The sequence below is a fragment of the Oenanthe melanoleuca genome, chromosome 1A, assembly GCF_029582105.1.
Source record: "Oenanthe melanoleuca isolate GR-GAL-2019-014 chromosome 1A, OMel1.0, whole genome shotgun sequence".
NCBI lineage: Eukaryota > Metazoa > Chordata > Aves > Passeriformes > Muscicapidae > Oenanthe > Oenanthe melanoleuca.
In genome coordinates, this window is record NC_079334.1 from 11,254,755 (window position 1) to 11,379,254 (window position 124,500).

The following is a 124,500-nucleotide window of genomic DNA, read 5'->3' on the forward strand; positions in this document are numbered from 1 at the left end:
AAAAACAGCCAGGGGCAACAGGGTACAGAGGGAGGAGAAGGAAAAAACAGGAATATGAAGCCGAACATAGAGATAGTCCATTGCTATCACATTATTTTGCTAACAGAGGGAGAGTAAAGACCTGATACCACATCATCTGCACAGGCAGCACAGCACCAGATAGGGAATGAGGAATTAAAACAGGGGCAGGGAGCCTGAGGTAGGCAGGAGAAAGATGGGCCTCAGGGAAGAAAAGGAGGAATTAAAGATTGTGATCGAGCACCAGAGTAAGAGATGAAGAAAGAAGTAATTGATAAATAGGGAGAGGGAGCTGGAAAAAGGAGACAGAGAAATAACACATCCCAGTAGGGCACAGGACAGAGAGCAAAGATTTCAAAATGAGGGGCAGGGAGCAGAGCAAAGAGAGATGGAGAAAGAAACTTACTCCATGCCATAGAGCCAAGGAGGAACACCTTGAACAGGGATGAGCCACCTCACAGAGAGACACAGAGATGGGACAGAGAGGGAGGAGCTCCAAAATACTGCCTGGGAGCCAGAGACAGAGAGACAGTGAAAGAAGAAGAAACCAGGGACTATAGGGCAAATATGGGGATAGGATTCGCTCAGAGCAAGACGGAGAAAGGAGATGCAAGGGACCCAAAATAAAAAAACAATTGTAGTGCCGTGGGAAAGAGGTGGGGGGTGGGCAGTGGAGGGGCAGGGAGCATCCTGGGACACATGAAAGGGGAGACAGAGCCCAGAGGACTCACCACAGCTCTCCTTCTTGGCACCGCTGGGAGAATTTGCCATTCCAGGTGCATCTTTCTCCTCCACTTCTCCCTTCCTCTCCTGTAATTCCAGCTCCTGGGCTGTCCTCCACCTAAGAGAACAGGTGAGTGTCTCAGATCTCTCATGAGATGAGGCTTCCCAGGCACATGGCCCCACTCCCACACTGCAGCCATCCTATACTGTGGTCCCACAGAGGGACCATAAGGCACAGCTGTACTCCAGTTGCCAAGACAGACTGTCACACAGAGCTGGCCAGACATTCCAGGTCCCATAGCTGACCTCCCCATGATTTTTCCCCTAGGGACAAACAGATCCCTCACTCACATCCTGAGCTGGTCCCTGGAAATGCACTTGCCCCCAGCTCCCAGGCCTTCAGCTTTACTTCAGCTAGTCCAGCACATACCCACACATCTGCACTCACTCCAGTTGCTGATTATCCCCTTATTTTCCTACACTTGTTCCTCCCCTAAATTTCTTGTAATAATTTCATCCTTTCTTGTATGATCCAAATTGGCTTTTCCCCATTTTGGCTCGTGCTCCTTTTCCTCCTCTCTGGACAGCATGGTACCTGGGAAGCATGTCCCTGCCCAGACAGCCCCACAGCCCAATCCACTCCAGCAAGTGATGTGAGCAGAGTCACAGTTACAATTTACAGCAAAGACTGTGTCCTCTTCCAGTGCCTGTGTTGGAGATGAAATAGTCTGAACTGATTGCAGTTATTGGGTGTGTTCAGGGCAGGCATGTCAGGTGAGAAGAGAGCCCCCACCTCCCACCAGCTGAACTTGTTTCCCATATTTTAACAGTTTCCACAGAACAAAGCCTCCAAAATATCTGGAAAGCCTCAGGCAAGTAAACGCAGACATTAGCTAAGTAAGCAAACAGTACAGAACTGGTGGAGGGCTGTATAAGAAATGGAGTGGTGGGGGGAACAAGAAAACAGTGGTGCCAGGACGTTCTGCAAAATGCTACTTGAAACAGTCTGGGGAATCCATAGCAAGGAAAAGAGCTGGACATGGGGCAGAGAATAACTTGTAAGGTGACCAAAAGCTGAGACATAAAAGAGGCGTCTCAAGAAGTAGAATGGGAGTGATGATAAGAGGAACTGAACAGGTCACATGCCAGAAAAAAAAACAAAAGAGGAGAAGCCGGTTTGACAGCATCTTTCCCAGGGTGTTTCGGCACACTTTAGCCATGCCCGCAGGGAAGAACTGCTGATGCGGTCAGAGCCACCAGGGAAGCTGGGCTGTACCATTTAGAGCAGGAATGACCTCTACTTTACATAGAGCTGCTTCGCAGAATCCAGTGTAACCACATCCTGCGCTTCGACTGCAGATACACCAGACAAGGCAGATTTTTTTTCAAAATCCATCTGCACTCAGTCAAGCTGCAGAAGTTGCATTTAGGTATGCATTCATTTCACTCAGCATGCCAGCTTTCACTCACATTCATTCCATTTATTCAACTCTGTTCAGACTGTCAAAACTCCGTACTTGTAGCCCCCTAGAGGTGATGGTTTCACCAGGATCCATGTTGCTTGTAACAAAAGGGGAGATGGGCACCAGCCATTACACCCTTGTAGTATCTCTTGTGTTATTTTCCACTGGAAGGGGAAAACAGCCTTGGAAAGCTTGTGGGACCCAGCACTGACTGTGGTGGCATCCTTGTGCTTCACACTCTGGCTACTGCTGCCTCCATGTGCATCATGAAACTTCTTTGCTCATTTTCTGTGTTTCCTCACTCTGTGGTCTGGTCCCAGTTGAACCAACAGGAAATAAACGTTATTTGTGATGTGCTGTATCTTCCTGCCACATCCAGCATGTCAGATGGTAGGATATTCTGCTGACAAGTTGTCTGTGCTACAGAATGCAGAATTTCCGGTTTGAGAAAAACAATCCATTTCTTGATTTTAGTGCTGTTAGCTGTGGTTTTGGTGCTTTAACACAGGCCATTCTTTTAACCTTTGTTCTCCTGTTTCTTCTGGTGCTTACATACAGCCACTTCCATTCATACTTTGCTCATACCAATAAATATTTCAGTTTCAAGTCTGAAAACTGATTTTACTTACTACAGAATCAGCTGAATACTGAAGTCAGGGCAAACAAGGAAATACTACAGCTGCATATCAAGAGGTTATACAATCCAGCCACACTGGTTTCTAACTTTAAGCAAAGGGCTTGATACTTAAGGCTGTAATCACTTTGAAAGTAACACCATTTTGGGACTCCATAGAGTGATGCCTTTTGGCTCATCCAGTTGTGTTGTTTCACATAAACTGGTTCTGTTTAAAGTTGCTAAGGAAGTCAGGTATTTACGCATTTGTATTTGCAAAACATAGTAACAAACAGGATAAATCCAGCAATGCTTCTTTGTTTGCTTTTACTCAGGCCTGATCCAAAACCCTTCCTGAATGTATTTAAGTGGAGAGTAGAACATGTTTGCCAAGAGTGCCTTTGTAGCTTCTTTCTGCTTGAAGTGCTTCACTTTACTTTATTGCTCCATACTGCTAATACTGTTCCAACAAAGTATGCAGCAAAGCTCCTCAGGCCAGCAGTTCAGATTTCTGAGTGGATTAATGCAGAAATGTATGTTTTCACTGGAACTGGCTGGAAAAACAAAAGACAAATAAATATAAACAAATTACTGTACAATTTGCCTGATTCATTATTATTATCTAGTGTTTAAAGCTGGCAATATACTGCTGACTCAATGTTTGAATAATTTTCTACCTTATCAGTCGGTCCTGAAACTACCTTGAGTATGGATTTGAGTTTTATTATCCATGATGATCTGTTGACAACCTGAGAATGCCAATATCCACACCTAAAACATAAACCAATCCAGAACTATCAATTTGTTTTTCTAAAGTTCTGACATGGCAAACTCCTCCTTCTACTTCTCCTTTGCTATTGCTTTTTAGAAATAATTTCATTGGTTCGATTAGCATATGAAGGTGACAGATAAGGGGAAATATGCACAAAGAAAAGGTTCTTACGTAGCCTTCAACAACAAAGAAAGAGCACACCAGAGGTAGCACCACTTTGGCCTTATTTCTGGAGGTGGTTCACTCTTTATTACCTGAACCATGACTGTGACTTAGTAGCTTCACATGCCTTTCAAATCAGGCATCAGCAACAGGCAACACAAGCCACTTTATTTTCAAGGTTAACTTCCTCATCCAGAGGAAGCAGTTGATACTGTCCCTGAAACTTGTGTTTCCAAAGGGTATAAAAGTTCATCTCAAATGGATACTCTTCTGAGTATTTGCTGTGGTTCTTCCCCATCCCACAGACCCTCCCCAGCCCTATTTCAACACTGAGAGGAACCTTGCACTTCTGCTTCGGCGGTGGTTTAATCAAAGCCAACAGCCTTGTCCAGGCAGCCACTCACTAACTCCCCACGAGTGGAACTAGGGAAAGAATCAGAAGGATAAAAGCTGCAAAACTCCTGGGTTGAGATAAAGACAGTGTAATAGTGAAAGCAAAGGCTGCACACACAAGTGAAGCAAATCAAGGAATTAATTGTCTTCTTCCTGAGGGCAGGCAAGTGTTATGAATGGATTTTTGGATATATTTGTTTTGTCCAATAAATGAAAACAACAAGGTTAAATTTAGCAGCAATTTATTAATAACAGCAATTGTATATAAATGAATACAATCAAAATATATTAGTTACATATATTTAAGTAAATACAAAATTTGGCAGTGAGTAATTTAGTATAATTGAGGTTCAAGGTTTGAATAAAGCAGAAGCAAAACCCACCGGGGGATACCCTGAGCGGGGGTACGGGCAGGGCCATTCCTCTCACACCATACCAAATCAGTCAAGTCAAAATCTCACTTATATACTGTTTACTAATACATATTAGTACAGAATCTGCTAGAAAGCTCCTCCTAGTTTCTATTCTTAAAACCTACGTCAGTATGCTGTATTGCACATGCTTCATCAGTGGTTGGGGGGATCTCTCCTCCTTTTGGGGGTCTTGTTTCTGATGAAGGCTCTGGGTCTTCCTCAGTGTTCGCTGTTTGTCCTTGCAGGAAGCGGAGGTGCATTCTGCTTAGGATTACATAATTAAATATATGTTCCCACAACAGGCCTTAGTCCACTGTCCAATGTCTGGAATTATCCAAATTTGGCCCAATTCAAGGTCGAAAGTTTTATTTTTAGATGCTGTTCTTAGACCTATACCCTTACTATCCTCACTCCCACCAAACATCTGGAGGATGATTCTATCTGCTTTGTTTAACCATTTCCTTTATCCCATTTTGCTTTGTAACAATTAAGTACAATTAAGTACAATTTTTCTATTAATTATAAAGCAACAATTTTGCTAATATTGTTACAATTTAATTGTGCACGAAATACATATATAACACAAGTGTTCTGCCATCTCCGGGAGGGCATGGCTCCATCACGCGTCACCGTGTCCTAGGAAGACAAACGTGCTAATTCCAAATGTCCCGGGCTTCCTCCTCCCACGCACTCCAGCCCCCTCTCCAGCCTGGCAGTACAAGGAGTAGAAAAGAGCTTGGCCCTGTGCAAGTACTGCTCGGCAATAATGGAAACATCTCTATTATCATTCCTGTGTTCTGGACAAATCCAGAACACAGCACCACAGCAGTCACTCGAAGAAAATGAACCCTATCCCAGCCAAAACCAGCACAGCTTCACAGGACATTCTGCTGCAACCAGCACCGACCAGTAGCTCACTTTAAGTCGGCAAGAAAGAAAAGTAATGGCATTGCTATATAAATACTAGAGTTATATGTGTATGTTATGTGTTTAATTCTGCATTTTATGCTAAATGGTCTGCACTAGATTCGTGTTAATGTAGAGAGAGAGCAAAAGTTAGCAAAGTGGGGAAGTGTGACTGTCTTATCTTGGAAGTTTTCACGCATGGAGCAACCTGGTCTAGTGGAAGGGGACTGCCCAACCCAGGGGGCGGAACGAGATGATCTTTAAGACGTTTACAACCCAAATCCCGTAATTCCTTGATAATAACAAGGAAACCTCACAATCCTTACACTCACTTCTTGCACTATTTCCCGTGTAATGTGCAGCCGAGAAGGTCTCCGGGCTGGGCAGATCCCTGCCCCCAGCGCGGCCTGAGCCGCCGGCCCCGCCCGTGCCTTCGGTTTCGATTCCCGTGCGCGGCCGAGAGGCGGTGACGAGTGCCCCCGCCCCGCTCCCGCTCTCTTCCCGCTCCCGCCCCGCTCCCCACAGTCCCGCTGGCGGCCCCGTCCCGGGCGGAGGGGCAGCATGTGCGATCCGGCCGTGTGCAGTTTCCTCACCCAGACCCTGTGCGCCCATGGCGGGCGGCTGGGGCTGCGGGAGCTGCAGGAGAACATCGGGCTGTCGGCGCTGCAGCTGGAGGACACGCTGTCGGCGGCGGGCCCCCGACGGTTCCTGAAGGTGGGGAGCGGCCCGGTGGTCCTGGCCGTGACGGACGTGCGGGTCTGTGTCCGCAAGGTCTGCGACGGCTGCGAGCGGCTTCACCTTTGCAAGCTGCACCTCATGGGCAGGTGCCACCAGGGGCCCAGGTGAGCGCGGGGGCGCGGGCAGCCCGTGGGGACGCGGGGGCGCTCCCCAATCCCCTCACCCAAACCCCCTCACTCCTCCAAATCCCCTCACCCTGCCACACACATCCCTCACAACCTCCCCAAACCTCTCACACTCCAAACGTCTTCACACCCCCCCCAAACTCCCTTACACCGTCCAACCTCCCCACACTCCCTAAACCCCCTCACGCACCTCCCAATTCCCTCACAAACCCCCCCAACCACCTCAAAGCCCCCATCTCCGCCCCTCACACCCCCAAACTCCCTCACAACCCCGCTCACACCCTTCAACCCCCCCAGCCCCCTCGAATCCCAAGCCCCGCCGGAGGTGCCGCTCCCGCCCCGGTGCCCCGGGAGGAGCGGGCAGTGATCCCCTGGGATCGGCCGCGGGCGATCCTTGCTCCGGAAGGATTCGTGTCCTGCCCCCCGCTCTGTCCGTTGAAGCCAACGATTTGGGTTGTTTGTTTGTTGGGTTTTTTTCTTTCCGTTTTTGTTTGTTTAAATCTACGTCTCCACACCCAGCGCTCGGTCTCCCTGGCATCTGGGTGAAACAGTTTGTACCTGTTTCTCAGAAGGAGATAGCAAAGTGCTGACATGCCCTCTGGTTTCGCTCTAGAGAGTTGGAAAAGTTGAGTTTCGTTGTAGGTCACTGCTTGGCTTATGGCCCTTTTTTGAGAGGCGCTGTTTGATCACCCGGGTGCATCAGTCTCAGTTTCCAGAATATGGAGGACTCGTGGGATGGGCAGGCCTGGCAGCCTCTCTAGCCACAGGTGGCCAAAGGTGGTGCCTAGTTTAAAAAGCATAAAGGAAACCAAAGGCAAATGCAGAAGAACAGCCCAGCTTTGCCACTACAATTACTGATGGAAGAACTTTGTGTCGTTTAAGCCCCCAAGCCCCAGGTCTGGTGCTGATGCAGCGTTAGGAACATGTATGATCCCACTGGATCCTTCCTCTTCTGCCCCAACAAAACAGATCACTGTGCACTAAGCTCTGGATAGCATGCAGGGGAAAAGCTATGTCTCTCTCTCTCATCATTAGGATAAGATTTTCTTATTTTTTTTACATTACAGATAATACAATAAGCTCCCTACCAAGGAGCTCACTGTTGGAAATGCCTTGACGTGTGTGCATCCATCATGATGGATGACTCTTGTGTGAATTAAAGTTTTCTATGAGGCAGTTCCCTTCATAATGATAAACCATTCTGTCGTCTCAATGACACTTAAGTATTTAAAATCACTTTGGTATGCGTTAAAAATTAATAAAGCAAAGAGTATACCTTTCATGGGAGGGAGCTTGATTAAAATGAGAGGGCAGAAATTCTGCTAGGTGGACTACATAGATCAAGACAGAGACTGTTTTTTAACTGATAAGGTAAAATCTAGCCTTGCTTCCAGGTCTTGCATCCTTTTTTTCTTTGTTTTAGAATCCCTGGAAAGAAGAATGCCTGTGCAAGTTACTTGGGTCTTCCTGTTTAGTGGAATACTTATTTTAGTCCAGTTAATCCTGTTTTTAACTAATGTCTGGCAAGTGGCTTTTCACTGTTACTTTCCTTTTTCCTAAATGTCTTAGACTCAACTGTGTAGTTACCATTGTAATTGTAGAGTGTTCCAACCTTTGACTTGGAAATACAGACTCAGGTGATCTAGATCACTCTGCATTTGTCAGTGGACTCTCAAGTTTACTGTGGAGGAACACTGGTGATGGCTCCCACCTCAGATGCTCTGTAGTTTACCTACCTTTGTAGCCATTGAGTACCTACAGCATCTAATACCCTTGGAATGTTCTTTCTCACCAAAGGTAGCAACTTGTGCCCTTCCTGTTTGCTTGCTCACAAAGAATGTGTCAAACAGGTAGCAGGGGTGAGGGGAGAAATACCTGCACAAGGGTTGGTACCAAAGGATTGGATCAGACACACCTTGAGGTAAAACTGTCACGAGGAGAGCTTCAGGAGTTAACTAGAGGCTGAAAGAGTAAAGGGATAGACTTGAATCTGGTAAATTAACTGGTGCTTTTACTGGTTAAGAATGTCTAATCTTAAGGCTGTTATCAGATCTTGTGTTGAAGAGCAGGACATGAGGAAGCTGTATTTTACTGCATTGAATTAATGCATAGGCTCCTCTCTTACTGATTTACAGTACTATTTCAAATAGATATAAAAAATCTGCAATCTCCCTCTCTAATCCATACTCATCAGACTTTTGGCTTTGTAAGTGGCAGTACTGACTTCATTATTGTAGCCTACTTGCTTCCTTAATCAAAACTACTAAGTTAAGTTAAACTTTCTTACCTGTTTTTTGATTTAGTTTTTTTTATTTTTTTAATAAAACTTCACAGCCATTGAAGATAACAAAATGTGTTGTTTTCAGCTTCACTGTCACTTTTGTTTTGTGCAGACTCTTGCAAGTTCCTTTACTTGCCATCCCTAGGACAGCAACCTTCTATGTTCACAAAATGAAGGCTGTTGCAATTTCTGGCATTGTTGGTGTACTACTTTAAAATTAACTTTCCCTCCAGCTGTTTAGGTCATGTGACTTCACTCGGACCTTCCTGGAGGCAAAGAATGCGTGGGGTCTGGCTGCATTGAAGTTTAAAATGAGGAAGATAGGGTCACTGCACTTCACAGAGGAGTTCTGCTGTTTGGGCTGTTCTCTGGCTAATTACAGACACCATCTAAATGTCCAGAGAGACTCACCAAGCCACCTTTTTCTCGTGGCTTTTCCCAAGTTGCACATTATCTGAGCTTCTTCTTTAGATCAACTTGATTAGAGGAGTAAACATTGATATTTCTGTGTCTTTTCTTGCAGCTCTTGTAAGTACTCGCATGACATCATGAATGCGGAGAACAAAAAAGTTCTAAAAAAACATGATCTGTCTGGCCTCAGTGAGAATGAACTGCAAGTCCTGCTTCTCCAAAATGATCCATTCTTCCTCCCTGATGTAAGTTGTACTGATGTCTTAAGAGAAAGTTTTTGTTCATTACGAATGGGAGAGGGCAAGAGAGAATGTGGAATTCTGGTCTTAATGTCCAGCTATTAAGATATGAAAGAGGATTAGTCAGAATGAAGGAGAAATGGGAATGGCAATGTGAAACAACATAAAGCCAGATCTGTGATATGGCTGTGTACTGAAAATAATAAATAAACACTCCACTACAGCAGTAAAACTGTTTAATAAATACCCAGAGACATGCATCAGGAGAAGGCCCTGTCATCTGTCATGTGTCAGAGCAGACCTGCCCTCTGATAGCAGGAGGTGGGCAGCAAGGCTACAGCCTGTCTTGTGTGCTATTTCTGTTATCCCAACAGGATGGCCATAAAGCTGCTCAAAACAAGCAAACAAAAATGTCAGCAACTTCACCAGAGTTTTACGAAGGCTGAGATAAGCAAGAGAGAGTTGAAAGATCACAATAATTGAACATGCTTACAGGGTGAAAGGTACAACCAAAACCCAGTTGTTGCTTCTTCTCTATGAGATGAAGACTAGAAAGTGAGTTCTCCTTTCCTTTCCAGTCCATGTTGGCCTGCACAGGCCTGCACACATTTTGGTGCTTGAGGGTATAAGAGATGAGAAAAATCTGTGAGAAAATGACCAAATGACTGAAGTCAGTTTTGTGTCACATCTGTCTGTTCCAAAGTGTATGGAGTTTTTGTACTCTGACTTTCTACAAATAAACCTTTATACAAATAAACTTGGCCTAGTTTGTATGCCACTCATTGATTTTATTAAATTTGGTTGAACATTCCATTCTGGTTCAGCATGCAGGGCAATAAGCATAAGGGCAATACTGCCTTTAAGATATGGCTGTTTCAAAGTCGGTCATGCCCAGCTCTGGCTGCAGCTGCTCCTGGTTAAGAAATTACCAGAGTACTGCCTTTGTCTTTTGCAGGTTATAATCTGCACAGATTTGATGACACAACAATTCTATTGTTTCTTTGTTCTCTGCTGTGAAAGTGCTAGACTTTGACAAAAGAGAGTTTTTATTGTGTAGTGTTGTTGTTTTAAAGTATATTTTACTGGCAGACTGAAGGAGTGTGGTGATAAGCAAGTAGAATTATTAATTGTTCCCAATAATGGGAAATAGTAGCAAATATTTTTGGTTGGCATTATCCTTTAGGGTTTACTAGAAATCTGTTCAGCCCTCACCCCTGGCAGGCATCATTAATTACCTGTCATTGACCCCTTTAGCTCCTATCATGCAGTAAAATAGCAAAACCAAGAGAAAATGGTGATCAATGCAGGCCATTAATAATCCTGAGAACTTGGAGGTCAGATGTAAAAGCCAATTTAGATGTTTCCTGATTAGAAATATTGACTGGTTGTGTGTGTGAAGACATGGCATGTAGGAAGCTCTCAAGCAGGAGGATACTTTGGTATTCTGTGACTTGAACTGAGGTTCAGAGTAAGAAAAACATAACAGCACCGCAACATCAGGGCTTTTCAGGCTTTCCCTCCCTCTCTCTCTGGCTCTCCTGCTTTGTTTTGTTTGGGTTTTTTGGTTGTTTTTTGTTTTTGTTTCTTGGCAGATGCAAGGAGACAATGTGCTTTCTTGATGTAGCTAAATAGTGGATTCCCTATTGTCGTGGTTCAAGCCTAGATAAGTACCATGCAGCCACTTGCTCTCTCCCACCCTCGTGGGATGGGGAGGAGAATTCGAAAAGAGGTAAACTTGTGGGTTGAGATAAGGATACTAAAAGAATTGAAATAGAATAAAATATACTAATATATTAATAATAACCGTAATGAGGAGGAGAGATAGTAATAAAACCCAAGAGAAACAAGTAATTCCAAGTACAATTGCTCCCCACCCACTGACTGATTCCCAACCCATCATCCCTGAGCAGTGATTGGTGGCTTCTTGGAAGAGGGATTTGGAGGGGACCTGTGAGAGTCCCAGTGTGATACTGAGGCTCTCTGCCAGACAGCTGTGTGTCCTCCTCAGACAAGCTTTCTTGTTACAGGCTGATCAGGGAGCAAAACTGTTACTGTGGTGCTTTGTAGTCATTATGAAGGAATTTTTGGTCTGTGATTTGTTCCCTGGTCTGATTCTGTGTGTACGTCTTTTTTAGTGAATAGAGGAATAAAGAAGTGGATTGCTTTTTCCATATGTACTCTAATCTCAAATCACTCTTCTTACCATTTTATAAGCTCAAATCTTCAATGCAGGATAAACTTTACAAATAGCAAGTGCAAATTCAGTTTCAGCTCCATGAAATGATAACTCATTTGACATAGTGTACATGTTTTTTTGAGATACTTGTTCTCTGTTCATTATGCTGTAGGGGTTTTTTAAATAGAATAACTGTAAACCAGTCTGGTTTTATGCACCTGTCTTGCATCCATTTTTGGCACGCCTAAGATTGTTTGGTTTGCTTTCTTTGGAAACAAAACATGTACACCTTCAAAACTGAAAATGCATGAGTCAGCTTAAAATACCTGCTCCTCTGTGCAAGAAATCTGTCTAGATTAAAGAAGTTGCAGTAAACACATGCCTTTTAATCACCACTTTTCTGCTGTTAAAGCTGCATGCCTGTAGGACAAAGAGGAATTTTAATGTGCTTTTCCATTTCCTATTGTGTCTTCCCCACTTTTAGACCTGCCAGTTTTACAACACAAAAGGTGGTCGCTGTATGCAGCAAAGCAACTGCAACAAGCTTCATGTTTGTCGACACTTTCTCAAGGGGAAATGTAAATTTCCTCAATGCATAATGAACCATAACCTCTTGGATGACCATGCAATGAGAGTGTTGGAAACTGGAGGCATTGATGGGAAGACAGCTTCAAACTTCCAGGCTATATATGATTTCAAGCATGTCGAATTCAACAGGGAACAGAAGAAGGGGTATGGTAAGTTGCAAGAAATCATGGTCTTAAATATGATACTGAGTTTGATAGAGGTAGAAACTGTTCTTGCCTGCCTCCCAGCTAAACCCCACCATCTTATCGGTGCTTTCAGTACACAACTACAGACGAAGAAATGATTATTGGAAAATACCAGCAAATCAAAGGAATAAAGAAGTGGAGACAACTACAGTGCAGTGTATGCTGGATGAGCCGCCTTCAAAAGGTGAATACCTAGCTAATAGTACCAACCGTTCCCTTGTGGAATCAGCTTTTGTATTTCTCCTCTTGGAATATATACACATTTTTTCCCTCTCTGCTATTATGTGCTTGGAAGAAAGGAGTAAATCAGAGCACAATCATGTGGGAGGGAGAAGTGCATTTCTATTGCCTAAAGTATTACCTTCAAATCAGCAATTGAGTGGCTGGCAATAGCTGACTAGCTAGGGTTTGTAACTGTAATTGCACCTTTGTTGTACCAGCAGTAGAGCGCCAGTGGAAAATTACACATGTGATGGACATAATTCTCCACAGAGATGGGGATAATGCCAGCTAGCTGTGCTTCTGGCCCAGCAGTGCTGTTCATTTGGTCTTCTCATGCAGGTCCCAGTAGCACCGTGCCTGCTCAGAGCCAAGACCGGTTGCCAACAGGAGCAGGAGATACAGGTAAAGGTATGGATTGTTTCTTACCCTTCAGTCGTGAGACAGTGTAATGTTTCATATCAAATTGCACATGTGATGGACATAATTCTCCACAGAGATGGGGATAATGCCAGCTAGCTGTGCTTCTGGCCCAGTAGTGCTTTTCATTTGGTCTTCTCATGCAGGTCCCAGTAGCACCGTACCTGCTCAGAGCCAAGACCAGTTGCCAACAGGAGCAGGAGATACAGGTAAAGGTATGGATTGTTTCTTACCCTCCAGTCGTGACACTGGTGGTTTTCACTGGACTTAATTTCACACATCGTGACAGCTTCCAGTGGTAGTTGAGTGCAGCTTATGTGCTTGTCTTACTGTGTGCTGAAATCCATGGTAGCACATGGCCAGCAGAGCAGTGTTGGAGTTTCTTCCCAAGCATTGTGCAGCTCTCTGTACTGTTCTGGCCACATTTTTTCCTTCCTAGGAAGGTGACAGAATTATTTCTGTGCACACAGTATTTTTCACACAGTATTACTGTAGGCAATTAATATAGCTTTGTCAATAGAGGTGTTGTTTCAATATACATTCCAGTGAGTGAATAGCAACTTGTAAATCTCTTGTTCTGGGCAGAAGGACCTTGGCTTTGAAGCTTGTCACAGTCCAGTACTCTCTGAACAGGTTCTTTTAGATACTCCACACATGGACAGTGTAATGTTTCATATCAAATTACACATGTGATAGACGTAATTCTCCACAGAGATGGGGATAATGCCAGCTAGCTGTACTTCTGGCCCAGCAGTACTGTTCATTTGGTCTTCTTGTGCAGGTGCCAGTAGCACTGTACCTGCTCAGAGCCAAGACCAGTTGCCAACAGGAGCAGGAGATACAGGTAAAGGTATGGATTGTTTCTTACCCTCTAGTCGTGAGACAGTGTAATGTTTCATATCAAATTACACATGTGATGGACATAATTCTCCACAGAGATGGGGATAATGCCAGCTAGCTGTGCTTCTGGCCCAGCAGTGCTGTTCATTTGGTCTTCTCATGCAGGTCCCAGCAGCACCGTACCTGCTCAGAGCCAAGACCAGTTGCCAACAGGAGCAGGAGATACAGGTAAAGGTATGGATTGTTTCTTACCCTCTAGTCGTGAGACAGTGTAATGTTTCATATCAAATTACACATGTGATGGACATAATTCTCCACAAAGATGGGGATAATGCCATCTAGCTGAGCTTCTGGCCCAGCAGTACTGTTCATTTGGTCTTCTCATGCAGGTCCCAGTAGCACTGTACCTGCTCAGAGCCAAGACCAGTTGCCAACAGGAGCAGGAGATAAAGGTATGGATTGTTTCTTACCCTCCGGTCTTGAGATGAGCTTATCTAAAGAGAGTTGATGTCACACAAGTGTTGTGATGTCTCGGTTTGAAAGACAGCTGTCTACTAGGGAAGGCAGGACCCTCCCTTGGATTGGAGAATTATTACGATTTTGAAATCAAGGGGCTCTCAGGCAAAGATATGAGGATAGGAATAACAGTTCTTTACTAGTATGTATAGCAAGGCAGACAAGAACAACTGTGGAATTAATAACAAACAGAACCAGTGACAGCTTCCTCGGTCAAAACAAGAAAGGTTGAAGGAGAGGCTCTGGTTCACAGACTCCTGGGACAGCTGAACACTGTGCCCCTGCAGGACTCTCGGAAACACCAGGCTGCAACGGCAGGAATGAGCTAAAGATCCTGGCTGGTGGATGTGATGTATCAGAGAACTCCTCAGCTGGATGTCCTGGCAGGGCAGGGCCTGCGGGGCTACAGCGCAGAGAAACCCAGAGCAGTGCGGAGGGAGCGGCAGGGGTGGGGCAGCGATGGCCGGCTGGAGGCAGGGCAGGGAGAGGCGAGCTCGGGATTCCCAGGAACATGAGCAGATGGTGATAGGTCCCACCTTTAGTGAGGTAGTTGTTAATAAGATCCCAGATCAGTGGGTGCTCTCATGAGCTCACCCCACAGAAGAAGCAGCTCCAGGCTGGGTTATGGCGAATTGTTTTTCCCAAGCAACAGCAACTTTGAGCATCTTCCGAAGCCACAGAGCGATCGAGCTAGCAACTATCCCCTGCCCTCCTTTTACCTGGGCCCTGCCAACCCTTTGTTTTCTCTAGTACCCATAAGTACCAGCAGTCAGCCTTTCCCAGCAATTTTCTTGGGAAAATTTTTATAGGTAAGAAGGAACAAAAGAAAAGAAACCTTACATGTGAGCATCACATAGCCACTTGCTCACTTCCCCCTGATGCCCAGAGGGAAGAGAAAAGAAAGAATAAAGGCAAAAAAACTTGACGGTCCAGGTGAGGGAAGGAAAAATCCCCCAAATAATAAGTGAAAGAGGAAAACCAAACAAAAGAAATGATACAAAGGCAGTTACTGACCGCATCTCTCATGCAGGCTGATGCCTAGCCAGTTTCCTAGCAAAAGGTAGCTAACCCTCCTAAAATTTCCTCTTCTCCCTTTTATTACTGAGCTGTATGTTATATGGTATGGAATGTTCGGTGAGTTTGGGTCCTTTGCCCACTTGTGTCCCCTCCCAACCTATTGTGCACCCCTGATTATCTCCACTCTGGGGGCAGGGTTAAAACTGAAGCCTTGATGTGTATCAGTGTTGAGCAGAAGCTGGGGCATGAGCATGTTACCAGCATTGTTTTGGTCCAAAATCTAAACCAGCATCATGTGGGTTGCTATGAAGAAAATTACATCTTATTCTAGCCATGTCCAGTACAGTGACATTTGTGATGTAGCAACGTGATGCAAAGTCCACTGGAAACAAAATACAAATATTGACTTACAAAACATAGCAATTACTGTGCACAGTTCAATGACAATAGTAATGGGATTCCCATTACAGATCTGTATAATAGACTTACTGTCTCAGTATATACTCAGTGGGTGTCCCCAGTCCCTGGGGAAATTGAAGCCAGCTCAAGCCTGTTGCTGTTTTCAGAATTCTTTGGTTGGTTGTTTAGGTTTAATAGCTCTGCGTGGGGCTGAGCCCTGTGTTCACTCCCCTCATGCTTGTCTGGCTGACTCAGAGAGAAACACTTCTACCCCCAATCAGTTTGCTCAGCTGACATTGCCATTTACGCACCCTCTGGTCCGCTTGGCGTGGAGACAAGTCAACTTCTTTGCAAGAGCCACAGACAGTCACACCCTGTGTTGTTCTGAGCTTCCTGACGCTGCCCTTGCCCTTCTGCGCTGACACTTCTTCCAGTGTCAGGGTTTATTGTTCAGTTGCAAAGCCCTGACCTCTGTGTTAGGCTGTATGGGAGATAGATTCTGAAACTGCTTGACTTTGCTACTGCAGTCAAATCCTTGTTATTTCTGGGATGAAGTACCAAATGCAGAATCTTTCTCTTAGAGCAAATATGGACTGCTGTGTTCTTTGCTGTAGGTAAAAAGGACAGTTCCTCTGATGAAGCTTCAAAGGACAACAAAAAAGATAACTGTGATGAGATCTGTTTGTTTTATGTCTGGAAGTACTGCAAAAACAAGGGTAAGCTTTGTGAAAAGTAGTATTGTTGTTGAAGAGAGAGTTGTTGAGAGTCTGCAGTCTGAGTCCTGCTCAGTGGCTTGGGCTGTGGTGACAGCTGTGCTTCCTCAGTAGTTTATTTTCTTTCCAAGTAATTAATAAACACTGTCAGAATTACAAACATAATCAGAGAAAAGCCAAATGGTGTACTTTAACCTTTTCTCCTCTGGATAATCCAGCCTATTTCTCATCTTTTGATAGGGCAGGCTTTGGGTATGTTCCTGTGCTAAAGCCCTTTACGTGTAGCCCTTTCTGTAGCTAGATCAAGTTACGAGTTCACTTTGTGCTGTCATCGTTGCCACTCTTTATTCCTTCTGTATCCATCCTGTGTGCATCAGATAATAGCCATATTCTCCCTTATTAAGTCCTTTAAAAAGTGATCTGAGGTGTTAAAACATCTTTAAAAAACCACGGTAGTTGTACCAGCTAAGCTAAAGATAAATCTAGTCCATTGTCTTTTTGGTAGTGTCCAGAACAGAGATCTGAGGAGAGAATGTAAGTAATTGTATTTGGGAGCTGTCCATGAAGAATCATGTAACTGCCAGGTTTGGCTCTTCTTTTATTATGAGGAGGTGCCATGACATTCTTTTCCTGATCTTGTCCAGTCAGTTTCTAAAGGACTGCTACTCCTCTGACCACCTGGTCTTGACAAAACACCCTGTATAATGTGAATGGTGTATCTGGGTGAAACTGTGAAGGTCAGGCTCAAAGCAGCCATTCTGTGACCACCAGATAACTAAACTCAAGTAACTGTTGGAGTGTTAGTGTGCTTTATTTGCCTCATTGGGCTAGAAAGTTGTAAGACGTTTGGTCTGTACTTGGATGTGGAGTGTCAGAAGGAAACCTTCAGACCTTGGCAACCACCCCATGAGTTCTAAGAGACTAAGGAAAAGAGAATCAAATATATCAGAGTGTTTATGTGATTTGTAGGCTAGATTTTTTATAGCTAAGACACATGGTTGTGTGACACATAACGTGCACTTCCTATCTGTGCCACTGCTCTCCCAGCTGCCAATGTTGTGTCTCAGCAAAGAGAAGGTTCTTTCAAATATATTTGGCAGAGTGTGTAGATATAGATAGATAGATAGATAGATAGATAGATAGATAGATAGATAGATAGATATGTGTATATATATATATATATATATATATATATATATATATATATATATATATATATATATATATATATATATATGTTACTTTTCTTGGAAAGGCTGCAGAAACATACTCCCTTTCTGTCTTCATTGCTTATATCAAAGACCAGGAAAGAAAGCCTCAAGGTGTAAAAGATACTGGTTCTACTTTAATTTTAACTTGTCTTGCTCTCTTTGTTAATGATTGCAGAGTTCTTGACTATGTCTGATTTCGTTACAGATAAATGCAAATCTGTTCATTACCATTTGCCATATAAATGGGAGATTTACGATGGGTTGTTTTGGCATGAGCTTTCCATGATGGAGGAAATTGAAAAGGCCTATTGTGACCCAAAGAACAGCAGGTGTAGTACTTGCTTGGAGTATTGTGATTGAGCCTGTGTAGGAAAAATGTTATCTTCGTAAAGATGTCTGACTTCTGAGCTTCTGGTTACAGAGCCTCTCAGAAGCTGAGAGGATGTAAAAATAAGAATTTTTCCTTTTAAAAAAACAAAGTAAGAGTGATTGCATGAAAATCTCACTCCAGTTTTGTCTTCTAAAAATAACAAAAGTATATCTTGCATTTAAAACTCTCTGCAAGGTATAAAGCCAGTGGAATACAGTGTTTAAAATACTAGTATTTCAGATTATTAATCAGTTTATTTTGAGTAATGAAGCTGGGCCTTTAGACAACATTCCAGAGCTGGTCCTTCTCTATGGCTGGTTCTACTACTGCTAGTATCTGTAATAACAATAATAGTAATCTATTATGTGCCTTGAGACATTTTATAAAATGTCCTTTGCGTAGGCAGCCCATCTATTTTTTCTTCTTTTTTATTTCTGTTTTAAGAGTGTGTTTTCCTTTTAACTCCTTTCCGAAAAATCTCACTCAAAGCCACTTGGATTCATAAGGCATCTCAAGTTTGGCTTCACAAAATGGTGTTCTAGTTTTGGCCCATGCTTCTTAAGGCACCAGATGATTTTTATTTGCAGTTTTCTAGAGATGACAAGCAATATTCCCATGAGGAGGCTGCCTTCAGTCTTCCTGAAAAGTTAACTTTTCAAGTAAGAGCTCAGGTGGCTCCAGTGTTGAATCCAGTTTGCAGAAATCACAGCTGTGGATGCTGATGGCATCCTTTGCAACCACAGAAAAAGAATGAATTTGATAAGCTAGAGGTGTTTGCTGTCAGATTCAGTCACACACTTTGCACATTCTGCTTTTGTATTGAGAAAGACTGTAACCACGCTTAGTTACCACAAAAGTTCCATTTGCCACACTGTACTTGGAGCCTGACATTGTCTGTAAAGCTGGCAGTGTCACATGTGACGGAGGTGCCATTTGGTGTCTCACAGGCCAGAGTTCACTTCTGTATAGAAATGGTTTTCAGAGCTGCCATGTGCTTTGGGAAATAAATACTTCTATTTCAGATCTAATGAAGTTTGGTTACATTATATTAAAGAAAATGGCACCAGCTTAACTGGGGATTAGAGGGTAAAATATGCATTGCTAATTATAATAAACCTAAATTTGTCCTTACAGCTTGCAAAGCAAGAACATTAATTTCCAGACAATGACCTGCTCTTCTTCTTTGGTTCGACGCCTCTCTACACCATCATCAGTCACAAAACCCACATTCCTACTGACTACACAGTGGATTTGGTACTGGAAGAATAACGAAGACAAGTGGATCGAATATGGAGAACAGGTGTGCTTTGAGTCACTTCTGCAGGCATATCTGGAGCCTCTCATCATCATTTCCCCTTTTCTCAACAGGAGTAATTAAGTGAATCCTTGTTCTTGAATTTTACCGTGTTGAGTAAGGCAGTGAAGCTACATCTGTTCATAACAGACATGATGAAATGTGACAGGCTGGAGGGAAGAGAGCTCCCTTTTGGAGCTGTCTGTGGCTGCTACAGAGATTTAACACATAGACACTGTCTTTAAGATACATGGGAAGTAGTTGCCTGTTTTCTAAGTATTGCCTTGCTTCCTTGGACATGCAAGAGTTGCTCTGCTCTCTCAGATCAAATGCAGTCTTTTTCCATGTATGTCCAAGTCCTTTGATGAGAAAGTAATCTATCTGAAAAATACAGGAGAAGAACTACGTATAGAATCTCACCCTCCCCCAAGGCAGATGAGTTTACCGCATATGGTTTACAGTATAGGAGCACAAATTGTAGAACACAAAGATGATCCAGAGACTTGAAAAAGTACACAGGGAAGGGTGTTGGATAGATCACAGTTTAAAAGACTCAGAGTAAGCTCAAGGAGTACTCAACCTCTGGGAGTCACCCTGAGAAGTGTCCCAGGTCCAGGAAAGATCACAGCTGTCCAGCTGCTTCTTGGCAGGGGGAGCTTGCAAGGAGCTCAGGCTTTCCTATCTGTGGAATGAAGTGGTTGGCTCATAGTTAAATCACAAGCAAAGTCAAAGGTAAGAGTGAGACTCATTACACCTATAACTTTATTTTTCCTTGACAAATTTGTCTTGGAAGAACCACCTGCTGTTCATGCATTAATCACATCATCAGTGTTTGGTTCCAAGCTCATATGCATCAATTCTTACCATGTCACCCTGTTCCTTTGTGGGTTTTCAGATAGCAGGTTGGAAATAGAAAAGTTCTTGGCCTAGGCATTTGCTTCCTTGGGAGCCTGAACCAAATAACTCTGTTTTGGTAAGAAGTCGAGTGTAGGCATCACAGCTGGTGGCAACTCAGCCCCGCCCCCTCCCCTGCCGTGGGACTGGGCAGAGAGTGAGAACTCATGGGATGAGATAAAGACTAAAAGATAAATTAAAGGAGTGTGCACAAGCAAAGCAAAACAAGGGATTCATTCCCCACTTGGGCAAGGAGGTGCTCAGCCATCCCAAGAAAGCCAGGCTCCATCACAGGTCACAGTGACTTGGGAAAAAAAACACCATCACTCCAAATGTCTCTGCCTTCCTCCTCCTCTCAGCTTTGTATAATGGAGTGACACTTTATGGTCCAGCGTGTCTCTGTGGCCAGCTGGGCTCAGCTGTCCTGGATGTGTACCCTCCCAACACATTATGCCCCCCTGGCCCTCACTGGTGGGGTGGGAGAGAAGCAGAAAAGTCCCTGGCTCTGTGCATGCCCTGCTCAGCAGTAACTAAAACATCCCTGTGTTATCAGCACTGTTCCAGCACAAATGCAAAACACTGCCACTACCAGCTGCTGGGAGGAAATTTAACTCTACCCCAGCCAGAACCAGCACAATTTGTTACAGGAATTTAAATGGAATATATGTGTATCCATCATTACTAATTATGTCTTTGTGTTTATGTTACAAATATTCAGTACTCAGCTTCAGGCCACCATAGTTCTGGGTAGATTGCTTGTCACCCTGCTCTTGGCCTCTTCTATCCCTCTACCCCAGCTAGTTATCCAGAGTTTAGTCCTGACTGTGATACTTCTCATTCTCTTTCTTTTTTTCTCTTCTCCCCACAAAGGAAGAAGGGAGCAGCATGACCGCACCATCTTCTGCTATTATTGAGAATTTATATCAAGCAGATCCATGTGCCATTGTAGCTTTCCAGGCTGGCCAACATCAATATGAACTCAATTTTAAAGGTAGTAATTTTAAAAGTTCTCATCTACAACTGTGCAGTGCTTTATAGAATCTTGCAAAGACTCCCGGATTTTAGAAGCTATGACTTCCTCTCCTGACACCAGCAGTTTCACTTACTGGAAGTGAGATAGTGATGGCCCAGAGGAAATTCCTTACAAAAGTAACCTTCCCCCATTATTCCTTGTCACTCTCCAGACTCACATCTGACCAGAACTATAAAGGTTCATGGTCTTCACATAAAATCATAGTAAACCTTAAGTAAAATGAGTTAACTCTGTGGATGGCGGAAAATACAAGTTAGGCATCTTTGTGCTGCTGTAGGAATGTGTAAAGAGCATGAGTGGCTTGAGAGAGCAAGCAAGGTAGGCACAGGTTCAATCACAGAGTTATGGGAAAGACAGGAAGCTTATACAGCCTTTGTGCAACCAGTCCTCAGCAGGTAGAATTGACAGTGAATATGCAGTTTTCATTAAAGAATGGTTGATGATGACAAGATGACCTCATCTTGTAGAATTATTCATGATTTTTTTTTGCTCTTTTTTCTCCTCAAGAAATGACTCAGACAAACATTACTTTTAAGACTAAAAGACAGGTCTGCAGGCGACCAAAATTTGTGTCTTCTGAAGATGTCCAGAAGATAAAAACAGGGTAAGTGCTCTTTGGGTTGTTTTTTCATGTTTTAGAAGTAATTATAAGGCAAAATGGCTCCCAGTGCTGGCAGTAGTTGTACAAAGAACACAGGTGGTGCTGGAGAGAGCCTATCCATGGGACTGAGCAACAGAGGCTCTATCACAAGCTGCAGTCTTGGTGCATCACCTGCTGCCTGGGGCACATGTAACTCCAGGTACTCCAGCCACAGCTGTTACTTAAAAAAGCAACTGCAAGAGGCCTGTGATAGTTGAGTAACAGCATGCAGTACCCAACTTACAGACTGAGGCTCTTTCCCAATTTCATTGTGCTTTATTTTGTTAATTTTTAGATACAGAATTGGCCAAAGAGGATGGTCCAAATCTGAGTGTTTGGGGCAGTACTAGAATTACTAACACTTCCTTTCCCATCTGTTTGCTAGCAGCCAGAGAGATTCTTCTATTCCTAGTCACTGGGATGCATCTGCGCTGCCTGACTTGGGATACAAGGTATCTTTTTTTTCCTCCCCTTCTTGTAGTTCTCATGGGAAAGGCACAGTTCAAGCTTAACTGAATCAACTCTAACTGTGTAGATGCTAAAAAGGGACAGGAGGCATTTCTTGGGTGGGTGTGCCAAAGATCTAGGTGATCTCCCAGGGGCTCATGAAACAGGTGCCAAATTGCCTTGAACTTTTGCTACATTTTAGATGTTTTTCTAGATACCAAAACCTCATCAAACCAAAAAACCTCAAAACTCCAAACAACACCAAACCCCAAACTCACCAAATTCAAGACTGGAAGAGTAAGTTTGGATTGGAGATCCAGGAAAGGAAATCTCTATATCCTTCAGTACTTTCACATACATCACAGATCTGAGCACTGACCTTGGCCTCAAGAAATGGCAGAAATAAAGATCTACAACCATAAAATTAAAAAAATAAACACTGCAGTGATGTCTGCCAAAACAAACCCACCCCCTGTTAGCCCAAAGTCTATGTTCTTATTTAATCTACCAAGACCAAAATGTGGGTAATTTTTAGATTACTAGGTCCTGCAGTCCATTTGGAAGAGCAACACAGTTTGTGGAAATACTGCAGGAATCTAGAAAAAAAGGCTTTTTCATGTTACACCTGCCTTTTGTGTAGTGATTTTAACTCTGGTTGAGGAACAGAAGCATAAGAGGGTTTCCTTGCTGGCTATGTCACAGAATCTTGTGCTGACCAGGTTGTGTTGGCACAGATACCCTGGGGGCTGAGGAACACCAGTGTGTGGCTGTGTGTCAGTGTCATGGGTGGAGTAAAGCACTTCACTTGCAAGAGAGAAGCAGTGCTATGTTGATATAAAATTGCCATTTCACTAAATTTGATAGTGAAGATGCCAGTGGTTTAACAAGATTTGATGGCAGAGTACACTTGATTATTTACTGCACAGAGAACAGGGTCAGACAAAACCATTAGAGACATCCTCCTGTTGAGTCATGACTTCCATAAAGAAAAGATGAAATAATAATAAGAGTGTGTGGGAATCTGGCAGGCAGCCCATTTAAAGATTTGCCTGTGATATTTGGAGCTCAGTGGAAGTAACAAAGGAATAGTCTTCCCTTGGCTTATCAGCATCTGAACTAACAAGTGTAAATTTTTCCAAAGAATGCCAGAAAGACAGGTAGCTCTGTTCTTTTTAGGTGGCTTGAGCATACTTAATTGCTTCCCATATTTGCTCTGAAAATTTGTCTGAATTTTAGTTGTGTACATTTGTTGGGATGTTTCTGGAGTCACTGGGGTGAATGTGGGAGGCTTTGGAAGGCACTGCACAGATCCGTAGTATCTTTTGGTTGTACATGTAAGGATGTGTGAGTAGAAGGATCACCTTGTTCCCCAGAGTTCAGTTTTCTTGGTGAGTTGGCACCTAAGAAAATATCTCTTAACTTGAGAGTGCCTTTCACAGGAAAGGAAAAATGACAATGCCCAGTCTGTTGGCACTAAAAGTGAAAGCCTGGGCTAGATTAAATCTTTCTGTGGGATCCTAAGTTTGTTTTTTTGCAGTAGGTAATATTGGGAGTGGCTGGGATTCTGCATGCTTGTGGTGACCATTGTAAGAGCTGACAGCAACAACTTGATGAACTGCCTTCTCGTCAGACATTGAGAAATAATCCTGGCAAAATCTGCTGCGCTGGAAGTGATCCATTTTAAAAAGGAACCTGTGAGATAGGCAGGAAATCAACTTGGCTTAAAATAAGAGGCTGTGTTTTGGTAACATTGCTTATTTTTTGACTACTGCCATGTCTTAATCTAAGTCATTGAGAATAGCTTTGTAGAAAGAAGCGTATAAAATGCACAACGGAAATTGGTAACACTGATTGGAAAAAGTTGGTGTGAATTTATCCTGTCTTTGTTTTAACAAAGTGGAATTAATAATTGTTAAATGTTCTAAAGGGAAAAAAAATAGAATTTATTATATCCTGAAACTTCATGCTGGGTTTAAAATTGTCTCTTTAATGCATAACTGAGAAAAGTTTGCAGTGAATGTGTGGTTTCCTGTCAGTCTTTGTGTGGCTGGTGTGCTGCTGAATCCTGGCCAGATGCAGGCCAAGGGTTGCTGCACTGTACCAGGCACAGGATGCATTGTGAAGAGTGTGCATTTTTTAGATGTCAGTTCTGGTGGGGTCACTGCCTCCAGCATCAACCCTGCTTCTTCCAAAATCCCAGTGAAGCCGAGCTCAGGGTATGAGTCACAGAGTACTGCTCTTGTGCAGTCATACACTGGTGGGAATTGCTGCCAGAGCAGTGATTCTTTCTCTGCCTTGGGAACTCTTCTCCTTGATAAAAGGGTAGCAAATGCACACACTTGGCGGGATTTTCCTTTTCAGGCCCGAAAATGAAAAATGCTGAAGAAGTTGTGTAGTTACGCCATATCAGCCTTCAACAGCAATGTGGTGCTGTGACCCTTTATTAGCACTAGAAGCATCCTTGGGGAAATAAGGACAAACCCACAAAGTTTTCATGGAAAGAACAGCTTTGTTGTCAGGAGGCTGTCATGTGATAAAATAATGGAAGTACCTTTCTTACAGGATTAGGCCTTGTGTAATGTGGCTGACCCTCTGTTTTACTTAGAAAGGTTACAGTTCCTCAGGAAAAGATCATAGAATCATAGAATAGGCTGAGTTAGAAGAGACCCATCGGGATCCCTGTGCCCTGCACAGGACATCCTGTTAATCACACCATGAGCCTGAAAGATGCAGCAGAGCAAAAGCACATTTGTACTTCAAGCAGGAATTGTTCCTGTGTAAATAAATTTGCAGGTGACGTGAAGCTGAACACTTCAGACAGGGCCATTCAAAGGGATATGGAGAAACTCAAGAAGTGGTCCATGAGAATCCTGTGAGGTTCAACAAGTACCTGTGCTACACCTGGGCCAACAGGACAACCCCTGGGGTCAGTCCTGGCTGGGGATAAGCAGATGGAGCAGCCCTGGGAGAGGGACTTGGGGGGGTACTGGTGGTGAGGACAGGTGTCCTGTCCCTGAACCCGCCTTGTGCTGAGCTGATTATTGACAAGGGCCTGGAGTGACAGTACAAGGGGGAGTGGCTTCAAACTATCAGAGGGCAGGTTTAGATTGGGTATTAGGAAGAAATTCTCCCTCTGAGGTTGGTGAGGCCCTGGCGCAGGTTGCCCAGAGAAGCTGTGGCTGCCCCATCCCTGGAAGTGTTCAAGGCCATTGGTTGAATGCGGCTTGGAGCAACCTGGGATAGTGAAAGGTGTCCATGCCTATGGCAGGGCGTGGTACTGGATGGGCTTTAAGGTTCCTTCCAACCAAAACCATTCTGTGATTCTAAATAAAAGATGTAGTACTGAAATATAGCGACATGATTTTCAACCTGTAGGTGACGATGTACAGCTTTGGGCTGTGGTGCCCCAGACTGCAGACAATCAGTACTTTCACATCCTGATCGTTTTATGTGTTGTGCTGTAAAACTTCGGAAAATGTTCCTGTATTGAGACATGGGAAATTCCACTCAACTTTCTAAAGGCTTTTAAATAAATTCAAAGAAAGAGTTCCTTCTTGTGCAGCTGACTTTATTCTTAATCTTTAGAATACTCCCTGTGAGTGATCTCCTCATTAGTAAGTACTTAAATGTAGCTGTGAAACACAGGTTTTATCCTATTCTATTTCCTGTCCAAGCTCAGCCTTCTAAAACGGGGAGTTTTTGCCTGGTAAGGTAAGATGTGAGTTTCCTTGTTACCTTCTAGGATGGCCACAGCTTTCCTGCTTAACACACTTTGGAACATGGGGTGAAGTGATCTCACTTTGTCATTTTGAGTCCTCACTTGGCTTAAGTTGTGGTAAAGTGCAAAGTATTACCAGGTGACATCAGCCTGCCAGCATCACACTTTAGCAGTTTATGGAGATAAATGTTGATTCTAGAAGATTAAAGACACAAGTTACTTTAGAGAAAAAATGGTAAATTTATGCATGACATAAGGTAGCAGAAGAGCTGAAATAATGTTTTAATTATGTTTTGCATTAAATTAACTTTGGGAAAAATGAGCATTTCTTAATGGATTTTTAAACACCAAATGTATGGATAAATAAGTAAAAGGATAATGGCTAAATAGACTGTTTCCTTTGGGAAAGGAGATCTATTTATTTATGCAGGTGTTCAGTGTTATGTTTGTTTAGAAATGTACGGGTTTTTTCTGAAGTCCTTATTTAAGTGAAGCTTTCTAAGTTCTGACTTTGAAAAGGTAAGGCACTGCAATGCCAGGAGGGTGTTTGTGTTTCGCTTGTTTCATCTTTAATAGCTGAAGCTCCCATAAATGTCTAGTTACAAATTATGCTGTTATTCAACATCTTTTGTTTTTAATCAGCATTAGATATAAAACTGGCATTATCTGGAAAAATCTGTCAAATTTTCTTTTTGGAATTTCTGTTCCATTGAGATTTAAAGTTGCAAGTGTTGCAAGTATCAACTCTTGGAGATGATGAAGCTTTCAGGATCCTTCCTGAAGAGAGGTGAGGTGTTCGTGCAAAGCAGGAGTGACATACTGATTAACTTGGTTTTTGGTTCACATAGTCATGATCTAAAGCATTTAATTACCCTTCATAAGCATAGTTTGAGGACCCTTCTGAATGTGTATCTGCTGGAATTAGGCTTCTGCATGTTCCAAGCTCACTGCAGCCTCATGCTTTCTTTTGCTTTGGTTTGTATTTTATAGGCGGTGGTGATCAGCAATGCGACCCCTGAATACAATGAAATAAAGCAGCTGTTTCATCAGACTATGAAAAATTACAGCATCCTTAAAATACAGAGGATTCAGAATCCATCCCTCTGGAAGGTGTTTCAGTGGTTAGTACTTTTTTCCCTATCCTTATGAGGAGGTAGTCTCCAAGAACAGGTTGTCCTGTATGTGCCTAATAGGAAAGAAGAGAGGTTGCCACCTGTGCTTTAACATGACTGGTATTTTGTTATTAGAAGTTTCAGAAGTGAGATTGGTGTCTGAGGCCTTCCACAGAATGCCATGCTCTGTGGGGAGGTTCCCTTTGCGTGGCCCCTCGGAAGAGGGGGAGAGGAGCATGGAGAGAAAGAGATGCATGATGCAAAACTGGGATGAGGATACACACAGGGATGTGGAACAGTGACTGTCTCGGGGATGGAGCAATAACTGCCTGCTGCACAGTGCTCTGCTTGTTACAAGTCTTTATCCACTAGAGTATATGAAATGCTAAAATGAGTAAAGCCTGCTTGGGCCTTTTTGTTCCAGTCAGATTTATTAAAGGTGTCTTTGCTGAACAAAGTCAGTATTCACTAAGAAAGAATCCTTAATTTGATGATCTCTGAGTTCCAGAGCTCCTTTCTGGTTTTGAACATCTGCATCAGTGATACTGAACTCCAGGTACTTAGGCCAAGCTGGATACCAATAGGTTAGAGGTTGGGCTCAACTGTGTTCAAGTTGGTTTGATGTAAGATTAAGCTGCTGCTTAGAACAGTTGTCTAGTTTAAGACAGGAGTAAGTATTCACAGACTGTATGGAATGGTAATGGAGTAGAAAAATACTGCTCAAGTAAGTGCTTTCACCTGCAAAATGATGGAACTGAGAAAGTTATCAGCTACTGATTTTATAAAACCTTTTCATCCAGCAAAACATAAGAGACTTCAAAAGATGTAATAGTGCATACTTTATATCCTCCTCCAATGAGGTGATTAAGCTAAGCAGGAACAGTTTAACATTGCCAAGTCCAGAGGATGATGGAGTAATTTGGGTTGGAAGAGACCTTAAAGCTCATGCAATCTGTAATGGACAGGGACATTTTCCACTATCCCAGGTTGCTCCAAATGCTGTCCAACCTGGCCTGGAACACTTTCAGGGATGGGGCAGCCACAGCTTCTTTGGGCAGCCTGTGCCAGGGTCTCACCACCCTTGCAGTAAGTTCTCAATGAACAAGTTTCAGTCCGTTGCTTTTAACTTTTCATTTACTAATTTGCAAGTTGGAAGAAATCTCCCCTCCCCCTGGCTCTGCTTGATTTGTAGCTGATGAATTTCTGAAGAATAATACTGTCCTGTCTACTTCAGCAGCTTCTGAAAACTTGAGAGGTGTCTGGATGCTGTGGAATAATGATGGGAAATACAAGTTGAGCCTTGTGTTGTGATTTCTCCTTTGACCCTGTTCATAGCCCAGACTGACTCTGGCCTCACCCAGCAAGATGAGCAGAGGGCAAAGCAGGCTGGGTTTGTGTCCTGGCCCCATCTCCTCAGCAGCACTGACCTCTCTCAGGGGCAGGAGCTGGGGCTGTGGCACAGAGCACAAGCTGCCTCCAGCTTTGAGCCACTGTGGAAACACAGAGCCTCTGAGGGTAATGCTGCCTCCACTCCATTGACAGCTTGGGTGGGAAGGGACCTGAAAGCACAACCAGTCAGCCCCTACAAAGGAGGAAAAGGTTGGTACAGTGGCAACTGGAAGAGTGTCAAATGCCTGAATTCCCTGAGTAAAGCCAGACTTACCTAGAATTGCTGAGCAGTGGTGTCAGTAGAGTGTTTATGTCGTAGTCATTCATCATACTGCTAGTGTGTCTTGTCTTCTGAGAGGAGAGAGCAGGCTGGAAACCTTGTCCAGCTGATATTTACATGGATGTTACACAGCTGTTGGAATTGTTTAAAAAACCTCTTTTTCCCTTTTCTTCCATGGCTTACAGTCTTCTTCATTTTTGTCAGGCAAAAAGAGAAGATGAAAAGGGAAAATGGAGGAAAGGAAGTCCAGGAAAAACTTCTGTTCCACGGAACTGACATCACCTCCATGAAAACAATCTGCACTCAGAACTTTGACTGGAGAATTTGTGGAAGCAATGGAACTACCTATGGGAAGGGTATGTAGAAAGTGAGATGTCTGCTGAGACTTCCATGATAATGGAGCAATTAAAGTTCTGAAGTGTAGCTGTAGAAGGTAAAAAAATAGTACAAGAATTGGTATTAGGATCCTTCTGAGGAGGGCCAGGATTTGCTTTGGGATGGGGGTAAGTCTTCTCACAAGGTATCAAGAGCATTAGTGCAGGGTTTTGCTGTAGGTGGCATTTTCTGATGTCTGAAGTAATTTGCACTTATAAGAGAAATTAGTTTATATGGCAGGAGAAGAGGGATGTGCATGCCCTTGAGTGTGTGGAAGGTCCTCATGTGTTCTTGTCCATCCCTCTCATCATAACATAGATCTGCAGTGTGTTTATTGGTATAGCTTTAAAAAAATTACTCCTAAAATAGCAAATACTGAATGGAAATTACATAGTGCAATCCCCTCTCTTGGAAAAATTTTTCTGTAAACTGAGTAAGTCCTGAAAGTGGAGTCCTATACCTCCTGAAAATCCAGGGGATGCTGAGATTTTGCTGTCACTGTATAGATTCTCCTCACAACCACATTTTCATCTCGTTTTCTAGGAAGTTACTTTGCTAGAGATGCTTGCTATTCCCACGCCTACTGTCAGGCTACGCCGCAGGGATACTTGATGTTTGTGGCTCGTGTTCTGGTTGGAGACTACATTAAAGGCAACGCCGACTACGTCCGTCCCCCAAAGAAGTGTGCTGACAAGCTGTGGTTTTATGACAGCTGTGTGGATAATGAGTTAAATCCTTCTGTTTTTGTTGTCTTCGAAAAACATCAGATTTACCCAGAGTACATAGTAGAGTATAAAGAGGAGAGAATAAGAGAGCAGAAAGAGCCAGCAAAAATAGTGTATAAAGCAGCGGGAATAAGACAGCAGAAAGAGACAGAAATAAGAGTGTGTAAAGAGGACGGAATAAGAGAGCGTAAAGAGGAGAGAAGTAAATGTGTTATATCTTAGAGGAACATGGCAGTTTGCATCCCTCATCTTGTTTTTCATATTGCAGGTGTTCTCCTACTTGGTGACTTCTTTCTTTTAAATACAGTTCTTCGGAATGTTAATCCAAACAATTTTTGCATTGACTAGGGCTGGCTAAGCAGATGTTACATTTGTTGTGACTGCCTTATCTTCTTCTCTTCCTCTCTTAAATTAAGCAAAAACATTTCGATAACCATAGCAGGAAAATCAGAATTGTGGGATGGGAAATTGAATGTTATGACTGCTGTGGGCAAATAGTTGTTAAATGCATTATCTAAAAAAAAAAAAAAAAAAATAGAGAGGATTTCTCTTTGCAAACAGCTAAAAGAAAAATTAACAGTACAGTAGTTTTTAAGGAAGCTTTCAAATTTTTAGTAGCCAGAGATTCTTTTCAGTGCAGAATTCATCTGTTCTTGATCCTCTCATCTATTGTTACTATAAACAATTCAGCGTAGGTAATAATGACTTGAGTTTGTTTATGCTGATATATGTTTCGAGTTAAAATGGTAAACAAAAAAAGAAAAAGCATATTTTAAATCCATAGTTCTCGAGAATTTTCATCTGTACGATGGCAGATGGATCAGAAAGCTAATTCTGTGTGGAAATTTGCAGCAACTTGCTGTAACCTATACAAAGAGCTCAGCTGAAGCTATGAAAGCCACTACATGAGAGTACGCAGATACCAAAATTTGGTGGTTTGGCTGCAACTAATGGCTGTAAGGACACTAAGACTGTGTCCCAACAAGCCAGGCTTTCCAGTGGATGTGGGCACGTAGCACAATAGGACAGGGGAAACCTCTTAAGGAGCATAGAGATGTTCTCTCCTGTTGGTGCAGTAATTTTCGTTTTTCCAGATGTAGAGTGGGACAAAAAGAGACCAGTTAGGTTCTCTTGAGGCCAGTGGTAGAACTGCTGTCCTAAGGCACCGTCCGCATGTTCTGCTGCCCACTTGTGTGGGCAGGGTGCTGACAAGTGAGGATCCTCTTTGTGTTTTGGGGGTGATCCTGGGTCAGAAACTTGAGCAGTTTCTACTAGATGTTAGCAGAGAGCCTGTAAATGAATCAAACTGAAGACACTCTGTACAAAATGCCATATTCAGGCAGTTTAGCTGTTCAGAGGGAAACTGGGAGTGAGGACAGAGAAGCAGTAATTTTTACCTTCAGATAAGCTTTACAGAAACACCAGTAGCCTCTGAGGTTTTTGCATCTGTGATACAAATCTGTCAACGCTCAAATATAGCAAGTTCTTCCCAAGAGGAACACAAAAGATAAATCCAGAAAATCTTACTAAAATTACTTACAACTAAATTAAAACATTCAGGGAAGATTTTAACAGTTTTTAAGATCTCTCCTTCTCTTGTTTGCCTGTAGAATTCCTGAACTACTAAGCTTGCTGTATTTGGAAATAAAACCTGTTTTCAGGCACTTTCAAGGTGCAGTTTGTCTGTACAAAAACATGGGAAGACTAAATATCCTGAGTGAACCAGCCCCTGCCTGTGTTCCCCGTCTTGCTTCGGTGTTTCTAAACCAGAGAACTGCACACGAGGACTGCCATTGTAGGGTAGGTGCTTAGCTAATTAATAAGGAGAGAATAGCATGATTCAGGGAGAGTATTTCTGTAAATTAACTTCCTAACTGGGAGATGTTTAATATTAAAGTGGTGGGGTAGTTTGGTTAGATTTAATGTAATTAAACAGCTGCTCTGAGCAGTTGATGAAGTCCCTAGAAAAGGTGAAAGAATTAAGTGAGGCAGAACTGCTAGTTTTAAATCTTGAAGTAGTGAGCTATTGAGACCTTCTAAGGATTTATTTCTTTAATATGCAGATGAGTAATTTTTAAAGAATCTGAATTCAGGCACCTGTAGAAACCCCAACTCCTGCGAGGGAAAAGGTAGGCCTGTATGGGGAGGGTGCCAGTTCTCCCACCTTGTGGCACCTCAGTCTCTTCCTAACTGGCATCAAGGAAAACCCCTGTGCCACGCTTGAGCTGTGACCCTGTGCGAGCACAGATGCTGCTGCTCTCACACTGCTGGATGCTTCTGGCCACTGTGATGGAAACAAAGTGAGTGCTCACTGTTACAGGTCTACGAAATTTGACTGAATAACACATTTAAAAGCTTCACACATGCAAAGAAGTCATACACTTGTTTGCTCAACAAAGATCATCTTTGAATTTATTAAGGCAATGCAGACAAAATAATCAATCATGTTCTATTGAAAGTAGAGCTGTCATTGATTACATTGATTACACCCTGCATAGCTAGCCAGAGCTTTCTCAAGCTTTTGTTCCCTTATACAAGGTGTTACATTCCTCGAGTAAAAAATTACCTGTCCGAAGTCATTGCTTGAAGTGCACTTACTAAAAATAATAGTAAAAATCCAGTGTAACCTGTCCCAAGTGAGTCATCCCCACCATGGCTGAACAGACAAGCAGTGATGAAGCTGAAGAGCAGCACGCTTATAAATCAGAAGACCTGAAGGCAAGGAACACCATCCCTTTTGTGGTTTCATTATTATTGTTTTAAAAATAAGCTGTTTCTACCTCAGGGGTAAAGAAAGATGTCAGCAAAACACTTCTACCTCTTGTTCCACAATGCAGGAACTCTGGGGCAGTGCAGGGCCAGCTTAGAAGTGCTTTCTTAGGTCAAAAGGAAACTGTAGGACAAGGCTGCTGTGAGACATGGGGAAGAGCTTGAGCTGGACAGGAAGGAGGGGCAGGCCTGTGAGGCCAGGAGAGCTTACAGATGTGGAAGCAATGCCAGAGCTTTGGCAGTTGTAGAATTTGGTATTTCTATTCCAGAAGAGGAGGCATGAGTTCAGTTTCAGTGTGAAATATTCTCCTTCATTAGTGATTTCTGGAATGCTATTGCAAGACAATGTATTAGCTCTGGGATGCTGCAGGAATCCAGAGGCACCAGAGCTCCCTCGAGGTCCGTGGCTCACGTTGTGCCTGACTTGCAGAACCGAAGTTTGTCCCATCACATGCACTGGGACAGAACTGTGTCTGTCCCCCTGAGCCCTCTTTCCATGGAACTCCTTCCTGGTCTTCACCTCTCTGAAGTATGTGCTTTAACCCTGGTTTAAACCCCAACTTGCAAGGACTCTCTGGAGTGAGATGGTAGTAAGGCCTTACTATCCAAAAGCTCAGGGAAGCACAAAGACCCAGTCCAGCATGCCCTTCAGAGATGGTACTGTTCAGCTGAAATCCAGATTTTCTGAAAGATTTAAAAGTGCTGAGGGAGCACTCATGTCAAAATAGACATTATTCTTGTCTGGTTTCATTCACCCAATAATGCCAGAAAGCTCTGCTGTGCTAAATTAAAAGGAAAAATTTTATGAGATGGAGTTTAAAAATGTATACCTGTAAAGAGATCCTGTAAAGAATACAGACAGATCTGTGACTCCTGCCTGAACAGGCTGGAACCTCGACATGGAATTCAGTTCATGCCTGTATTGGCTCTGGCCCCAAACCTTCCTATTAGCTTTATTTAAAAGCTCCTGTGCAATTTACTTTACATGTAGGCCAAGTAACAAACTGAGCCAAAGAAAGACTGAAATCCAGGCACTGTTACTGCACTGTGTATAATCAGGGTCAAAGGGAACGTTCAGGAAAACATAGTAGAGCAGTAGTGCCTTTGGGATGCTCCAGAAAGCTGTGCATTATCAGTAAGTTTTCTTCTTGTGGAATCATCTAAGACACAACCCCCAAAAATGCAACAGTTCTGTCTTTTTTTTTAAGGAAATTATTCTCAGATCTTTTTACCTTGAGTACCTCCCCAAATTCCTTCACAGTGCCCCTGTACTCCCTGCACCCAGACTTTGTGGAAAGCTCCTGGCTCTTCCAGCTGAAGCTGGAGGAAAGCCCTATGCCATGGAATGCACGGCTGCTGCCTTCCTGATCAGCCGCTCAGTCATTGGTGACTTTGGTCTCATCACATCACGTTCATGCAGGAGACACCTGTGAAAGGAGAAGCAGGAGGGTGAGGAGTGGGTGATAAACATGCACTGTTCTGCCAAACAGGCTGTGCTGGGACAAGCCCACGTGGCAGAGCACACCTCTGACTTCCCAGCAAAGCAGGTGTCAGCAGTGGCACTGACTGGAGTTGCAGCAGTTCACAGAAGTTTAGCAGTCCATAACACACATGGTCAACAGGATATATTTGAACACAGAATCATCTGAAAATCAACTACCCTTGGACATACATAGATCATCCATTCAGGCTGCAAGAGCAGACTTCTGGAATTGGAAGCTATTGTGCTTTTTATCCTGGTTAAATGTTGATACATTTAACACAAATGCATATAATTTTAGCCTTAAATTTATTGGTTTGAATATATTCATTACTTCTTACTTTTAGCAACAGTGCTACTTCCACAATTATTTTTCAGGGGAAATACTCACTTTGCAAGGTTTCGTTTGGCCTTTGATTTAGAATTTAAAGCAGCATGAATCAATAACAGGCTGAAAACATCTCTCTGAAAAAAAAGTCAGCAAAATACAAACTAATAAGTAATTTATAATGTATTGCTGGTTACAATGCCTCGGTTACCGAACTGTTAAATTCACAAGAAGGAAACATATCAACATTAAAAATAAACAGCTAACCCTGCTAGTAAGTGTTTGCAAACAGAATTCAGTCACACATTCAGCTTTTCACTGTCTAACACAGAAGTGCTGTTGATGAGGTAAGTGCTTAATGCGGCTATTGAAAGGAGATAAAGTCACATCAGAAAGTCTTTTCTGGATCTCCTTTACCTGAGCATCACTGCCTCCCACTTGGACGAGTTCATAACGGATTGGGTACAGCAGGTCTACAGCTTTGTCACAATTCCCATTTTCAAACTCTACAAAGGCCTGGCACAGTGGCAGCCCCAAACTAGGAGCCAGGGAAAGCTGGTGGTCTTCATGAGGTGCTCTGTAGAATGAAAAAGTGGTTAACTTTCATATGCCAAATCATAAATAGCCACTGCCACTGCCTGCAGACAGGTTTTTTTTTAACTATATGAAGCCTGGTGTTTCAGGTACTTGACTTTGGTCACTTCTTTTGGTGTGGTTATGCTACTGTCACCTTTTTGTTACTCATCCAGCAATCAGTTTTTATTTTCCTGAATAGACCCACAAAAGGCACAGACCCAACCCTCCCTACCTCTGCAATAAACAGTTTGGGCTAGGACAGTAAGAAAAGTGCCATTTCTTTTCTGCTGACCCCACCAGAACATCCTAGTGCTCGTCCTCTGTCTGGCCACATGTGGCCACCAGTCCTTGCACACAGCTCCCAGTCATGACCTTGCGAACCAGCTCCTTCTCAAGTCAGCATTACAAAACTTCCTCTTTCTTTCTCTGGGCCAGCCTTCATTTTCCAGTAGGCAACACTGCCCTGTGTGCTTATCATTCCTTAAATAAACTGTGGAATCCTATAAAGATAAAAGTGCATAACAGATGTTCATCTGAAGCAACTTGAGACAGCCAGTGATGAAAATGATGGAACAATTCCTCATTTACACGTTATGTCCAGCATATCCATGGAAAGGAGCTGTGACACCAACCACCAGGGAGCGCCATGGGACACCCATGCTGGGACAAATTCCCAGCAAATTTCCATGGCTAAGGCCAGGGAAAAATACCGGTGCAATGCCAGATGGGATGATGTTTGTGTCCAGGTTGTATCACTGCTTTCTTAACATACTCAAAACACCTCTGGGGTATCATTTATATATTACATATTTGTGACAGATGTAAATTAATCCAATCATTAATATAGCTCCTTCAGCTCACAGCCTGCTTTCTCAAATAATGAAATTAAGCTTTATAATATTTCAAACTACAGCTAAAAATGTACACATATATTATTAAGGCTGGAAGAAGATGAAAGGAAGCACTGGGTGAAAGAATAAGTAGCATATTTGAACACATGTTCATTAAAACCCGTGGTGGGCAGTTTTCCGTACTTTCTATATACTGACATACTTATATAAATAATAGGATAGATAACAAAATAGATTTTCCGTTTTCTACTTTAGTTAAATGAGACGTACTTAAGCTTGCTTTGAAAATTATTTCTTTTGATAAGTATTCTTAAAAATTACAGTATTCCTTGAAACTACATGTCATCAGGGAAAAAAAGTGACAATTTCAGGTTCTCCTTCCTTTTTTTAAAGGCAAAGGAAGCAACAGTTGTTTAAATAGCGGGCAAAAAGGGTGTAGTGGGGGAAGAAATTTAATTTATATATATATATACATCTATATATCCATATCTATATCTATATCTGTATCAACCTCTTCAAAAAAACCCAAGGCAACTCACAGTCATTTAATACCTAAGGGAACACAAAACCCTATTTTTTTAAATGTAGTACTTATATATTCAACTTTTTCAAATAATTTAATTTGAAAGTGAAATATTCTAGATTATTACTTTAGTAGTACTTCAAACCTAATTTCCTGCAGATGGACCTAACAACACATTAAAGAGTAGCCATTATAATATCACTACCAATTAACGTTCTGTTATTAAGCTTTTAAACCAGAGCAGAAAATATCCACCACAGACAGCTGACATATCTTGTAGAATGCTCTTATTAACATACTTTACTCCTTGTCTGTAACACAGCTTAGTGTGACCCACTAAAAGGAAACAGACAACAACTGCTCAGGTGGTGTCCATGACCTCAAACACAAAAGATTTTTGCTCAACAAGATGAGAAACCTCTCCAGACATTAACTCAATAAATAAATAACAATATGGATCTCCTAACTGGATGTTGCCCTGCTTAAACTAGATGTGTCCCAATGACATGCTAAGGCAGAGAGTAGCATGTTGGAGCTTCAGCAAGCCAGAGACATCATTGCTCTCAAGTTGAGAGGGCTATTCACTGAACCCAGTGCAGGAATTCCTTGCTTACCTGGCAAGTTCCTGCAGAGTTGTTAAAAGCTCCTCAGTAGTTTTGTGGTCTTTGGCTCCAAGAAAAGACATCAAGAAGTGCACATCATTGAACAGAAGAATGTGATCCTTGGTGTGCTTCTTCGTAACCCCAAGCAGATCATTCCACCTGTCCCCAAGCTTTACGCCTAAGAGTAAAAATACTTCTCTCAATAACATTGCCATATGCAGAAGTATGACTTTGCAATGTACTTTCAGCCACTCAGCATAAAAAGCATTCCTACTGAACTCAAAAGAGTGTTTCCTGATGTGGCAAAATTAATGCAGCAATAATGCTCAGCCAGCCTGCCTTATCTGGGCCAAGAGATTCTTGACTGTCAGGAATTTAAAGGTATTATTTTAGTCTGTATTGTGTGAGCTTCTGGCTTTGTTATGAGATTGCTCATAATGTCTTGGAGGTGCTGCTCACCACGAGCCATCTGTAGCAATCACAAGACAGAGTGAGAAGATGGATTTAATAAAAACCCCAATACATCATTAGTGTTTTAGCAGAACAGTGTGACATACTGCCTGCAAATCATGTCCCCTGCCATGAACCCCAGTGTATAAACACTGACATAAAAAGGGGAAATGCCACTGAGTTAGGAAAGTACAAAAAGCCAGAAGGGGTTATGTCCATACTGACTATTTCAATCAGGATCAAAACAGAAAAAAAGGCTCTAACTAGAAATTTGCATCCAGAAAATGCTATGGGTTTTTAGAGGCTTATGCACTTAATTGCTCAGCCTCAGACCTCTAGGGACAATAGAAGTGCATTTTTCAAAGAAGTAGTGACCTATGCTAGCTGGAGCTGATTGCTATGCCACACTGGCATGGAAAATGGAAGCTCTTGGCAAGAATAAAGCTTATGGACATTACTAGGAATTTTACACTAATGCTTTCCTCAAGTTTCTTTTGAAACACTTGAGCCTGCTGTGTAATTACGTTAAAGTACTTCCCCAACATGAATGGCAGGGGAAGGGAAAGTTATAAAAAAGAATGGCTAGAGGATATCCTACCTTCCAGATGAAGTCTGTAGAGAATTGAACTGTTATCAACAATATCCAGGATGCTTCCACTTGTTAGGGTCTGAGGAGCAATCTGTAATCACAAATATTCATAGGCTGGCCAAGTCATGTGCTAGTGGAAACTTCCTCATATTATCAAACTTATTTTCACAGTACTAAATTAATTTTATACTTCTATTAATTCAAAATTACTTGTTTTGTAGTAGTCCTAATTGCATCTTTCTTGAGTACAGGAATTTGCAATGAAAGAAACTTTTTTGGCTTTTCATGTGTTGTTTTTCTCAGTAAATATGGAGAATCACCATGGTATTTTATTTTTTCCAAAATTGTGCCATAAATATTACTTCATTTGATCTATGTTAGTAGATAGAAATCTGCCCAGCAGCTTTCTTAATACTTGCAGTATTTTTAAAATCCTTACAAAGATGTGCAATGTTATCTAATTTGATACTGCTTATTTACCAAGGTTGGTTTGAAATCCAGCATGCAAAACTAGTTCTTTGTAAAGGTGACTTGACTTTATAAGAAAATTAATTTACATCCTTTGAAAGGTATGAATAAGAAACATGAACAAAATGGAAATCAGTACCACTGTAGCTCTTTGAAGCACTCAGATTATGTAACACTCAAGTCCTGGGGGCATTTTCCCCAGAACTGCTGAGAAGTTGTTTCCCCAAAAGACTGTAATAACAGATGTAAACAATATTTATACACACATCACATACTGTGATAGGTTTCAATCTCACACAGAAGGAAGAAAGCACATGTGATTTGGCATGATCTCAGTAAAGAAAAAAAGGCCCCTACTCACATGCTTGTCATAAATTGTCAAAGCAGCTTCATATTCACCCTGTAAAAACAAAGGAGGACTGTGGTTAACGTGCAGACATAGCAACCAGCAGAGACTGGCAGCAACCAGAGACAAACACATTAACAGACATAATAACAGCTCTTCAGGATTGCCTGATCAAAACAAACCAATTCAAAGAAACTTTGAGGTATTCAAAGTAGAAAAGCCTGGATTTAACAGGCAAAATGATCTAAAAATAAGTACCAGTACTGGCACAAGTTAAGCAAGAAGGAGAAACATGAGGTATTGTCTCTCATTCTAATGTTCCTTTCAGAGATTTTTCAAAAACCAGTGAATCTCATGGTGCATGCAAAGAGATGGAAAAAAAAACCAGTTTTAAGTAGCCTTCAAAAAAGTTATGTAGATAGGAAGTGGCAAAATAAATAAACTATCGGACTCCTGTTGAGAATTATGTTCCTTTTATGTTACTTTGCTTTCTGGGCAAAGGATGCTGCCTTCTCAAGAATGCCACATTTATGTACCTATTAAGCTGAACCCCACAAGTGATATGCATTAAATCCAAGGAAATTCTGACAGGCTGAGTAAAATTACAACCACTTTTAAAGGTTTTCAAAAGTAAGAATTAGTAACAATAATTAATAGCACTGGTAACCCAATTTAGAGTTTATGGCCTCTTTTTCTATAGTCAGCAAATTTTTGGGCCTGAAAATGAGTACTGAATTTTTAAACAATTTTGTTAATTTTTGTCTCAAATTTAGAGATCTAAGTTCATCCTGCTATTGTGCTAAATGTAATTAGTGAGACTATTGGATCTGCAAACATGCAATAACCTCACAGCAATATTTCGATATTCTTAGAAAGATACCGAAACTTTTGACCAATACAATTAAAATTCTCAAAATAGCAGTATTAAAGTACTATGCCACTTCGTAAATGAAGCATTGTGCTATTTTATAAAAACATCCCTTTAAATAGCTGACAAAACCCCCCAGTAAATGTTAATTCTGCCTTTTAAAGAGCTTTAGATAACTTATCTGGATCATAAATGAAATATATGAAATGTATGAAAATACCTCATACCTTTTCAATGTAGTATAAAGCCCAGTGCCAGTAATTATGGCAAGCAAGCATATCACTGCTCTGGAAAGAAAATTAAAAAAAATATATATTTATATATTTACAAAATAACTTCTCTTTTCAAGTTATCTAGTCAGGTTTCTGTTTCCTCCTTCAGCAAAACTGAGTACTTCAGGAGACACAAAAGAGACAAGAAAATTAAATCAGCTGCCAGGACACCTCATTTGGTACACTTGTCCTTGCAGCTATTCGGGGCAACACCTCAAACCCAAGGTTTCCCCCACACAATTTTCCAGATAAGAATTTCACTTGGATGCCTCAAAATTCACCTTTCTTCAGCATACTTTAAAAAAATTAATCCACATCAATAAGAGTAAGATTTGTCTCAACTAAAATTTAGGCATCTCATCTGAAGTAGTGGAGAGAGGAGGATATGGATGCCTTATGAAGGCCATTTGTCCCAGCCATCTAGAACCTACCTCAGACAAAGAAGAATAACTTTTTAAACAAGTTTTACTACAGGCTACAGAAGCTGCAAGAGATGCTAAACACACTGGCAGCTCATCAGGTGAGATGAATTTTTGCTGGACTGCACCAATTTCACACTGTCCTTTCCAGTTGCCACCTGAACTTCAAATACTCTTCCCTAGACTGCAGTTCAAGGCAATTGGAGTTCATTTTTGTGAATGCATTAAAATTAGACAAATGTAGTTCCATAATCCTTTGGTAAAAATTAAAATACCAGAAAGGTTCACCCCTCTCCTCCCACTTTGTCCCAGTTCTGTAGTAACACTTACTGTTCTCATAAGTGGAAAAAATAATCTTTATTGTTATACTGACAACTGTAATGACCACTTTCAGGAAGTACAAAGGTAAAGGTTCAACTAAATGTCAGGGCCTTACAGTGCTAAGTTAAACATACTGGTAATCTCTGCTTGTTTAATATTAGATCACAAAACAAACTCAAGCAAGAGAAGCAGTTACGTGCTTGATACAAATACTTGAATATCATACTGCCATTCCAAATGTCATAGAAATAAGATCATGGAATTACCTGACTAAATAAAGCAAAATACTTTCCCTGCTGCTAAATTTGAGCTCTGAAAAAGATTAAATTGCTAGAGAGATGGGGGGCTTGCACTTGATTTTATTCGGATAAAGAGTATGAATTACACAGATGTGCAACTATTTTAAGCAGCAAGAGTTAAAAAAAAATCGATCCAAAAGTCACTGACTGGGGTTTTTAAGGTATCATCCAAACCCCCTACATCACATCACTGTTTCATTAAAACTAACTTATTAAAAGACAAAATGCTTTCTGGGAAGTGACAGGTGTGAACTTCATGCAAGAGTTTTCTGTCTGCACTTCCAAGTCCAGTATCTGAATGCTTAACTTAAAACATAAAACAAGCACAAAAACAGCCTGTCTAGTTTGACTATCTGGTCCTGTTCTTTGGGTGAGGTGGAATAGTCAGCTCAGATGACTCTAAAATAGACTCTTGTGTGTTCCAGCAAAGGCAAACCTCACAGCCCTCAACTCTGAATATAACAGACTTAATCACTGGGTAAAAGCTGTCAAACACAAAATGAAACTTAATTTACAGCAAAGGACTGCATGACAGACTAATTAACCTGTTCAATAGTCTGAAACATGGTATCAAACATATTGGATATATAAGGTAACTGATACACTAGAAAGTAATTAGTACACTAAAAAAAGATAAGAGAATAATTTCTCTTTTCTTTACAGTTGCTCTTAAAATCCTCTCCCCATCCAGAAGCAAATATTTTAGTGTTTTGAAACAGTTGATTTGACTGTGTCATTTCCCACCTCATCTTCGGTACCATGAGGAGATTTATCCAGGTCCTTCAAGGGACTGTCAGTGCTTACCTCAGCCTAAGTAAAAAGCTTGTGAAAGAATCAGTGGTCACTTCACTTTTATAACCACAAAACAGATTACAAATAAGGACAGCCATGTGCCTCATAACATGTCACTTCTTCCTGCCTCTTGCTTAAAAGCTGCATAGAGAGTAGCAGCACCTCAAAGGAGGATTTCCTCTAACATGCAAACTCTGCATTGATTGTAACAGGTCTGCAGATAGGAAGGAATTGCAGGCAGAGGACTCAAGAACTTGGCTGCAGGAATTAAAGAAAACCTAAAAGGAGCTTTTTCAGGGATGCCCCAAAAATGTTTACCTTCCAGTTCTTTTCCGTTTCCTTCATGAATTTTAATCCTTTCTCCACCTCTGCTTTCATTTCATTTACATGAGCTATAGTATGGACAGACCATGCATCTGTCTGATTTATGGCCAAAGCCTACAAGTGAAAAACAGGAAAACACAATGAGCCTTACAAACTTGGAAATACAGACATTTATCATTGCTTATCTAGAGACAAGAGACTACTTTTTACTTGCTGCATTTTAAATACATCCTTGTACCACTCCAACTAACCACAGCCCAGAAGTCTGATTTGGACAGAAAAGGAAGAGAATGTTTCTTGGCTGACTTCACTTCCCAGCTTCTGCTGCAGGGAAATAACACCTGCAAAACACTTTTAAAATGCAGGCTTTGATGATGACTGTGAAATGACATCTATTTCACAGACATTCATCAATGAAAGAACTGCAGGCACAGGCACAGTATATTCCATGATAGAGTGCATTGCAGATAACTATTTCTTTTCCAAAAAATGGTCAGCTCGGAGTCAGCCAATTCCTCTTCCTTCCCACTTCCAATTCCCACTAGGCTTTTGGCATTTTGTAAAATTAGTCATAAACCTAGTAAAGGTTAAGTTCTAGCATTTAGTCTCTATTGTCACTTTCAGCAACTTGATGTAATAGAAGTTTTGTCAAGAACATCCATTAGAGATTAATTGTGTCTGAGACTCCTGGAGGACAGGGATAATCCTGAGGACTGGAGAAAGTCAATTATAATTACTATCTTCATAGAAAGGAAACAGGCTGGCAAATACTGATCCCCAGTAACATTGTTACAGTTAATTGTTCAATAATCCAGGAACAAGCATCAAGGAAAAAAATGGGAACGGGAGGCCATGCAGGACTGGTTGTCAAGAACAGAGTACATCCAAACAATCCAACATTCTTTAATAGGAGTAAGCAGCCAATTATACATGTGGGAAGCAGCAGATGGGATGACATATGGATTTTATAGGGTGTTCTGACCCCACCTGACAGGACATGCTCATAAGCAGGTGAATACAGTCCAGTGAAACTGCCTTGGTGGGGCAGGAATGCAAGAATAGTCATCAAAAAGTCTCACAAAGCTCTTTGAGCATTTCCATGTTGAGCTGTATCTCTTTGCTAGTTTGAATAATAACGGGCAGAAACCAGCACCCTGTCTGAGAATTCTCAGGCCTTTTAGCACCAACAGCAGGCACTTTACCTCATGGGCAACTTTCTCAGCACGGTCAAAAAGATTTGTTTCCACGAGTCCAAAAGAGTAGTAGCCCTTCACATAGCTAACAAAAAGGGGAAAAAGAGCACATCATCCATTTATAACTAGGTTTAATCCAGGACTGAAAAAACATACTAGAAAGAGCATTTGACTCAAAAAAGTTCTTGCAGTGCAATTTACAAGGGTTCAAACTCACAGGACTGCTAAGCTAATTCTGAGGAAATTAGTGACCCTGAGACACCAGCATGGCAAACACTGATAAGACACACATCAGAACAGACATCTCCATCTCTGGATGAGATGCAACCACCTGCCTCCTAGAACCAGCTGCTAATCTCCGTAACAGTTGCAAGATGCAGAATTAACAGGCTAGAAGTGAGACTACTGTCACCAAAGCTATCTGAGCATCTCAAAGGCCATCTTTACATTTTCCTCAGTGCTCACAAAACCACAGGAGGGTATTTTTACATGAAGTGGCCCTTTAAAACTGGTTGTAAATCATCCTCATTAAGCCATAAATGCCCAACATAAAGGAAAAGTAAGGCTGTTATGTGCACCTGATTTATTTAGTAGATCAAGATGAATAGTATTTTTTTTTGGTAGAAATGAAGAAATTTTGCCACTGCCCTGGGTGAGGACATGATTTTATCCTGTGTGTTATACATTATGTGCTATATTTGACAGCAGAGAGACACAACTCACTTAAGAAAAAATCCCTCAACAACAGTGTCAAGAGGGATACTGAAGACACATTCTATGTGTGGTCAAATTCTATTAACTTCTAGACTCTAGATTTTTGTCAACATGACTGTTTCCAAAAGATCCTCAACTTGCAAGTCTGAACTTACAAACCATGTAGTCCATGCACACCAGATAAAGAGCAATTTCTAAGTGAAACATGACCCACCTGCTCAGTGGAACATCGCGTGTCCAGAAAGGATAAACACGGGCAACAGAATCTCGCATCTGACGTTGATATCCCAGGTAGAAATAAGTGTCATGGGAAAATTTGAGGGCTAGCAGGTCAGTTGGGTGGTTCTGCAAAATCTGCTCCCATAGATCACAAGCTTTTGGAAGTTGGCTAGAAATAAAAAATTATTTCCATCACTGAAAGAATGCACACATGCCTGCCCCTACTGAAAAAATAGAAAATTCAGCATCAAATTACTTATTCTTTTCCTTGAAGGAATTACTTAGTCTTTTCTAAGTTAATAATGGGATTATCTTCATTTGGCACCTTCTGAGAAATCTTATGAAGGAAATTGTATTGGGTTACACTAAATCACTGCAACACACAAGAAAAATGAAACAAGCTTACACTATAAATCTAAAAATTTTCCTGCAGGGCTGAATAGTTCCTACAGGGACCCACCATAATTAATGAAACTTCGTATGTACAAAGACACCTACCCTCTCCTTTAGTGGGAATCAAACCCGGTAGCAGGGCTTCAGTAGCTTCCTCATTTCCTTTGCTGAGATGTAAGGCAAATCCATGCTCACCCATTTGTTTGGCAAACAAATAATGAAAGTGAATCATTACCCTGTATGTTCTACACTTCATATAGATCTATCATATGGAATGAAGCAGTGAGCCTCTACAGCACATGACACTCTAATCCCCTGTTTTACAGCGGAAATAGGTTTTGACATAGGGAGGCAAGAGAGAGAAGTCTGTAACTTTCCTTCTGTGCATCTGAGTCTGGACCCTACTGTAGCCAAAAACTTCATTTCCTAGCTCTAAACCTACTGATGGATTTGTGGCAAATTTAAAACTTCGAGTGCTTAATGCTAGGAAGTGGTGGCAATATAGCACTTTGCCTCCTACAGTGCTGCTCACCAGCTAGGCACGGCACTTAGGATGAAGAGAGAAATTCAGGGACAATCTGTGACATGTCACCCCGATCCTTTGCTAGATGTCAGCTAACATCACACACCACTACTGCCAACTTTCATTTCTGTCTGCAGTAGACAAAGAAACTCTTCACAGTCCCTTGAGCAGGGTGACAGAGGACTTACCCCCTGGCAAACACATCCAATGCTGACACATGAAGCCTCTCCCGCTCTGTCAGTGGCTGTGACTTGGAAAGTGCCACCATGGCTCTCACGGCACTGTCCAGCTCCTTGTCAAGTCTCACAGTCCTTCCAGTGCCAATCAGCTCCAAGCCATTGGCAATGACATGTCCCATTGCTGCAGAAAACAGCACAGCACCAGCTGAGCTCACAGCAGAGCCTTCAGCTCCACAAAACACCAGAAGAGCTGAGCATTTGCTGACTTGTAGACACACAGGAAGTCTCCCAAGCCTGAAGTTCTCAGGTTTCCATGAAAGCTACTCAAACATTTTGTGAAATAAAAAGAAAAAAACACCACACAAAAGCATTCTGCCTGCTTTAGATTTTGAGGAAGTTTTACAGAATTCTATCAATAAACAAAGTCAGTTAAATGCCAAGACAACAGGCATTAACCCAGGGCTTTCCATGCTCAGAATCAAAGGTTATACTCACTAAAGTTTGGATCTGCTGCCTTTAGCTTGGAGAGACATCCGTCAATACCTCCAAGGCTCTCATTATTGGTCCAAGTTGCATACTGTAAGAGAGACAGAGCAAGAGGTCGAGACGTCCTCTATGATACTGGACTTCTTTTTGTTCTCACAGACACAATTCAAAAGCAAGGCAAATGACTAGAAGACAAATGTTGCACTCAGGTAGGTCTAGTGAAGTAGAAAAACTGGGGTTTAATATAATTCAGTCACCAGCAGAACCAATTACCCTGGATATCTATGAGGTTTTTGTCAACTGGCTGATTTGTTCGTATCAAGTGGAATGAGCACACTGGCTGAGATTTTCACCACAGCTGCAGCATCTGGCACAGCCATCTGCTCAAAAGGGTTTCCTGCTGCCAGCTAAAGGCTGAACTCCTGTGGTGGCTTGGTTTTGAGGCTCTCCCAGGTGATAAATTTAAATATCAGCTACAGAAAAGAGTGTTTCATGCATGAGTCCCTTTAAATCACATTTTCTTGCACAGTTTGATCATACCTGTGTCAGCACAGCATCGAAGAGCTTACAGGCTTCATTGCTGGTCGTGGACAGGACAAGTCCAGCATCCTGCCAGGCCTGCACAACAAACAAACAAAGAAAACACAAACACGCTCCTTTTACACCCTCATCTTCCAGGAACATGGACAGATGCTCAAACTGATGCTGTTCTGATATTTTCATCAGCTGTGCACTTTCAAAAAGAAAAGTTGGAAGGACAGCGTGAGGCAGAAACAAACCTTTTTTTCAGTTGTAGTTACATCTAAGACTCAATTAGTTGGAGCCAGTAGTGAGACTAAAGAAGCCAATAATTACCAAGTGTACCAGAAGATCTTAATGGGTTGCCCATGTTGGAGTGTGAAAAACAGAGGTCTCTCTGAGGAACTCAGAGAGAGATCAAAATGCAAGGTTTGAATTAAAACCTTTGGATGGATTGAAGTATATTAAGCTACACATATGTGAAATAGAGGTGTAAGATTAAGTTTTAGATAAGTAAATAAGTAAGTTTAAGTAAGAATATGTTTTAAGTACCTTAAAAAGTAAAAGCCCAAGACATGAGTGTAGAGGTCTTAAAAACAAATTTCAGTAAGAACTGAAAAACATAGTCTAAGATATCAGTGTAGAAAACATGTCTTAAAAACAAGTCGCAGTGAGAGCTCCAAAACATAGTTTTAGACATAATAAAAATATAGTAAGAATTTTGCTTGCATTTTTCAGATATAACAGATAGACCATATGCGTAGATTATACGCAAACTTTCGTATTAAGAAACTAGAATTCTAATAGGTTAAGAAGAAATGCTTCAGATTCATGGTTTTAGCTCATTGGGTAATTTGTAAATAAGAATCTGTGTACTGGAGTGAGAGCTCTCTCTTCCTGCACCATCATCATCATCACTACCACCACATGAAGAAGAGGAAGAAAAAGAACAGAAGAAGAAGATGCTCTTGGGAGCATCTGCTTCCCAAGACTCTATATACACCAGCCCACAGCCTCTGTCTCTGCTCAGGACTCTGTACTAGGCTGTGACTTTGGCCTTCTCAGGGCCTTGCACTGAAGAGCTGCTTCTATTTCTAAGCAGGACTCCTATTTGGGACTCTATGCTGAAAGCTTTTAGCATGGACTTTTAACACTTAGGACCTTCTGCCTTTTGAGACTGATGTGCCTTTACAATAAACAACTTCACAGCAACTAATAATTGCTCAGCTCTTTTCAAAGAGAGCCAAAAATCCCGACAGCCCAGCTCACGGTGACAGTGTCATTCTGAATTCATTACAGCTGTTGGTGAGTTCCTCTGCTACAGGAACACCTCGTGTGGAGACATGGTAAAATAAAACCCTGTTCCCCTATAATCTATAAATCTGTATAAATAACAATGTTCTTATGAATCAGCCTGCAGACCAAACAACCTGGCAGAGCAAATCCACTAAGTTTCTGGAGTTAACCAACTGAAAATAAGAACATGGGAAATGGATAAAGCTAAAAAGCAAAACAGAATTGGGCTGCCATAGTTTCTAGTAACATAACATGACTAAGGCACAACGTCTTCTGGCTGGCTGCTGGCAAATGAGCACAGTTCATTTGAGAAGCTGCCCCAGTCACTTCAGTGTTACTTCAATGCAGTATACAGAACTTAGGGGATATTATAAAAACAGACCTGCGGAAAGCTAGTTCTGACTTCTCCAAATGGAGGCTTAGTCCTTCCTGATGCTGCAAGAATTCAGCTCTTCTCATTTTACATTTTAAAGCACTTCCTAGCTATAAAAATCTGTCAAAATTTTTAAATAACCAGGCAAAGACAACTTTATTCATATATCCTAAAGCTTTCCCACTGTGATTAAAGGCTCACATTCCAACAGCTAAAGCAATTGAGTCTTCACATTACATGCCTGAAAGACTAGACCTGAATCTAAAGTTACATTTTCTTTGCAGTTCATACTATAACCACATATACAATTCACACTATATACTGAAATTGGCTGGAATAAACTTCCTAGCACAATCTGAAGCACTAGAAAGCAGACATTCCTTATCTGAACAGGACAAACTTTCCTTGTTCTGTGCAAAAAGGTCTTCATCCATCATAGCCATACATATTCATTAATACGTGCTTCTTACCTAATATACAGAACTAATTCCTATAATGAATTTCAATGCATATTCCTCCTACTGGAGGTTCTTTTACAGTCCAGGGGAGTCATAAAAAGGAGTCTCTGGTAGTCATATTCACTGAATGCTTTGATATTAAAGGCGACCTTTTGTGAACTTTTTCTTTGGGCATGTTTCTGTGTTACATAACTTGCAAAAAAAACCACTGTAGTCCTTCTTACCTGTTTCTCCTCTGGTTCCAGCCACGTTTATAATCCTGGGTGCATACCTTTAAACCCCTTCATATTTTTTTGCCAGTTAGTCTTTAAGCTCTACTCAGCAACCTTGGGGAAGCTGAAGATTTTTATTCTCTGTGTCATTTATCATCCAGAGAAAGAATAAAGAGAAAAGTCAAGCAGGTAGCAAGGTTAGGCTTGCTATTTACAGGCTATCTGCAAAGTAGGCCAGGAGCCACTCTCAGCATCAGTTATCAAAAAGAAGCTTCGCATGGAGCAGGTCTCTGCATCACTGTCTGTTTCACACAACAGCTTGAGGTGCTTGCCAAGCAGAAAATTATGTCCCATTCTGAGGGGATTTGATGCTAATTCAAAGGAAACAAGGGTTATTTGAAAATGGGCTTGCATCCCTCCCTAAGGACACTGCTGATCGAGCTGAGGTATGTGCTATTTCCAGCAACTCTGGAAAGCCTCTGTTCTGCTATGGCTACAGCCCACCTGACTGATTCCTCACTGGAAGACTCCCCTCTGGCAACAGTTGAATGGCAGCAAGACTGTCACATCAGGGATGCCACTACTCTGGGCCAGTACTAGCTCATCAGGACAATGGGCTACAGGGAAGAACCATCCCACAGCAGCTGCTGGCTCCTGAGAGATGTAAAAGATGTGCTCCAAACCTAACCTCTCATTTCCAACTGAGAACTAAAGAACTACTGGAATCACAGAAAAGCAGCACTGCCCAGACTATTTGGGACAATCAGGTTCTGGGGTTTCTCTCTAGTGAGGTATCAGACTGTGACTGAAGAAATCCAGGAGGGAGTATGAGTGGGCAAAAATCAGCCTCAAGAGTTTGTAAGGCAGTTACCAGTTCCCCTTCCCACAGAGGCTGCCTTTGGCTTCTCTTAGACTGAACTCCCACAACCCTCTAACTCCAGGAGAGTCTTCTCTGTGATGCCTTTTGTATTGGAGAGTCATGGCCTTTGCTCTTCTCACTGCTTCTTGCTGAGACCAAAGCCTTGCCCTTTCCCCTGCTCTAAGATTAGAGTTCAGTCATGAGATCTTGGTGACTGTTTACTTGTATTTAATCTTAGCTGGCTCTGAGAATTGTGCTCTCTGTGGGCTGCAGCTGGCACTTCTTGAATGCCTTGCGTCCCCAGAGCTCTGTCACACGCAATCTTCAAGACTTTGTTTTAACCTGCCACTGCCTTAATTAACCAAAACACAACCATAAACGGAGTTCATCGGAAAGACAGCATGCAAATTACTTAATCAGTAAGCACCTCCTGTGGGTCGCACCCTGTGACCCGAAGCTGACTTTGAAGGCCCGACCACCTCCGAGGCCCACGGAAAGGACGGGTGGGTGCCGCGGGACCCCTGCGCTGGGGACAGGACCCAGACATTCTCAGACACGGGTCTGCTTCCCCAGTAGAAGATCCCAGCAGCAGCTTCCCTGCTCCGAAATCCACCCCAGTGTATGAGGGTGAGCTGTAGCCACAGCGAGCCCGGCTCAGCTCCGCGCCCGCCGCAGCCCAAAGCCCGTCGGCAGCCCCGGAACCCCCTCGGAGGCCACACGCCGCTCCTGAGCGCCGGGCACGGGCAGGACCAAGCCTGGCTGGCTCAGCACCTCAGCAGCCGTCCCCTCGCAGCCCTTCCGCCCTGCCCTCACCTTGCAGTCCCTCAGCGCAGCCATGGTCCCACTGCAATCCCGCCGCTCCGCAGCTCCAAGGAGAGCGGGGGCGGGGCCGCCACGGGCGCGAGCGGCGGGCGGTGGGTATGCGCGGAGCTTCCGCGCCGCCTCGCAGGGACGCCCGCGGGAGTTCGGTGGCCATTATTTGCCCCCAAATCTTTGTTCCTTCTTCCGGACCCACCTCCGGCCCGCGGTGTCTCCAGGTTAAATAGTGTTCTCACCAGCAGCCCTCCGGAGGAGGCTCCGGTGCCCTCGGGCTGCCGTCCCAGCCGTTGGGCCATCCCAACGAGCAGCGCCCAGCAGGCCGCGGGTCCTCCGCCCCGTCCCCTCTGGCCGCGATGGCCGCTCTCCTGCTTCTTGTGCAGCTGCTCTCCTGCTGCCGCCGCGGCTTGGCCGCGTCCCCTGTCCGTCTCCAGCCGTCACCCCTGCGGGTCAGCTGCCCGGGCCCTCACGGCCAAGTCTTCCAGCGGCAGGACAACGAACACAGAGTGTCGTGCCTGTGGAACAGCACCTTGACCCTGCATTACCAGCCCGCCCCTGGAACAGGGCCGGAGGTAGAGGGGGAGGAAGGGCAGCCACCATCCCCACCTTGCTGCCTCTGGTACCTGAACTCGGTCACCGTGAGGAACATCTCACGCTGGTCAGGCCAGGTGGTGCTGCAGACAGGACAAGCTCCCTCACCCGGGGCCTCCAGCCTTCTTACAGTGCAGTGCTCGTCTGCCTCCTGCGCTGCACCCGAGTGCTTTCACCACAACGTGAGCGTCGAGATCTCGACGCAGGATATGCGGCTGTTCGTGCTTTGGCCGCAGACACACGTCATCCGAGTGTGGCAGCCGGTGGAGCTGGGCTGGTGTGCACGCCTCAAGAGTGCCGGCTGGCAGTACCGCTTCAGCAGCCAGAGAGGTGTGCCCTCGACCCTTCTCCTTCCCAGCAGTGAGCACCAGGACACAACATCGCCTGCTGTCTACCCAACAGTTGAGTTGCAACAGACCTGTGCCACCTACTACAGCTACAGCTTGACTGTGTGCTACGGGCACCCTGGGATCCACGTTGCTTTGGTCAGTATTGAGCAGATGCCTCACATGAGCTTCAACCTCTCTCTCAAGGTGGAGCGTGACTTGGTGCGTGTCCTCAGTATCAGCTCCAAGCTCCTTAGTGTTCCTCAGCAGCCCCTCAGCTTATCCTGGTGGCTTCAGCCCCTTACCCTGAGTACACTTGCCTACAGACTGGTGGATACACAGGCTGTAGGAGGTTGGCTCTGCTCCTACAGTTCATTTACACTGTCGAGCAACTTCTGTGCCACTTCTATGTCTCAGAGCTTGGATGAGATAGTGGTGGCCAGCGTTTACTTCCATGTTGATGGAAAGAGGTTTGAGGAATTGGCAGGGGAACTGCACCTGCTCAATGGTACCCTGAGCTTAACTGCTGGCAAAGAGACTCCCATCCATGTCAACCTATATCCAGGGAAGACCAACGGCAGCGCTTACATTTTCAGGTACAACCAGGGAACGTTTTACACGTCTAAAGACAACAACAGCACTTTCTCCACAGATGGCCCTAATACACACACTGTGTTCTACCAATATAAGGAGCTCTCCTACTTACTCACTATAGAGTTTCTGGCCTTACAGTGGTACAAGTTCAAAATATACCTTTATTTGAATCAGAAGAAGGCTTTGGTTAGGTCACTGGCAGAAAGAGACCTTGACATCCATGTTTTCAGCAGTGGCCGTCCTTCTTTTCTGCAGAACTTTAGTTATTTAGTGTGGTTTATCCCCACACAGCATCCGATGTTACAGTGTGAGTGGACCTTCTATCTGCAGCTTTTTGGCACAAAAAAAGACCATGTTGTCCAGAGTAGCATGTACACATACAACAACCACGTAAAAAATGCCGTGCGTTTTGTCCGTCGTTCTGCTTTACCCTTCGATGCAGAGAAATACACGGGGTTTGTGGCAAAAGTGAACTGCACCAGCAGTGCACCTACACCAGCTCTTCTAAGTGTCAGGTTCAGCAACCATACTGCAAAAACTGTAGAAGCACCAGCGGTTTGTGAGAAAAAAGAATGTAAGATAACGAGGTGTTGGATTCAGAGACCTGATCCCAAATCCATTATCTTGTACAGGAAAAAGGCATTCGAATTTTTCCTCTTTGTCAAGTTGAACGTAGACTGTCACATTGGCATATCTATCAACTCTTTATGGCGTGTCTATCCTGCTAAGGACACGAAAACTGAGCCAGACTGGTCACATCCAGTAAACACTTCTGCAATGTTTGGTGTAAAAATGATACATTTAACTGTTCCCAGTAATACTTTAGATTACGGGTTGTATCTGTTTTATTTCACTGTTGATGTAGTCCCAATTATGACCTCAACAGTCCTCAAGGCCTATGATTGGATTTATGTTCAGATTGAGAGAGCTGATCTGTTGGCAAATATTTCAGGAGGCTCAGTCCGCACAGTGGGTTTTTCTGAGAGCTGGACTCTTGATGGCTCTGATTCTTCTGATCCTGATTCACAGGAAGGACAACTGATATTTACTTGGTACTGCACTAAAGACTCGGCAGACTATAAAGCCATGAAATTCAGCCTGAAAAACAGATGCCATCCATTCCAGAAGGATTTGAGATGGATAACACCCTCAGGTCCCATTCAAAAAATACTACCAGAATCCCTCCCAGGAAGCACCTTATACTACTTTCGCCTGGTGATTCAAAAGGGCAGAAGGAAGGCTTATGCTGATCAAATTGTAGAGGTGGATCCTGGCCCTCCACTCATTCTGAGGATGAGATGCCTTGAAAACTGTGGTAGAAGTATAATTCCAACAGAGAGATTTTCCTTATCTGGAAAATGTTCAAACTGTAAACCAGGCAACAAGCCAATATATTACTGGTCCCTTTTTTCAAGCACCTCTGAAGAAATTAATTTTGATTGGGATACCAAAACATCAACAGGAAGGTCTGGGTCTTACATGTCTATACGTGCCCTGACTTTCATAAAGCCTGAATATCCATCCTACATACTTCACTTAAGGGTAACTACCTGGGATGGTAGGAGCACATCCTCCACAACAACCTTTGAAGTAAATATTCCGCCTCAGGGTGGCAGGTGTAGCATCAGGCCCCACTACGGTATAGCCTTTCTGACAAGATTTGTTGTTAGGTGTAGCAAATTTTATGACAGCCATACACCTCTGACATATAAAGTGATAGTAGCTTCCAACGTACCCCAAACTACCCCAATAACTTCTGTGGCGGAAAACACATTTGGCCCAATTCTGTACTTTGGTTATGAGCCTATAACTCCTCCATCTTTTCTCCCAGCTGGAAAGGCCTCTCAGACTTTGACACTTTATGTTCAAGTCCGTGATTCCATGGGGGCATTTACCCAGAGGAGTTTACGTGTCTTCATAAAGAACCCACTTAAAACTCAATCCCTTTCAGCTGTGTTTCACGACCTGATGGCTTCAGCAAGCCGTTTAAGCATGTCAACATCTAATCAGCAGACTGAAGATCGTATAAGAGCTGGTTATTTGGTTTATCTTGCAGCCTCACTCTTAAACTATGTTAAAAACACACCAACTGTCCAGCTCCCTCAGACTCAGCTTCGGGGAAGTGTGGTTAATACAATCTTGAGTATTTCAGTAAGGAACATCATGGAAATCAACCAAGTAGTGGCTGTTCTTTCTGAAGTCACAGATGCAGTTGAGAAAATGAATGTTAGGTCACAAGACCTTGCCATTGGGAAACTGACAGAAATAACAAGAGCTCTGTTGAAACAGAGGTATAGGACCCGTTTGTCTGAGGAAGTAGAAATTCAGACCAGTGGAATACTAAGATGCTTGTCCAACATCCTGAGTGCTGATCTTCTGCTTCTCAAGAATGTCAGTGCAACTGGAATGCAACATGTTTTCTCCATCATGGAAGGTATAGTAGAGGTAGTTTCCCTGGGAAAAGTCCCTGAAGGTATAGAAACTCTAATAGAAACAGATCACTGGAATATCACTCTGAAGAAAAAGGAAGCCTGGAACATTACAAATCATTTGCCTGCCACATACACCTGCCGCAATTGCTTTTATCCAATAGTGAAAGAGAAAGAAGATGGTTCACCAGTGGGCCCAAATACTGTGGTTGCCACTGCCACTTTTGAATTTTATGAGAGCCCATTCCCTTGGTTAGGTTACACATCAGATATTGTATCAATGGTCATGGGGTTTAAAGTGGCAGAGAGTTCGTTTAATGGGGATCTAATTCCAATGACGCCTGAAAGCTCAGATGTTTTTCTTGCCAGAAGAGGTGGAGTTACAGTTTTTAATTTAGTAATGGGACCTGATAAAACAGAAACTTATACAATTGGAGGATTTAGTTTTGAGGTCAATAAAACTGGCACGAGCATATACTTCCAGATCATGACAGAATTACAAGTTACTTTCAAGGTGCTGGTATTTACAGGTGCCAGTCTCATTCATGCTCAGCCCGTGGCCTCGTTTACTGCTTTTCATGACATGCCAACAGTTGCAAGTGGAAATGGGACATCCACTGCTGACTGTAGCGTTACAGGTCCCTATATAGTCTGTCTCCCACAGTCCCTGCTGGCAATCATAGTGCAGGAAAGTGGCGTAGACAGTCAGAAGATCTTTATTATCTTGAAGACACACTATATCTTAAGGTACCCAAACCGGAAACTGGTGGACATATACATTTTTAATGACTGCTGCTTATATCTGGATGGGATTGAAAGTCAGTGGAACAAAGACACATGCAGGCTTGGCTCCTTCACCGACTGGCAGAAGATACATTGTGTCTGTGACTCCAAGAAGACTCGTCAGCGTCTGCCATCTCTTCCATCAGGCAACATCAAGTTCCTGGCAGCCAAAGTAGTAGTTCTTCCCAACACAGTAGATCTGGGGAGAAACCTGATAGCAGACATACCTAAAAACCCACTGACCCTCATAACAGTGCTATCTATTTTTGCCATCTATTTGTTTTTGTGCTGCTGGGCTATAGGAAGAGACAGGGCTGAGAAGGAGATCAAGTACATTATCGTTCTGCCAGACAACGAGGCTTCTGATCAAGGGAGCTTTTTGGTCACTTTGTACACAGGCAGTCGCTGGAATGCTGGGACCACAGTCGAGGTCTTTGTGCAGCTCATCGGCCAGTACGGCAGGAGTAAATTCCGTTGTTTATGGCACCAGCCTTCTCCAGCTTTCCAACGGGGAAGCATTGATTGCTTTCTGGTAACTACTAAGAAAAACTTGGGAGATATTAGATCCTTCAGGGTCAGGCTCAATGATGAGGACAAATCGCCAACCTGGTTCTTAAGCAGAGCGGAAGTTGAGGACATGTCCACCAGGAAGGCCTGGTTCTTTCTGTGCAGAAAATGGATTTTCCTTGACAAGAACAATCCCTCACGAGACTGGAAATTTTCTGTCACAGATCCTGAGATACCTCTACCCAAATTGGACTATTTTCTTATTAATTTTAACAGGAGACTGACAGAATACCATCTATGGCTCTCAATTTTTGCTCCTGTCATCGCTGGGGCTTTCACCAGGTTCCAAAGGTTGTCTACATTTTTAGCAGTAATATTATTCAGCTTGCTTGTTAACATTATGTTCTTTAATGCTGAAAAAGATGATGCAGCTCCAATATATCTTAGGTATTTGAGATCAATAACAGTAGGAATTGAATGTGCTTTGCTTACCCTCCCCGTGGAAATGTTAATAATTGCCTTATTTAAGTGTTCCCAGAAGGATCCTCCTCCTGTTGTGACTAAGATGTACCCAAAGGTAGATTCTAGGTATTGGAATAAATGCGTAATATCTGAAAAAGATGCAAATGTAATTGACACAGACGAGCAGACGGTAAATGTGGATTCTCCTCGTAAGGATGAAAATTCCCAGAAGTCAGGTTTCAATTTGGCAGAATGGGGCATCTTTTCCAAAGCAAGGAGACTAAGCGCTACCATCAGGCAGCTTCGCAAGGTCCCGGACACTGAGCCCGTGCTGTGCTGGTGGTGTATCTGTGTGGCCTGGGGACTGGTTCTGAGCATAACTGTGCTCTCATCCTTCTTCATTGTGCTCTATGGTTTGTCCTATGGCTACCAGACTTCCCGAGAGTGGCTCATAGCATCTGGAACCTCCTTTCTTGAGAACTTATTTTTCCATTCAATTCTGAAATCCTTACTTTTCTCAGCTATGAGCACAATTCGCCCAAAATACCTTGGGGACATCAGATGGGTAACTCAGGAAAAGCGTGTGGAGATTAATAAGGCTGAAGAAGCTGAGAGAGTTTCCTGAAATTTGCTGATGTCAAAGGCACCAAGTAATATCAGCCTTTGGAAGACAATGAAAGCAAACATGCTAAGAAGGGCAAAAATTAAAGTAAATACACTTATTTTCATTGAAGGTGTCATCCATCACCTTGTCTTTTTATCACTGCCATTAAATTTTGCATATCCCACTGAGAATGCCAACAGTTTCCACTACAGCCAGTCCTTGAGTAGAAGCTGCTTTCAAAAAACTCCCACCCAAGTTCTGTGGCTAAGCATGACCTTGTCTCTCACGGCAGTATCAACTCCTCTGCCCAGCTCGCAGAGGTGATGCTCACCTCTGGCTGAGCACATGCTGATGTAAGAATAAAAAATACCCTGACGGTTGGAAACATCGGCGTGTCCATCCGAGGGCTGGGGGCACGCTGGGGACACCTGAGTGTCCATCCCGGGAGCTGGGGACACGCTGGAGACGCGGCGTGTCCCTCAAAGCCGGAGCAGGGAATGAGGGAAGGCAGGAGCGTTCACGGGTGCACAGCGCCCCCTGCCGGCCGCCCGGCGCCCCCGGCCCCTGTCAGGGAGGCCCCGGAGCCGCGGCGTCCGCGCGCGAGCCCGGAAGTGGCTCGGTGGGCACCGGGAACCGGAACGGGAACGGGAACCGGAACGGGGACGGGGAAAGCGGAAGGGGAACGGGAACCGGAACGGGGACGGGGAAAGCGGAACGGGAACGGGGAAGGCGGAAGGGGAACGGGAACCGGAACGGGGACGGGGAAAGCGGAACGGGAACGGGGAAAGCGGAAGGGGAATGGGAACCGGAACGGGGACGGGGAAAGCGGAACGGGAACGGGGAAAGCGGAACGGGGTAACCCCGGGTAGAAGGTGGGCGCCGGGGGGAACTGGAGCCGACGGGAAGCGGGAATCGGGAGCAAACAGGAGCAGAGACAGAACGCGAAAGGGGGGTTGAGGGCGGGAAAAGACACACAGGAGCCGGGAATAGGGGAGCGGAGGGGAGATGAGGAGGGGGTCGGGGATCGGGAGACGGGGGCGAAAGGAGCTGGGGGCTCCGTGTGAGGGTGGAATCGAGGACCTAGGGAGAGCCTGAGGGAGCTGGGAACCGGAACGACGGCGGAGGGAAGCGGGAATTGTGGGGCAAAGGGGAGCGGAGCGGAGAACCGGGATCCGGGCGGGGAACGTGAGCCAGGGGAGGGAGAAGAGCGGAGCCCGGAGCCGGGGAGCAGCTGCCGGCCGGGAGACACGCACGGTTCCCGAGCTAGAGGCCACTTCTTCCAACTCCAGGCACCTTGGAGCCAAAGAAGTGGATCTGTGCACGGGTAGTTAGTGGGGATATGTATGTATATTCTTACAACTGAAATGGCATGCTTTATAGAAACAAAATTTACGACCTTCATGCTTCTGGATCCCATACCAGAAATATTTTCCTCAAGACTTAACTTCCCGTGTAAATTAAGGGCAAAGAAGCTGTTAGAATTAAAGCAGTAGTGATACCTTGTGTCACTTTGTGTCTATCCTCAAACAGAGTCACTACAAAAATGACGAGGTTTTGTCAAGAGTCTGATGAAGGCTCTCCTGAAAGTTTCATTCTATCCAGATGCAGCAGTCTGAGGTTGTTAGACCAAAGAAGTTTTTGTTTGATGAGAGTTGTAGGAAAATACTTGGATTCTGCTGGTAAGGTGACTTGTAATGGAGATGTGCTCCCTGGGCTGGTTGAGATACCAAGCTTTCTAGCCTGTGCATCACCTTTGCACTTATCTGTTGATTAAATCATTGTTTTTGCTAGCACAAAAATTGCTACACCAAAAAAAAGGTGTAAAAAGCTCCAAAATTCCCAATAGATAGGCAAAAACCTGAGATTTGGATTAAGAAACAAATTAGTTATCTATATGTTTGCAATGGTTTGTGCTTCTTTGTTCTTTAGTCCAGGCCTGGAAAAAGCAAGAGAGGATTGGCAAGTGTTTTTTGCTTCTTTTGTCAGAGCCTGGTGATAGCATTTTCACCTGCTCTTTCTGTTTTCTTTTTTTGCTGCCCATCTAACACCTGAACCATGCTGCCTCCTTTGAAGTCTTCTAGCTACAGGCTGTAATAACTTTGCACTGCGCCTTCTCCCCCAGCTGTTCATTTATTTTGTCATAATTTTCACAACATGGGTGAAGTTATTACTCATTAACCATGCTTGGAGCCATGGGTATGTGCAGGAAGGAAGTATACATTTAAATCTGGCATGAAGCATCACAGTATTTTCAAGCCTTATCTACCAAGACCTATAGCCAGCTCTTTGAAAAACTTTGAAACACACAGGCAACATACAATTTCTGTCAAGACCCCTCAGCTCTGCTGCTTAATTAGCTCTACTCTAAGCACACACTTTCTTTTTGGACCTCAGTGAAATCTTAGTCAGACCTGTCTCTATTTGCTGGACAGATGGAGATCTAAAGCCAAAGAAAAGTTTATTTAATATCTGTGGCATGTTGAGGATGCTGCCAATTCTTAGTGGATTTTGAGCTGCATGAGTAGAAAGTCAGAATTGTGAAAATTTTATGTCTGCCTTCCTAGCATGTGACCCAGGAGGAGCAGTCCACTCTGGTTATATTGAATTCTAGGATTCACACCATTCATCTCTATCCATGATTACATTTGTTATGTGAGAAAAAACCACTTCTGTTTTACCTCTGATAAACAGGGAAGTAAGTATGTCCAAAAGAACTTCTGGAAGGAAAGAGCATAAGTATAGACCCTCTGGAGAATAGATTGTGCAGGGTACAGAGCATGGATAAAAGGAATGGCCTGGCACTCAGTGATAAAATAGGTCTTCAGCTGTCTAACATATATTTCTCAGTGTCCTACAGAGAATTACAGAAATAGTTCTTGTTTATGTGCCTTGATACCTCTTTGATGCATCAGGTGTTGAAAGAAGTGCAGCCTCAGTACCTGTATATTTTTTAGGCAAAATAATCCAAGTGCTGGTTGGGAAGCCAAGTCTTTCTGACAGGGGTGAACAGAGTAACCTGAAAACATTGCTAAAAATTCAGGAAGTCCTGTACGTGCCTGAATTCACCTTGTTTCCTATTGCTACTTGGCTAGAAGACAGGAATTTGACATAGCTGTATGTCAAGAAGTTTGGAAGCTGCTAACCCCTGACTAAAAGATTTAATTTCCACTGTAAACTGTAACCAATGAAGTGACCTTGGTGTGAAACAAGGCACCAGTTTGCAAATTCCCAGCAAGTGCCCTGAAAACTTAACTTTCTAAGGGTGGGGTGACCCTGGGCTTTGCTCTACCAGATGTGCTGCTAGTAGATCTCTCTGGTGCTTTTCTGTGTTTATTGTTCACACCAGATGGGACAACAAACCTTGAGGAGTATATCCCAGAGGGAATGAGCATGGCTGTAGAAGGTGTGCTGGGCCATGTGCATGCAGAAGTTTTAGGTATAGTAGGGACAGGCCTGTCTTTATTCCCAGGTTTTCTTGAAGCTGACACTCTTCACCCCATACTTCTCACCCCTGTGGTAGTTTCATTTGCTTTTCCTTCTGGATAGTTTTTCTTTACTTCATTCTGCAGTCCCCAGCTCAAGCTCAGTCCTAACAAACAGAGAGATGCAGTTACGCTTTATTGGAAAAAATTCCCTTTCCCAACTGTGTTAATGCTGAACATCTTCCTGGTCACAGCTCCCCAGCATGGACATTGTCACATGCAACCCAATGTCATGTGGCTGAGTCTTTCCTCACAGTCCCAACTTTGCTTTCTGTGGGGAGATAAATCACTGGAGCTGTATTTCTTCCTTTCAGGATTATGTCAAATGACAATGTCTTATTTCCTGAAATACTGTGTTAGCCTCTCCTCCTATATTTCCACAAAATCTTGGTGTTCCTATTTTTGGACTCTGTTGGAAAGTATTGCACTAAGTTTAGATTGTGCTTAACCAAGCTGATACTTTCAGTGGTACATGTGTGGCCCTGCACTTAACTCTTTTTAAGGACAACTTAAAAAGTAATGGTCATCACTTATATATTAATAGAGCAACTTTCTCTTCCCCACTATGGCTATTAATGTAGCAAATTTCTAATAGGGAGCTGCAGTTTGGAAGGGAGACAAAATAAATTCAGGACAGAGGGTTACTATGGCTGTAGGTTGATTTTTTTTTTTTATTGTGACTGAACCAGAAGGAGATTTAATGAAATCTGACCTCAGGTCTGGTTTTTCCATTTTGGCAAAGAATAACAGTTCTGTGATCCAGAACTGATGATCACTTCAGCAGCACTTCAGTGTTCGGATCTCTTGTGTTGCGGGTAGATGATGCCTTGTGCAGCCTTCCTGTGTGAAGCTTTAAATTCTCACCTAATTTGAGGTTCTTACTAAATGCTGCCTAATTTAGGTCAGGCTGCATGCCATTTCTGAGTAAGGGGCACTTGGGCTTGGTTTTTGTTGAGTGTTGGTTTCTCAGCTTTGTTAAATCATGGATCTTAGGTATAGATGCCTTTTTGAGATTCACCGTGTTCGAAAAGCCCTTTTACCTAAGGAAGGGGTTTGATTTGCCTGTGTTACTCTTCTTTCCCTTCAACTGTTCAGAAAACACACTGGCTTTCACATCTGTGACCACCTAGACTGTTTATCCTGTTGCTGCTATGGGGAATCCATGGAAGCTGTTCAGGAGTGGGGCTTGGGGCCTGCTCTGTGACCCATTGGCTAGAGGGAAGCCTGCAGGGATCTCTGTTCCTTCCAAGCAGAGAAAGTATAGCAATGCCAGCACAACCCCCCACCCTGGCAGAAAGGGTGCTGCAAATCAAGGTTTAATTCAATCAAGTGATCTTTGGGAACGTAAGGATGAAAGTTCTGAATGGTCATGCTTGGTGATATTACAGCCTGGGCTAATTCGTGCTGAACCCAAGGTAAGTCACCTCTAAAGAAGAGCAGGGAGGCAGCCACAGGTGATCTAAACTTGCCTTCAGGGCTGTAGCATGAAGGAACAGGAGGAAGAAAGTTGTTCACCTAGGGATTAACTAGCAAGTAAGAAGGTTCTGCTGTTATAGCTACTACCTGATCAATTAGGCAGCAGATTGTTTTTCTGAAGAAGGCAAGAGCATTGCTGGTGCTCAAGTGTATTTAAGTATCTGTCATATCAAACACTGGGACATGTCAGAGTATGAACTCCTGCCCTTCTACTAGAGAGTACTCTTACCTGGAGAAAAACAAGCTGAGAATATTTTAATTGATTATTGTCATCAACAGTGGATGCTGCAGGAAAATCCTGGCAGGTAAAAGAAACAAGGGTTTTGTAGGAGAGGATTAAGGGTGTGTCAATGTTGGTTTTATCTGACAGCCCTTTAAATCAAAGTCTGCATCTTTATGGGCGCTTTGTTTCTTGTATGGTTTCTCTAGTTTATCAGTGACTCAGAAATACAGGAATCTCCTGTGGAGTATTAAGAGGGACTTAACCTATGCATTGTAAATACTTGTGCTAATGAGGTTTGAAGCAAAGAAAATCAGATTACTTACCTGTGCTACTACTTTGCCACTGACCCTGACAATTTAAGGGTGATTTATGATTTCTGGCATGCCTTCCAGGCCTCTTAGCAGAGTGCTCCGAGCAGAATTGCCCTGAAGTCTTTAGAAGTCTCCAGAGAACTGGACTAAGAGCCATTTCCCCATGTCTGTATCAGGTATCAGCTGCAGACAGCATGGAGAAACACTCTTTCAGCACTACTTAGCCCATGCCTTTCTTTTACTGCATTTATTTCCTTACTATGGCACTGAAATCTGTGTGCTTCACCTTTTGCCAGGACATATGAGCCAAACTCACACACGCCCTGCAGCACTCTAGGCTTGACCTGGCAGGTTTCTGTGGAGCATGTTAGTTCAGTGGTTACCCAAGCATGTGGCTAACTGTGTTCTTTTCAGAAGACCTGGGCATGTGTATCAAGTAAGGATGTGTTCAAGTACCTTGTGGCTTCCAGTCAGAGTGGCAAGTGCTTGGGCAGAATTCAGTTCTAGACAAGCTGTTGTCAGAGACCTGTTCAGCATGTGTCAGCCAGACAGACTTGTGACATGTTACTTGGACATGGTGCTGCTTCAGAACATACCAAGGTAAAAACAAAACAGTGGTAGCACCTGGTGATGATTTGGGCTGCTCGTGGTGACAAATTTCCATGTCATTAGTAAGAAGGGATTAGTGCCCTAGAATTTCTCCTCAAGAGGTCTTCTATCCTGCTGCTGGTTTGTTAGAAAGAAATGAGTTCTCACTCAGCTTCACGTGTCTGGAGGGGAGACAGACACCTATCACCCTGTCACATCCTGCTAAGATGGTGTGTAGTGCCAAATCAATGAGCTGACCAATGCGATAAAGCAATGTCTGGCTCAGCTGGGTTTATGACATAAAGACATGGTTATTCAAAGCAAATTAACTTTTTGGAAGTGAATCTTTGTGAGAAAGTGCATCTCTGGACTTGTCTGCTTGGTGGTTTAGACTAAAGGTGTGAAGCACATGCATAAACTTGCCGTTGAATACCTCTCTTCAGAAAGAAATGGCTTTACTTTGTTGTATAGCAAACTTTACTTCTGAGTGGGAACATTTACCCTGAAATCTGTGCATTCATTGACCTCACACCTTCAGTCAGGGACTTTAACTTTCCCAAATGCTGATGTATAGACAAACTCTTGGGACAAATGATGTTCCCAGTGAAATAAAACTTGGTACAGCTGCTACCAGTGACTTGTAAGCTGGGAGTAAGATGGAAAGCATCATAAATTCATCTGTGCCTTGCAGGCAGGATCATATGCTTTTCAACTGGCATAGCCAAAAATGTGTTTGGACATAGATATCATTCCTTCCCAGTGGTAGGCATTGAACAGATTCTGTTCTACATGCCGATGGTCTGCGAGAGAGCAGGTGTTTCTATATCTAACATACTTCAGCTCTGAACCCAGGACTGTTATTTTAACTTGGGATCAGGACATATTCATTCCAAAGTCTATGACCCTCACTGCCATAAATACTTCTTTTTTGTTGTTGTAGTTCTTGGTGTTTTGCACTATTTTAAAGAAAATGTCACCATTATACCTTCTCTGTTTGATTCAAGTGACTTTCCATACTCTGCTTCTTTGGGGTTAATGATTTCTCCTTTTTAAGGAAGAATGATTACAAAAAATTGTATACAAGTGAATCTGAATCTCATTCAGTCAACTGGTATGTTGGTTTTACTGCTGGGTACCTGCAGAAAAAGTGAATTTAAGTATGTCAGAGGGACCTAGCTAGTATTCCTAAAATGCAAGGTTCAAAAAGTAGACTTCTTAGTGAGTTAGTGCATAGCTTGAAGAATCTGAATCACAGTATACAGGGAGAAATGGGTAGCATGTACATGCCATACAATTGACAAATCTGAAAGTACTTGAGTTAATTAAATGCTCTCAATCATCCCTGTGAGGTAGGGAAAACATATAATATCCAAGTGTCCTATCATTTGTGAAAAAATATTATTTTCTAAGGTGTTCTCAAGGTGAATTTATTTATTAATCCAGTGTCCAGCCCATTTGTGATACATCTGAAGAACTCTGTGCTACTGAAATGCCAGGAATGACTAGGAAAGGCTGGTGGTAAAGGAGTGATGAGGTAAGGGAGATAATTCCCAAAATTAAGTTTCAGGGTTTAAGAGGCTAGGACTTTCTGAACGGGATGTCTGTCATGAAGCCTCTGTAGCCTCTGAGGATCTCCCTGGAACATTAGATGACAAGTAGTCCCAGCTCTGCTTCACCTTGCCCCTAGTTCACCTTGTCAGCAGATGTCTCTGAGGATTCAGTTTCACTCTGTCGGGCAAGCAGAAATAGCAGCTTACTGTCACCAAAAGAGGGATGTGCAGGTCCCTCATCCCAGCCATGCCCTTCTGCTGGTGCTGCAGTTCTGCCTCTTACCTTGTGCTACTGTTAGCAGCTGTTGGATTCCTCTGCAAGCCAATCTAGTTTCTTAAAAGCAATAAGGAAAAAAATATCAGAAGAAGAAAAAAACTAAAAAGTATTTTTTATTACTGCATTAGTAACTAGTATGATTTAGTAAGACTGAAACCATGGACCAAAGTGTTGGGTGTTGGATACCAGCTGCCCATTCTCTGTGTTTTGGGATGTTTTACATCACCTCTGGTGCCAGCCTGTAGGCTGCATGGCCACCAGCTGGGCACTCAGGTTGGAGTGTGTTAGCTGATTCTGGATGTGCTTCTGGAATACACCTTTTGGTTTCTTTTTTCTGAAACCCTCTGGTTTGTGTGCTGTGAGACTGCTCTGTGGTGCAAACCTGTGGGGTAAGGAGGGACAGCCAGGTGATTTTCCCCCAAAGAAAACCCCTGAGCTGGAGCATAAATAGGGGCATGGCCTTAGTGAACTGATGCATAAATAGGGAAGTGGCCTGAGTGAAATGAATGAGCTCTGCAGGGAAAGTCTCTGGCTCAGAGCTGGAAGAGTGGGAATGCCCTGCTGTCCTTTGGCAGGCTGTGCTCAGCTGAGAGCACATGGTATAGGGTGATTCCATTGGCCTCATTTCCGTAGAAAGCCAGATGGGAACAGGGAGCCAGGGGTAAGCTTCCAAAACTCTATTCCAAGGTGAACCAGAAGCAAAGAATAAGACAGAGTCTTTTCATTGCAACACTTACCTTCCTGGTACCTGCCTCCTGAGCAGAGTTCCAAACCCTTTTATGGCTCCAGTTTGAGGGAGGAAATTGGCATTGCAGAACTGGATTGGAATTCTGCACAGCAGCAGATAGGGAACAGTGTCCTGGGAAGCACTTAGGGAGTATAGACCTCAGTTGAGCAAAGGGTTTTCAAACTTGCAGACATGTGCTTTGTCACCTGAGTTATTTCATGGATGTTCCAGATTAATAGGTGAACTTTATAGTTAGGCTCCTAGTCTGCAATTTATAGACCTGTCTAAGGAATTGGAAAATTTAACTGAGACATGGGAAACCAGCTTGACTGGGGAGAAAATATTTACTAATCAAGGTTTGCAATTGTCGGTTTTCCATTGGGTTTTAATTTGCAAAGCCAGATGTCTTTCATCTTCTTGCAGATATTTTCCCAGCATTGTGTTTTGAAGCTACAAGATTTTTTTTGTGTGTGTTTCTTGCAGGTAGCTTAAAAATGGGTGCTCCCAGGAGAGTTCAAATGTGAGCTGTGTGAGTTATCAGCCCTGTACACACACTATGGGCAGACGCTACCAAACTCAATATTCAGTTGTGTAAGTGCCCTCTGAGATCACATACTTAATTTCTGCTATGAGCATTAGAATCCTGGTAGTGTGCACTGCATGAGCCAAATAATGTGCTCTATTGACCCTGAGCATGACACTTGGTACTTAAAGTGATGTCCTTTCTTTCCAGGCAGAAGGAGTGTTAAAAATTGTCGGTGTTGGTAGGAAAGACAACAATCGATTTTTGTGCCCTGCTTCAATGACATGCAAAAATTTGCATTTAACCTATTTCCTAGCCCCACTGACAACTCTACTATACCAATATTTTCTTGCTAGAATACTGCTGACTGCCAGCCTGGTATTTCTGGGAATATCCCTTCCCCCACTGTAGCAGTGCTTTGTTATGTGGATTGGACAATCCTTGTCAGAACATGTGTTATCAGGGTGTTCACTATATATTTATATTTTCAGGGACCAAAGTCTTTTCTCCCTCTTCTAAGTAGGGATAGTTTGACCAGAAATTATTCAGTTACAGCTATGTCTCCAGACATTAAACTCCCCATAAAGTAAAACAAAACACTTTGCTTTAAATGCATGAGTAGCTTGGTGGAGGCCACCATGGTCAACAAATCCATCAAGCAGACATGATCAGGAACTCTCTGGAGCAGGAAGTCAGGCATGTACTCAGCATTTCACCCCAATAAGACTGCTCTGTTTCCTAAAGAATGGAAACAGCTGTTGATCACCACCTGCTGGGGCTGTTGTCCTTGGGCAGCTGTCTCTTTATTATTCCACACCCCACAGTGCTACTGGTTTTCCACTCAGCAGAGCAATGGCTCACCTTTGATCAGGTCAATTCCTGAAGAGTCTGAATTGAATCTTAATTTAGGTTATCCAAGCTCAGTGTTAACATCCCAGCTCTATTTGGATTGCTCAGGTGCCAAAAGCAAAAGAATAATGCTGAAGCATCACACTTCTATAGATGCTTTTAAGAAACAGCTTCACACCCCATCTTTCTTGGCTTGCTCACACATCCAGAGTGCAGTGCTGCAGGAAATCTGCTGGACAGAGGGCCTCGTCCAATGGCTCTGCATTGACGAGAGCTGGGAATCCTGCAAGGGGAGCTTTGCAAACACAATCCTGTCTTTGTACCCCAGGGACTTGCTGACAGGGTGATCTGCCATGGTAAGGTGCCTGATCTTTCCTAATAGTGGAAGGCTCTGGCCATATCATTTTCTGTTTGAGTAGACAGAAAAAGGAGAGAGGGACACAGTGCTGGACACACTCCTACACACACTTGTGTGTGTACAGAGGCAAGGAGAAGGTAGTATGAGTCAACAGAAATGCCTTTTATCCATATTTCTGCCATAATCCAAGTTTGACTTAAGCCCAGGAGTAAGTCAGGTGCCCTTGCTGGGTGCCCTGTGCAGACAGACACTCAACTGGCTTCCCTATTATTTTGCCTGGAGTTCCCAGAAAAATAAAGCTTTAGATTTTCCCAAGCAGGCTGCCAAATTATTAATAAATGCACTCCCTCAACACCCTGGAACAAGCAGTACAGTCTGTGACATAAAGTAAGCACACTGGAGGTAATTGCAAGGCTCTCTGCTAGTAGCTTCTGCTTTCAGGAGTTGGGGACCTCAGCTTTGCAGCAGTGACATATCCAGGAGCAGTAAAACCTTTATATTTTATATTCACATGCATGCAGCTTTGGAAGAGAATTTCTGATTTAAAGCTGTGCAATTGAAATGGTGACTTGACAAGATACTGAAGTGTGTTATTCTAAGGATTGCCTGTCATAAAAAATAGGATATAATTACTTCAGGTAGAGGATTGAGAAAAACTTAGTAAGATGGCATTCAGAGGCTCACCAGTTGCTCTACTTTTGGAAGAGAGATAGAAAGTGCAGTATAGGACTGAAGGCAGCTGCAGGTTTTGAAGAGAAAAGGAGCTGTAGAGCTGCTGCATTGCCTCATGTACAATAGCAGGATGAGCAAAGCAAGTACAAAAGGCTGATAACTTTCCAGCCTCCACAATTTCTCCCTCTCAACCGTCCCCTACCATGAAGTATACGCTTAAAAGCCTGAAATTATTCTTTTACAGGCTTTTGGAAAAAGTCTATGTCATGAAGGATCCTATCATGCCTGACAAAGACAAGTTCCTCATCTTTGGGTCTCATTGCAGTTTGTGTAGCAGAGCAGTGTGTGTTGGTACAGTACCAGCTAAACCAGCTGTCAGAGAAAGATCAAGCAGCAAAATCCCAAACAATCCATTTTCAAGTCAAACCATTCCCCCTTGTCCTACAACTACATGTATGTTAATTGTACATAATTGTATGTTCATGTGGATTCTGCCAGATGAAGCTCTCAGTATTAAATTGAAATGATCAGCAACTGTGAGTGTTCTATTTACAGATGAGCACAGTCCAGCCTCTCAAGCACAAGGAGTGCTCTTTTTTACTTCCTTAGCACTAGGAAATGCAAGGGCAATATAGATTACACACAGTGAAGGGAATATAAATCCACAGATTGTTCAGTTTGCACTCACAGCACAGGGCTGTCATTCTATTTGCAAAAGTTAATGTTTGAAGTGAGCAGGGAAGAGAGTTGTACCATGCCATGCTTGCTCTCTGAAGAAGAATGAATTTAGGCAGCAGCTGGAAGGCAACCTCAAACTGTGAAATCTGAGTGCAGTCCAGAAAGGTGGTGTAAAATGACTTGTCTTCATTCCTTCTTCTCAGGACAGAATTGGCCCCTTTGTTTGCTGTGAGTCTCAAATTTTGGGAGTTGGGCAGACACAGCCAGAAGGATTCTGACACACTTGGCCCAGTGTAGTTGCTATTCTGACTTGTGGGTGATCAGCACTAAGGATGGGCTAAGAGGAGCATTCAATAACACCTTTCTCCTGATTTGATTTATTTCCTTGTTCAAGAAATTTCTTACCAAGGTTTGTCAGGCATCCAATTTCAGGAAAAAAAGGTTTGTTTACTAATTGAATGGTGCAGCAGCAGAAACAGCTCAGGCTGCTTCCTCCAGGAGGAGCCCTGAATGATGGAACCCCTGGGCTTTTATACCCCTACAGTCTGTGAACCCATTCCCATTGGAATTTCAGCTCTCAGGTCTTCCTGCTGTTCACTGGCTCTCAGGGTGACCAGTTCTCTCCCAGACTGTGATGCAGGGAGGGTCCTGAACCCTTTTTTAGGAAAAGCATCCATGCCTCTTCCTGGCTTGTTGCTTCAGTTGTTTCCTACCCTCCATGGCACAATGTGCAGCTGGCATGGGAGCTTGCACACTCAGCTACCTGCACTGGGAGTATTCCTCAACATCCCATCTCTGAAGTCTCTTCTGACATTAAAATGACTGAAAATCACCAAAAGTGATTGCAGCTCAGAGGGTTTGGTTTGTTGTTGCTTTTTGTTTGTTTGTTTGTTTGTTTTGTTTTGTTTGTTTGTTTGTTTCTATTCTGAAGCTACAAGGGATAGTTGTAGGCTCTGGTTAGTGGCAGCACTCTCTGTTTGTGGCTGTGGTGGCTGGGCTCAAGTTTCCAGAGCCAGGTTGCTCAGGGCAGTTGTGTGGAGCCAAAGCTCACATGAGCAGGATCTTCCCTGCTGTCCCTGCGGTGGCAGGGGCTGACTCCCTCCCACACAGAGCCCAACGAGGAGCCAAGTGCAACTACTCAGAGAGTTTGGGCTTAGGGGCTTGATTCCTGCCCTGGCATGCCAGGTTTATCCTTCCTTTTTAACATCAGAGGATTGGCAACACAGACACATTAGGGACAAACTTGAGTGCATTTAACTATTTTCATTCCCAAATGAAGCGTCTTGAATTTAGGAAGGATTCAGCAGATATTTCCAAGTGAGGAAGTTTGAGCTGTCAAAGCATTTCAGCCTCTCAGGGTCTTTGCACACACTGTGCTTTTCTGAATGAAAGTGGGGCTTTTTTCTTTGAAAAGATGTGTTTGTTTCAGTTAACCTAGACCTTGGCAATGAATAGAAGATACTTGCAGTAAACTAATGGAAGCCTCTAATCTTTTTTAAAGTTCTGCTTATTATGCCTGTTGTGGAAATTTGTCAGTCATTTACTGCTTGTTATCTGAGTTTTCAAGATTCCTCTGATGGTATCACTCAAAGTAAAACATTGATTGTAAATAATTGAGAATAAATTTCTTGCCAAGCTGGCCAGGCCAGATAGTGAATCACACATATGACTACGGTTTCAAAATGAATTTAGCAATACTGCTTAGGTAACATTGAAAGAGATCTGCTGAAATTATAATTAGTGCTTTAAACTCCCACACCACAAAGTAAGTAAACAGATACTATTCCTCTTCATGTAGGGAAAATTAAAAGTAAAGTAAAAACTTATCCAAGGCAATAGAGAGAGAAAGTTAGGATAATATCTCTGTATTGGTTGTGGTTCCTGCTTGTGCTTGACCCAAGTATATCAGTTCATTCCTGACCTAAGTGTTAAAACATAGGAACTGAAGGTGAAGAAGATCATACTTTCTTGGGCCTCTGGCAAAGAAGCTGGACCAATTGGAAAGGTTTTAGTGACAGGTTGCTTTTAATATTGTGGTAATTCAGAATAGTATTAGGCTAACGTGTGGCAAAATTAAGATTTTTCTGACCTTGGATTTGGCAAAGGGATTTTAGCTAGCTTTTGTACCTAAGGAGATTTGAGAGACAGATCAGATTTTAGGCTTTTCATGAGACAACCCATGCTAGCTGAAGTGTATTTCCTTACAGTTGCTGTGCCAACAGAAGTCATGACTTAGCAATTGTTCTGTATAGTGCTCATAAACTTAAATATCTCCAAATATCCTCCGAAGTTTCACTCAGTTAATTTACTTCAATCATTTTGTAGCCTATATCACCCTGCTAAAGTCTTTTATCAGAGTGCCTTAGTAAGTGCCATTAGTTCTAATCCAGCTGGGAATAATTCCCATGATTAAATGTAATGTCTTAAACCATGTCAAAACCACACAAAAAGGAAGATAATAGAAATGCTTTTAAAAGTTCTTGGGTAGATTGAGTGCCCTTCTTCCTATTACCCCTTTCAGAAAAGGAGAGAGGAAATTATATAATCTGACCATATTAGTAATTTAAAATAGTTACTTCTGTTTTATTGCAACGCTTTCTAAAGACATGGAAAAAAGATGGCTTTTGGAGAAGAAAAGTGGAAAGGGAGGAAGTTTCAACCCTTATTGCTCACCTCAGCAGAAGGTGACTGAGCACTGACCTTGGACATGACTGTAGGTATTAAGTGATAAATGTAATACCACAGCTGCTTCCCACTCAGCTTCCAGTCATTTGGGGTCAGTCCTGGGTATGGATGAGCAGAGCCTTTCCTTTACGTATTGTGGTAACGATACCATCCCTATAAATATATATATATATGTATGTATCTTTCAGACGTGATCCATGTCAAAACAGAAATAAACTATGGCAGCCTGCTTTGGCAGCTCAGTTTTTCCTGAATTGGACTACTCAGTTTGAAATTGAAATGCCCCCTCACCCCCCCCCACCTTGGCCACAGAAGGGAGAAAACACATTAAGGATCATCTGATTAAACACAGAACTGTATCAGGATAAGAGTTTAAAAGAAGGGCTCAACTCTACATAGTAAGTTTAATTCATAGGGCATTGAAAGAAGAGTTAGGCTGAAAATCCCAGGACCAAGAGAGCAGGACTATGAGTACATGCTCAGGGGTGCAGTGGTTCATAATCCTGATTTCCCCAGCTCCTGTTGGCCAAAATCTGCACTAGCTGGCAACTCATTTCAGCCAAAAGAATGCAAGTTGAGCACCTGTGTTACCTGTGAGGAGCTGCATCTTGACATCAGAGATCCCACCTGCAGGAACAGGGAGGGGATCCTCCTCTGCCATGACCCAGGGGCCACCTCTGGGAGCCCTGAGCCTTGGAGCTGGGGGGCTGTGTGCCATTTGGCAAAGCAAGCAACAATAGCAGGCCAACTTAAACTCTAATCTCCCCTTTTAAACTGGCAGCTTAACATATTAAGGATACCAAGAGACAAAAAACAATAGGCTCTGGAGATTGTGCAACTGAAATCCACTTTCAGGGCTTTTTAGAGGCTAAGGCCTCACACTCATTCCTGAATATGAAGGGGCCTGGCAATCAACGAGGAAAAGGACAATAGATGAAGAGAAGTTGTTCCTCAAGCTTCCAAGTCACATGGAAGCAGGATGATTGTGATTTTGATATACTTATCAGCTGAATCTGCTGCTAAAGCCCAGATAGTGACATAAGAAACAAAAGCAAGGAGAGGAACACAGGAATAGCCAAGTCTAGCTCCCAGAGAAAGGCCAGCTGCAAATGACCATGGCAAGGGGAAAACTTTGCTATTTAGGTAAGACCCAGGGAATCCATTTCCCAAAAGATGTCCAGTTCTATCTAAACTGATGTCTTTGTTCATTCTTAAATCCCCAAGATTAATCTATCAGCAACACCAATTCCAGTTTACCCATGAAATCCTATTTGGAATTTGGTGATCAGCACATTAAGAGAACCAGGGATGCCAATTCTCACCACAGAGCAAAGGAGTAATACATTAATTAGTTTCTCTTCCAGTTGTTCAAACTCTACATTGCAAATGCATTGAAACGTTCCATCAGTTTTGCTTCTTTCTATTCAATTACTGACATCTGGTTACAGCTCCTGAAGAAAAAATAAATATTGGGTCTGTACAAGCTATGAATGGAACAGGGATAGCAAAAACACCTTCTTTGTGCACAACAGCTTTTATACTTTGTTATCAAGAGTTCAGAGGAGAGACATTAGCTCAAGCTTTAGTACTAGGTGTGGTTTTAGGTTTTAACCAGTGAATGCATTTATTGAGGGTAAGGGATGAAATCTCACTTGAATTGTCTCAGATGAACGGAGTTCATTTAACTACGCCAGTTATTGGACACCTCTGTGATAGTGATATGATAGTGATACTTTTTAGTAGTGTCCTATGACAGTACAAGTGCATGGATTAATGGAAGTAAGACCAGGTTTTTTGGGAGTTATGGAAAAGATGGTCTGTTGTGAGAGCCCCCAGTACTTAGCACTTACGTTGGCCTTTAGGCCATTTTTATGGAGACTGGTGAGGAAGAGTGTGCTGAGGCTCCAAGTCTCACACACCATTGCAGGAATTTGGAAGATCCTCCCAGGAGGTAGAAATCTTCATCAGCCAAGACTTAGAGGAAAACTTCACTGTTTCAGTAAAACCCATAGAATCTCTTACACCTTTATTCACTCTCCAAGTATAATCCATCAGCAACACTAGCTGCTGCTTACCCATGAAATCCTATTTGGAATTCAGTGAGCAGGCCAGGAAACCCATGCATGGTGCTGGAAGGAGGAGGCAGCTGAAGGAGGGGTGTTGCAATTGCCTGGAGCAGGGAGCTGGTGAAGGTCACTTTAATAGAACCAGTGGGACAGTTGATTTGGAGGGTTTTATTTTTCACCCAGTTGACTCTAACCAGATACTAGAATTATTGAGTAGGAAAAAGTTAAATTGATTGAATATTTCAGCCTAGAAGAAGAAGAATTAATTTTGGAAGAATTCTAAATATAAATGTAGTTTAAGGAGACTGGAATGTAAATATTTCCATTGTGTATCCTGCTAGTAATGTTATTTTCTTTACAGGACTGTAATCTGTTCTACTCCAAAAGTTTCTGCCTCCCCTGTGTAAAGGAAAATATAAATGGGTTTCCTTTGGAAATAAAAGAAGACATGGATAAAAAGAAGCCCCAGCAGAAATCCTGCAAAAAAACGGATACAAAGCATAAATCTTGACAGCCCAAGAGCGACAGTTCTTTGGCTGGGGTTTCTCCTCTCTGCTTGGAGACTATCATGTTGCTCCTTTTAAAGAAGTGACCTTCATCAGCTCAGTACTACTGGAGAGAGCAGCACATTTCCTTGCCCTTGGCTTGGGTTCAGACATCCCCGTGCAGCGCCGGCCGTGCCAGGGAGCGGCTCCGAGGTGCTGAGGAGCCAGAAAAGAAGGCAGACGAGCCTGCTGTCACCATGTGAAGTGCTTGCAGTAAGAAACCAAACAGCACAGAGCATAGGAACCACATCCAGATTTTCACATTTGCTATTTTAGTGCTTTGTGGTGTTGTTCTTGACACTCCTGCACTGTTATGAAATCCTGAACCAGATTGATCTGGCTTAATTCAATATATACCCAAGAAAGCCAGTGTACACCGATTGTTAATCTTGCAGTGCTGTCCTGGTAAGATTACATTAAGCAGGGAATTTAAAGCTTTCTTTTTAAGTCTAAAATAAAAGTGCTGTGAGAAAATGTCATAAATATAATACCTAAATTTTTCAATATGGTAATATTAATGTTATCACAGCATTGAGACTTGAAATTCTGAAGGTTGGTGCTTCTGCAATCAATAGAAGTATTTACAAGTCCCTTGCTCTTGCAGTCACTTTTTACTTAACCTTCCAGTCCATGTGAGCACAGCAACAGGAGAGGACCATGAATACATTTGGCTTATGCTTTACAATAAAGATGACTTCCTTTTCACTTTCAAAGCAGTTAATCTGGAGATAGAAAAGTTCCATTAGTACACTCGATTCTTTCCTGAACCGGACAAATAAACTGCAGCTGTAATAGGGATGTCAGAAACACAGTTTCAGGCAAAAAAGGTAAAAGGTTGTTATAGAAAGCAGCAATTTGTTTAGCTAAAAAATTAGCTTCTTCAGTTATCTGTTCTGACTGTCCTAAGATTTAGGTGTCTTTTATGTAAAACCAGAGTCCCATGCCTTAAGGATACATCTAGAATGCTCCCTCAAGTTACTCAAGTTACTGTTGGTTATTGCTTCAGATCCTCTTAGTGCCTTGGTTAACATCTCTTTTTTCCAACTTTTCCATCCATATAATTTGTAACAGGACATCAAAAAATCATTCATTTTAGTAGAATATACATGTGTCTGTTAAAAGAAATCAACATTATTTCAATGAGCTGTTTAGGGAATTTAAAACCTAAAATCTTTCTTTTTTCTAAACTTAGTATATTGGTGCCCTCTGTTCAGGACTGAAATTTCTTGCAGTGATTGGAGGAGAAATAGTGGACCTATTAGTAGCTTTTTCAAGCCCTAAATGCTTTAATAAATAAAATATATGTATGTATCTAATTGTGGAAAAAAATTCATGTTAGGAGGCAACATTTCAGATTCCTTTTTGCAGTTACAAAAGACTACACTTTCAGGGAAAGTGATACTAAACTTAGGTAAGATGGTTGGTATATTTCAGTTTCCTTTTAGGAACACTGTTTAAGAGCTGTGCAGTGTCTGTATCTGTTCTGTAAAACACCAAAGGCATGTCCTGTGCTAAACCCACAACTGAAGAGAACACTTTCCCACCTTGGAATTGTACTCTTATAAGCAAGCTGTGAAAGCAACATGGTTATGTGAGATCACAGGGTATGTTTATACTAGCAAACATACCCTGAAATATTTTATTTTCTGGATTTCCTATTGTTCATGACAGACTGTACTCTTAAAAGCAGATTTTAAAAGCCTGCCTAGTGCAGTTCCCATGTCAGCGAGAATGGAATCTCATCTCTCTGACCTGTTTTCCCTCCTGTTCAGCTTCCTCTTTGCCCTTTTAAGACAAATGCAGTTATCTAATATATTTATATTTATATTTATATTTATATTTATATTTATATTTATATTTATATTTATATTTATATTTATATTTATATTTATATTTATATTTATATTTATATTTATATATTTATTTATATTTATTTATAACCATTCTTTGCCTTTACGATATGACTGAGGAGTCATTTAAAGCCCTCAGAAATTGCCACGCCTTTAAGTACTTCTTATGTTGAACTGCAGGGGGAAAAGACTCAGTATTAAAAGGAAGCAGAACCTCAGAGCAGAACTACAGAATATTTAATTTGGCTCAGTACAGCTCAGTTATTATCGTACAGCAGGAAAAACCAAGTCAGGGATACCTCTGCTTTAAGTTACCTGGCTGTGAAGACCTAGTAGGTGCAGAAAAGCCAGAAGGTTCCACAGAGGGACAGCAGATGTGTTCTGGCATCTCTGGTCTATGCTTGATGGAAAGGAGACTGCCCTACATGCCACTTGGTATTTCCTGCAATGACAATGGGTTATTATCTGTGCCCAGCTGTTAGAATTTATGTATTCCCCATTCTTTTATTCCCACTGAACATGAGCATTATGGTCTCAGTCTCATCATATTTTGGTATATATGTGATTTCACAGCTTAAATCGTACCATGCCTGACTTTTCCCGCTCTTCATGGATGCACAGCCTTTACAGGTTATTTTCATTGGGGTCTCCAAGTACTTTCTGCTGCTCAACACCAGGTCTTCCATGATGAAGAAACCCAAGTCTTTTTCCTCTGCTGTAATTTTCTCATCAGCAGTCTCTTACCAGCTTAAAATATCTCCAGAGTCTGGAAGGAAAACAGCTACCTGTGATGTATTTCCCTGACTGATTTAATTGAAGATGCGGTCATTGAATTAGCCAGTGCTGCCCTTCACACAGAAGTGCACTTGTTACTTGTTGAATTCCATGGATGTCTCAAACCAGCCATACAACCTATGAGAATATGAAAGATCACAGCTGGATGGTGGGTCAGCACAAACTTAGGTAATATATAGAGATAAATGTATATGCAATGTCTCTGTTACACACCTACTCCTGCTTCAAAAGGTGTCTGACAGTACACAGGGAAGCATCAGTACTTTAAGATGCTTCAAATATGCTGCCTTTGGAATGTCACATTGCAGTGAATTCCTTTCCTGGAGATAAAAGACCAGCACAAGTCATTAAATTCACTTTTAAAAATACTTTATTTTTTAAAACCATTAAGGCAAAACTGTGTTTCAAATTAAGTTGGTTTACATTCAGTCTGAAAGGATTAAAGCACATAGGTTCCTACCAGTCTCTATACAAACACTGTGAATTCAACCTCTTATTTTTAAAGAAAGTGGAAAAAATCAGAATGTAAAAAAGAAAAAAAGTTTAGTTCAAGTTTTTTACATCCTAGATCAGTAGGCTGGTAACGTTTGAGAATGCATCATTGTATGTAGCTAGATGTGACTTTAACATTCACAAGTGCAAGATACGTTGTCTTTCCTAAAAATCCCTGCGAGACCAGGGCATTCATTCGTCCTTGGAAGTGTCATTTGCATTGTTCTTACAGAAAGAAACTTGGGAACTTGGCTTGAATTAGTGGTTTTTACTGGGAAACAAGCATTCCATGAGAATTAGGTTTGACTACTCCTTGCAAGAAATGTCTGCTCGTTCTACGTTCTGTAGTAAAATCTACCCAACACCTCCTAAAAAACAGATGACTGGAAACAGTAAGCTGTTTTGTTTTCTCTTTAATATTGATATCTTGATTTAATGAAACACTTGTTAGCTCTATTGTTTAGGGTTTGGCAACATTAACAACATTAACAACACTGTGCTTTTTTTATGTCCTACCAGATAAGAGACCATTTAAGATGTGAGGGAGGGCTTCAGCATCCCGGGGCACTTAAGCTGTGGTGCTGCATTCCTAGAGAAAATTCTGAGCAACTCTTTGTAAGAGCTGTAGAACAGCAGGAGCTGCACAGGAGGCAGCTCCCAGGGAAGCTGCTACACCAGACTTTGTCAAACCACTCAGAGGGGGTTCTGGAGCATATTGATAGCATTGAAACATTGGTTAGCATCATCATTACTAAAGAAGTAACTAAACCACGCACGTTCCTCCTCTGCAGAAGGGCCAAGGCACAGTGATTCCATGGAGAGAGCTGTTGTGTGTGGGGGAATGAGGCCTGTGAGGCCCTGGATGGGCTGGGGCGAGCAGGGGTGGCTGTTGCCAGTGAGTCACCCGCAGGAGGGCCGGGGTGAGCTGCTCCCAGCTCTGCAGCACATCCCACACAGGCTGCCTGGTGACACGCACTCCGACACACCCGCAGCACAACACAGCACGTGTGCCACCACGATTTCAGTGGCTCAGGACTACCCCATCCTGGCAATCTTTTTTCTTTCAAGAGGAAAGAATGCCATAAACTCCTGGCATTGAGCATAAGGCTGGTGTCTTTACCACAATAGGGATTACCTGCATATCCAACCTGAGAAAGTACACCAAAATGCTACTACTACTTCAACTACCTCATGCTTGATCTTGCAGTCCTTAATTAAGGTCCAGCCTGTAATCAGATCAGTCTCTTGTGCATGCTGCCTATCCCCTGACAGAGGCAGCTCATCTGAAATTGAGGTCCTTGCAACAGGAATTCTGTTATGAAACATCCACAACAATGGAATCTGACAAGATTGACTGACGCAATAAAGGAGCTCAAGGAAAAAAACACCCCAGCTTCAGGAGCAGAAAAAGATTTTAAAAACCTGTGAGCACAATGGAAAAAAGAAAGCAGGAAACAGCCTTCCTTAGGGTGGGCTCAGTTACACAGTGAGTTTGTGTTATGTGAAGTGATAGTGTAAAGGAAGTGGCTGCAGGTTAGCACAGGGAAGTCCAGCAGAGCTTTTGCAAACACGATACAAACACCTCAGGAGACAACATACCTGTGTGGTGACACTGATGAAGTGAAAATGCCAAGTTGCAGCAATTTGAGGAAATGAAATGTTATATGTTGCAAATAAAAAGCAGTAAGTACAAATGATAGCTAGAACATTTGTAATAGATTGTGCTTGTGATAGCTACTGTGTTTGGTGATTCATACAGCAAAATAAAAGGTAGATTCCTTTGAAAGGTACCTTCATCCCTATATCAGATTTCCTTAGGAGGATGCTGTAGGCACAGACTGTCACAGCTGCATGCACCAGACACAGAATCCCTATGAACAGACTCTGAATTCTATTTAAAATCCCACAGGAACCCTCCTGAGGGAAGCCAATAATGCCATTTCAACATCTTGTTTCGCGCTGCCAAATCATGTTTGAAATACGTCTATAAAAGTAGCAGGTTGCCCTCAGGGCAGGTGGCAGGGAATAATCCTGAGTACATGCTGTTATTCCCAGTGAGCCACAAGTCAGTTCCTCAGAAAAAAAACCAGCACTGGTGCACGAACCAAATGCAGCTTCTTTATAGCTCTTTTCAAAGGAAAATGAGCTACCATGCTGCAAAACAAAGATGAACTTAGTTCTACAAACTATTTTCCTATTGGTGAACTTGAGTTAAAACCTCGGTTTTGGGACTGCAGCTGTTCCTCAACTAGACTTGCTTTTAATTAAAATTAAATAAAAGGAAGTCTATGGTCTATGTGAAAATATATTTCAAAGTTTTGTTATAATCGTCAACACCAAGCACTGATAACTTTGAAGAATTTGTGATAGCTCTTCAGAAATGATACAGCAATAAAAGACCAGAAAGGAATAAATAGCAATTTGTCTTTGACATCAGCCCCTTCATCCTTAGCCCATAAAAGTAAATACTTCCTCACTGTACAAAGGGTTCACAAGATAAAGTATGTAACAAATATTTAAATTAAATAATTTACACATTTTTCTTTAAGCACCTCTGTAATTAATTTAGTGAAAGTTTATACCTTGCAATTATATTCTTGTATTTTATAAACTGAAACAGGAAGAAATGGTACTACATTAAATTAAAAAAATCCCATGACACATTACAATATCAATACTCTTATATCAAACCCACATATAATTTAACTCTCCAGTAAAAGAAAGATAATAAAGCTGATTAAACCTAAATACAAACATTATATGCAACTGATTATCAGGAAAGCACATGGGACATAGCAAGCACAGATACTATGCTCCACCTTACATTCCAACACTTCCTAAAGGACTAGGGGTTTCTGAGAGGGACCATTATTTGTAAGACCTTATGCTTAAACAGTACCACGACAGCTGCAAATGCATTTGTCAAATGCAGTTGCAGATTTTCAGCTAGGAAAGGGGAGCTTTTCAGGAGAGACTGAAACTGTTCCTCTGCAGCCACAGCAGGATATCCCTCAGCTGCTCTGCCTCAGATGGGGCCTAAGTTCATCCAGGCTTTCCATCAGGAATAAGGAGGAAATTCAAACCCAATCCTTTGTGACCCAGCTCTCGTGATGAATAAATCTCCCCAAGTTTCAGCAGTTTAAATAAACAAACAAATGTTTAGATGCTTATTATAAGCTCTTTGATGTGCAGCCTTGTGCCAGCTCTCTCATGAGAACAGGCTTAGTGCAACTGCTGGTATTTCCGAGATCTGCGTGGGGCAGGAATAATGCAAAACTCTGCTCTCTGGCAGCACTTCAGCTCTGCAGCAGCTGCTGGAATCAGAGCACAAAGGCACATGGAAATGGCAATTAACACAAAATATGGTTTCTTTAAATGTGACGAAAGACGCAGTTTCTGTGAGTGGAAATTTTCCTATCAGGTGTCAGTTTGTGTTTAAAGCAAAAGTGGGATCAGAAATTTTGAAAGGTACAAAGTAACTAACTTTTTTAAAACAGCAGCTTTAAAGGAAATAATTAAGGAGAAGAATGAATATCAGATTTCCCTAATGCTTAGCACAAAACCTTCCTTTTCTTCTCCCCTTACCCTTTGACAAAAAGCAGCTAGAGCACCAGAATAAATAAATAAATAAATAAATATTTCCCTCCCCAAACAATGCTCAAAAATGAGTAATCTCTAGGTTTGCTGAAAACTTAAGTAAGTCATACCATTGTTTCCTAGGATATTTCTCTATGCATCTAGTGTCTCTTGCCTTAAGATGTTTATGGGGCCTGGTTGCTAACCAGAGTTCTTCCATGCTATGACAGTAAAATGAGTTATGTTGGCAAGAATCAGACCCAAACTGATTACCTGATGAGCCAGTAAATCTTTAATACCATTTAAATCCCAAAATCTGATCATTTTTCTTCTCTTCATAGAGGGGGTATTTTAAAGTATTAGTTTATCTGCACATAGGGAAGATTCTGAAGTAACAAATCAGAAATAGATCTGAGACTAGCTTGGATTCCAAATTTTTTTAAAAAAAACTACATAAACAGAGTAACTTAAAAATCTCCTTGGCCAAAACCTGCTGTACTCACCTCCTGAAGGAGCAAATGTAATTCCTTAAAAGTGTAAAGTAGAAATGAGAAGTTCCTTTGCTCATTAATTCTCAGGAAAGGAATTGTCTGCCCTGTGCCACTCTTTGAAGTGACTGTGGGAATGTGCAGTGGAATCCATCCAGAATTTTAGGCTGTGTTAACATATTGTTCATATTTCTGTATTTCAGAGATGTGTTCTCTTTTTTTTTTTTCTTTTCTCATTAAGGGTCTGCAATTTAATTTAAAACAGAAATTAAACTGTCCAAGGAAGTAGTCAAAAATTTCTTGGTTTTCAAATAATAAAAAAAATATGCACTTTTCTTATGCTAATAACAAGACCTTGTTACAAGCAGTTGCTAAAAGAGCAAAATGTTATGTCTTTACCTGAGTTACTCTATTTGCAATTCTTTATAGCTTTGCTGAGAGTTTAAGTATTTATTATTAATTTTCCATGTTCTTAAGTGTTACTAAACTGTTTTAGCCACTTTTGAGAACAAGTGCTGGAAAAATAGTTATGCACACTGAATGTATCTGATTTCCTGACAATCTATAGTACACTTAGATTATGAAATACAATTTTGAAATTTGCCTTTGCAAAGATCTGATTTGGGGGGAAAAAAACCTCAAGTTATCCTTTTTTTTTTTTGTTCTTTTTTAGAATATAAACTAACAGTTGGCTCCCACAGTTTCAGAACACCATTCCAGAATGGCTGGTATTTTGACAACTTTCTGCATCAGCAATATTGCAGATCAATTATTTCCATGGATTAAGCCCCTCACCACAGGTCCTCAGTGAAATAGAGTTGGCTGGGAGAATAAAGCAGCAGCATTCCTAAAATCCTTTGTTTCTGAGGGCACACTGTGTGCTGCTCTGGGACACAAAAGGCAGCCCATTTCTCATCTGAGAATTCCTGGCAAGACCAACATTCTTCTCTGAGTGTTTGAGGCCTGTTCTTCCTGGTGGCAAAGAGAAGGGGAGGAAGTTTTGTGCACATGCAGTTTCTATCCTGCCCTAGATGCTCACCAAATTTGAGGCCTGTGCTCCAATATTTTACACTAAACATATCTATATTTATCTATAACTTCTGCCATAATCATTGACCAGATAAACCCCAAGTTGCCTTTAAACCTGCATTTTTTTCCAGTGTCCAGCTGTGCCTGAGGGCCTGGACAGAAACAAGCAATGCCATTGAAATAAGAACAACAGTGTGATCTCACTTCATCACTCAATCCTTGCAGTGAAGATTCTGGTGTCTTCAAATGTGCCACAATAAAACAAGTACAAAGTGTCCTCCTGTGCCACTGAAAGCTTAACTGTAGTGAAAATGCTGGGACTGCTCCTGGGACTCGTTGTGAAACAGAAAGTAAAATTGGAGGTAATTATGTGAAGCTGCCATATCAAAAATATGAAAGAGAAACAGCAGAGAGCCTTGCATGCAGCTGGCACTTCTGGGCAGCTCTCTGAGAAAAGAGCCCATGAAATGGCAAAGTCAGGAAGCCATTTCCTTGTGGCTTATTTTGCACCAGGAGTACAGAAAGTGTGGTTGTAAAAATTAGTTTACTCCTAGAAGCATGATAAACTTACTTTCAGCTGTGCTGCCTTTCCTACTATGACAGAGTCTGACACATACAAACACTGCTCATGGAATTACTGTCACCTTATCCACACGGACAAAATCTGGTGAAAACAAGTACCAAATACTTCTATCAGTCAGACTGAAGAGGGCATAGAAATAGATCCAAGTGGGTAAAAAATGAAGCAGTGTATTCATCAGAAAAGGAAACAAGTCCAAACAACTATACTGCCAAGACACTTAATGGAAGCTGGTGCCTCTCCTATCCAATCATTCCTTTGCAGTAGAGTGAAGGATCACTGCTGGAAAGTTAAAATTCTTTTTTTTTTTTTTTTTTTTTTTTTTTTTCCTGGGGTAGGATCAGATCTTTCAGTCTCTCCAAAATTCTTGCTAATTCAAAATAGTATTTTTATGTAAAAACTGCATCCTGAGCTATTACAAGTTCTACAAAAATACAGGGTATACAATATATTTTTCTTAAGTGTTATTTTCACATTTCCTTAAAAGACTTTTGAAACAAAAAGGTCCCACCAGTTTATCATGTTTACTCCTCAAGACACATCTGTTGGAGCATCCCTGCTGTATTTTAGATAACTCTTTGGATTTTGCTTAATTCCATAAGAGAACCATCTTTTAAACGTGCTAACCCGAAATATGCCAACGTAACACTAGAGGAAGCTGTACGTAATTTCATGGAATTAAAGCAGCAATGGATCAAGGACCTTTCCAAATTTTTAGAAGTAAATGGACAGTAATATCCAGTCATTTGCTACACCTAGACTGAATGTTTTAAGAAAAAGTGTTAGCTGGTTCTCAGTAATTATCATTAGGCAAAAGTGCATCATCTTTCTGATTGTGCAGATACCTGGAAGGAAGGTGCTGATTTTGTTACATTAATACTAAAATGACTAAGCCAAGAGGAAATACAATTTTGATAATTTCTGTTACTTAACATTCTGATTTATTATACAAATATGTATTCCTTACCAATCTTCAAATTTCCAAATAAAAGAACCATAGTAAGACACTTCATTGAGCACTCTGACCAGTATTTTTCTGCATCACTTTTTCAAAAGAAGACAAAAGATCCCAAACCAAAAGAAGTGTAACACTCCAGTTCCCCAGTTTTAGATTTTTCCTGCTCTGGGCTGAGTGAACTGCACGTAACTGTACAAGTAGTTTTGCTCCCATCTTTATTTCTCTGTCTTTAAATATCGTGGAAAAAAATACTAAAAATCCTCAATACATATCCCTGTAGATTTCCTGTAGTAAAGGGTGTAAATGTGCATCAGATTCAGTCTTCTTGATTATCTGAACAAGCTGAGCATGCTCTGTGACCAGCTGTCGGAGGTCAGCCATTTTTTGCAGAAGTTTTGGGAAGAGGAAGGTGTCGTCAGGATGGTTGTTTTGCAAGTGAAGTTTCAGTACATGCACAATGCTCTCCTGCATTTTTTCAATGTGTCCTACATTTACAAGACCAGGACGATCTGTTCTCAAAACAAGCAAAAGAATACATGTCATAATTTTATAATGATTCCTCAAAGTGTAGTTAGTGGTAGAACTGAATCTTCCAGAGGATAGAAGCTTTTCCATTAACATTTTTAATTCATGAGAGGTAAATATTAAAATTTACTACCTTAGAGAACAAATATGTAATGCTTACCTCCACAGCAAATAATGGCAGCAACAAAAAGGGATATATCACTATCGTCCAAATCCAGCGCATTGAATTTCATTGCAAAGTCAAATTTTGGCTCCATTATATCACAGAATGGCTTTCTCAGGCTCTTCAGGAACTCCCGGGTTATAAATCCATTCCCATAGGCCACTAGCATCCCGTCCTTGTTCATCACAGAGGCCAACATGGCAAATATGGCTTCATACACCCCATACTTCAATAGCGTCACCTGATCGTTTAAATCCAGGTTGGAGAAGCCTGGGATGGATTTGGCAAATTCCGTGAGTTCTGTGACAGTCTCCACAGATGTACACTGGCAGCAGTGGAAGATTCGAACTTCTGCTTCTTTGTTCTGAATCCCATTGGCTACCAGTTTTGCCACCAGGGTCTTCTCTGCCATACATAAAGTATCCATATCATGTATAACAAATGGCTACAGAGAAAAAAAACCACTAGTTCAGTCACTAAATAATGGTTATTTATCAGTTTGCTTCCTAGAGAATAAGAATTTTGATAAACTTCAACTTCCATGCTAATCAGTCCTCAACTGTCAATATACTCTGAGTTCTATTATACTTCTTATAAACAATGTATGACAAAATGCAATACCCAACAAGTCTGCTGTGCAAACAGCAATGCAAATATAAAAATGCATGGCATATCTTTAATTTAGTTTTATCTAATAGTTACAGTGAAGCTCCAGCACTCCTGTGCTTGGTATGCACATATCCATCTCAGAGCCAGTCCCAAAGGGTTCACAAAAGACTTTTATTACCTTCTCCAGAACACCAGGTTATTCTGCCTACACTCCTATTGATTCCTAAACTAACTACACTTGATGCACATCATGATGCTTTCCTGAAGTACCCTAGGGGGAATACAGACAGTCATTTCAACACACAGGGCAGCATATCTGCATAAGAATGTGAACCCTGCAACACTCTTGTGTTTTATTATCAGATTTTCATAGACAATGTCAGAGTTGTCCCAACTTCCTGGCTGCAGTTGGTGCTGAGTCACCTCTCTACAGAGAATCCCACCAGAACGCCAAACACAAAATTTGGTCTTTTCCATCATCCCCTTTGTTTCAAAAGGTACATGCTTTACATACAGAAGAGCCACTCTCTTAAAACATCATATAAAAAGCAGCATTCCGACTTTCTTAAGAACAATCAGAACTCAAAAATATTTTGATACATATCTGCAGAGCAACAACCAAAATAAATCTGCTAAAGAAAAACAACAAATCCCAGTGCTTCCCAGTCTAGTGAACTCAGAGCAACTGGAACAGAAACTTAGCTCCAAGCACCCTTCTTGTGCTGCCTTGCTCATCTCAGATTAAATAGCATGGGGAACACACGGTGTTCTGTCAGGATGTCATAGGATTAATTTGTTTTATTCAGAAAACTGTCCAACAGGTCAGGTTCCTATGGTTTTCCATTTTAAAATGTTTATGCCTACTGCATATTTCATCTCAGTCCAGCACAGTTACACAGGGCAGAACTTTCTATGAGAAAGTGGATATGAGTGGAAAGTGGCAAAGCAAGAAACACAACACATCTCTAAATTTGTAAAAGATGTACACTGTCTTATGCACTTTAAAAAAAATTAACATCATTTCTGTATGCAGAAAAGAGGTATGGCTAAGGACTTGGGAGCTAAATTTAAAAATTACAACATGTCATCATGAAAAATGCTCATTCATTCTGAAATTAATTGTTATGGTGCCAAAAATTAGGATTCACTGAAATCAGCTGTTAATGCACAGTTCTGAAACAGGTGGGTTGCTTTCTTTTAAAATTTGTTTTTCAGCTGAAAAGTCAAAAGAAAATGAAAATGTTTGTTCTCTTAAGAGGTGATGAAATAGCCTAAAACACCTTTGCTCCTCCCAGCATTTGGAAAAAAATGATAGCAGCCTATTTGCAACATCCTAGGGCTGATTCTTCATTAATTTTTCTGCACATATTCACCTGGGCATGTGCCCTGGTCACTGTTGGCTGGTCAGTTCTGTGGCTGTGGCCATACACATTCAAATACAAAAACTGGGATTAAGTGCTCTAGGATCCACCTCTGCATATATGACACATATGGCTTATGGTCCTGACACAGGCACAAAATTGATTTTCTGCAGTGAGGAGCTAAAGATGCTATTTACTGCAGGCTCACGTCAGTCTGTACCCCTAAAATGTTTAAGCCTGTGCCTCATTTTTCACGCCTCTTTAGTGCAATGAAAAAGACTGGGATAATTCATGTGTCCCTCTTCTAATCCAGAAAGCTGTAGGTTTGGCTAGACTAGACTATTATATGCCAAATTCCATAATGCAGAAGACAGCTTGCTTACTATTTTGATAACACTCATTCCCACACTTACATGGTTTTCATTCTGGCATACGTAAAGTTTTTCCCTGCAAATTTTCACTGAAACAAGTTGCTGATAAAATAAGATACTTATCTTCTACATAAAAGTAACAAAAGCCACAGCAGAGCTTAAATAAAGATGCATAAAGTGAAACAAGCGAGCCTTTACATCAATTATACTCTCCCATGTGCTACCAAACACAAGGCAGTTGATCAAATTAGGTAGACCTTGGCTAAATTACCCTGAAAGAAAAATAACTTCTACAGCATATGTGTCTACACAACCTTGCTTGCTTCTGCCTTTCAAAGGAACCATACAGAAAAGACCAGGAAGGCTGGGTGAGGAAATGGCCAGCACTGTGAACAAAAAATTACAAACTCAAGTTTTCTTCCCCCTCCTGCTATAAATATTATTCTGATTAAAACAAAAGTCATGCAGAGCACCTGTACACCCTACAAGCTAGTAGTACTTACCCTGGCATTTGTGACAGAAAAACGTATTTTTTTTCACGGTCATAATAGGAAAATAATTTTATACCATTCTCCCCATATTAAGAGGTATTCAGATATCACTTCATTTTTGATTAAGAACAACAGTTTAGGATTATGAGTTTCTGCTTATAAGGTAAACATCTGATTTTCCTAAAGCTTCTTACTATGCTGATAGTAGTTAAAACCAATCATATTTACTATAGATATTTGCTTTGAAAAGTTCACATCTGTATTACCATGATATTTATTTTTTAAAAGATTTGCTGAAGAGTCTACCAAATTATTACAATCACCTTATGTGTCTGTCAGTTTTACTTTAAAATAACAGAATAAGTACTTACTGGATTGTTATTGGTTTTCCCTGCAAGGATGATTCTGGCTTTAACTTTGTTCATATTGAAGTTTTTCAGGTAGGCATCGTGAATTCTTTTGGCAAGTGATTTAAGATCTGCCATTTCTGAATCTTCTACATAATTTTCACCTGTTAGAATTTCTGCTTTGAGCTTGGCCTTCTCAGACCTCGGCATTCGTCCAAAACGTATTGCTAATGGGAAGACATAATTGTAAAACAAACACAAATTATACAAGAACTTAAGCCTTTTACTGTTGCTGATTAGAGCAGTAAGATTTTTCTGTCTAGAAAAACTGAGGTAGAGGTGAAGAAATTGCCTCCTTCCCAACAAAGTCAGTGACTAATATGCTAAACTGAAGGAAATCAGGTGTTTCAGAACACAAAGTTCTATCTGCAGTGAGCTAGAATACGTTCCTTTTCCCTTCTACATTACTTAAATATACTTGTATTTTGTTTTCTCCTTATTGAGTTCTACAGCTCCCAATGAGAAACTCGAAGTCTACCTTGGGAATTCTTGAAACCCTGAGTAAACTTATGACAAGAGCTTGTCAGAAAGCATACACATGAGCTGGAGAGCTGCAATGGAGTAAGGCCTGAATCCCATTGCTGGCTCAGAACCTGCAGGGGCATCCAGTTCTTTATTCAACACATCTGTACTGCCAGTGGGAACACCAGCCCAAAGACCTGCATTTACAGCTCAAAGGCTTTAGGCAACACAATCTCCTCTACCTCAAACACTCCAGACTGCTTTGTCAACAGACTAGCTGTTCAAGACTGGAGAGAAGAATACCCAATCTAGTCATTGGGATATTCTTCCAAGATGCAGGAGATGCAAGTCTGAAACACCTCTGAGTATGGAGGTCTCCTGGTTTTGGGGCAAGTGGCCTTGCCATTCATGGGCATGCTGACATCCCTCTTCAGTTTCAGTTTCAAGCTAAGCCAGCCCCATTTTACCAGTGGGAAGTATGCAAGGGTTTGAGATGGTGCATATAGTGAGCTGCTTGTACCGCATTTCAGCATTCAACCAGTGAGGACAGGACCTCACTGCCTACACTGAGCAATTCAAGGCGTGAACACCATCAGCCTTTCAATATGCCCAGGGGGTCTTCTCATGACATAAGAGGTGACTTTAGGCATGATCTGAAATATGGCTGTGGACCTCAATGGGAGTCCAACAAGGAAACCCTGTTCAGAATCTGGCTTATGTGCTTCCCTCCTGTTAAGGATGGGTAGTCACACCACACCTGTTGAAAAAGTGGAAGAATACCTGTTCTAAACTAAAATTTACAATTTTAAGATAATGGGTGTAAATTTAGTTGTAGCACTTTTCCTGAGAAGTAATGCCAGCAAGTCAGCAGTCATCCCTTTTCCCTGCTGCCTCCCACACGTTTGCTGCAATAAAATTGTGGCTATTCCCTTCAACTGGAGCACAGGTGGCCACAGCATTTTTAGTAGGATGAAACAGCTCCACATGGATGTCAGTTCCTGCCAACCAGTACGGCTCCCTGCTCAGCTCCCAATCTGAGATGTCACTTGGTTGTCCAGCACACTTTTCGAGGATGGTTATCCCCAGTTTTGCAGAGACTACCAACCCTCTCCAGTGGACCTCAATCTCAGTCAAGGCTCACCGCAAGAGAGCCAGACTTCTGCAGAACCAGAAAGTCAACTCTCACAATGCCTCCTGCTGGGACTCTACACTACAATGTCACAAGCAGCTTCCCCAACCATGTTCCCACCCCACCTATCCTGAATGCACAGTTTCCTGAGGAAATTTTTACCTACTTTCACATTGCACCTGCCCTCAAGTTGAGTCTGGACAGTATCAGAGCCAAGCAGGGAAAGCAAACTTGGTCACCTGGCCAAGTGAGATGTGCTTTCTCATGGCTTGGCCTCTCCCTCTTCACCCATGCTGCTCAGCAAGCTACGTCCCGCACGGAGAACTGCCTCGTGGGCTGAAATTGGTCTGTAAGCCACAAGCTTGCTACCCTTATCTTAAATCACTGGCACAAACAACAACATAACTTTTAAACTGGATATCTAAATACTCTGAATTTTTACCATTCTGTTTAACAAACAATCTAGCAGATTCCTGTTGCATAGTCAGCACAGACCTTTGCCCTCCCCCCCTCACTTTCTGAACCATCTGCCCAAGGGCTGTTGCACTATAACCTGAAAAATAATGAAGGCTGCTTTCCTACAGATTTCTATCCTACATCACTCCCCTTCACAATGAAAGCAGTTGTTCTCCTCCTACTCTTCTACAAAACCCTTGATCAGAATTCTTCCAGTATTGAAATTTGTTTCAATGGGAGTACTGGTGCCAAAGTTCTGGAGTGAAGAAAGCAAATAAATGGACATTCATATGGACAAACTGACATGTAGCACAATAGAAAAAGCTCATAACAGCACATTTGGCAGCTCTGTATCAACCATATGAACCCAAAAGGGAAACTGTTGTCCCCTGCAGCAATCTATCCTGTAAAAAAATCTGAGGTTCAATTGTGTGTGAGTAAAAATGCTGTCCAAGTGCCTGCCTCCAGCAGCAGGCTCTGGGTAGGAACAAACAAATTAAGGGCACTCTTACCTACCATTATGTGACATTCCAACTGAAAGGCACTTTTGAAAACGACAGTATTGGCACTTATTACGATTTTTTTTCTGAATTTTGCAGTTGCGATCACATTTATCATAGATGAGTTTTAAACGAATTGTTCTTCTAAAAAAGCCCTATAAAAATTTGAAAAAAAAACAATATGTAATGTTAATGAATGTTGACTACTAAGCTTCAATCACACAGGTAATTTTTTTTTCTTTTACCATTTATTGTAGAACAGCCTTCACCTCAACTGCTCTTTCCAGAATGTCTTCAGTATCTGCAATGCAAGGTTGGTCACACACTGCCCAACCACAGGGACAGCAAGTCCAGAGACATCACAACATTTTCTGTCACATCACACAGCAACATGTCATTTAGGCTGTGGGACACACCTGGCTACGAACTGGTTCCTCATCTCTAATAGATATTCTGCATTATTCCATAAGACTTATATTCAAATATATGATCATACTGACATGATGCATGAAAGAAAGCTGTACACAAAGACTGTTACTTCTCTCCTGTTACCTTCTAACATAGAAAAAAGATGGAAATCTAAAACAGTAGAGGAAAAAGAAAAGAATCTTACAGTTCATGGGTCATATCACCCCAAGAGTAATTTGAAGAGTAATTTGATAGGAGTAATTTGTGACAGAAACATGCCCTGGCCCCAAAACTACAAGAAGTACAATACTAAGGAATTCAGGCAGAATGTCGTAGAGGTGAGAAATTTAGGATTTGTCGCTCTTATAACAGGAATGTGGCATACTCCTCCCAGTCATACTCCCAACACAAATAAAACACTAGTGGAGCAAGAAGTCTTTGATTTTTCTTTTTTTTAAACAGTTCAGTGTTTTGTTTTAGCATTTCACTAACTACATGCAGAAAAGCAGCATTAAAATTATCATTGTGAATTGCTCCTGCTTGATGAAGGTCTGGTATTGAGTTATGGTATCTGGATGACTTACTCCAGAAAAAAGACCACAGATAGGTTTATTATTTTAATAATTGTAATGGCTAGAGTTATAGTAATTAAACATTTATGTACTAAATGTCAATCTTCATATTACCCCATAAATAAAGCAAAATGATTTAGTTCTTAAGAAGAAAATTATGACTGTACCTTACAACCTTCACAAGCATGTACTCCGTAATGGTAGCCTGAGGCTTTATCCCCACAAATTCTACATTCAATGTTTAATGCTCCACTGGGTGATTCATCTATGCTACCTGGAGCTGTGGTAAAATTAATGGATGAAGGACTGGATGCTGGTGAAAGGGTGTCTAAAAAAAAAAAGGAACACTTCATGAATACTATACTATCAAGATTGATACAATTTCTATACTAAAAACCACACAAAAAATGAGCTTATTCTAAAAAAGAATCTTGTGTTAATAGTCATTAAGTGAACTAACAATTTGACCACAAGTCTTCAAAGAATAATTCATATTCCCAGTACAAACACACACAAAATACAGGGTGTACCTTGCTAATTTTGATGCAACACATAGGATGTCAAGAAGGATAAGGTCTTACTGAAGTGACTCTGGCAACAAGAACTAGATGAGTGATAATGGACCAAATAAGTACACATTACACCAATGCTCTTTGCAGAAAGAGCAGCTCATTGTGAGCAGCTCATCTTGGCTTTACATCCTCCATCTCTTGTGCTGCAGTGATGAGTAGGGCATCTCTTGTTGCAGTTCCACAAGAGACACATTCCTACCTCACAAGGCACATTTCAGATACACAGAAGGACCCCTGACCTTTGAAAAGCAACTCATAATTTTAAATGACAATCTAAACTGAGGCCTAAAAAGCAGATGGATGAGTCCTGCACATCAGTAGAAAGGCTGAACAGATGTTAAAAGGAAGGTAACACAAATGCCTGCTTCTAAAATAGCCTAGCTCAGATATTTTGTGTTTTTCTTATAATGGGCAAAGCATTTCTTTATTGAACAATGAAATAAACTCACCAGATGTGCCATCAGTAGATGAACACATTACAAAACTAACACGTTCCAACCTTAATTATTTCAATTAATATTTCCACCTTGTTTGAGGAAAATATTTTCTGAGGCCAGAAAATATTTCTTTTATCTTCCATCTTGCAACTTGCACCATAAGACTTTAGCAAATTAATGGGTGTGTTATTTTAACAGACAGATTAAGAAACACTCATGAATGTAGGTCAGCAAGTATTATGCTGAAAAAAACCTTGGCACAGAACTCAGAGTCTGCATTGCCAGTGCTGCCAAGCCCACAGGCATCAGAGTCATCAAGAACAGCCTAAACCCCAGGATTTTTTTAAAAGTGTGATTTCATTTTACTTGCCTTATGGAATTTGAGCCTTGGAAGTTTACATTTTGCATGTTCTCTATCCACAAAACCAGTACACCTTGCACACACCTACACTCAAATGGTAAAGCCTCCTTCCTCTGAAGGACCACATCATATACAAATACATACATACATAAAGCACATCCTAACTTTTCCTGTACAAGGCATCACTCTGATGGGAAGGTCTTCAACCAGAAGGGAACAAAGTCATAGTTCTAGAAACACTCCTTTGGTTGATAGCACCAGGAGACAGCTCCCCTCATTCCCTTCAAACCCACACTGTTCATTTCAGCTGCCACAGTTCTATTATTCCAAGGTGAAACAGGGATCAAAGGCTGGGAATTGATCTAAAGTAAGAACCCCCCAAAACAAAGCATAATGCAAACCAACCAAAAGGTTAGTAGTAAACTACTTCAAATGGCTCTCCTGCTAAAAGACTTGCAAACACCCAGATTCAAAAGGAAAACCTTACTGAGATCACCATAGTGTCCCACACCACTGCAGTGATTCCTATTCTGATCTCCCAAACAAAGCCTCTGACCAAAGACTATGTAACTTTATGTTACAGTCATTCTTCAGTGACATTTGTCTAATATATTAACTTTAGCCTTAAGTATTTTAAGACCATGCCATAATTAGCTAATATATTTCTAGCATCACTTCATCATAAACAATAATTATTGCATTAAAGTAGTTATTAATTTCTACCATTCTATTTATAAAAGAAAGCTTTATGTTAAACCAAACTCTCTTACCTGTTATAACCGATCCATCCGATCCTGGACCATTTCCCAGTGATTGGAATTCTGTTAAACTTAAAGCTCCAGAACTATCATCACCTAGAGACTGGGACAGGTCTTGAATGTTCTCCATATCTTGCAGGAACTCTCCAGATAAAGGGCTGTCTATATCCTCCTCCTCCAAGGGAGTAAGGGGATACAGCTGGTTTTCAGTGTCCACCATTTTGACCAAGTAGAGCAGTCACTTAAACTTCTTTTTACTGGTGAAAGAATAATTTTTTAAAAAATCACATATCTTAAAAAAATATTTGAACCAGTTGCAGCACACTGAATACAGGATTTCTAATCCAAAGGCGAAATATTATACAACATTCTATTGCACTGGAAGTTTTATACAACATGAATCATCAAGAGCACAGGGTGGGGAAAATTCCCCAAAAGACTTCAAGATGAATGAGAGTTATGACAAGATCAATCTGTAGATTGTTGTTTTCTCTCCATTGCTGAGACAAGTGTTTCTGCAGAAGGCATTATGCACTTCCCACCAAAACTTATAATAAACATCAATATTCTACTCACTCTTCTTGAGCAGGAAAAATAAAGGAGATGCTGTCACTAACTTGCTATCTCATTCTACAAAGACCATTAGTACAGATCTATTTGCCCAATTTCTTTGAAACAGGGTAGTTTTAACTAAAAAAAGAAAATAATTTCTATGTCACATAGTGCAGCAAGCAGGAATACGTAGGAATTGATCCATGATTTCCAACGCCAATTACAGACAACAGGGATGTTATTGTACCAACTGTGCTGATGGGTGAGAGCTGGACACACATAATGGATAAGCCCAGTAACACCTGGAACTCACAGTACTGTTTGCTCTTAGTTATCTACCCACATCCCTGATATAACCAGAACATACTCAGACTCAGAAATGAGAAACCTCTTGTATGTAATTTGTGAAAATAAAGCTAAATTCCTATCTGTGTGATGTATCTATTTTGTGATGGGGGAAAAGTATAGAGAAACCTCCAGCAACCCAAAGGAGACTACCAAATTTGTCTCCTTAAAGAGCCATCAGCAAAAATAAGAGAGGAATGGCAGAGCATATGATTGGCACTGTTCCTTCAGTGTGCTCTCCATGAAGTTCTCCTGGGCTAAGCCAGTTGTTCACAGCACAGAAACATTACATTTCTCTGCAGACACACAGCCCCAGGATAGCTGGGGAGGTTCCAGTAGGCACTGGGCTTCTTGTACCCAGTGCTCACTGCTGAATCACATACATCTCTCCAAGTACCACTTCCTCATCCAGCACACATATTTTTAAGAGGTTAAGTGAACACTGAAGTCTACCTTCAAGCAAAATAGGCATTATCTGTCAGGAAAGCAAAGGAAAGGCATGACAGTTGACCTCTGAACATGGCAGCAGCTGCCTGGTATCACCCAAACCACACCATATTTTTCCACTTTTACAATCAATATGTAAAATTCAGCAGCCTTTTTAACTAAATTTCTGTAAAAACAACCTAATAGCTAGTGAAACATAAATGGAGTGCTTCTTGTTTTAACTATTAAATTACATACCCTTTTGTACTTTCAAACACTACAAGTAAATTACAGCTGCTTAATCATTAGAGCTCTTGTAAATGATTAACTGGTACTTAAGCAAGCATGGCGACAACAATTTCTGAAAATGTCAAAATATACTAATATTCACAATACTGCCAATTAATTTTTTTACTAAGCACAGAAAGTCTTTATGTAATATGTCTATTATTTATGCAGTAAACTGCCTTCTGGCTTCTCTGTGTTCTGTGCATGTGTACACACGCATATGCTTTCATTGGCAGGTTTCACATAATATGCATTGATCCTTGCTTGAATGAAAAAAAACCCTTCTAAAATAAAAAGGGTAATGAGTATGAAGTTCATTTAATATTCACAGAGAGAATTATGCTTTACAAAAACTCCTGTACTTGTTACAACAGTAGATGTAGTAGATGCAGCGTGATGATTCCACTCACAGATCTGTCTTCTAAGTATTTACAGAAATTCTGTGCTACAAAGACAACTCCAGAGGGTTTTCTCAGTTTCCCATACAATACTTGAGTCTCCATAACCCCCTCCCTACCCCCAAGTACCAACACACACAAACTGAAAACAAGAGAATAGAACATAGAAAAATAAGGACACCATTTCATGTAATTATGGTTTTAAGGTTAAACAGGTTTTACTCTCTCACATCCTGTTATCTCTGAAATGTCTATTTTCACAAGAAGTCCTTTCCCACCACTTCACTGTGAATACTCACTGAGTAACTTACCTATAAACTTGAAATGGGTCCCAAAGCAATCAGTCAGATTATTAAAGAAAAATACCTCATTATGCAGCTACGAGTTACTTGCTTCATTTTTAGAAAGCAATGGAGGGATACTAAACCTCCAGTCCTTCCACATTTAATACTTGCCACACGAGGGATAATCCCTGCAAGAAACCAGGTCTCTGAGATGCAAAGGTCTCTGGGAAGCAGTAACAAAGTCTGATCTTACTGCATAAACAAATTGATCGTGTAAAGGGCTTGCTTGCAAATACCAGGGTTAAAGTTGAAACAATCATTACCTCTAGGTCATTTTGAGAATGCTGAGGCTGAAAACAGCACATGTAAAACTCGTGATTGCAATAGATATTTTTAGAAAACTTCACTGGATAGGTAGAGCCTTGAATATGTAAGCTGCAGAATATTTCCAATATCCCAATTCAACACAAAAAAGAACAGAAAATAAGATTTGCTACCAAAAGTGCGACACCCAGACTCCCACCTGGGAAAGGATGCATATTTTTTCCTCTATCATGTGACAACTGATTCAGTTTCCATAGTTTGTAACCTTGCATACTCATACTATTTTTTACTTTAAAAAGGATTAATAACATAAGAAAGAGAACATCTCTTCTATGCAACATGATGAAAAATGTTCATAAGCCACCTCTTCATCAAGACTGCCAGTTGCACACCTCCTCTCTAAAACCGTCCCCCCAGAAAAACTTCATCTTTCTTCCCTTTACTCAGCTGTACTCCAAGACACCATATGCAACTTATAGGTATCCTTTAAAAGGAACCAAAATTCACATACCCTAATTTTGAAAACTGACAGCAAAGCTGTAAAGTCAGGATCTTAGAAGTCATGTAAGGAAAAACTCTATGCAACCTTGATTTGAATTCTCTCCCCAGCCCCATGGCAGGGGAGTGAGCAAGTGGGGCATGGTTACTTCCTGGGGCTAAGCCCAGACAAAATGATGAAAACGTAGGAATGGTTGATTTGTTTGTTTGTTTGTTTGTTTAATATTACTCAGCCAAACTCAAGGAGAACTTACTGAGCTACGAAGCTGTGTTTCTTTAGAGCCAGAATTTTCTGTCCCACTGTATTTTAAATTACATTGGCTAGTGTACATTACAGATCAGTGTCTCCGAACAGACCACTCAACCCTCCTTTTAAATGGGACTCCTACTTTAAACTATTCAGCTGCTTTCTAGACCTTCAAGATTATATATCCACAATTTCCTCCAATGCTTTCTTTCACTTATGGAACACATTCTTATACATTAAATAGTTTAAAAAATTGTTTGTTATGCCAAGATTACTGTTTAAGAAGTAACTAATAATAGAGCAGCAACAAAACTATTCAGAAGATAATGAAACTATTTCAAATATCATACACACTCATACAACAGATGCAGTTACTAATGGAGAAAATACTACAAAGAGGAAATTAATTTTCAGCAAACAGAAATAAGAGAGGTAATTAATCTCACCTAATGCCAAACAGCTCACTTAACGTGTTTGGGTTGAGTGGAGCTCAATGGAATTTACAGAGCCATGACTGATCTTCAAGACCATGATTACACACTAAAAACGTGGTACTTTTCAATCCAACCACTTCCCTGATCCAGTTCACTGCAAAGCCTTACAAATATTAGTGCTGGCTCAATGGAGAGAGCAGAAATAAGCAGCTGGGAAGACTGATGCACGTGCTGCATGGCCAAAATGTAACTGCATGTGCAGTGTGAATCTCCTCTGCAGAATCCAGGGACTGGGTCTGCAAACCAGACACTTGCACTGCCTGAAGTGAAAAAGCCAATGCCTCTTTGGTCTCCTGTGAGAGGTGAAAATTGCTTTAGAAATCAGAGAGCACCTCCATTAGATTAAAAAGTATTATCATCTTTTGGCAGGGGCATGGAACTGACATGCAGGTTGCTATGTGCACATCCCATTTATACCCTCCAGCAGTAAAACTGCCACTGAAATACACTAAATGGAAGATACAGGCATTTGCTCTGAGTTGATACAACATGCTTCAATAAATAAATAAATAAATAAAATTAAATTAAAGTTCCATTGCTGGAAACTCAAGCTGAGAGTAGAATCTAGCTCAAAGAAAGACTTCAGCTGCTTGTAAGGAATAAAACAACATCAAGTGGCTTTCTAATGGAGAATTTAAAATCCAACAAGCCCCTCAAGTTCCTGGTAACTAGGAACTCTGTTCAGAACACTTTATATTTACACTGACTTCATATTAGACCTGAAAATAGATTTCACCATATTTCATCTACACCATTAGACTAATCAGCCTGTATCAGACAATTCAGCTGCAGATGTAACAAAAGACTACAGCTCTGGGGTATCAGCACAGTAAGATCTGAAGCCTGTGTTTAAAGGAGCCCCTGCAATCCCTTTGACAACAGGAGCCAGATTTGGTTTCATCAGCAGTGGGACAGGAAGGTTTTGCAACCTTTGCCTCCAGGCTCCAAAGACAAGACTTACAGGTCTATCACCTCAAGTTTACACCTATCTGCAATCATGTTTGCTTTCTTCCACGTAAATGGATGTATCAAACATGGCATTACTCAAATTTGCATCAAGGCTCTTCTGATAAAAGGAAAATCCCATATTGTAAAGAGTGGAGATTGAGGTGTTGTTTGAACTGCTTTCAAGCTCAAATAGGTTTAAGCCTGCATAGAATGCCAACATGACTGAGATTTGGTCGTTGGGTTTTTTTCTCCTCTAAACTTGAGTTTTCATATCCAAAAAGTAAATGCTTTGGAGGGTTTTGTAATTCGGAATAGGAAGACTTGACTCTTCTGTCTAGTGAATCTCAAACTGTAACTGAAGTCAGAAATAGCTGTATGCCAAAGTAAAGCTTTCAAATCGCTTCTAAATCTGTGTCTGCTGAATCCTTTAAAGAGCTGTCTACTCAGGACTTCAGTATAACTCAAGAGTAATATAAATTAACAAACAGTATAATACTATACTTAGCTTATTGAAAAACCTATAACACTTTGCTTCAATTTACTATTTTCTTCAAGAAGTTTTGGAGTCTTTGGGGTCTTTGTTTGTTTGGGTTTTTTGCTCTTTTGTGGGGCATTGGGGATTTTTTTTGTTGGTTGCTTTGAGTCTTTTAAGTCCCTAGGTTTTTGTATTTTTTTAACTACATTACAATCCAGTCTGAAATTTAGAGGGTACCAAACCCAAGCAAGCACTGCCAAAGACTCAAGTGAAAAACTTTGTGTTAAAAAAGCCTTTTGTCTTGCTTCAACTTTTATACTCCAGATAGAAGGCCTAAAAAACCTCTTAGTTTGGAATGGTGTCTGTTTCCATTTTTATAATCAAACTGACTACCAGCCTAATCTATAGAATCAAGATACTGCTGTTAACATGGCTTTTAAAAAACTCAGCCTGTAAAGCAGTATGAGAGAAGAGTATTCCATTTATTACATTAGTTGTTAATGCACTTAAAGCAAATATTCATATTAGAGTTCATAATATCCAATATTTTTGAGGCATGACCACTGAAGAATCTATATTTTATAAACAAGAGATTCAAAAGGATAGTAAGAATTTCTTTTCTGCAAGAAAACAGGGCAACATGGCAACATCTTAGTAACCACTGTGTTATAGAGTAGTCTGTGTTCTCTGCCATGTGCTGCCTCTCAGGCTCACTACAGTTCCACCAAAACTGCTCACAGCTCACCAGAGCTTCTAATGAAAACCCCACACCACTGTTACATTTACAACTTTGTGCTTGCAAAACACTCCCCCTTTTTTCCTTTCGTCTCCCAAATGAATCCCCAGGTTTTGCTCTTCATCCAATCCATTTCAACGTCAGTATGTCTTCAAGTCACTGCTATATTCCAGTCAAATTATTCCATACTTGAGGAGGATTCAAAAGATTACATGTGTTAATCACAACAGTTTGTGCTTCAAAGTTCTACAGATTCTAAAGCCTCTGTGACAGCACCTGGCAGGCTATGAAGCTGACAGAACATACTGTCACACACGCTGGGTGTGTGTGCTGAACACTGACATGTGGAGACCACAACTGCTGAGAAATGGAGATCTGGTGCATCATTTAAGAGGCTGCTCCCTCTGCATGTACATCAAAAGCTGGGGTTTGATTTATGATTGATATTTGAACCAAGGAGAGGTCACATTCAGACAAACACGACATACATGTATCTGCTATTTGATCCAAGAGCCAAGGTCACGTTCACACAAATGTGTCACTTGAGTATTTGCTTTATTTTTATGACCCCATTGATGAACTTAAAATTATTTTACTTTCCTCATGTGTCCCAAAAACTCCTTACCCATTTATTTGGTGTGTCCCAAAAACTCCTTCCCTATTTACTTGGAAGTTGCCAGGTTTTTTCTAAGTTTTGCAATACTGTACCAATGTCTGATGAGCTAATTATATAAGCCAAGATTTTGAATTGATTAACAGTTAGGGACACCTTAATATCAGAGCTCAGAGCTCAGATTGAGGCTAAATCTCGTTGCATGGTATGGCCAGATTTAAAAGAATGAAGAAAAAGGAACAAACCAGAAACCCCAGAAAAACTGTCTTATGAACAGCAGGCATAGATTAGATGTCCTAAGCCACTATAAGATTTTTTTTTTTCTAAAATTAATACATGGAAGTAAGTTTGAGTGGTGAAGTCAAAGTTGATTACAACATGTACAGCATTTACAAACAGCCCACGCATTTGCCCCAACATGCTGCTCATTGGGAACCAGATCCTTAAGACTAAATTGGAATGCTGCAATTGTTTCCTTATACATGTGATTACTGCAACACAGTTTATGAAAAGCGCCTGCTCGACAATTTTCTAACTATACCCTGAGATTCTACAGAGACTTCATTTGTTGAAGGATGCAGATATCTAAGGGTAACAGGCAAACAGAAACTGCATTTTAAGAATGGTGATTAAATTATTATCTCCAATATAATCAATTGCTGAAGAAAATAAAATGTAACCTCCTTGCTACATCTCCTGCAGAGTACATTTTCACTACATATGGTAAAAATAAACATCATAAGGTAACAAATTAAAGACATCTGTGCAACTGAAATTGTCAATTAAAATTATAATCTGATACAGATGCAGTGCAAGGCAAAATTTTTCGCATATTGATGGTGCTGCTACATAAACCTCTCACTCAGAAGATTTACTTGCTCACATGCTTGATAAAAAGAATCAAAACCAAATAAACCCACAAGAACATAACATACATGACTGTCTTGTCAAGGAAAACATCATAACTTTTACAACCATAAGTGTCTAGTAACTCTTCCTTACAAATATGAAAATTCAGACAAACTATATTTATGAAAAGAAAAAACCAATTGCCACTAACTTAAAAGTCAAACAAACACTTGGATGCACTTTCTGAAACTGATAGTATTTCAACAATCTTCAGGGTTCATGTGTAAGTAGGGATAACTTAAAATGTGTTCTTCAAAACAGGATATAGGAATCCCTTTTGTTTTTTATCTGCAGACTTTTATGTGCGATAGCAAGTGGTATATATTATTGATAATAACATATTCTTTAGTATGTTATCATAATATATATAATACATATCTATTCTAATAACATATAGCAGTAACTTATTCTTTAGATAAGAAATAATTACTGAATTTTTTGTTTTCTGAGCATATTTAACCTTCCTGTATTATTTCAACCTCGCTTATTCTTCAAGAGAAGAGCAAAGGGTTGTTCTATGACATAAACACTTCAGTTGAATATAACCTTATTCAAAGCCACACACTATATTTGACAGATGCCAATTAATTTCAACTTTATTGACTGGCAATGAAATTTTTGCAGCTGTATATGATTTTGTGACTTTAAATAGCATGACAAAAGATTGGGAGAGCTGAGGCAGTACCCAGAGTTGACAACTGCCATTCACACAGGTGTTTATTACTGCCTCCTGCCCACCTTGCATCCCCAAAGCACCACAAACACACTGAGGCTACTTCAGCCTGAGCTCACTTGTTCTCCTGGGCTGGCTGGAAACTGACAAGCCAAACAGAACAGACAATTGCTGAATTCATACTCCATCACTTCCTAAGCAGGTTAATAAGGTGTTTTCCTTTCTTCGCAGTCATCAACTTCCGTGAAAATGACAGAACTTTAATGCCTTTGCAGCCATTACTGCTCTCTCTAATTGGAGCAGATTTGCAAGTTCAGAATTATTGGGCTGGGGGCAGAGGACAGCAGACTGCATACTGCATATAACTGACAGGTAACTAGACCAAAAGAGGTGAGAAAACAATTCTGAAAATTGCTCTCAGTTTTGGGGCAAAACCCTCTTCCAAGACTGATCTGGACATTTGCCTGCACTATCCCCTAATTCTTGCAGACTTCTTAATGGCAACATTCTTCCTGAATAAAGAGCTACTGTTTTGGAACAAAACTTTCAATCTAAAAGGAGAGGGGAAAAAAAAAAAAAAAAAAGATAAATTTAAATGACAATGCAAAAATTTGAAAGGTGTGTTTAGCATATTGATTTAAGACTGTGAAAAGTTACTTTTGAGTCTTACCTGGCATTTAATGATTAGGCCTTGCAATCCCCCATTTTTAGTCAACTTAGACAGATACAACTTCTCCATCTGACAAACTCCCAAATTTTGCCACCCTGATCTCATCACATGTCCTGCTCAGAAAAATAGAAACAAAAAAGCCCACAGTTTTGCATCTGTACCTTTTCCTACAAAAACTCCTACTTAAGACCAGTATTCCTTTAAAAGAGACATGAGTCTCTTAGTTTTCTCTTCTCATTTATAGCTTAAACTTCTAGCTTGGGCTCCTTATTGTTTTGGCTCAGGACAAAAGTCCAATTGCTTTGGTATTTGATACTGCAATTTCTGCTTCCAAGATCAATAACAACAAAAAATATGTTTCTTCCTCAAGAATACCTCCTTTCAGTCACCAGCACACTTCCTATCCCAAATCACGTGTTACAGTGCTTTTCAATATTCTTATAGCTGTCTAATCCCTCTCCTCTACCAGCCATATCAACCCATCCCCAAATGATCTCCTTCACCCCCTCGGCCTTCCAGTCTATCTCAGCTCCTCCAGCATCTGCACAGCTGCACCCCCCTCACCATCTGCAACTCCTCGCATGATTCATCACCAAACATAACAGACCATGATTATTCACTGTTTGAAAAGCTACAGTGGAATTTACATCTGTTTCTGGAAGAGATTCAAGAAGCCTGAATTCGCCTTCATAGCAGAGAACACCACCACTGTGTATTTTCAGTGGTTTTATTTCAGTGATAAACTTTATTCCCTTGTCTAGACATAATAACATGACTTACTTGATAAAATAAATTCAGCTTAACAGAGGGATTTATATCCTTTAAAAATAATGACCCTCAGATAAAATATTACAGATTTAGACCCCTTCTGCTTGCAAGTGTCTTTTTGAAAATTGAGTAATTCCAATGGGCCAGCTTTTATACTCTTCTACTAGCACAAAAAAATTCCAATGTCTTCTGTAACCAGCACCTGAAGTTGTATAGTTTATTTATTCTTTATTGTGCTATAATTTTAGTCATTTATTAGAAATATTTTTGCAGGCTCTTGTTGCTCAGCTATTACGTTTAAGTAAATAAACAAATGAAACCTGCTAAAAATAAACTAACTTCAATTTAATGTCATGCCACAACTCAGAGTGGAATGTGAAACAAAATTCTTTCACTTTTTGTTGCTGGGGTTTTTTTGTTGGTTTTGGTTTGGGATTTTTTTGTTAAGAAAAAAGCCTTCAGTTTTATTCTGACAATTCAGACATCCCTACCTTTACAAGTTTTTCTTTGTGATAAATGTATCACACAAAAACAAAGTTGACACTGAACTAGCGTTACTGACAGGAGCCTTGGCAACAGGCATGAACGCAATTAATCTACATTTTTTGGCAAATGGACATCAAGTACTTGTACTTGCAAGCTCCTGACGCGTCAGATAGAGGATATACTTGGGACACATGACTTCACACCTCTAAATCAGGTCAGTCACTACAGAATACAGATCACAAGCCTCACAGTCCTGCGTGATCAAAAAGTGGCAAACTATAACCAATTGTTTTCCTGCCATGTTTTGCCTGCTCTTCCTCTATGACATGAAGGGTATCTGGTGCACTGTTAAACTGCAATATCAGCACTGCTGTACATCAGCCACCCCACTCCTTTTAACCAAGGAAACATCTGAACTGCAGAAAGGAGGTGGAAGAATATAAGCCCAGTGAAACAGCCAGGAAAAGAAAATCTCTTTTAAAAGCCATGTGTGTACTTTCATATTCCAGTTTTACTTCACTTTGCAAGGCATTTCAGCTGGCTTGAATCAGACTTTGAAAGAGAAGTTATGGGGACACAGCACACAGTCCCTCTCCGGAGCACATCTGAGTAACTGCTTGCAAAATAAAGTTACCTTAAGGGTACCTAGACAAGTCAGCTTAAGTAACGTAATAGCTCCCTCACACCTAAAGGATATATCCCTTCGGCAGCTGCCTGGCACTGCCGGCCCCCCACCTTCCTTCCCTCTGCCCTTCCAGCCACGCTGCTCCCCGCTGCCTGCGCTGGCTCTGGCGCTGCCGGATCCCGCTGGCCACTTCTGCCACCGTGAATGAGCCGGCGCCAGAGCTGCTCCGGACCTCCCCGACACCGCTCCGGCCCGCAGCAGCCTGGCAGGCGCCCAGGAGAGCGCCCAGCCCAGGGCACTGCACGCTGCTCTGCGTCCCTGCAGTCCCCACACTCCGAGCCAGCTCCCGGGAACAGCCCCTGGCCAGCTTTATTCCCCAGTGCAGACACAGCCTCGGTGAAACAATTCCGTTCACTGTATCGGTAGAAGTGTACCACAGGAAAATCACAGACAGCCGTAGAGAGCTGAACAGACCCAAGTGTACGGATGGGAGAAGGAAATAGTGAGAAAGAAAGAAGGAGCCTAGATCAGATCCAGCCATGCTGTGTAGCCACACTCCGGGCTGTAGCCCGTATTTGCAGGGCTGTCAGGAACCACTGACAGGGGACATCCCATTATTTTTTTGCATTTATGTGTTCATTCACACACACACCCCTCCCTTGCCATTTAAGAGAAATGAAACTAATGATCAAACAGAACAATTCTATGTTCTCAGAGGATAATCACTATTACATTTCCACGGGATTTATTACAGGATTTATAATCTTGAGAAAATGCAACTCTGTGTAAATTTGGTTAGAATGACAGCAGCTCAGTATGCTGAAAATGAGGAGTTCAGAACAAACATTTAGCTTGAAAATTTGACAGCTGTTTGCAAATATTGGCCTGTTTATGCACAGTTACATCTGTACATCCCCAGCACAGAATGCCAGGTACAGCTGCTGCTTTGTTCAGAGGCAGTAACCCTGTACTGCTTGTCCCTTTTTTATCTAGGATCTAAAGCTTGTCTCTTACTTACCTAGGTGCTAAAGCTGCTACCTGATTTGATCACGCTGGCCTGATTAACTGCACACAGCATGTCCTTTATCCTGAGGTGGGCAAGAATATATAGACTTCACTTGTTTTATATACTGAAAACTGCCAACAAGCCAACAATACTATGACCTGTGGGCTGCAATTAATTGTATTTTAACATCAGAGTGTATGAATTAATTGACAGCTAAAGTGGAAGATTCCTCCACCCTGTTGGACGGAATGCCATCAGGCACTAATAAACAAGAGTCTCCAAAGCAGTCTCCTGATACAACACCCACCTTCTCCCTCCTCCTCCTCCCCTGATGATCCAATCAGTTCCACAGTATACTCTTCAGCCTTACTGCTCCAGGGAAAGTTTTCCATATGTATTGAATAAAGAGAGTTTGGTTTGGTTTTGTTTGGTTTTGTTTAATGGAAGCCTGCCCCATGACTCCAGTGTCAGGTACTTTGTACCATTCTTCCTGAAGCAGTAACACTAACAGTAGGTTAGCAAACATCATCAGTAATTCAAGTCTACACTTTCAAATAAGGTTTTGCAAATAAGACATGAGTTGTTCTTACCTTCTGAACATTCATGTTCAGTGGTTTGTTACATCAATCATTTCCCGTAAATAATTTTAAAAACAAAACAGGCATGTAGCACTTACTTGTGCAACAAAAAAAGAAAAAGAATGGCAATGCAAGCCCATATTCAGGTGATAGAATTTACTCAGTGCAACAGTGTTGGATGCATGAATATACATGACAAAATAGTAAGACCTGCCTCCAATCTTAATCACAAGCTGTAGAATAGTTTCAAATGATCCTCTTTTATGATTTTTTTTGTTGTTAAATGTAAATACTATTAAATTATTGGGGTATTATTTTTCCATTTAAAATACATCAAACTCTAAACCATTACAACAGTAAGTCCTCTCAGCTCCAGGATGTTATACACTCACAAATGATCAAGAATTTGTTCAACCAGCACACCAAACAGCAGCTCTGGTTTCCTTCTACGTACTTCTCAACAAAATGAAAACAAACTAATGGATACAAAAATATGAAATATGAAAATATTGGACTCACTTTCACATGTATTTCATCTGCCTGGAAACAGATGCCAAAGAGCTGTACAAACTCAGTACAACTTCAGCTCATTGCTCTGAGTTCCTCAAGGCAGACACATTCTGGAACAAGTTTCTTTTACTATTTGGAAAGATTTAGTGAATAATTTCTCAGTTTATACATCTTTGAAAAACCATGATAGTGCATTAGCATTTTTAGAAAGGGATCGGTAATTTGCCAAATGCTTGCCAATCTCTCCTACTCTTAGTGTTTCCACAGGCATGAGACAACTTGAACTTAAAACAATAAATTTAGATGAGTACAGCACCACAGAACAAATTATGTCTCTGTGGTAGTTCGCATTTTTCCAAAGTATAAAAAATTTTAACACCATACACATTTTAAGACTTAGCAAAGATCCACTCAAACCAGTTACGTAACAACTCAAGCCTCAGTCAGGATTAGAGTGCCAATGAGTTGTGGTTTATAATTTATATTAATCATGAGTGCACGAGAAGTCCTTCACTGGACACAGAAATTACACTTCTTAGATATTTAAAGACACATGCAATGCATTTATAAATAAATATTGTTTCATAAGCAGAAACTATGAGAAGTGGTATGAGGAAGTAGACTCAGATTTGGCAACATCTCAATGCCACATGCAATCAGGTCACACAACAGTCTCCTCATATCACTTGAGTATCTTTAAAACATGTCAAATACCACACTCTTTGAGAGATTCTAGTTTTATTTTGAGGATAGTGATGATTTAAGAGTGTAACCTTATCAGACTTTTTACTTCAGTGAAAAACTCAGCCTTCTACTTCATAAAAATCCATTCAATATTTACTTTAACAGACCTGGTCCTCTACTTCTAAAATACTAAGAATTCAGAATTCTACTGACTAGCACCTAAAACAGCAGTAGATATCAGAACATAAGGAAGTTTTAGTTTGTTCTCCTAACTGTGCTACTATTTTCTGTTTATCAATTATTTATTGGCACTACATGCTCAGATTTCTTTCCTTGTCATTTGACTGCACATTAATCACTCTTTACAGAGATTTATGCCCAGTCCATGTATGTACTCACCCCTTCATGCAGCATCTTGCAAGGCTGAAACAGAAGTTGTTTTCCAGAAACTCTTCCCATTCCATTTCATGTGCAGATTGGTGACAACAAGCAGTTCTTCATCAATAAAAAGCTTCTGACATTCTTAAAAAAATAAAAATAAATAATCAACAAAATTTCCTGGGGCTTATTATATGATTTTGTAGAGCTACGGTGTAATATAACTTAAGAAAAGAATTTATTTATGCTTCTAAAAAAAAAAAAAAAAAGCAAAAAAGCCTTCATTTCACTTGGGCTGAAAATTATTTTTTAAATTACTTCATTTTTTAATATGTCCCTGGATTTACAGCAGGACCACACTGACATCTAGCTAACTAGGGAATATCACTAATATATCCCAATATAATTCTGATATTTTTTCCTTTATGCTAAAATAATTCAAACCACTCAACTGAGAGCACTGTAGTGATAGCCCTGTGCTATTTTAATTATCTGTTATAGAGTAAAATACTTTTACTCCTAAAGAGCATTCTCACAGATGTCCAAGTCTTTCTGTGGACACATTTAGAGTAATCATGGTTTCCAAGGTGCACACACTGCTCCATGAGATGCCTTTGCAATTGACCTTTATTTTGAGGATTTACATCCCAAAGGTAGAGATTTTGTTTTTATTTACTTTATAAGGCCTTTATACAAAAAGGCATACATAGATGAAAAATACCAAACAAATTAAAGATTCAGAGAAATTTTGAAAAAGTGGATTTAAAAAACAGTTTAAATTAAAAAAAATGTAAGAAAATATGCTTGTACATTTAATAAAGATGAATTCAACTTCATTTATCTTCCGAGACAAGTATGGTGTTCTCTTTTTTTCTCCCTTGCAAAAATAGGACAGGTGCAATAGAAGCAGAATTCTGAACTCAAATCTCATCAGGAAAGTTATGAAAAGTACAGACAAGAATCTAGCTGTTTGCAATTTTGAAGTACAAGTGGCTTCTGAAAAAATAATAAGAAAAGTTGTTTTCTTGCCCACTTTGGGACAACAGTGACCACTATAATCCGTTTTTTAGAACAAGATTAGTATCTTAGGCCATATATCCTACTATCCAGTAGGACATTATTGTCCCTTATATTTTTATAATACTCTGCACATGAAATATTAAAAGCCTAACAACACAAAATCACAACTGAAGTGTAACCTTCTCTCCATGGTTTAAAATTCATCATACCCTTTATGAAGACTACAGTATTAACAGAAAATGAGAGCACTAAAGAACTACTGAAAAGCAAGTGACAAACCCACAAGATGTTTCCAATAAGCAGCCAAAACTCCCTATGCACCTGGCTATAGAGGATGACAGTCAATATAAGGCACCAACAGCTTGATAAGAATGTTTCTCTGGACCATGCTAAGAGTTCCTTCCAAACATGGGAAAAGACAGAGAGCATGCTGTCTGTGGAGTTCCACAAACCTCTGAAAAGGTCTGCACACTCTCATCCTGCCAACACACTGCATTGTATTACTTGAAATTCCCAAAGCTGCCACTGAAAGTCACTACCAGCCGATGGTCGCTCGGTAGCTCATGCCAGTCAATAAAGGTTATGATACTGGTTCAGGTTTAGCAGACGTGTGACCACATCACATGAACCACAACTGCCTCAGTTCCAGCACGAGACCAGGTAGCAGCCTCAATGCTAAGTCAATGATTCAGGATTTACAAAGGAAACACTTTTTACAGCTGATCTGTTTCGCTGCCTGCAAAGCAAATTTTAAAAGGTGAGCAGTGCCAGATGCCAATGAGAAAGTCTGTGCATGTTCTGTAATACAAGGAGTTTGACCACGATTTTCCTTCACAACAGAACTTACGCAACACCTTTATTAGTGCAGTTCTACTAAAACACTCAATGCCAAAAGTGCCAAACATTATTATTCCAGATAATCCTGTGTGATGAATCCTGTGCTCATAGTACTTCCATCACAGAGCTTATGAAGTTCCCCGTGTCATTGAGTGAGACTGGGCCAACCTTAATATGGATACAAGGCAACACCTTTTCGAACTCCTTTCCATTGTTACTTCTGGAATGCTTTTTGAAAAGCAAGTATCCAGCCCCATAGGGACAAGAACTCGGCAAAATACAAAAGTAGTTTGTACGCCCGGAGGCGTTCCCACTGACCTGCTCCTCGCTCCCAGGACAGAGGACCCTCCTTTGACCAGCCGACCGGGAACAGGACAAGCCGCCTGACTGAGCCAAGCCAACAGCACAGCCTTTCTGCCTAGTGCCCGATTTCACTCCAGGTTAAGGACAATCCAGATGTTCCGTTTAGGAGACTTGACAGTTGCCAAACAGTCTCTCGTGTGACAGGGCACTACCCCCCTCCTCTGTTCCCACCCCCAGCGCCCTGAAATCCCTCTCCCCCGGGGCTGCCCGGTGGCTCTTTACCTGCGCCCGCCGGCGCCGGGCCGGCTCTGCCCGTCTCGCAGCCCCTCGGCCCCGTTCCCCAAGCCAGGAGCGGGCGCCGCGCCGAGACGAGCAGCGGGAGCCGCTACAGCATCCCCCAGGCCGGCTACCTCCTCCTGCTGTCCGCCGCCGCTCCGCCGAGGGCTTCACACCGCGGGGCCGGAGAGATAAGTAATAGCGAATAGCAAGGGAGGGGAGGAGAAGAAAGGACAGGTCATTAGCAAAGCCGCCGCCGCGTTAGCGAGGCGGGGGCGTCACCCAACCCCGGGCGGCCGCTCCCGCCTCCTGCCGGCGCCCCGGCCGGGACACGGGCACCGCGCGGGCGTGGGGCGTCCCTAAGGCAGTACCGTGCATCGCTGCCGCGGGCTGCGCAGGGCCGGGCCGGGCCGGGCCGAGCCGCGTCCCCGGCTGCCGGCGGGGAAGGAGCGGGAACGGGGGAGGAACGGGGAGCGAACGGGAGCGGGAGCGGGGCGGGGGCGGCTGGTGACAGGTCCCGGAAGTGAGGTCGGCACACACCTCCCGCCGCGGCCGCGCGCCATTGGCGGGGCGGGGGCGGCCCCGCTCCCCTCACACCCCTCACTGCCCTCACACCTCTCACACTCCTCGTTGCTTTCAGTCCGTTCGCTGCTCTCACATCCCTCATTGCCTTCACCCTCCTCACTGCCCTCACGCCCCTTATTGCCCTCACTCCGTTCACTCTCCTCATTGCCTTCACTCCGTTCGCTGCTCTCACACTCCTCGCTGCCCTCACACCCCTCGCTGTCCTCACACCTCTCACACTCCTCTTTGCTTTCACTCCGTTCGCTGCTCTTACATCCCTCGTTGCCCTCACACTCCTCGTTGCCCTCACTCCGTTCACTGCTCTCACCCTCCTCACTGCCCTCACACTCCTCACCATTCTCACACTCCTCACTGCCTTCACTCCATTCACTGCCCTCACACCCCTCACTGCCCTGACACGCCTCATTGCCCTCACTCCCTTCACTGCTCTCAGACCCCTCACTGCCCTCAGTCCTTCACACCCCTCCCACCCCTCACTGCCTACATTACCCTCCCATCTCTCCGCTGCCCTCAGTCTCCTCGCTGTCCTCACTCCCTTCACCCCTCACGTCACTCAGTCCCCTCACAACCCCCCGCCCAGGGTCCCTCTGTGCTTCCGCATTTTTACCGGGACACGGGGCTGAGGGGGCCGGGCCTGAGGCCCCGGGACGTTCGGTCAGGGGCTCATAAAGCCCCACGGCCGGAGGAGCGGCCCGGCTGCCTGAGGGCGTGAAGGGGCCGCGGCTGTGCCCGTGCATCGTTCGACATAACACTTCTCAAAGTCATACAAATGAGTGTTTGCCTTCACGTTTATGTTCCATGTGGGAAAGAAAAAAACCCCAACCAACCAATCTAACAAACAAAACCAAAATTTAATCAGGAACCCCACTTGTTTAGTGAGCTGAGAAGTCAATGGCACAGCACCGGGATGATAAAACAAGACTCACTTCAGGTGTTTCCAGTGGGAAGTTAAATGAGGCCTAGAAAGGGAAGTGAGCAGTGTTTTGGGGGTTTAGTCCATACTGTAGTGAGCATCACACTTAATTCCATAAATTTCTCATAATTTTGGGTTTAGCACATGGCCCAGGACATCAGAATATTCATTGCAGAAACAGCAGTAACAGCAGAGGCTGAAAAGCCTCCAAAGGCATGGCTCAGGGCCAGCCGGAAAAATGCAATATTGACCATGGAAAACAGAAGCTAACTAGAGGCCTTATATTGATTTAAAGCCTTTTCAGTTTCAAACCTGTTCTGGTCACAGTTCAACTTCTCAACCACTAGAGCTGCTCCAAGGTCTGTCCTAAGCTGGCCAACACCTAATGCCACAAGAATCAGTTGATTTAGCAGGTTAATTCCCAGTTTTAACACCTACACATTTCCCCACAGACGAGGTGGCATAGTGCAAGTGCTGCAGTACAATTTTCTAGAGTAAGATGTTGGAATGGATGCAGGCTTTTGCCTGGGGAATATGCACATTTTGAGGGATTCACTGCTGTTGCCAGTGAGAGGCATGCCAGGCTTACTCAGCTTTTTACCCACACCTCATCTTGTCCTGACTCATGCACAAGGGCTGTCCCAAAGGCAGTAAAAACACAAAATATTTATTTGGACTCAAAATGAGTTGTGGGTTGTTTCCTGTTTATGAGCTGCAGGCTCCTCAGCCCACACCAAACATGTAGCGACCTTGGTCTGCAGCAAGGATGGTTGTGTTACTCCAGGCATGGAGAAGAGCTCTCTTAACCCCTGTTCTTGAAGTGATTCTTCTGAAGAACTTGGAAACATTTTGTCCGTGAAAATGACTGCTGTTGCAGAAAGTGGTAAAGGAGGAGAATGTATTACACACTTAAAATATTTGCACAGGAGACTGTAGTAATTCCTTTTGTACTGAAAGAACTTTTAAAATGTAGATTACTGACTGGATTGTGTAAATTTGTATCACAGTTCAAATCTTAATCACATACTAAATATCACAACATCCATTAGCTACTTAAATGTGCAAGCTTTTAGAAATCAGAAGTTAGATTATTCACAGGTTTTTAGCTGGAATAACCTTCAACTAGTGTTATATTCTATTCATGTGCAGTAACCTTATTACAATTGCCTAATAGCTCGACAGTTGTGGAAGAAGTGGCCAGATTTGTGCAGTTGTTGATTTTCCATCTTTCCAGTAGCCAGCTGGCTTTATCAGAGGCCTGCACAGCCATGCACAGCATTTCTATCCCAAAACATTTTCATTTGCAAAAGAGAAATGCCTTTTCATTTATTTAAAGGCCAGCTATGGAGTCTCTCATAACACTTCTGTGGGAGCAGATGAGCAGCTCCAAGTCAGCACAGGCTCATTCAGAAGTCTGAGAGGACAGCCCTTACCAGGAAAAATTGGCAGCGGCTTCGCCACCTCCTCCAGCTACGGGTAGAATGCAGGAAGTGGGCTGACCCTGCACTCAAATATTCACCATGGTTTCTCTTGCTGATTTGATGACAGTGATTTTAATGGACAATGGGCCTTGTTTTTGCTGGGTCATCGTGAAATACTTTCCTTACAAAGTCGATAGAGCCAGAGAGCCTTCCCATTTGAGTATTTCTTTGAAATGGGAACTGCAGAGACCCAGTATTGTAGCCAGCACTTTATCAGCTGAAACAGCATACATACGGTTCTATTTCTCTTTGAGTGCCTACTGAAGCCTTACAGAACTAACATGTACTAATGGAATATTAATTAAATCAATCTTTGAATTATTCTTATTAAAAGAATAGAAGAGGCTGGACAGTCACAAAGCAACAAGTTTTATGAGCAGACTTCTAGAAGAAGTCTAGAAAACTATCAGAGTGTAATTTAAATAATTTTCTCTGTAACTTTGTGCATGCTGAATCCTGCCCCTTTGTGTCTGGTCAAAATATGTCAAGGCTAAAAGTCCCATGTGATAATGAACAGGAGAGGATTAAATCAGATTTATTTAATATACACAGCATGCAAATTATTATTAACAGCAGGGTTCTCTCTCATTAAATCAAACCCCTTAAAAAAACCCCAAACAACGGCCAAGGAAACTGGTAAAGCAGAGGAGACCAGTGAGATGTACCCACCCTGGGCTGTCTCTCAGCACAGCAGCCTGGGTACAGAAATATCTGTGCTGCTTTGCTTTGCTGTTGGTTTTAGGTCAGACTGGATTTGAGGGCTGGTTGTTTTTAGATGCATGTCTCTCTCCTGGATTAGAACAAAGCTCTAAGGCTAAAGGTGATAAATGAAAACATTTAGATAAGTCACATGAGACTTATTTTACTATGACAGGTTTTGGATGGAAGCAGGATGCAACTTACAGGTTTATACAAGCCTAATGTTCCACAAAACTATTTAGAAATTCATTTAAAAAAAAAATCAAAGATGAGATTATATTTCCCAACAAAATAAGCAAGGAAGCTGTTACTTACATATAATTTCTGTTAGAGATGTTTACCATGCCACCCCATCTATATAAGGTATGGCCTTGGTCATTCAGATAATTTCATGTTTGAAAGTTACTTTCCTCATTACTCTTCACTTACTGAAACAATTCATTACTCGTCAGAGCATTAAGATCAAACATTGCAGATGTCCATACATCTCTTCCTGTGTCAAAAAGACTTCAGAACATTTGCATGTAAGATCATGGTGCTTTAAACTTATTAACCCTTCTTAAGCCAAAATGTTTAGAATTCCTCTCATTACTCTTTATGCTGGTGCTGTATTGTCGCTATGGGTTTTTCACTATGTGATTGCTAGCCAGGTTGAGAACTGGTAAATTATTATTTTTTTTTTTAATGTTTACCCCCTCATCATCATTACAGCCAGTGTGTTTCATTCCTTTGTTTTAATAAGAAAAAAAAGTTTTTTAAAGAAAACTATTAGCAGTGAGCAAGCACCTTTCTTACAGTAAAGCAGGACATCCCAAATCTTTATTCTGATGGGTAGCCCCTGCTGGAGCCTTCTGCAGGACAGATAGGAAGCAGAGGGAAAATTACTGACTTGAAAACATCTTATGGGAATAAAAAATTATTCCTAAAACACAGTTATGGCTATTTTTTCCCAAATTTGCCCTATCTTCTCATCTGAATAATTTCTTTCTCCAGTGTAATTTTCCTTTTCTATAAATTTATTTTTGTGCTGGATTACCATATTCAGCAGGATTTAGAGGGTTTATTTGTGGGTTTTGTTTTTGGTCCCTGAGAACTGCTAAAAATCAGTTAAGCTTAATATAATAAATGTATAGATTTTTAGAAAACAAGTCACTTCTTGGTATCTTGAACTGGGGAGAATTTGTTATTCTCTTGCTGGGGTGAATTGTTCCCTCCTTTCTTTGATGAATGTAGTACTTGCCATAGTGTGACTGAGGGAATAAGTTTCCTCCCTTTTCGGCAGATTTTTCCTTATTATCCTTGGACATTAATGTACTCTTAATTTAATTGCTTAATGCATTTTAATTTATTGATCCCTGTATTTCCAGTCCTTTGAACTGAATACTATTTGAGTGTCTCCCATTTCAAAGGGTTTCTTTCTGATCCAGGTTTCCTACTTGTTCCTGCTTTTGTTTTGTTGGCTCAGTGAAACCTTTGTTTCCCCCTTTTCCCTAATCTCAGTTTCCCAGTTGGTGTTTTATCTGTGTCACTGAGATTCTCTTCTTGGGTGATATACTTAAAATCTGTCCCTGTTGTCCCCCCCATAACTGTGATTCAGATCTTACTCACGAGTGACTATTGCAACATATCTTTTGGCCCTCATTCTCCCCTCTCCAGCTAAAGCTAACTTGCACTGTCCCCTCTCAAGTCTCTTTTCTATTTACGTCAACTCTGTACCCCCTTTGACGTCTGCTTCCGATTCCCAGCTCTTCTTTCCTGTAACTTCCAGTGCACTCTCTCTGTCCTTTACTAATCCTGCAGGAAACCTGCCCCTGCCCTGCAGAGCCTGTACACAAGCATGACACGGCACAACAAAGAAGCAAGACAGAATGTTCAGTGAATTTTGTTTCCTAATACAATTATTAGCAATTTCTACTTTGTTTTCTTTAAAATGTGTCCTCCTATGCACCTCTGCAGTGTGTATTTATTCCCTTGCCTGCCTCAATCAGCTATGCTGTCAATGGTCAATTGTCCCAGCATCAATCTTACCTATCCTTATCTAGCTTTAGTTGTAGCCATAATGTAAGTTGCAGAAGTTTCTGGGCCTTCACTTCTGTTTTATGCAGATTTCAAGAAAGAACTGCTGTGAAAATACCAGCTTGCCCTGCATAATTTTGCTTTGTAAATAATTCAGTCCAAGTGAAGAAATTAAAACTGAAGTTGCAGCTTCTGTTCACCTCCATACCCTGTGCACACCTCTTGTAAGCACACCTCTTTAGCATGGAGATGCAGTGGTTGTACAGGTTGCACTGCTGCCAGAGCACCCAAGGAGATGCAGTGGTTGTACACACATTGTACGACTTCCAGAGCACCCAAGGAGATGCAGTGCTAATCATGCATGTGTGCTTGTTTTGGTGCAAAGTCCAGTGGCTCCTGAAGGGGAGCTCAAAGCTAAGCAGATTTGGGTTTGTTTAGTTTTAGCTGAGCCAATTAAAGGGAAAGAACAGGTTGCTGATGTTTCTGGAGCTGGCAGCATGTGGCACACAGTAGGGTATTTGTTGGGTGGTAGTGGTGCCGTGTGTCCACACTAGTGCATTTCTCAGATCTCATCTAATTACAAAGTTCTTCAGGATCCTTAATGCAAGCAGTTTCTTTCCCTCGTACTGCTTGCACTTACTTGTCTCCCCCAGAAGAAGGGCAAGTATTTCTATCATGCTGTCAAGTAAAAACGTTGAGTTTGGGTGCTTTGGGTGTGTAAATGTGAGACTTAGTCAAAGCAATTAGCTGAGTAACCATTCAGCTTAAATTGTTTTCCTACCCAGTTTCCAGGCCGTGACTAACACCCACTATGATACACACCCAGCCTTTTCCAGCCCTCACAACTGATACACCAAGCTTCAGCTGCCTTGGGATGGACAATCACACAGCTCATTTTGGGGCTGTCTGCTCAATCGTTGCACATCTACAAGTAAAAAAAAAAAGGCAGCAAAACAAAAATTATATGTGTTTCAAAACAAAAGCACATATAATGGGGCTGACGCTTTGTAGGTACCAGTTTTTCATTTAAACTTTGTCTGTGTATGTTCTTGTTCAAGTACTTCTCACTGCTCTTCACACTGACCAGCTTTGCTGTGTGAATAGGAGCTGCTTGTAACTAAGTCCTATACAGGGTTTTTAAAAGCAAGACTACGTCTAAAATTGTTTAAAGTGTTTGATAAAATAATTTGTAAACAAGATGTTAAAAAACATAGAACAGGGAGGTCAGATGAGACTTGAAAACACATTGCTATAAGACAGATTAACAAAGTCATTCTTGGTTAGAAATTGAGTCTCACCCCAGGCCAGCAAAAGAAATGCCACAGTTTTCTGATCCTGTGGCCTCAGAAACATCCCAACATCTAGTATCACCTTATTTGTCCTCACGCCTGCTGCACCACTCCTCAGTCTTCCCAGTTCCAGCTCTTTGCACGGCTATGCTGTGAACCAGATCAAGGAACTTGATCCACTGAAAAATAATAGAAAACAGCAGCATATAAAAATAATTTCATGATCTAGTTCATGGCATGTGCCTCACATCTGGGAGGAGCAGTGGCTGAATTCCTGCCATCTGCACTACCCTGGAAATCAGCCTGGCATAAAACTCTGGTCCAGCCTGACCAAGGACATGGAAAAGGTGACTTTGGCAGGGAACCTGAAGGATAAGGAAATAGAGAGAAGGGCTTCTTCCAGTGGCTACAGGGAATCCTGGGAAAGGAGGTGATTTTCAGCTGGATCATGAGCAGCAAAGCCAGAGGATATCTGTTGGAGTGCGGGCAAGTCCAGCTTGTTTGGACACAAGGAATGTAAGCAGCAGCAGGAGCCTTCGTGGGGAAGGACGTCATTGCAGCAACACGAAAGCATCAACTGCTAACACTGTATTTATCCAAACCGTAAAGAACAATTTTAAATAAGAAGAGGTTTCAAAGCTGTGTTTAGCTGGAAGATCTGTGTGGGAGAGGGGTGGATACCTTTGGACTTTGTTAATAATTAAGTGGAGGAGTGTGTTAAAACCTATGGAATGGACAGCATGGTAGTAAAAATACTGTGACTCATTGAAGCTGGCGGTTAGCAAACAGTCCCAAGTAAACAAAATTACACATGACAGATCCTTGTGTAGCAAGACCCATCTCTGTCTAGTGAAACCGAGCCTGAAATGCCCCATTTGCTTCTGAAAACCTCATGACCTTGTGGAAACAATTTGATGCTGAACCTGCAAGAAATAGAAATTGTGTTCAGAACTAAATGAAAATCCAGCATGTTTTCTAAGCTATGCATTTGCAACATTCAGCATATTTTCCAAACAGTTTTTTCTCCTAATAATCCCTGAGCTAATGTCTTTCCAGTTAAAAAAACCCAAAAATATGAAGAAACTGTCTTGTCTTGTATGATTTCATTCACTCCAAATGCATCAAGAGCCAGAAGAAAAATCTGGATATATGGTTTAAAAGAGGACAGAACAAGAACTTCTCTAAGGAGCAGCCTGTAAGTCTGCTTTTCTGGTGTTATCAGATGCTTAGTTTTTAACTGAATTATTTCATGGGTCTTCCCCCATTTAAAAAAATAAAATTGTTACTGTCTTTTGCATATCTTAATATAATTCTCTTCCATTCTCCCTTTTTACCTCCTATTTATGTCTTGAGGTACATTTGGCTCTAGAAACTGGCAGACAAAATCCATGAGGTTTGAATGCAGAGCAGCAAATACATCAAAGCTGGTCTCTTGCCAGCTTCCTGCCTCTCAGGTGCACACACACTTGTTATCTGGCTTTGCCCTTTCTATAGCTGTAGCTGGAAATCCTAAAAATTCCCAAGCCTCTGGGAAATGTTAACAACAGGACAAGCACATCACTGATGCCATTCCAGGAGCCCCTGAGAACAAGAAGCATCATACAAGAATAGTTAATTAGAGCTATTGGTGTTTTGCACCCATTTTGAGCTGCTACTTGACAGCAGTTGCTCTGATTACCTAATTCATCTGTGTGCAACTCTGCAAATATTTGTTAGAGAACACAAAATATTTGCTGTTTATCCTGGGGTTCAGCATTACAAATGTTTGTTTTATGTCCAGGCTGGGATTTTCAAATGTTTCTGATATCTCAGTATACCTCCAATTAATTTCTATTTAATCTGGAAAGAAAAAAGATCTTGTCAATATACCTGCCCTGTACATCTCATTCATGTTTACATTCTGGGAATTTGCCCTTTGGAGCCGTGCAGAAGGTAAAGTGCCCTGTCACTGTCCCACATGTCACCAGACAGGCACGGAAAGCCTCAGATGCCCCGCACAGAGCGAGGTCCCCGCGGCGCTGCAAGGGGAAGGAAGGCACTGTTATGCTATCACAGGGTAAGTGAGGTTAGACAGACCAAGGGTGTGTGTACTGACATCACCTAATTATTCAGCAGTGCAATTACAGGAGCTGTATCTCCACTCAGATTTTACAGTTAGATTAGCTATTACCTATGACTGTGCTTCAGCACGAGCTGTAAGTAAAAACAAACCCTCCCTCCCCCTTTTTTATTTCTTTGACCCAGTAAAACTCTAATTACAACACAAAGTGAAAAAGTGTCTTTTATTTTCTTATAGGCTAGACTGGAAACTGAGTCAGGAAGAAATCCACAAAGCCAGGTGTCACAGGTATCACAGGTGTCACAGGTGTCACACAACTGCACTTCATGGTGTTCTGGTAGCAGAGGAGTCTTTGGGGTAATATTAATATAGCACTGCTGAAAATGGAAAACCACACTCCCTCCTCCTACCCCTTCTTTCAGGCACAGGCTCCACCATTTACTTTCTTTGGGCTTTAGCATTCTTGGCATTTTTCAACCCCCAAAAGATTGGCTAGTTGTCTGAAGGTTAGGGACTTGCATTGCCTCAGCTGGGAGCCACAGAACAGAGCAGGCACAATGGTGAGGAGAAGACACCAGGAGAGGGCAGAAGGAAGAGACCTTCCCCCTTGCATCTGTAAGGTGTTCTATCAGTTCACTTGTTTGTTAAACTGCACCTTGGAAGAAGGTGGTAAAGGCCATATCCACTTTCTTTGGATATTAAAAAGCAGATCAAAGAGTGGTTGAAATCCATGGTGGGTTGTTTGGTTTCCCATTGCACCAGTATTAGTTTTATTTCTCTTTTCCTTCCCCTATCTTCAAACCCCTTGATGGAATCAATGTCCCTTTTTGCAAGAATACGCTGTCCTTACCTGCTCTCTTTGTATCCGTCCTTCAAGCCCTATTTCTTTTGCAAACTTTGTTTTACCAATTGGCCAATGCTTCATTGGCTACTTTTAACATAATTATACTAAATTCTTGCTCCTATTTATCTGACTATTCAGTTTTTTGGGGTTAAATCTTACCATTTTCCTCAATTTTATAAAGCGTTGTTTGCCTATACATAGCTAAAGATCCTAAGAAATTTTAGCAACTTTCATTTGCTCTTAGAGAAAAGAATCAAGTCAGTCATTACCCCACTATCAATCCCATGAACTATATGCAGAAAAATATTATTTATTACATAAATAAAGGTGAACTAGAAATTAAAAAAATCAGGGTGGAATACTGGTATCAAAATGTACTTAATCCAGACTCAGTGAATCTCTTGTTAAAAATAAAACACAATGCTGATTTTTTTCTCCCTAAACTCTGTAAATCCTTGGAGATCTCAAGTGGAACAACCAACCATTTTTTTGTTGTTTTTTTCTGTCTCTAGCTCTTATGTTAGTTTTTCACTCCAGAAATAAAAATTTTACAGCTGGTATACATATTACACTAATGATGCTTTGATTTAGAAATACAACTAACAGATGTTAAATTAATCTAGTCAGATTTGAATTACCTTTGAGACCTGGCTACAGCATTTGCTTCTGGAAGGTATGCACATTTTATTTGTACCCCTGGTTCATGAAAGTCAGGCTGTCTTTGGATAAATGATGATTTCATGTTTTTCTCAGATATCCACTCATGTCTATAAATTTGAAAGATGTGTATTGTGCTATCGGAAAATGTACTTTGAAGTCAGTTTTAGATTTGGTTGCTAATCTGGTGGCCCTGCTTTTCTCTTCTGTAAACAGAGATAAATAGTTTCCAGTGGGCCTGAATCCAGCAAAGCTCTTCACTAAATAGCCTCTAGGTAGAGTTACTTTGGAGTGAAGGAACAAACCCTACATTAAAAGAAAATGTTGATAATACAAATGTATGAGAATACCTAATGCTTCCTGCAATATGTGCAGTTTTCTGAATTTGGATAGCTGATCTGGACACTGCTCCAGCCAGAACAGCAGGTTGTACTCAGTGCAGTCTGTACCTGATACAAGGTTTCTGATAAGCTCCTGGATATCAAGAAGATTATTGAACAAATATGTTTGATACAGTAGGCTACTATTTTATATTGTTTTTCCATTCCTCATCACAAGTCATGATAGGACTAGTAGAAATTAGGTTATTCAACTCTAAGGCTTTGCTGCTCCAAGAGAATAAAATTGTACTTTTAAAAGTATTCATGAGCTTCAGGAAAAAAACCCAACACCTTTATTCCCTGAATTAATCACTTGGAGCAATGCACTAAGTATACTGAGCTGTTCTTTTTGTGGAACACGAGGATCAAGCCTTTGTTCTTGGCAGCCACATCCTTCATGCCGTGCATGCTGGAACCCACCGCTGTTATTTCTCGCTGCTCACGGAGAGCAAAGCGGTCTGCAGCAAAAAAAGGGGCAGCTCCTCCCAGAAGGGCCTGTGCTACAGCAGCAGCAGCAAACTCCCAGGGAGAGCCTGAGGATACATGGGTCACAATAAAGGTCACAATGAAAGCCTGGTGTGGCATCTCCATTCTGCAAATGCTGCACTGGACTTGGCACCTTCATCAGTTCTTATGGGTGGTGCTCAGACTGAGGCTCAGCAGTGGGAAGCTGGTATTAAAAAAAGGAAAATAATGGACTGCTGAGATGTGCCAGATGCAGAGACATTGAGGAGGAGAGAAACAGAGGCCTAATCTAACAAACAGAAAAATTACATTCTTGCTTTCCTTTTGTATCACCACAAAAAATAGAAGTGGTTAACACAGCAAGATTGCAGCTGTGGCATTAGTTCTTGGTACTTGGAGGTCAGTTCTGCACACCACACAAACCCGTCTCGTTATCCCTTTGCCAGGGGCAGATGGATGCATTGATTCCTTGTATATATTCACCTTTGACTGATCTGCCTCCAAACACCTGGGCCACAACTTACAGATGAAGGCAGCAGCAGAGAACACCTTGCTGCATGCTAACTCTTCAGCATTAAATGGATTTAAAAAGCACTGTTTTTCAGAAAAGAAAGGACTCATAACCACCAGCAGTGGCTTAGCTTTACAAAGTGCAGTCACCCAGTGTTAACAAAGTTATTCTTCCTATTTGTCAGCAGGCACAGAAACCTTGCAGGGCTCCACCCAGATCTGTGCAGGCCTTGTAGAGTCATCAGATTTGGTAAGAATTCAGCTGTGCAGAAAAAAGATGTAACCATAAGTGCAGATCTTTTGCCCTCAAATTAGTGGAAGCTGGATACAACAGGTGATCTTTTAGATTGACCTTTTAACATTCATGATACATACACGACTTCTCTGCAAAATGAGGATGAATGCCTACTTATTGAATTTATTTTCACATTTGCTTGCTAGAACCAGTCCTCTCTCACTTAAAAACATTTCTCTTTGCATTTGTCTTATGGCATTAAAGAACACAGATAAGTGATTCCCATAAACTATTATTTTTAAATCCTTGTAAAAGTTTTTCTCTACAAATAGCAAAGAATACCCCCAGGAAATTATTTAAGCCTAAAAATTAAATATTTGTTGTTCCCTCAGGTTGAAAAGAAAAGTTGTAGTCCCTCTTCTAAGCAGACAAAACACAAGGCCCAACAGGATCTGAGCAACATAGTCACCAAAGCCACTAAATAAACCTAAATCAAGTTTTAGCAAACCATAGAGTAGCAGTTTAAAATACTCTGGGAGTAGTTTCCTATTACCAGCAGCTGGTTTAAAATAGTAACACGACCATTGTGCCATCCTCCAAAATAAAGTTTTTATCATAACAAAAACATTTGCCTGGAGTAAATGGACATTGATTAACTGTGGACTTCTATACCAGTGATTGCACTGTGTAAAAACAAGGTGGAGAGAATAGAAAACACCTGAGACAAAACTATTTGTACCTGTTTCCATATTGCTGCTTAGAACAGTAGCCACTCACCCTTTGAACAAAGATAAAATGATTTACTTCTACTATCAAAAAACCCCGAAGCCCACCCTCCCAAACTGAAATAAACATATTTCTTCCTTATTCCTAATGTGTATGACTGGTACTTCAAGCTTTTTACTCTTAGATTATTTTGTTTTTCCAGTTGTTGATATAGTTAAATCTCTCAAAAAATTTGGAATTTACATGCTTTGAGTTTTTCAGTGATGAAATTTAACACCACCTCTCACCCTGTCGTGGTTGTAAGTCTATTGCACTGAAGGTCCCCTGCAACTTGGCATGGAGGTACAGATTAAATAACAAATTCAAATTAGTTATTTCAAACGCACCTGGAAAATATTTTGAAAACATAATGAAGCCAATGACTAAAAGACTGTGCTCTGGGACATATTTAATGATTATTGTTACCATCACAGAGATCTCTGTAAGAAAATTTGCTGCCCTCAAAGAGGCAGTGAAGGAAGGAACAGGCTTTGAAGATCATCTCAGTGTGGGACACTCTCCAGGTTTTTCTGTGAAGATGTCTCCAGTGAAAAGCTTACAAAACCAGAAGTTTAAAGTGCTGGAATGGCAGTGATGCTTGAGGCTGATCAGGGCAGCATCTACATAGCCTAGAGCTCTTTCTTTCCTACTGAATGGTGTCTGACAAAAGGCTGAGCCCAAGCGTTTTTACTTAAGAAAGGAAGAATAGCAGACGATTTTTTTATCTCTTCTACAGAAAGTAAAATACCTGATCTTGCTCGGATCTGGAACAGGGGCGTGTCATGGGAACACCTTTGTGAAAGAGAAGATTAGGGGGAAGCTTCATTCCTTGTGCTGAGCTGGATTTGGGCCTTTCAGAAGCACCATGAATGAGCTGGAGTTTCTGGACCTGTGTTTTCAGGAGACTGTAACTGCTGCTTGCTAAATGTCCTTGCACATGTCTTTGGCCTTTGGCTCCATCCCCATAAACTCATTTAATGCGTCTCCCTGTGGAGATGTGGAGTTGGGAGGCAATAGCTTAAGTGGCTTCTCTGATGTCACCACCCTGTACTGACTTAGTTAATTTAAATAACACCTCATTTTAAGCAATTAAGTTCTTGTTTTTTCTTAGGCTCTTGTTTCTTAAGCTCTTGCTCAGAAAGTCATCATGATCCTCCATAATATACATAAGTCTTGATGAAATGGGCTTACATTTGGACCTGGAATGATTGCTTTACTTATCTTAGTTTGTATGACTATTCACTGCATTCACTGGGAAAGACCCAACCCAGTAAAATTTTACATTTGCATTTTTACACAAGGCAGCAATATTGACTGTGTGGTTACTAAAGAGCTTGAGAGCAAGTTGGAAAAATTAATAGAACTATTTCCTAGCCATACACACATTGCATGTGTGCCAGGAAACAAGCAAAACCTGATTTCCCAAGTATTTTGTGTGATGGGAACTTCAGCTGGCCACGTCCTTTCCCCCAGCTCCTTTAGCCCCGTGTCCTTTATTTTCAGCTCTAGACTGAACACCCTCCAGCATCCTTCTTTTTGGGGCAAAGTAGCTGATTTGCCCCCATGCACATGCTGCCTGTCCAGCTGGCACTCATAATTGGTCAGGCAAACACTAATTGAGTGAGGAGAATAATCGTTACCGGTAAAAATTACAGTAAAACCTGCCCTCTACCATTCAAAACCTACATGCACTGTACTGACAGCTTCTCTATTAATTTTGGTGCATTTTGAATCAATGTTTTCTTTGCCTGTTGGGAAATCCCATCTTTGTACAGCAGATTTCTCACACGAAATCATAACTAGATTTTAAATGTTCTGATTTGTGAAGAGCACATAAACCTGGTGTAAATTCGCAGTTCATCCTTGCTCTGATCTCTGATTTGCCTTCAGGCAGGTTCGTTTCTAAGTGAGCAGCCCGAGAGGTGATCGATGGCAGAGAGGAGAGTGATAAACACCTGACCTCTAGTGGCAGCTGCCCGGGCTTGGTGGGAAGGGAGAGAGCTGGAAATTCGAGGGAAAAAGGAATTATGGAGTTAACTGGAACTGTGGAGCCTGAACTTTCATTAGTTGCTTTGTCAGTTTGGGTTTAATTATCTTTTCTACTGAAATCTCAGTTCAGAATCCAGGGTATTTCTCTTTATGAAACTTTTCTCCATGTTTATCACTGTGTTTAAGAAATGTGTGCAGTCTTCCAAAAGAATTTCAGCAATATGCTAACAGGTTTTATATCTTCATATTGAAGCTTTTGGTAAGTTTATCA

General features: G+C 41.6%; 5 protein-coding genes and 2 long non-coding RNA genes across 40 annotated transcripts; 4 read left to right on the forward strand and 3 right to left on the reverse strand.

The window, feature by feature from the left end:
• Positions 1-4,906: 4,906 nt before the first annotated feature.
• On the reverse strand, positions 4,907-5,868 carry LOC130261467 (uncharacterized). Its single transcript, XR_008841989.1, has 2 exons — positions 5,796-5,868; positions 4,907-5,193 (listed from the first exon to the last, which is right to left on the reverse strand). It is a non-coding gene; the product is annotated as an uncharacterized LOC130261467 (long non-coding RNA).
• A 35-nt stretch (positions 5,869-5,903) lies between these two features.
• On the forward strand, positions 5,904-31,482 carry LOC130261353 (zinc finger CCCH-type antiviral protein 1-like). 26 transcript variants are annotated; one of them, XM_056507477.1, is made up of 18 exons: positions 5,904-6,305; positions 9,131-9,263; positions 11,918-12,170; positions 12,280-12,390; positions 12,768-12,836; positions 12,992-13,060; positions 13,627-13,695; positions 13,851-13,919; positions 14,075-14,137; positions 16,232-16,333; positions 17,747-17,870; positions 19,046-19,211; positions 20,970-21,090; positions 21,640-21,736; positions 22,158-22,224; positions 26,928-27,058; positions 28,923-29,074; positions 29,637-31,482. In XM_056507477.1, exons 1-18 carry the CDS (start codon positions 6,025-6,027, stop codon positions 30,038-30,040), a joined length of 2,481 nt encoding a protein of 826 aa, XP_056363452.1. In that variant the 5' UTR covers positions 5,904-6,024; the 3' UTR covers positions 30,041-31,482. The 26 variants fall into 26 exon arrangements, with proteins under 26 accessions (XP_056363452.1, XP_056363460.1, XP_056363486.1 ...); XM_056507485.1 differs by having other exon boundaries at positions 5,910-6,305; positions 22,161-22,224; XM_056507511.1 differs by having other exon boundaries at positions 5,910-6,305; positions 13,851-13,913.
• Positions 31,483-32,199: 717 nt separating this feature from the next.
• TTC38 (tetratricopeptide repeat domain 38) lies at positions 32,200-50,787 on the reverse strand. 4 transcript variants are annotated; one of them, XM_056507733.1, is made up of 15 exons: positions 50,333-50,519; positions 48,673-48,801; positions 46,343-46,420; positions 45,812-45,893; positions 45,326-45,497; positions 44,217-44,390; positions 43,298-43,373; positions 42,090-42,209; positions 39,896-39,955; positions 38,816-38,854; positions 37,996-38,077; positions 36,960-37,125; positions 34,813-34,972; positions 34,459-34,532; positions 32,200-34,014 (listed from the first exon to the last, which is right to left on the reverse strand). In XM_056507733.1, exons 5-15 carry the CDS (start codon positions 45,493-45,495, stop codon positions 33,921-33,923), a joined length of 1,215 nt encoding a protein of 404 aa, XP_056363708.1. In that variant the 5' UTR covers positions 45,496-45,497; positions 45,812-45,893; positions 46,343-46,420; positions 48,673-48,801; positions 50,333-50,519; the 3' UTR covers positions 32,200-33,920. The 4 variants fall into 4 exon arrangements, with proteins under 4 accessions (XP_056363708.1, XP_056363698.1, XP_056363689.1 ...); XM_056507723.1 differs by lacking the exon at positions 48,673-48,801 and adding an exon at positions 48,876-49,031; XM_056507714.1 differs by lacking the exon at positions 48,673-48,801 and having other exon boundaries at positions 50,333-50,787.
• Positions 50,692-56,914, forward strand: PKDREJ (polycystin family receptor for egg jelly). The gene has a single exon (XM_056507463.1). It carries the CDS (start codon positions 50,692-50,694, stop codon positions 56,650-56,652), a length of 5,961 nt encoding a protein of 1,986 aa, XP_056363438.1. The 3' UTR covers positions 56,653-56,914.
• Positions 56,915-58,823: 1,909 nt separating this feature from the next.
• CDPF1 (cysteine rich DPF motif domain containing 1) lies at positions 58,824-74,264 on the forward strand. The gene is made up of 5 exons (XM_056512512.1): positions 58,824-58,827; positions 65,774-65,851; positions 65,980-65,983; positions 67,912-68,023; positions 73,458-74,264. Exons 1-5 carry the CDS (start codon positions 58,824-58,826, stop codon positions 73,605-73,607), a joined length of 348 nt encoding a protein of 115 aa, XP_056368487.1. The 3' UTR covers positions 73,608-74,264.
• Positions 74,265-76,638: 2,374 nt separating this feature from the next.
• PPARA (peroxisome proliferator activated receptor alpha) lies at positions 76,639-109,849 on the reverse strand. Of its 6 annotated transcripts, XM_056507091.1 has the most exons (11): positions 109,714-109,838; positions 109,349-109,510; positions 109,082-109,181; positions 106,928-107,050; positions 105,854-105,973; positions 93,004-93,248; positions 91,031-91,191; positions 89,900-90,038; positions 87,301-87,503; positions 84,095-84,542; positions 76,639-83,918 (listed from the first exon to the last, which is right to left on the reverse strand). In XM_056507091.1, the coding sequence occupies exons 6-11, from the start codon at positions 93,209-93,211 to the stop codon at positions 83,671-83,673; spliced, it is 1,407 nt and encodes a 468-aa protein (XP_056363066.1). In that variant the 5' UTR covers positions 93,212-93,248; positions 105,854-105,973; positions 106,928-107,050; positions 109,082-109,181; positions 109,349-109,510; positions 109,714-109,838; the 3' UTR covers positions 76,639-83,670. The 6 variants fall into 6 exon arrangements, with proteins under 6 accessions (XP_056363066.1, XP_056363032.1, XP_056363039.1 ...); XM_056507057.1 differs by lacking the exons at positions 105,854-105,973; positions 109,082-109,181 and having other exon boundaries at positions 109,714-109,849; XM_056507064.1 differs by lacking the exons at positions 105,854-105,973; positions 109,082-109,181 and adding an exon at positions 101,872-101,984 and having other exon boundaries at positions 109,349-109,838.
• A 5,323-nt stretch (positions 109,850-115,172) lies between these two features.
• On the forward strand, positions 115,173-124,112 carry LOC130261169 (uncharacterized). Its single transcript, XR_008841931.1, has 3 exons — positions 115,173-117,520; positions 118,293-118,381; positions 118,622-124,112. It is a non-coding gene; the product is annotated as an uncharacterized LOC130261169 (long non-coding RNA).
• The last annotated feature ends 388 nt before the right edge of the window (positions 124,113-124,500 follow it).

Bases quoted from the DNA above. Each gene is read 5' to 3' on its own strand.
- CDPF1 (XM_056512512.1), top strand. The intron at 68,024-73,457 runs GTACCAGCTAAA...TTTTCTTTACAG, and splicing joins GAGCAGTGTGTGTTGGTACA to GACTGTAATCTGTTCTACTC.
- PPARA (XM_056507057.1), bottom strand. From the start codon at position 93,211: ATGGTGGACACTGAAAACCAGCTGTATCCCCTTACTCCCTTGGAGGAG. The intron at 91,192-93,003 runs GTAAGAGAGTTT...TTTTTTTTTTAG, and splicing joins GGATGGATCGGTTATAACAG to ACACCCTTTCACCAGCATCC. The intron at 84,543-87,300 runs GTAAGTACTTAT...TTTTCTCTGTAG, and splicing joins GGAAAACCAATAACAATCCA to CCATTTGTTATACATGATAT.
- LOC130261353 (XM_056507477.1), top strand. From the start codon at position 6,025: ATGTGCGATCCGGCCGTGTGCAGTTTCCTCACCCAGACCCTGTGCGCC. The intron at 6,306-9,130 runs GTGAGCGCGGGG...CTTTTCTTGCAG, and splicing joins AGGTGCCACCAGGGGCCCAG to CTCTTGTAAGTACTCGCATG. The intron at 21,091-21,639 runs GTAGTAATTTTA...TTTCTCCTCAAG, and splicing joins ATATGAACTCAATTTTAAAG to AAATGACTCAGACAAACATT.
- TTC38 (XM_056507744.1), bottom strand. From the start codon at position 50,634: ATGGCCCAACGGCTGGGACGGCAGCCCGAGGGCACCGGAGCCTCCTCC. The intron at 39,956-42,089 runs GTAAACATTTTT...TTTTCTTTCCAG, and splicing joins AAACGGAAAAGAACTGGAAG to AGCAGTGATATGCTTGCTTG. The intron at 34,973-36,959 runs GTAAGCAAGGAA...TTCATTCTACAG, and splicing joins ACTCTGCAGGAACTTGCCAG to AGCACCTCATGAAGACCACC.
- PKDREJ (XM_056507463.1), top strand. From the start codon at position 50,692: ATGGCCGCTCTCCTGCTTCTTGTGCAGCTGCTCTCCTGCTGCCGCCGC.